The sequence below is a fragment of the Ictalurus furcatus genome, chromosome 8 (assembly GCF_023375685.1).
Source record: "Ictalurus furcatus strain D&B chromosome 8, Billie_1.0, whole genome shotgun sequence".
Lineage (NCBI taxonomy): Eukaryota > Metazoa > Chordata > Actinopteri > Siluriformes > Ictaluridae > Ictalurus > Ictalurus furcatus.
The window spans coordinates 2,220,302-2,337,801 of NC_071262.1; the positions used below are offsets into that span (position 1 = coordinate 2,220,302).

General features: G+C 40.2%; 11 protein-coding genes across 20 annotated transcripts in view; 5 read left to right on the plus strand and 6 right to left on the minus strand.

Moving 5' to 3' along the window:
• sil1 (SIL1 nucleotide exchange factor) overlaps positions 1–5,196 on the minus strand; it is a 6,922-nt gene extending 1,726 nt beyond the window's left edge. Inside the window, exons 1-5 of one of the 2 annotated variants that reach the window (XM_053631574.1) lie at positions 4,261–5,196; positions 2,281–2,407; positions 1,786–1,885; positions 745–856; positions 161–349 (exon numbers count right to left, since the gene is read on the minus strand). In XM_053631574.1, the coding sequence (XP_053487549.1) occupies positions 161–349; positions 745–856; positions 1,786–1,885; positions 2,281–2,407; positions 4,261–4,341 (609 nt within the window). In that variant the 5' untranslated portion in view covers positions 4,342–5,196. The remainder of the gene's footprint in view (positions 1–160; positions 350–744; positions 857–1,785; positions 1,886–2,280; positions 2,408–4,260) is intronic. The other variant, XM_053631572.1, reaches the window with a different exon arrangement.
• Positions 5,197–13,403: 8,207 nt separating this feature from the next.
• On the plus strand, positions 13,404–24,423 carry hdac3 (histone deacetylase 3). Of its 2 annotated transcripts, XM_053631304.1 has the most exons (15): positions 13,408–13,593; positions 14,012–14,094; positions 14,216–14,358; positions 14,485–14,566; positions 14,699–14,755; positions 16,070–16,125; positions 16,263–16,396; positions 16,938–17,018; positions 17,221–17,294; positions 17,428–17,492; positions 18,314–18,403; positions 20,659–20,717; positions 22,814–22,893; positions 23,008–23,165; positions 24,270–24,423. In XM_053631304.1, the coding sequence occupies exons 1-15, from the start codon at positions 13,539–13,541 to the stop codon at positions 24,337–24,339; spliced, it is 1,287 nt and encodes a 428-aa protein (XP_053487279.1). In that variant the 5' UTR covers positions 13,408–13,538; the 3' UTR covers positions 24,340–24,423. The 2 variants fall into 2 exon arrangements, with proteins under 2 accessions (XP_053487280.1, XP_053487279.1); XM_053631305.1 differs by lacking the exons at positions 22,814–22,893; positions 23,008–23,165; positions 24,270–24,423 and adding an exon at positions 20,955–22,195 and having other exon boundaries at positions 13,404–13,593.
• Positions 24,424–29,891: 5,468 nt separating this feature from the next.
• On the minus strand, positions 29,892–37,458 carry fam199x (family with sequence similarity 199, X-linked). 2 transcript variants are annotated; one of them, XM_053630388.1, is made up of 7 exons: positions 37,319–37,458; positions 36,246–36,427; positions 34,821–35,040; positions 34,128–34,280; positions 33,250–33,411; positions 31,526–31,768; positions 29,892–31,199 (listed from the first exon to the last, which is right to left on the minus strand). In XM_053630388.1, exons 2-7 carry the CDS (start codon positions 36,419–36,421, stop codon positions 31,026–31,028), a joined length of 1,128 nt encoding a protein of 375 aa, XP_053486363.1. In that variant the 5' UTR covers positions 36,422–36,427; positions 37,319–37,458; the 3' UTR covers positions 29,892–31,025. The 2 variants fall into 2 exon arrangements, with proteins under 2 accessions (XP_053486363.1, XP_053486364.1); XM_053630389.1 differs by having other exon boundaries at positions 36,246–36,449; positions 37,319–37,393.
• A 42-nt stretch (positions 37,459–37,500) lies between these two features.
• On the plus strand, positions 37,501–47,424 carry LOC128611112 (hypoxanthine-guanine phosphoribosyltransferase-like). Of its 2 annotated transcripts, XM_053630392.1 has the most exons (4): positions 37,501–37,687; positions 37,850–37,903; positions 38,056–38,249; positions 46,303–47,424. In XM_053630392.1, exon 4 carries the CDS (start codon positions 46,425–46,427, stop codon positions 47,079–47,081), a length of 657 nt encoding a protein of 218 aa, XP_053486367.1. In that variant the 5' UTR covers positions 37,501–37,687; positions 37,850–37,903; positions 38,056–38,249; positions 46,303–46,424; the 3' UTR covers positions 47,082–47,424. The 2 variants fall into 2 exon arrangements, with proteins under 2 accessions (XP_053486367.1, XP_053486368.1); XM_053630393.1 differs by having other exon boundaries at positions 37,682–37,903.
• Positions 38,651–52,084, minus strand: LOC128611109 (tudor domain-containing 6-like). Of its 3 annotated transcripts, XM_053630385.1 has the most exons (8): positions 51,998–52,084; positions 44,338–44,476; positions 41,528–41,590; positions 41,307–41,437; positions 41,046–41,212; positions 40,813–40,967; positions 39,751–39,833; positions 38,651–39,677 (listed from the first exon to the last, which is right to left on the minus strand). In XM_053630385.1, exons 3-8 carry the CDS (start codon positions 41,530–41,532, stop codon positions 39,595–39,597), a joined length of 624 nt encoding a protein of 207 aa, XP_053486360.1. In that variant the 5' UTR covers positions 41,533–41,590; positions 44,338–44,476; positions 51,998–52,084; the 3' UTR covers positions 38,651–39,594. The 3 variants fall into 3 exon arrangements, with proteins under 3 accessions (XP_053486360.1, XP_053486361.1, XP_053486359.1); XM_053630386.1 differs by lacking the exons at positions 41,528–41,590; positions 51,998–52,084 and having other exon boundaries at positions 44,338–44,800; XM_053630384.1 differs by lacking the exons at positions 44,338–44,476; positions 51,998–52,084 and having other exon boundaries at positions 41,528–42,165.
• A 3,817-nt stretch (positions 52,085–55,901) lies between these two features.
• Positions 55,902–57,756, minus strand: gjb1b (gap junction protein beta 1b). 2 transcript variants are annotated; one of them, XM_053630391.1, is made up of 2 exons: positions 57,467–57,756; positions 55,902–56,812 (listed from the first exon to the last, which is right to left on the minus strand). In XM_053630391.1, exon 2 carries the CDS (start codon positions 56,796–56,798, stop codon positions 55,971–55,973), a length of 828 nt encoding a protein of 275 aa, XP_053486366.1. In that variant the 5' UTR covers positions 56,799–56,812; positions 57,467–57,756; the 3' UTR covers positions 55,902–55,970. The 2 variants fall into 2 exon arrangements, with proteins under 2 accessions (XP_053486366.1, XP_053486365.1); XM_053630390.1 differs by having other exon boundaries at positions 57,016–57,756.
• Positions 57,757–59,135: 1,379 nt separating this feature from the next.
• LOC128611868 (RING finger protein 148) lies at positions 59,136–66,701 on the minus strand. Its single transcript, XM_053631699.1, has 7 exons — positions 66,198–66,701; positions 63,196–63,440; positions 62,739–62,810; positions 62,559–62,641; positions 61,613–61,700; positions 60,984–61,143; positions 59,136–60,397 (listed from the first exon to the last, which is right to left on the minus strand). Exons 1-7 carry the CDS (start codon positions 66,616–66,618, stop codon positions 60,282–60,284), a joined length of 1,185 nt encoding a protein of 394 aa, XP_053487674.1. The 5' UTR covers positions 66,619–66,701; the 3' UTR covers positions 59,136–60,281.
• A 3,084-nt stretch (positions 66,702–69,785) lies between these two features.
• Positions 69,786–74,998, minus strand: commd5 (COMM domain containing 5). Its single transcript, XM_053630624.1, has 7 exons — positions 74,670–74,998; positions 74,390–74,550; positions 73,689–73,717; positions 72,081–72,131; positions 71,745–71,840; positions 70,955–71,030; positions 69,786–70,772 (listed from the first exon to the last, which is right to left on the minus strand). The coding sequence occupies exons 1-7, from the start codon at positions 74,782–74,784 to the stop codon at positions 70,659–70,661; spliced, it is 642 nt and encodes a 213-aa protein (XP_053486599.1). The 5' UTR covers positions 74,785–74,998; the 3' UTR covers positions 69,786–70,658.
• Positions 74,999–77,457: 2,459 nt separating this feature from the next.
• On the plus strand, positions 77,458–96,854 carry efnb1 (ephrin-B1). Its single transcript, XM_053630623.1, has 5 exons — positions 77,458–77,616; positions 87,622–87,899; positions 94,651–94,743; positions 95,452–95,568; positions 96,264–96,854. The coding sequence occupies exons 1-5, from the start codon at positions 77,504–77,506 to the stop codon at positions 96,644–96,646; spliced, it is 984 nt and encodes a 327-aa protein (XP_053486598.1). The 5' UTR covers positions 77,458–77,503; the 3' UTR covers positions 96,647–96,854.
• Positions 96,855–104,724: 7,870 nt separating this feature from the next.
• Positions 104,725–108,248, plus strand: LOC128611489 (zinc finger C4H2 domain-containing protein). 2 transcript variants are annotated; one of them, XM_053631038.1, is made up of 5 exons: positions 104,725–104,893; positions 105,316–105,487; positions 106,407–106,579; positions 106,701–106,863; positions 107,523–108,248. In XM_053631038.1, the coding sequence occupies exons 1-5, from the start codon at positions 104,841–104,843 to the stop codon at positions 107,634–107,636; spliced, it is 675 nt and encodes a 224-aa protein (XP_053487013.1). In that variant the 5' UTR covers positions 104,725–104,840; the 3' UTR covers positions 107,637–108,248. The 2 variants fall into 2 exon arrangements, with proteins under 2 accessions (XP_053487013.1, XP_053487011.1); XM_053631036.1 differs by lacking the exon at positions 104,725–104,893 and having other exon boundaries at positions 104,934–105,487.
• A 44-nt stretch (positions 108,249–108,292) lies between these two features.
• LOC128611488 (ankyrin repeat and SOCS box protein 12-like) lies at positions 108,293–113,538 on the plus strand. 2 transcript variants are annotated; one of them, XM_053631034.1, is made up of 5 exons: positions 108,293–108,418; positions 108,505–109,811; positions 110,810–111,670; positions 111,748–111,933; positions 112,282–113,538. In XM_053631034.1, exons 3-4 carry the CDS (start codon positions 110,860–110,862, stop codon positions 111,894–111,896), a joined length of 960 nt encoding a protein of 319 aa, XP_053487009.1. In that variant the 5' UTR covers positions 108,293–108,418; positions 108,505–109,811; positions 110,810–110,859; the 3' UTR covers positions 111,897–111,933; positions 112,282–113,538. The 2 variants fall into 2 exon arrangements, with proteins under 2 accessions (XP_053487009.1, XP_053487010.1); XM_053631035.1 differs by having other exon boundaries at positions 111,763–113,538.
• The last annotated feature ends 3,962 nt before the right edge of the window (positions 113,539–117,500 follow it).

Genomic DNA, 117,500 nt, shown 5'->3' on the forward strand with positions numbered 1-117,500 from the left:
TACAAAACAAATAAAACTGTGATGCAATTGATTTGACAAAAAAAAAAAAATGCTATTATGACTAATACAGATCTGTACTAGTAGATTTATTCTTTATTTCCAAACGTTTATAATTTTGCCATCAGCACAAATGTGAAAATAAATGCAATTAAATGATCACCTGATGAACAAGGTACTCCAAGTCAAGTAGAGCAGCGACCCTTTGGTCCACGGTAGAGTTCGTGCTGTTGAATTTGGATAACAGTTTACTCATAATCTGGACGTCCGTTTCCACCAGTACGTTCGACATAGACAAGTCTCTTCTGAGTTCATCCATTGAGCGAAACCGAGCTTGTGAAGACTCTTTGCCCTATGACCAAATAGCATTAAATAACTCACAACAAAAGCATCTATTAAGCCAGGGGTTCCCAAACTTTTCCAGGGCAAGGCTCTGGAAAATGGCATTAACATTTGGCCGAGGCCCCCCTTTTGCAAGATGTCTTTAAAACACGTTAAAAATAAAGAGTTCTGAATATATCCACTTTTTTTTTAATTAATAATAACATCTTACATCTTTACATCACATTAGGAATTGATTGTGTGTGTGTGTGTGTGTGTGTGTGTGTGTGGTTGTCTGAGAGTGAGAAAGAGAAAATCATGTATTTATTTATTTTTCACACCAAAATTGTTGAGGCACCCTGGGCGCCCCCTGGCGGCCCCCACTTTGAAAACCACTGTATTAAGCTATTATTATTATTAGCATACCTGCTCAGAGTCCTTTTTTGCAGTGTCATCCACTCTTTTAAACTCCTTCAGAGCCTGTTTTAGCTCCTGAGATGTGTATAGAGGGGTCTGCATGTTAAGAATTCCTCGCGTGCTTCAGGAAAAAAAGAAACTGCAACTAATTTGTATGAAAAAAAGAGTCATTATAGTCCACGTTAGGACTCTTTAAGATTCTTTCTAGAGCAATCATAAACATTGCTACTTCAAATAAAATAAATAATAATAATAATAATAATAATAATAATAAGTTGCCATTAATTGTTTGTCATACAGTAGGGATCTTCTGCCTTGGAAAGAATATTGACAGATTTCAGCCTCATCCTCTGCAGTCAGATTTTTGAAAATTTTATGCACAAGCCATAAAGACTGATGCATGTATTTATAAAACAGTTACTACTACAAGGTGCCAACACTGCTAAGAAAATAACAGACAATGAGGAAAAACCTGAACTTTACCACAAAAACTCCAGTGCATACCTGTGGACTCAATGCTAACAGCATTACGTGATAAAACATACATTCTGTACTCAACCAGCTGAGTGTACAACCTTACTTTATATAGGTGTCACAAAATTAACAATTAACATATTATTAACTGGCTGGTCTGCAGTGTTCGGTCCATGTCAGAAGTTGCACATGCTGATAAACTCTCTACATCTGTAATGAAACCCTATATACAGTCATGTGAAAAAATAAGTGGAAATCGTTGGGTTTTTTGACATGTATTTGGACTCCAAATTAGGTTCAGCACTGGGGCTGTCCAAAGCAGATACTGCTTCTCTAAGCTGGCCAATGGCAAGGCATCAGACACAGTGTAAACCAGCTAGCTTGACGGCTAACGAAAATGACTCTTGCGTTACGGTGGACAAGAATACTAGGCCCAATATTCTTCAGACGATGGGGGATATGGAAGCTGAGGAATGAAATGCAGAGGGAGGGAAAAACTGTTTGGTGGAGAGAAAGTGTTGTTAGTGTGCTATCTCGCCATCCAGTCACTAGTAAAGCAATCTTATTCTCCAATACCTCTTTCTACCTGGCAGGGATTGTTCATCTCCAAGCTTGGCCTCTCTTTGCCCTGTCTGAAGATTCAACCTGACATGAGAGCCTGCTGGAACTGCTTGACCTGCAACAACGTGAATATAAAAATATTATATATATATATATATATATTACATATATGGATGGATATCCATCCATCCATCTTCTATACCGCTTATCCTTTTCAGGGTCACGGGGAAACCTGGAGCCTATCCCAGGGAGCATCGGGCACAAGGCGGGGTACACCCTGGACAGGGTGCCAGTCCATCACAGGGCACAATCACATACACACTCACACACCCATTCATACACTACGGACACTTTAGACACGCCAATCAGACTACCATGCATGTCTTTGGACTGGGGGAGGAAACCGGAGTACCCAGAGGAAACCCCGCAGCACGGGGAGAACATGCAAACTCCGCTCACACAGGGCCACGGTGGGACTCGAACCCCCGACCCTGGAGAAAGAACACTGACCTGGTTTGAGAGTCTGCCACTTGGAGCTCGGTTCAAACACATCCAGATCTTTAGGATCAGGCTCATGAGCATTCTCTGCCTTATTAAAACCATTCAGGTCCTCTTTAATGGTGAGAGCTACAGGAAACTGCAAAAAATGCATAGGATCCACATGTTATGTGTGCACATTATATACAATATGTAAGGAATAACATGACAGTGCAGGAATATGAAAACAATTCTGGATGATGTGCATTTTAACACTTAATAGTTTAGATTTAATGCTGGGGAACTTCCAAGTTAGTTCCTGTTAAGACTTATGTTATAGCCACAATAAACAGTTGGTCCCTCGCAGCTTTTTTCCCCCTCTCTCGCTGTTTCTCTCTCACTTGCACGACTGATTGGCTCAATCAGATTTCTCTTTCTTTCAGATTTCTCACTCAAAAAAACACAACCTGTCTTTTGACGAAAAACCGGATAACGTTAACTCTTCTCTATTGAACACTTTCCTGCGCTGGAAGATGTTGCAAAGCACCATGACTGGTTTGCCACAAACGATGGACTAAATTTGCCTTTCCCAGGTATTACTTTATCAATGTCAAATTTAAAAAAAACAAACTGAATCATTGTGAGACTCTGAGAGTGCTCTCTGCCACTAGGCTAATGGATAAATGTGCTGCTATTATAGCATAGATGAAAGCTGCAGCTTTTCATAGCTTCATTTGCTGTCTCATCCTTAATTTATAAGTTTTGTAAATTTATAGCAGACCACTTGATAAAAACGTCTGAATCCGTGCATATACCCTCATAGACCCCTCCAAAAGTACTGAAATAGCAAGGCCAGTTAATTTGTTTTTGCTATACACTGAAGACATTTGGGCTTAACATGAAAAGATGAATGACATGATGTATCGGAATTTCTGCTTCCATTTCCTGATATTTACATCTAGACGCGTGAACTTTGTTTGAACCCACACAATTTTTCACGTGAAGAAAAATATTGGAACATGTTACTGACAGGTGTTTCTTGTTGCCCAGGGTTGAGAGACCATCTCAAAAGAATTTGAAATTCATATACAACTCGGTTATAAAGGTTATTCCGGGCTGTATATAATAATGATAATGAGTCTTTATTGGTCACGTATACATTACAGCACGGTGAAATTCTTTTCTTCGCATACCCCAGCTTGTTAGGAAGTTGGGGTCAGAGCAGAGAGGGTTAAGGGTCTTGCTCAAGGGCCCAACAGTGGCAGCTTGGCAGTGCTGGGGCTTGAACCCCCGACCTTCCGCTCAGTAACCCAGAGCCTTAACCGCTAAGACGCCTTTCAATCTTACACGGAGAAAGCGCAGGAGGAAAGGTGGGAAACAGGCTGGGGTCTCTTGCAAGCTGACAGAGTTGACAAGTGCTCACAAAAACTCTTTTTATATAGTGATATAATATTATTTTTTTGAACATGGGGAATTATTCTAATGTTGTTGGGAGTATAAAAGAAAGAGAAGAGAGAAATGAAACAGAGAAGGGAGACTCAGGTGGTAAGAAAAGGCTTCGAGACAAATCGTTGAATTGGATTATAGGGTATCAACATGAGACGACCCCACATGGGGTTGTTTGGGGAACTCTGCTATAAACGTTGTTTTTACAAAATATTCGAAAGATTTCAGATGAAATTTGCTCGGCTTTGGTCTCAGTAAGAGCTTCAGGTTCAGGCTGGAAAGTGCATGCACATACATGAGACTACAACAGACTGTAATTTCTAGCTGTTCATCAGCGCAGCCCAAAACCACCAATAACCTCCTCAACTAAACCAATGACCAACATCAAATAACTCATATAAACACAGTTTATTGTATGGAAAACCATACAGGCATTAGAGGACCTCAGAGACATTTTGGTTTCACTTCTGAACCCCTGTTATAACGTCCACCCCAAGGCACCATATACAGTACAGTATTATTCCCCTGTATTCCCTACAACTCACACATCTGTGACGTAGTACTCACCTTTTCAGTGTGGGCAGAGATAAGAAGCACACTTAAATACACGATGAATCCAACTATGAATATACTGAAACGATCTTTCATTGTGACTTGATATTTATTACAGTAAAGTTTAAATTATAATTGTTTTGCTGATGATTGTAGGACTAGCAAAAAGATCCCTAACAAATCAAAACGCATCACGTGACAAACGTTAAGCCAATCGTATTACCGGACGTGTCCTCCCCCCCAAATAAGCCATCAAGAAAAGTATTTATCAGCGTCGATTCGCCTTTTTCACGTTTTCACACTTCCGGGTTTCTTGTTTCCGGCGCTCGCTATCCCGCGGTTAATTTACTTCCGGTGATAACAATGGCAGAGTCTAAGCGTAAGTGTTGTTGTAGCGTGCCTCAGTGCAGCAATACTAAACAAAAACAACCGTATTTAAGTTTTCCAAGAAGTGGGTTATCGCTGTTATAACTCTCTCTCTCTCTCTCTCGCTCTCTCTCTCGCTGTTGTTTTAATGGCAGGTCGCAACCAACTTATTCAGGTGCATACCGCCACCTAGTGTACCGGGGTGCGCAGCTTCAAGGCTTCAAGGGTTTCAAAAATTAATTATATCCTGTGCTCTAACCCTGTGTCTTTAAAAGTGAAGGAGAGCCTTACTACATTCCCACATTTTCTCATCTGTTCCCAAAATCCCCTTCAAACTCCACTCTTGTTCCAACTCCAATTTTATATATTACACCTCATTATGATATGCTGCACATTTTCTGGAACATTCTAGGCATCACACTGATCTGAAATGTAATATCCCATTAAAAACAGGGTTGATTTTAGGCCAGTATGTCCAAGTCTTAATCTTGAAATGATCACTTCTTGTCTTCTGCATTTCCCTTTAAAATCCTCGACAGTAATCGATTTCTGAATAGGATAAATAGTGTCTTCCCTTTTGTTATCTGTGTCCCACTTTTTCCTGCCACGTTTCTCTCGCTGCTGTTTTTATGAATGATTTGGCCTCAGATTTACCAAAGGGGACTCACGGCAGGAGAGCTACAGAGGCACTTTAGGACCATGAGAGTAAAGTTCTGCAAAAAAGAAAAGAAACTGAAATTACAGATTGAGGATTTGGAATACTGAAAGATGGTACGTGAAGCTATGGTAATGAATTAACTCAGTGTTTTAGTATGAAGGATAATGCATTAACGTGTTTTTTTTTTTAAACAATGTGAAAATCAATAAAACACTAAGACTCTTAAATATGTATACTGTGCTTTTTAAAAAAATGATTAATAATGAATTGAAATATTGTGCTGTGATTGCATCTTTGACTGCTCTGCCAGCTGGATGGTCCAATGTGACGGGGTCGATCCATTTTTTCACACCGAGGACGACCAAGGGACTCGTACACAGCTATTACATAAGGTGCAAACATTCACTGATGTTCGAGAAGGTAACACGATACCTTAAGAGCCGGAGGGGGGTGTAAACTTTTGAACAAGATGATCGGTGTAAATTGTTATTATTTTATTTAAAGATCTTTTTTTTTTCTCATTTAGTCCTGCCCCTCGGACGTTAACTAAGATAGTTACGTGTCTCCCAGAAGACAAAATACTAACGATTTACACCGGTCATCCTGTTCAAAAGTTTACACCCCCCGCCCCCCCCCCGGCTCATGAGCTTATATTTAGTGTTTAACATTTAAGTTTTTACACTTGAATAGTGAAGACACATCACCGACGTTAAACTCGCCCGTCATAATCCGTCACAAAACTTCCCCTCCCTCGCACAAGTAGTTGTGGGTAAGATTTGCTGAGAAAGTGTCCATGGATACATACTTCGAATATCTACTGGAAATAGTAGACCATCTGGGTATCTTTGGGATACGATTTGGGACATACTATTTCTCATCTCGAATACTATTTAGGAACAGATAGTTAGGTGAATTGGCATGCAGCAACAAACTTTGTCACCGGCTTCCTAATCACGCCACAATGTATATAAAGACACCACTTTTACCTCAAGTAATGCTCAATGTACACTCACCTGAACTCGCCAAGCCTTAATCGTGCTTCGATATTCTGGTACTTACTGAGTATCGTGTTGGATTTGTTTGCCATTGTTATTAATAAAACTACTAACTGCATCTGCATCCATCTTTGGCTCCCTCTTCTGACACCTTGTCTTCCTGTGCATCCTAGGTTCTCTTTTCTTATTTTTTTCACCCACACGGATGATTCTGATTTGTTCTATTTGTTCTATTTGTTTAATTTATCAATAGCAACTACAATGAAAAAGATTGATAAATTACCACACTCATGGCAGGGCATCTCCACTACTTAGTCATTACAAAGAAATCCCACTGAACAGCATTTCTACTTTGCAGACAAGGGACTTTCCCTGTCTTTCTTAGAAAAAACTCATGCTACTCACCAGAAATATGGAAGATCATCAGTCCATTACTAGCATGTGGTTAAACAGTAAGAACACACAAAATGGTCAAAGCTAAGTAAGAATTCTTCAGAATTATGCATACATGACCATTTTCACAGGGTATGGCATTAGTGTAAAGCATTTACTGATTCTGGACTGTGTTAGAAACACATTATGAATAAACCAGTTACTAAAGCAAACGTATAGCAGCCTGGGAAATCCCTTCATATGCAGAGATCTTAACATTTCTTATTTTATGACATTCTGAACTGAACTGAAATATGTTTCTCTATGCAAATGGAGAAAATACTATTTAAACGTTCTGACATCCACGAACATGCTGATTGGATAAAAGCCACTGCTATGGATAGATTTCACTGAACATATAATAAGTAAATATATATAAAACAATAAAAACTGCAGGCTAAATATCATTTGTAAACTAAATATAAGATTATTAAACCTATTCTAACATTGTTAATACATTCAGGCATGAAATTGTCTTGTTCTATTGGCAGATAATAATAATAATAATTTAAAGAAAAGAAGAAGAAGAAGAAGAAGAAGCAAACTGATCTGCTAATAGAAAAGAAAGAAAGAAAGAAACTTAGAAATAGGTTTAATAATCTTATATTTGGTTTCTTGTCATCGTACAATAGGAAATACGGCATGAATATAAAATATATTCATTTTTTGCAGTGTTGCTTTGAGAACCATGAAGCAGTGTTTTGCTAAATAACGCCCTTATTTATGACGTTTTTAAATCTTTACTTTAAGAATAAATGTCTAAAATATATAATTAATACATCAAATAATGTTCATAATAATAATAATAATAATAATAATAATAATAATAATACTTGGATGAATAATTTCCATTCATTCATCTTCTCTATCCCCTTTATCCTGGTCAGAGTGGCAGTGCATCTGGAGCCCTGATTTAACACCTGATGTGAGGTGGAAATACATCCTGGATGGGAACCTTTGACCCTGGAGATGTGAGGCACTACCATGCAATCCTAAATACTTTAATCTAAAATTCAACTGACCTATCAACTGAAAGAAGCTTCTCAGCTATTCATAAATTTCAATTCTGGTTGGCTTAATCAGACTCAGCGCAAAATCCTCCCTATATGTAATCATTCAACCAACAAAACACTGATTCATTGTAAACATGTAATACGTGAAATGTCAAATAGATCCCCATTGGAGATGTGGAAATACTAGCATCATGATGCATCTGAAATTGCGGCTGGGTGATTCAAAGCGTAGAAGATAATAATAAGATAAGTGGTTAACAGGAGTGTGAATATTATTGTAAAAGCTTTCCTTGCCACTTTGGTAAAACTGCCTTTTTGTGGGTATATTATGAGAAATAACTATAGTGCTATAATCAGTAAAAGGAATTTCCCTCTCCCATGGAATTTCTATTTGGGAGATTTAAAAGCTGCATCACTCAGCTGATAAAACACAGGCTGAATAGAAGTCAAAGCCATTGAAGAAACAATGAATGCTGTTTCAAGTTTCATCTTCTTGCTGTCACTGATTGCAAATTGTCAATTTCGTCCAGTGACAGAGTTTGACATAGACTTCCAAGTCATTGAACAAATACAAAAATCATACCGGGTAAGTCGTACATTCGCTCTGTTGAATATATATATATATGAAAATAATGAGAAACTTTACTATTTTAAGAAGCTTAATATTTTATGCATTTGTCCTTAACAGCACTGTCCGATTAACTGCCAGGAAGCGAATGTAAGTACTCTCAGGATATCTAAATCAGTTTGATTGAATTGTTTTAATAAAATGAGCATGTTCGAATATTTATGATTTGAAATGATGAGTCAATGCATCGTGAATGCGTTTCAAACGACTTATCTGATAATAGATTGTATCACGCTCATGCATTGCAGTGACTTCCTTCCGATCCTATTCACTATAGTGTTGTGCATGATGTGCATCTAATTTCCATTGGACAAGTAGAATTCTAACTTGTAGGGTGCAAGGCCTTGGGCCAGTTTTATTTGAACTTCTACACTGACACTGTTCTCTAATAATCTGCGGATTAACATGCCATGATAATCGCGGTCAATATCGAAAGTCTGCGTGTTGAAACAACCTGGAGTAATCTAGAGTTTATGGATCTTTTCTATGATTGTAGGACTCCAAATGCCAGTGTCTGGACTTTCCTCACGCAATGGTAAGTGCTCTTCTTTTCGTCATGATGAATGACTATAGTTAGAATGTGCATTGGTTATCTCTATTTCTTTTCTAATGATATATCTTGTCATTATTGTGACTATATACATATTACATTACGAAATAAAATGACATTTTCCCATATGTAAAATTTGTTTTTTTTTATTTTATTTTTACAGAACTGCACTGGACAGGTCATTGAACACGGACTACGCAAACTAAACTTGGTTTGCAATGTTTCTGACATAGGGACACACAAAATATGTCGAATCCTTGAAAGACTACGGGTAATGATAGATTTAGTTTGAAGAAATGCTTTTATGTTGATTAATAATTGCCGTTGTCATAAACTGAAATAATCATGTTTTAGAACCCTTTAATTTTGTATGATTAATTATAATATAATTACAGCCTTCTTTTTTTTTTTTTTTTTTTTTTTTTTTACTTTTTACTCCACTTTTCATGGAGCATAAAATTGTTCAGTTGTTAATTCAAATATTTACTTCACATAAATTCGAATGATTGATGATGAAACAACCTTCCAATAATGTTTCATTTACAGAATTAAAACGCTAATTAGTGAAAGAGTATAAACAGTATATCTTTATATCTTTTATTTTGTTTTTTTTTGTGCTATGCAAAGCACTTTGACTCGCCTCAGACAAGGGGTGACGACGTGCTATATAAATAAGCTTGCCTTTCCTAACATATACACATGCACATACTGAAACTGTGCATCTGTTCGTCTCTCTTGACTAATTTTCATTTATTTTTTACCTCTAGAAACTAGAAACCACTGACCAAGCACCATGTGGGAGCCTGTCACCGAACCACATTTTGAATTACATCAGAAGAGTGTACCAAAGATCTAACAGTATTCCAACTGCAATGAGGAAAACTCAAGGGTAATCAGAAATCCGGAAAAATAGAATTATTTACTACTTAAACTTTATTTCTTTCTTTATTTAATTATGTAGGCGTAGATAAGCATTTGGGTTAACAGCCAATGTTTCACAGTGGTACAACTACTTATGGAGGTCGTTTCCTAGTTCTAGACTATGTTTGTGATTTCCAGTCAGTCCATATGTACAGTATTATGTGTTCAATCAGGAGGCAAACCGTTTTATATACATATACATTTTGCTCTGTGTTCAGGAGGCTGTAAATTTCAGTATTTGTTCTTGTTTGAAATTAGAGCAGACATTATGATATAATATTATATGCACACACATTTCTGTTACAAATCTAATCATTATAATATTTTTGATATCTTATTACCTTATTGATTGTGTTGATTGCATGATTATTGCTGTATTTTGTATTACGTATTAAATTTTTTTCTTAAAACTTTATCCAACCAATCATGTTTCTGTTATGTGGTTAAAAACAATTAGTCATAATCAGTCACTGGTCTGTAATTGTTTCTTCACATTTATGACAGCGAGTTTATGCTTGAGTCTGTTTTTCTTTACTGAAACAGTCGAGAATGGTGTAGAAAACGAACCTTTACATTATACGATTTCAGTCATGTTAAAATTCGGGGAACTAAAACGGCCATTCACAATGCTGATTCTGCTGATAAATTGGGTATTTTGTCATCATGAAACATTTAAACCTGACATTGTGGTGCAGTTTGTTCATCTTTTTTTTTTTTCTACAATAAAATGATTCTAGTGATTAGCATGGTCGTTGCTAGCCATCGTCTTGATGCTGACACGCTTGGTTTGCTTGTAAAGTATGCGATAGAGGGGCAGGGCAGGGAGTTCTTTAATGATTAGGGAAAAGCAGGAATGATTATAAAAGTCTGTAGCAAAATTTCAAAATACAAGCAGGCATCAGGTTAAAAAAATTTCTAGACATGAACAAGCACAAAGAATCAAGGCTCAGAAATGCATTACGCAATCAAGAATGAAACAAAAGCGCTTAAATACGGAAACTAATCAAGGCAGGAATCGAAAAAAAGGTGAGAGTAATGATGATACATTAGAGAGACAACCAAAGACAAGACAGGGTTAAAGACGAGACATGGACCAAAACAAAATGAAACAGAGCTGCAGCATGTGCTGAGAATCTGCCCCAAAGGCACGAACTGCCACACGTGTCAACAACCCTGGGGAAAATGTCCGCAATTGTGACAAGCATTGCCCACAAGGAATGACGTCCTCGCCGGAGTCAGAAGGCAGTGCAGCGATACCCTCGCTCGAGCCACTAGGTAGACTGGCAATGTCCTCGGTGGACTCATGAGGTGGACTGTGGGCACATTCTCTCCGGCGGAGTGATGATGTCCTTGCAAGAGTCAGGAGGTAGATGGGACTGGCCATAAAATGCCTTGTTCTTGGGCATATGCCTTGTGGGCCTCGGGATTGAGACGCTGCCTCTGACATGGGATTCCACTATAAGCACAGCTTCAGCTCTGAGTGCTTCTAAGCCATGCTACAGGATTGTGCTTGGGTAGCAGATGACTAGAGTCTCTGGAGGCTGTGGATGGACAGCAGCACTTAATCATCGGGCGGCTGTGGTTCAGGTGGTAGAGCGGGTTGTCCACTAATCGTAGGGTTGGCGGTTCGATAACTGGCCCGCATGACTCCACGTGCCGAAGTGTCCTTGGGCAAGACACTGAACCCTAAGTTGCTTGAGTTGCATGGCAGCTCTGCTACCATTGGTGTGTGTGTGAATGGGTGAATGAGACACGGTGTAAAGCACTTTGGATAAAAGTGCTATATAAGTGCGCCATTTACCATTTAATCAGTCATGTTGGCAGTGACTACTGTGGATCGGCCAGATGGCATCCTTGCATGGCCACAACTTGACTTATCGGCTAGATGCCCACATATGTTCTGTCTGCCTTATATAAACTCTAAACAGACTTTGAGGCTCCTAAAAGTCATCTGAGTGCTAGTGATTTAACCAGGGGTGGATCTCCAGTGGACATCCATTCAAGATGGACAAAGGTTGCCAATGAGATGTTTATGGTCAAAAAGCTTTATTTAGCAATGTCAGCATCAGACAGAGATTCTGATGACCAATTAGCATGGTGTATAAATGTCAATTCTGCAAAATTGAAAGGAGTTGCCGGAAGCGTCGTGGTGGTGATGTTGAAGTCATGCGACTGTGTTGTAGACCGTTTATAGCCTAACATTAGCTTTTTACTTCTGGCGAGTGTATCTAGTGTATCTTCAAAATCTTATGAATCTTATCTTAATGAACGAAACATGTAAGAATCATAAACTTTTGTTGGTCACAGAGTTTATTTTCTGCAATAATCCAAAAGCTAATGGAAAAAAATCTTATTGACTTTTTGTCGAAGGAACCAGGGTGATGCTAACTTCTGGGGTCACCTACAAAAAATACCTCATCCCTGCAGGATTGATGACTTCCAGCTTAGTATCGGACATTTGAGAAGGGGACACACCCCCCGCTCTCTTAATGCTGAGATAAAGTCCATCTCTACAGTGGGGAATTAATACATTTATGATGGAGAAGATACCAACATGCATGTAACACCAGTTCCATTCACAAAGCGCAAAAAATTTTCTCAGGATAAAATTACATCGTGAGAAAACAGTTTTTGGTTATGTCGAGATCCCGAGAAAACAACTTTTGTTATGTCGTGATCGCGAGAAAATTAAGTCGTGATCACGAAAAAACAACAGAATTTTTTTTTAATAATGCATGACCTCTTAGGCCTTCCATAAGTTTTGGTTTTGGCGAAATTTCTTTTTCCTGAGGAGAAGAAAAAGGCACATTTCAGAAAGAATAATAACTTTAAGGCGTGCTTTGTTAGCTCGAAGATGCCATCTATCGCTAAGAAGACATTAGACAAAATACATCCAGCCGTTAACTAAATAACTGATGACTGGATCCTTCCAACTCCTAGAACTATATTTACGGTATTTCCCCCATCCGTCCTTAACTTAATTAAAAAGTCACCAATACATTATTTTCTAATACTGTACATACACGTTTTAACTAATAAGTGTGAACAATCCATCAAATTATCATTTGATGTGTACAATTGTTAATTTAAAAGTTAAGTTAAACAGCAAACTAAGTGGCTGAAAATAATTTCATTAATTCCCGTCCGCCATGTTTATTTTTCTTTCGCGTTCTATCGCCGTCTCGCGTTGGATTATGGGAAACAGTACCTCAGAGTGCATTGTGGGTATAAACGAGTGAACGAATGTAGGGAATGAAGTTGTTCGGACTATTCGAACTCAGAAGTCGGACACCATTACAAAATGTCCGACACCCTATACTACATAGGAGATACGGAACGATAATTATTATTATTATTATTATTATTATTATTATTATTATTATTATTATTTTAAATTATTATTAATGAAATAACAGTAGGGGAATACAAAGTCATACAAAAACAATGAATCTATAAAACCGTAAAATCAAAATTCTGCATCTCATATATATATATATATATATATATATATATATATATATATATATATATATATATATATATATATAAAATCAATCATATATCTAATACAGGGAACGGTTTCAGTATCTCTTTTTCAACGGCGCTGCTTCCGTCCTCTACTGATGACGTAAATCTCTCCTCGTGACGAGTTAAAGCTGCGCCGTCCAACCGGAACAAAATTGACCGAATTTGTTTTGAAATTTTGCATGCATCCAGGTTAAGTGCTAAAATGACGAACCGGACGGCGTATTTTTATGATCCAGATGTTGGAAACTTTCACTATGGTAAGGTTCTTTCTTTTGTGAGCAAAAGCAACACTAGCAAAAGCGTTATAATTAGTTAGTTACACTGCGACCTGAAACGGAATTATTGCCAGACTCAGTAATAGCTCAAGAAGACGCTGTTAAAAGACGGCATGGAACATTGTGTGTTTTTTATTTTTAATTTTTTTTTAAAGTACGTATTACCTGAATATTTTAAATACATAAATCCATGATAAGTTAGTTGCTGTTCTATAAAATGTTCTGCACTTTGAGTTCATATGCATTACTTCATTTCAATCCAATAGACTGTGGTAGACAGCTACAATAACAATGGCTTTGTCAGTGATCAGATATGTAAGGACCTGACTGTATAGGTTGTGTAAATTATAAAATTCATTAATATGTTATTACACGAGTACGATTTCCTCCCTTTAACTAGGTGCTGGACACCCAATGAAGCCCCATCGGTTGTCCCTAACTCACAGTCTTGTCTTGCATTATGGCCTGTACAAGAAAATGATGGTATAGCAAATGTATTTGTACCTTTTTATTATTATTATTATTATTATAACGATATTCTCACTGCAAAATATACCGTGTACATTTATTAAGAAGTACAAATATTATAAAATTCTTTTGACAGGTTTTCAAACCGTACAAGGCATCACAGCATGATATGTGTCGTTTTCATTCAGAAGACTACATAGATTTTTTGCAGAAGGTCAGCCCGAACAACATGCAGGGCTTCACAAAGAGCCTTAACACCTTTAATGTAGGAGATGATTGGTAGGTCTGATTCAGTTAGTCTTGTATTGTATTATGTTTGTAGCATGCGGTGAAAGTCTGCCTCAAAAGAAGTTCGTTTTGGTGTTCCGTGTCTGCGTGGATAACGTTTTGTTGTCTGGGTTGTAGTCCTGTCTTTCCAGGACTGTTTGAGTTTTGCTCCAGATACACTGGTGCGTCGTTACAAGGAGCAACTCAGTTGAACCATAAGGTTCGATTCATTTTTATTGTATATCTCACATTGATATTTAATTTTTTTTCTTTTCAAGTTATACAATGTTGTGTTTTTTTCTTCAGTTAGTCAGTCTGAAAATGAATAACATTTTAACGAAATGATTTCTAGATTTGTGACATTGCTATCAACTGGGCTGGAGGACTACACCATGCAAAAAAGTTTGAGGTAAGGTTTTAAGGATGTAGCCAAGTATGGCCCTCTATGCGTATTCGGACATTGACGTTAAATTAAGCTTTGCTGTACGAACAAGCACTGTAGCTGAAAATAAGGTAATGGTGCTTCTTTATTTTGGATTTTTTTTTATAGGATACGTTTGCATTCACATGCTGCAAACAAAAAGCAGCATTACCTCCAACCGTACCCCCAACTGTACCGCTAATCATACCTCCAACTGTACCGCTAATCGTACCTCCAACTGTACCTCCAACTGTACCGCTAATTGTACCTCCAACTGTACCGCTAATCATACTTCCAACTGTACCGCTAATCGTACCTCCAACTGTACCCCCAACTGTACCGCTAATCATACCTCCAACTGTACCGCTAATCGTACCTCCAACTGTACCTCCAACTGTACCGCTAATTGTACCTCCAACTGTACCGCTAATCATACCTCCAATCATACCGCTAATCATACCTCCAACCGTACCTCCAATCATACCGCTAATTGTACCTCCAACCGTACCTCCAATCATACCGCTAATCATACTTCCAACCGTACCTCCAATCATACCGCTAATTGTACCTCCAACTGTACCGCTAATCATACCTCCAATCATACCGCTAATCATACCTCCAACCGTACCTCCAATCATACCGCTAATTGTACCTCCAACCGTACCGCTAATCGTACCTCCCACCGTACCCTAATCATACCCCCAACCGTACCTCCAACTGGACCGCTAATCGTAACTCGAACTGTACCCCCAATCGTGCCGCCAACCGTACAGCTAATCGTACCTCCAACCGTACCTCCAATCATACCGCCAACCGTACCGCTAATTGTACCTGCAACCGTACCTCCAATCATACCTCCAACCGTCTTGAGAGTATTCTTGTCTTATAAACACCAAGTACTTTTTCTTGTAGCAACCAACTGGATTAGCTTAGAAACCAATCAAGTAGCTTCGACAAAGAAAAGCAGTTATTAGGAGTGTTACTTTTTGGTTAAGTTTTGATGTGTATGTTTGTTTTATTTCAATAATTAGTTTATACGAGTTTATTTCCGTAATAAAGTTCAGCAATATTTTACTTTGAGTGCTATGTTTTCATTCAGTATTGATGTTAAAAACTATCGGTTGATAGCCCGTTACTGTATACTATATCTACAACAACTGTTGTAGACGGTTCATTATTACGTGCAATGTACAGGACTGCAGGTTATTTTCCCCGCTGTTTGCTTATAAATCAACCCGTTTCTGCAGATTGCAGTTCAAGATCGGTTCAAGTTACTTAACTAATCGTTTTCTGTCGTTTCAGGCTTCCGGATTTTGCTACGTGAACGACATTGTCATTAGTATACTTGAACTGCTTAAGTAAGTGCAGAGTTTTGTCGCTAAGTACGTTACTTCGTAATAGGAGTTACAGAAACGGCGCCGTGTATTCTTATCTCATGCACAATTTAAAATTCTTTACGTCTGCTAATCCTCCACCTGTGCTCAAATACCAACAGGTACCATCCACGCGTGCTCTACATCGACATTGACATTCATCACGGTGACGGGGTGCAGGAAGCATTTTATCTTACAGATCGAGTCATGACCGTGTCCTTCCATAAATATGGAAACTATTTTTTTCCAGGAACAGGTGAGTGTGAAATGTAAACGAAATCGAATACGCAGACTTTTGCCGCTTCGCGTGTCCCTGCAGTGTCCATGTACATCTTTTCAGTCCATCTAGGAGCTCGCAGAGGTGTTTCTGGATTGCCAAATTTGAATGAACACGATTTGAATTGGCGAAATTGCAATTGCACAAAATTGTTTCGCAGTGATGATTGTTGGCAAATGAGACGTTTTCGCTGTATTCATGTATTGACGCGCATGAATCGGAAAGGGCTTTGGCTGAATGCGCGTCGTGATGACGTCACGTGACGCGTCCTGGCGGTAATTTTGAAAACTTCCAAGCTCCACCCCTGAAAATTGCAGCGTTTGCTTGATTTGGCTTAATTTCAGCGATTTTTGTTACGTTTAATTGCATTCGTAAGTATCCTGGATATTGTGGTGCCCCAATCAAGGCGTGATATGAAAATTGCGTGAATATGACAACGGCAAAAAGTATAAATGGTGCTTAATATCCTCTGCAGTAATGACTAAAATGTTGTTATTAATTCTTGTGAAATGCCATCCAGGTGACATGTATGAAGTTGGGGCTGAGAGTGGCCGCTACTACTGCCTGAATGTGCCTCTGCGTGATGGGATCGATGACCAAAGTGAGTGACACACATTTAAACTTGAAAACATTAAGCGTAACTGCACTTTCCAATAAAAATTTGGTGCACCGCCCCTACAGACTAAAGGACGTCCAGTTTTCTAATTGCCAGTTTTGTATATTAAGACGTAGTGTTTCTTTAGTATTTTACTAATCACATTAATGTGATCTTAATTTTAAGAGTCGTCTTCTAACGTTTTTAGGTTACAGACAATTGTTTCAGCCAGTGATCAAGCAAGTGGTGGACTTCTACCAGCCGACCTGTATTGTGCTTCAGGTAAATAATAATAATAATTAAAAAATATATATATATAGATATGTATATTTTCCATGCTTTAAAGATGTTTGATTATTGTTTAAAGTAATATTCTTCTTTGCAAATTCTCATATACTCAGTACATTGTTTGTAGTGTGGAGCAGACTCGCTGGGCTGTGACAGACTCGGGTGCTTTAATCTCAGTATACGAGGTCATGGGTAAGAAGATAATACAGTACATTGATAAAGTCTGATAAAAGCATAGAAAATCCTGCCAAATAACAATAAATTCCTACGCACGAGCAAATAAAAATCAATAAATACATGCGATAGTGCAACGGACACGAGCCTAATCAGTGCAGTTTGTAATTAGATCACAAAATGCACCTGGGCCAGCACACGCTGTACGGATGACAGAAAAGAAAGCTTTAAAATGTTAAAAATATCCTCACGGAAAGACTTTAATTAACCAGCAGAACTCGCCGGATCAGTCGGCGATTATTTCCTCGCCTACGAACAGTGATCAGTCAAGCGAGGGGATATGGACGATTGGTTAGCGACTGATCTAAACGGATAACCCTTTACAAAAAAGTACATTGATGTTTCTCCATACAGTGGTTGCAAACGTACAGGTAGGAAGGGCGTCTTCGATAGAGTCAGAACGGGCTCTTTAAATGCCATCCCCCTCCCCGAAACCACGCCCCCACTTCACTTTTAAGGGATCAGATCTAAAGTTATATGCAGATGGGAAACATTTTCAAATGTGTGTTTGTGTATTATAAAATAAAATAAAAACGAGAAGGATTTTCCCAGGCCGCCACACACACACACACGCATGCAATCACGGCGATTCATGTCCCGCTCAAGGAAGCTGAATGATATGACCCAAAAACAACTCTTTCTGCTGGCTGTAGCAATAAATAGCACATTAATAATAATAATAATAATAATAATAATAAAGTCTGTTGTACTTTATCCACATTTAATTATCTTGTATACGCTTGTTTTTCTGTAGTGAAAGTGTTTTATTTTTCCATCAGGGAATGTGTGGAGTTTGTGAAAAGTTTCAAGATCCCTCTACTTGTGCTGGGAGGAGGAGGATACACTGTGCGCAACGTGGCTAGATGTTGGTGGGTTAAATACACTTTGTGTAAGAAACGTGTCTGTTCATACGCCACTGTTTAAACACACACTCCGCATCTTGCTGATGGGTAACGTTTAATCAGCACCATGTGACATAAGTAGCCTCGGTGACTGACTGTATGGTATAATTAATTACACTTCAATTAAACTGATTTTGAAAATCTGAAGGAAAACGGTTTAACGCACATTTACAACTAATAAGCAATACGGATTGTGAGAAATAGACATTAGGTACTGGGATTAAAACAAACTACAATAGTATGTCAGTACACCTGTTTAGCTATCCTATTTTATCCTATTTATGTCAGGAGGTTGGGGTCAGAGCGCAGGGTCGGCCATGATACAGCGCCCCCTGGAGCAGAGAGGGTTAAGAGCCTTGCTCAAGGGCCCAACAGTGGCAGCTTGGCAGTGCTGGGGCTTGAATCCCCGACCTTCCGATCAGTAACCCAGAGCCTTAACCGTCAAGCCACCACTGCCCCCAGTGGTGTAGTGTAAGCCCTGAGTTGTTCTTGAATGTCTGGGGCAGTGGTGGCTCAGTGGTTAAAGGCTCTGGGTTTTACTGATCAGAATGTCAGGAGTTTAAGCCCTAGCACTGCCAAGATAGCACTGTTGGGCCCTTGGGCAAGGCCCTTAACCCTTACCCTCAATTGTTCAGTTGTATAAATGAGATAAATGTGGATAAGGGCATCTGCCAAATGGCGTAAATGTAATGTAAATGTAAATGTGTTACTTGCCTCTTGTAGCTGTGACATTAATCTGCAGTAGTTATGAACGTAACTATGGCTCTATGGACACCGGATAACCACCACAGGCAATAGGTCACCTGGACACGTTCTTGTGTGTGCACATGCATGTTGAGACCTTCAAAAGGGTCACAAAGTGAGCGTATGATGTATTTGAAATAATTACTACTAATAGTAATAGTTCATTTTATTACTACAATAGCCTCCAAATATCCAAGTTCACCATAAACACTCTCTGGCTGTGAACCCTCGAGATCTGCTCCTTTACGTAAGAAAAAAAACTATTAACAAAAGGCTTGACTGAACAAATGTTTTCAGCCTAGACTTAAACACTGAGATCTGAACATTCTGAGTCCCCAACACTAATTGGACAGCTGTTCCATAACTCTGGGACTCATGTGTCTAGAGCAGGCTCCGTGGGTCTGTGTAGTCACGGAGGGTGCTGTTTGGACCCCGGCCCACGGGATAAATGGGAGACCTGCTGGGTACATGACCCCATTTCAGGCTTGCATGAGCTTGATTGATCAATTCAGATTGATCTAAATCTGCCAGGCAGCACAGGAGGCGTCCGAACTGGAGTCTGCTCATATATGCCAAGGTAGAAGACTCGACTGGTTTTCATCCTTGCCTTCCATGGAATTTAGACACTTGACTGCATGAGTCGTGAGGATCCTGAAGTATGGCTTGTTAGTCACGCAGAGCCGAAGCTGTATATACTTCGGCGGCGGGGGGATTCCTCGGTGGCAAGAAATGGTAGTTAATGGAGAAAACTTGTCTCCGACCCCAGTGTGTTGTTAGCAAGCATGCTTCGTTCCTACCAAAAGTCAGGATTCTGTAGCACTGAGGGAGACCTCACTTGGCTGAGATATGGGGAAACGGACAGAAAAGCAACTTCTACCTCACGTATACAAGTGGAGTCCATCAAACTTTCTCAGAGTGCAGTATGGAAGGGAGAACCACTCACCCATGTTAGTGGTATTCATTTATAGGCCTGCAGGTCATAGACAGAGGTGAGAAAAACTTCATCGGTAGAACAGTTCGTCACTAGATTATCGATTATATAAATTGAGATAGCTAACATGGCCAGGATGCCAATCTGGTCCCCGGCTCGAGCTCGTACCCACAGAGCTCCGAAAAGGCTCAAAGCAATTAGATGCTCACTGCGACCGTGAATTAGTGACCGTAGATAATAGGGGGTCTGTTGGCATCTTTGAAGGAACTGTGCTCCTCTCAAATTCTCAACCTGCTATGCAGATGGCTCCAAGGTGCACATGATGTCTGACGTGCATATGAGGTGAAAAGAAATGATCTAATTTGATATTTTAAATTATATACAATCATTTGTGACTTTGTTGAACGTCTTGCGCACAAGAAGGTATCCAGATGATTTTCACTGCCCCGGGCAATTTAGAGGGATAAAATAGAACCCACATAATACATGTTCTTGTTTCAGTATGGGTCATTTTTAATAATTCAGTATCTCTGTCGTTTGGCTTAAGGACATATGAAACTTCTTTGCTAGTCGAAGAGTCCATTAGTGATGAGCTGCCTTATAGTGGTAAGTGTATTTTTAGCTGCATTTTACCTTTAAACCTTTTTGTTTTGTGTCATCGTTTTGTGTACTCCCAAGGCTGCGTATTCGATAACCGCATTATCCCTTCCAAAGGGCTTTAGAGATCATCTCTGAAGCCCATCTGAATGCATTACAAGAAATATGGTCACTGTGCAGATCGCATGTTAAATAATTTAGAACGTGGCATATTTGGTGGCAGACCACCCATTTTTTTTTTTTTAGGAGAGGTCTTCAGGAGGTGAAATGCATGATCAGTCGGGTTAAGGTCTGAAGATTGACTTGACCAGTCTAAAACCTTTCACTTTCCCCGCCATGTTGAAGTCCTTTGTTGTGTTGGCGGTGTATTTTGGGTCATCATCTTGCTGCTTGATGAAGTTCGTCCCAGTTACAGTCATTGGGGGGGGGGGGGCATATTTGGACAAGCGAACATTTGATCTTCTTTGAAACGGTGCCTATTAATAACGTTGATACCCTCGATCAAATTGAAATTTTGTAGGAATTTTCACAATTCAAATGAACAAAACAAAACCGATCAGTCACATGGAAAAAGTAAGTACACCCCTACATTTAACACACCTTCAAATCCATAAAATTAGATTCAGGTGTTCAGGATCGGGTTCCAGTGATTAGAACCTGCGTAGGGAGTGCAGGTGGAACCGGTCTTATTTATACCGCTCTCCTATCTAGTGTCTGGTGTTCTCTTTACTATTGAGGTGTACAAGAGCACAGTGACGACTCACTTAGGAAGTCACAAAAGATCCAAAGATAACATCAAAGGAACTACAGGCCTCTCTTGTATCAATAAAGGTCAATAAAAGGTTCATGACTCCACTCTCAGAAAGACACCGGGCAAAAATGGCCTCCGTGGAAGAGTGGTGAGGTGAAAACGACCGCTGACCCAGGAGAACATTAAGGCTCGTCTGAATTTTGCCAAAACACACCTTGGTGATCCTCAAACCTTTTGGGAGAATGTTCTGTGGACTGATGAGTCGAAAGTGAAACTGTTTGGAAGACAGGGGTCCCGTTACATCTGGCGTAAACCAAACACAGAAAAAAAAATCATGCCTATGGTCCAGCATGGTGGTGGAAGTGTGATGGTGTGGGGATGCGTTTCTGCTTCAGGGCCTGGGGAACTTGCACTAATCGAGGGAAACATGAATTCTGTTCTCTACCAGAAAGTCCTAAAGGAGAATGTCCGGTCTTCAGTCCGTAAATTGAAAATAGAGCGCGACTGGATTATGCAGCAAGTCAGTGATCCAAAGCACAGGAGTAAATCCTAGTCCTAGAAGTAAGTGAAAGACTGATCTCCAGTTATCGGAAGCGTTTGGTTGCGGTTATTGCTGCTAAAGATGGCGCAAACAGATTTTAAGTTTAACGGGGCAATTCGTTTTTCACTTTGGTGACAGGTGTTGGGTAACTTTTTTTTTTTTTGCTTCAATAAAATAAAGAAAAACTGTATTGTGTGTTTACTCAGGTTGCCTTTGTTTTATGTTGTATTTTTTTTGAAGATATAAAACTGTTTAGTATGAGATCTACACCAAAACAGAAGAAATCAGCAAATACTTTTGTCACACCCCTGTAGGTCCCATATCCCACTCCCTACTCAGGCAAATGAATGACCCTTACCCACCAGAAGGGGGCACTATACTAAATCAATTTACCTTTTGGTTTATATCTTCCAAACTGTAGGGAATAGAGTAAAGCTTGTTCTAACAGCCGAATTCCTGAGTGCTCCTGCATCTTTTTTCCCATATTGTTTAATTACTTTTGGCTGATATAATTTCTGCCACCTTTAATTTTCTTAAAAACATATATAACTTCCAATCCCTAGGCTGTTCATCCGATCAGCATCAAATATGAAATCTAGCCAGTAGAGTTTGCTGACAAAATGATACTAAAACTGTTGATTCGCCAAAACATCTGGACTCTACAACTCGATTCTAATTTGAATCCGTTACAAATCCTTTTTCACAGCACTGTACATTTTTATTTTTTAAGTGTCTTTAGAAACTGAAATTTGATCCTGTATCCTATAAGCGTTTTCTAACGTTGTACCTTCCAACGCTTGTTTGTTAATACAGAATACTTTGAGTATTTCGCTCCTGATTTTACACTTCATCCAGATGTTAGCACTAGGATCGAGAACCAGAACTCCAGACAGGTATGGCATAATTTTAGAATTCTAGTCATTAGTACTGGAATAAAATCTTATCATGTAGTTTGATGGAAATCACAGTGGTGTTTTGTTATGGTTTGTTTTTTTTATTTTTAACAGTACTTGGAACAAATTCGTCAGACTGTCTTTGAGAACTTAAAAATGCTGAACCATGCACCTAGTGTTCAGATCCATGACGTTCCCTCGGATCTGCTGAGTTATGAGCGCACAGATGATGCTGATCCTGATGAGAGAGGTTCAGAAGAGAACTATTCCAGGTTAGTTCTTACTCCTCTAACAATTTCTATATAATCCATGTATATTCACTGTATATTAGCTGACTAATAACTGGCTTTTCTCCCAATTTGGTCCTTTGGTCAATTCTTACCCATTAGCTAGCTCTCCCAGGATGGTAAGGCTGTACAGTTAATCGACTTTAAACTGAAATCGCAGTACCGCAAATGGCTGTGGATTCATTTTAAACGATAGGCTGCGTGTAAGCAGCGTGGTGGTGTTCGAGTCAGTTTAGAGACCACGATGTTGCTTGCTGCAAACAAAATCTGGCTTAATAGCTAGAGCAATATTCATAATATCGATGGATTGATTCATCAAATAAATCATTAATAAAACACCTGTATTTCAGCCTGGAAACAATTAGCTTTATGCATTTAGCTAGAAAACCTGACGTTAAAGCGCACCTATTATGGTTTTGAAACGCGCCTAATTTTGTTTTAAAGGTCTCGTGCGATAGATTTACACGCATCCGAGGTCAAAAAACGCTTTCATTTGCTCATAATTGCAGCATCGCCTTTTTTCCCCTCAGTGTCACAAACGACTCGTTAAATGATCCGTTCTAAAGGATCCGCTCGAAACGCCTCCTTTCAGAGAGCACACTCTGCTCCGATTGGTCTACCATTGTCATTTCAAAAAGGAAACGCCCACTACCGTAACGAGTTTCAGCTCCGTCCGTCAGCGAGCAGCCGATGAAGACCAGAGGCTTGTTACAAACCTACGTAGGTTAGTACAGGAAGTAAAGTCTGGAATCACTAACGAGTCGATTCAGCGCTTCAGAATCGATTCCTTCTTGTAGGAGTCGATAACTCCGTTTGTCGTGCGCTTTGATTTTTGAAACGTTGCAGACTTTTTACATTCACAAACGGCTACGTATATAACACACTACATGAAAGGGAATATTTGAAAAACCATAACAGGTGCACTTTAAATGAAGCGATTTCATTATTTGTAACGTGTTAATGTTGATTTTATATATATATATATATATATATATTCTTTTCACCATCTGATGTTAATTGTATGAACTGTATCAATAAGTATATGAACAGCGATTACTCCTCAGACTTCTCTTTTGGTTTGATCAACAGGCCTGAGGCATCAAATGAATTTTACGATGGCGACCATGACAATGACAAGGAGAGTGACGTGGAAATCTGAACTCCGTCCTGAAGAAAAGTGATCTCTTCTTTTTCGGTTGTTTATAAAAAAAAAAAAGGACTGTTTTTGTAAATGCTTTAAAAAGTGAAGAACTAGTCGTAGACGCCTTTTTTTTGTTTTTTGTTTTTGTTTTGTTAAACAAGCCAGTTTAGCATTTTTTTGACTTGCCACTTATCCTGTGTACCAATGTTTATCTTGACTAATTTCTTTCGTATGTTAAATTTGCTGGGTCTAAAACCTGTATGTAACGTTCTGAAACCACGGCATGAAATATTCATACCTTGTCCAAATCAAACAGGCCTGGCTTCACAAAGCGGCATGTGACACACCTACACAGAGACGTTTTAATACCGAAATGTGACGTATGCAATTATTACATTCATTGTATTATACAAAGAATACATGCTGGCATATTTAAAAATGTGGTTATTCCAAAAATGTTTACAAAATGGAAGGTTTTCTGTCTGCTACTCTTCACAGTCGGGATTGAGAGTTTAGCTTCACTCCAGGAAAATGGCTGGTTCAGTGGTACAGTTGCAGATTTACAGCTCTGAGGTTGTGAAGTCAGTTATATATATATATATATATATATATATATATATATATATATATATATATATATATATATATATATATATATATATATATATATTTTAAAGCAAAATTTCCCCTTCAGGATCAATAAAGTCCCAAATCAGGAACCCACTGGTGTACTAACAAACAGATATCGAACTGTTATATCTGTGAAAGCTGTGAAGAAATCCCCCGAAACAACAGTGCAACAGTGACATCACCAAAAAACTTCCATGGAGTAGTGGTGAAAGTATCACAATCGACAGTTTGAGGAGAAATACAGAAGAATTTTCACAAGATGCAGACCACTCATGAGCAGTAAGAATCAGAAAGCCAGATCGGAATTCGGAGAAATACAGAGATGAGCTACAGATGTTTCGAAATCTCTACCAAAGCGACGGAAAAGCCAAAGCGTGGAGAAAAAGGATCTGCTCGTGATCCAAAACATACAGGCTCATCGGTCGAGCGCGGTGGAGGTAGTGTCATGCCTTCGGCTTGCACGGCTGTTCCTGGAACGTCGTGTATTAACGATGCAAGTCATGATGTTAGCAGCAGAATGAATCCAGAAGTCTATAGAAAGATTCTGTCTTGCTAGTTTACAGAGAAATGCATCCAATTTAATTGGGAGGAAGTTCGTCTTGCACCAAGACGACAACCCAAAACACGCTGCCAACACAATGAAAGCACTTCATCAGGGGGGAAAGTGGAAGGTTTTAGCCTGGACAAGTCAATCACCAGACCTTTACCCAATTAAACATGCAATGCGTGGTACATTTTTGGAAATAGTCTGGCACTGATGGATGGATGGATGGATGGATTTATCCTGGAGGGGAAATTTGGGAAGAGTGTAATTAACTCCACATGCTCACCTAAGCTCAAACACAAACCCATGACCTCAGAGCTGCAAGGCCACACCTCTACTACATTACCAGAAATGTTCTGTTAACACACTCCCTGATTAAAGTAAAAAAAAAATGCCAGTGCTCATCCATGATGCATTTATTTACTGTAATTTGTACAACTGAGCAGTTGGCAGCCGGGCAGTGCTGGGATTTAAACCGTCAACCTTCCAATCAGTAGTCCAATCTAACTAGCAGATCTTGCCCCCAACCACCCCCCCCCCAAACTGAACTTATTTGTAATTCAGATAGGTAGCAGGGTGTCCACAGACTAAAGTCTAACCCAAGTGGCAACGCTGTCAAGTGTGGTTGAATAAACCTCATTAAAGTGAATCAGTAAAGAACAGAAAATCTCCGGCAGAGCCATTTTTTCCAGGAACTGTTTATGAACCACTCATAGGGCAGCTACATGTATATAGCACACCTATCGCTTCCAACATGGATAAATCATTGTCAACAATTATTTGCAACGTTATTCCTTTGATTATGCGACTAAAACTAAAAAACACAACGTTAATGATGACATTAGCCGCTGAAAAAGCTTATGAAAGGTCTTTAGCCCTTCGTTTTTGAAACGTGTGAAGCGTATGGTTTTAAATGAAGGGAGATCCCTGGTCTCCTCAGATATTTGCTTTATGCCTAGCGCCCTTCGCACAGAATATACGAATGAACTCTTTAATAAATGGTCTTATAATTGAAGACGAGGAACTTGCATTGTATGCGGATGATGTGACCTTGTTTTTAACACGTGTAGAAACGTCATTACCCTCGGTGTTAGAAGAGATACGAGTTATATGGAGATTCGTCAGGCTGTTAATGAAATTTTAGTAAGACGGACGCTAGGGAAATTGGGGGGAAAACTACAAAAGGATTTTAAAAAGAAATATGATATTCAATGGAACCAATCTCCCTGCCGTTCTCACCTGGTTTCCTGCTAATGCTAAGCAGGGTTGAGCTTGGCCAGTACCTGGATGGGAGACCTCCTGGGGAAAACTAAGGTTGCTTCTGGAAGTGGTATTAGTGAGGCCAGCAGGGGGCGCTCACTGTGGTCAGTGTGGGGTGTAATGCCCCAGTATAGTGACTGAGACCACTATACTGTAAAAACAGTCTTTCGGACGAGACGTTAAACCGAGCTCCTGACTCTCTGTGCTTGTTAAAAATCCCAGGATATTTATCGTAAAAGAGTAGGGCTTTAATCCCAGTATCCTGGCGAAATTACCCCATTGACCCTTCTCCATCACGGTCCCCTAATAATCCCCATCTCTGAACCGGGCGCAATTCGGAACCACGTAATCTCCATACTGGCAAAAAATACGCTTGGAAAATTAATATGTGATATTTTTACAACACCAGAAATTCCTTCTAAGTGCAATCATTTACCTTCAGGATGCTGGAGAAGCCGCGGTGAATTTAAAGCTCATTACACTCATTTTAGACTTGTAAAATTATAATAATTAAAAAATCTGGACAGAAGTTATTCAGGTAATGGAAGAAATAAAATAAAAACAAAAAACAAAAAACAAACCCCAAATATAATAAAGATACAAAATATAGTTCTGGGTATTGGACCTACAGTGTTCTACTCAATAAAGAGGAGTTATACTTATTTAGAATATTGAGAATTACAGCTTTTAAAGCAATAACAAAATTTAGGAAAAGGCGAGAATCCTCAGAGATTCTGTATGGAGGAACGGTCTCAGATCCCTCGCCATGTATTCTCCAACCTCATCAGGCGTTACAGGAGAAGACTCAGAGCTGTCATCTCCGCAAAGAGATGTAGCACAAAGTACTGACTAAAAGCGTGCCAAAAATTCTGGCACATGTACATTTAACAAGGTTTTTTCCTTTCATGATAAACCTGTTTTGTTTGCGATTGTCTGATATCCATGAGAGCAGAGTGTTTTTGTGAATTTTTTCGGACAAAAAATTGAACAATAAAGACACATTTTCACAGCCTTCTTTGTTCATATTTACCAAGGGTGCCAATAGTAGCGGAGGGCGCTGTACATTGGACCTGCCTGCTACATTCTGATGGACCGGAAAATCACTCACTGCTGCTGAATAGCCTAGAGAAGACCATGGGTTTACTGTTAATGGTGCCACACAGACACGCTCAAGATGGCTGGGGATGTTCTTCCTTGGATAGCCTTAAAACAAGAAGAAAAAACAAACAAAAAAAAAAAAACCCCAAACATTTCACACTCAAGTCTCCAACATCGTACAGTTGACACGAGAAACGTGAATTAAAACTCGAACGATGCTCATACTAAAGTTCCTGTTAAAACACTTCACAATCCAGCTGTCGTCCAGATGAGGATGGAGTCTGGTTCCTCGCGAGGTTTCTTTTCCTCGTCACGGCTGCTTCTCGCTTGCTTATCGGGGATAAATTTGAATAAAATAAAAAAAAAATTTAAAAAAATGTATACTCGGATTTCTGTAAAGCTGCTTTGTACCGATGTCCATTGTTATAACCTCTTTACAAATAAAATCGAATAGAATACTCAGACAGTATAGAATGAAAATGTTCAAAATCACACCCTGCAGCCACATCCTGTTGAGTCGGAGCGCCACTATTGTAGAGATCTCATTTCGGAAGTCCTTTTGACGCAAAGCTGTATAAAATAGTACAGCTCTAGATTGTATACACTATATGGCCAATAGTATGTGGACAGCCGGTTATCGCACCCATGTGTGGGCCTTTCTCATCTAGAACGTCTTTGTAGGCTGTAGCATGAAGACTTCCCTTCATTGGAACCAAGGCTACGGCTTTTTTCCGACATGACAATGTTCTGTGCACAAAGCACGGCCCATAAAGAGCGGTGAGGAAGAAGTGGCGTGCACAGAGCCCTGACCTCGACCCCACTGAAGACCACTGGGATGAAGTAGAACTCTGACTGCTCGCCAGGTGTTCTCGCCAGGTGTTCTCCCTCAACGTCGGTCCCTGACCTCAGTAATGCTCTTGTGGCTGACTGCACGAATCCCCACAGCCTTGTTCCAAATGACGTGACGCAACTCCATATTAATTCCCATTTAGAAGAGGATGTTCGACCAGCACATTTGGGTATGATGGTCGCGTGTCCACGTAGTTTTAACCATACAGCGTATGTATTTCCGGCTAACTTTGACATTCTGGATTCACAGCAATCTCTTGTTTTCACTGATATGCTGTATTTCAAAAAGGCCTACTAATCTTGAAATTCCCTCATATTATGTCAGATAAACAAGTGCATTTCTAATACGTACAACCTCTAAGGTAAATTGAGAAAGGCACCACAAATACACTAGCGCCCCAAATGAAATTCTTGTCAGAATGCTAGTTATGTATGTACCCTAACTGGTTCCGTGAACATCTGCCAGAAGGAGCGTTTAAACACCTGGATACCTTCCCGTGCACGTGCGAACACGTGCCGTGACCTTAGCAGAAAGTCACATGGTGACCGCGACACATGACGATGCAGTTTTAATATAAAAATAACATCGCCATTGGCAATCTTTCACCAAGTTCCTGTCTGTTCATCGATGGTTTCATGCGACAGGGAATCCCGACATTTATCCAGCGCTGATCTGAAATTGATTTTTCTCTCTAATGACCGTCTTCTTCCTGGCAATCACTTCGGTAAGAAGACCTGCATGCTTTAGATACACGCCTGCCATGCATATGCTGGTGGCCAGATGATGCAGGAGTAACCCTGTGGCCAGACGTAGTGTTTGGATGACCCTGCAGCATTCAATGAAGGGGAACAGAGGAAGTGATGCTTGCTATGCCCGGCGTGTGCTTCACGGTACTACGTGACCCGGACAGCAGCGTTTTGATCAGTTTAGCAGTTGTTCATCCGTTATGGTGGAAAGACATGTGAAGCCCCCCTGTATAAGCAAAGCCTGACCCACTGGGTAGTGAATGCCAACGCCTTGGCCTACAGGTGGGCCGGATGGCCGGCATGCCGCTCTACGAGAAGTGTCTCTTCATTCATGAGCACCTGGGAATCACCACGGACCCTTATCCATACTCAGGCCATGACATCTTTGCTGTAGGTTAACCAGGTGTTTAAGCACTACGAGGGGTGAAATAAAACGACATGGGAAATTGCAACATGCGTACTTTACTGAACAGAACGATTCGTTAAATGGATCATAGGAACCTAAAGAGTTTCTCACACACATAAAATCTTCCTCAAATAAAATGTGTGAAACTTATTACTGGGCTTCACTTAAAGAAACTTAAATAACCCGCTGCTGAAAGTATAGTCAGACGATATCTCCTCATTAAACCAAAACTGCTCCGATTCTAACCTTTACTTTAAGAAATGAAGACACAAAAGCTTGCTTCAGGATTTCGCAGAGGTTTTTTTTTTTTTGTGATTGTTGCAGCCAAAAACGTTCGGATTTTGCTGCGGAGTTTTTTTTTGTTTTTTTTTTTAAAGATTTGCCGAGTTTTTTGTGCTTGAATTGGCGAAATCGCAATCGCGCCAAATTGCCTGTTGGTAAACGAGACCTTTTAGCCGTACTCACGTTCGAAACGGCGCTTCGGCGGAATGCACGTTGTGGCGATGTCACGTGACGTCTTGGCCCAAAATCTGCGGTGATGTTGAAAAATTTCAAGCTCCTGGGCAAATTACGGAGTTTCCAAAAGTCTGCAAAATCCTGAAGGGGCCGCTGATTCGGTCTAACCAACAGGTTAAACTCGAGTCTCGATTTAGAAGTGCATACTACGAGGATTACGCTATCTGCAAAGCGGTTGGTTTTGTTTCGACACAAAAATACATACAACAAAGAAAAACATTGGAAAAAAAAAAAAATCACAAAATTTTCGATCCACAATGACTGACCGATAGATATTTTGCTTCCTCGTGTTCAGTGCGCTTTACCTCCCGAACATGTCCAACACTTTGAAACGCTAAGAACGAAAGACACCGGACACGGACGCTTCTAGATCCAAACATTGTAGGAGAAATTCGGTGAATAAACTTTTGCTCTAGTTACGCGAGTAGCCGTGAACTACATTAACGTTAAATAAACCACTATGGCGGGTTGACCGCCGTACGACTCGACGTCTTCTCGTTATTTATTAGTGATTTCTTTATTTATCAGTTTTTTGTTTTTCCTTTGTTACTCGTTTGACTTCGAAGAGGTTTCACGTACTAAGAGCGACAGACGGAAAGGTGACGGTACGGATGACGAGAATTAGTCGAAGTCGCACGGAATAATTTGCTCTCGTCACATTAAGATGTCTACGTCGTCACCGTGGTCGTCCTCTTCGGTGACTTTGAGCGACAGGATCTCTTCGTTAAGGAACAGACCGCTCAGTCTTTCCTTGCGAGCCTGTCTCTGTTCTTTCAGATGTCTTTTACGCAGAGCCTTCTGCTGGAGTTTTCTCTGCTTAGAGCGCTTCTATAAAAAAAAAAAACAAAGAAAGAAAAGAAAAGTAAAAAGGATTGCAAAGCAAAACAAAGTACGCAAGGTAACATTCCCCCGATTAATTCTTTCTCCAATGTCCTTTAAAGAATTCAAACCAGTTTTGTACATAACCTATGTTTTTTCAGGTCGTATATACACTTTGTACATCTGGCCCTCGGTATTTAATTGCTGTTAAAATAATAGTTTGCACCCTATTAGAAATCCTTATAACTTTATAAAACCAGATCCTTTAATACTGTTCTGTGCAAACGCTGCTTAAACGTTCCAGTAAGGAAAAACACACACGGTCTCGTGTCTACCTTGGAATCTCGGATGCGCTCGGCCACAGCGGCCAGGTTGCCGTCGCTGTGAGCACAGCTGATGCTCGTGGACGAATTGGAACTTATGGATCCGGCGCTGCTGCTGGTGCTGCTGACCATGCTGACGTTGCTGCTACTCTGCACGCTTACAGCACTGGCGCTGCTGGGAACGCTCCTCTTCCAGCTGTCTCGCAGTCCTGCCGGTCTCTGCCGTGGACTATGATCTTTGATGTAGTTCCTTACCTGGATAAATCACGAGATTCGAGTTAAACGCCTCTTTATGAGATTCATCTTTCGTGTATCTACACTTACTCGCCATCAAAAGGCGAGATGAGCGCTAGGAATGAATCATCAGCTAAACACAGTGCAGACAATCGAGCCAACATTCTGTTCTACATAATCTGATCATTACGATGTGAACTTGACAAAGCATCATACTATTGTTCTACCTCTTATTATTATGTCGACTTGATATTATTAATTATTATTATTTATTAGGAGGTCCGAGTGTTTACGCTGTGGCCTATAGCTCATGCATTTCAACGTACACCTGTGCATCGACTGGTGAAGTTTCCGCTGGTCCTCCACCTGACATCCAACATCAATATCATAATTGAGCGGGGAAATGTGATCGTTTTCTTCAGGAAGTCGTCTTTGTTAGAACGGCACCAGACGACATTCCCAGCATCGTCTCCTTCATCACTGATCACATCCTCCACACTCCATGATCGCTTCTCTTTAGTCCACGCTGACCTCGTTTCCTTCTGTTTAGGTGCTAGCGCTGCTTTTCGTTTGGCTTTTCTGTACGTAAATCCCGTTTCGTTCGGCCGAGTTCTTCCGGTCCTGTCACAAACGTCGACTCGTGTTCCCGCCCGTTTTGTTTTTCATCTGTTTCGTTGTCTATTTTCTACGTCCAATTCGTATCGCTTTGAGTTCTCTATCCTGACACTTTGACGTCTTCCTCGGTCGACCCGTACGCTTTCCTTTTATAACCTTCCCATTTTGTTTATACTTGCTCCTGATTTCACACACAGCTGACAGGGAACATCCGACATTTTCCACCACACTCTGGATTGGATTTCCATCTCGAAGGAGTTTTATAACCCTTTCCATTGTTTCACTTGACTGCGCTCTTGTTGGGGCCATGTTTCCTTTCAAAAAGTCCAAAGCGAAGGTCTGTAAGCACTCAATTTTAACTGCAGACTAATTTGCGTTTTTAGATTTGTGCTGGTATTTGTTTTACAAATGCAAATTATTAAGCGATTCAATCATTTTTATAAAAAAAAAAAAAAAAAAAAAAAAAAAAAAAAAAGCCGTATGAACATCCTCTAATAATTTTAGCCACGGGTTGCGTTAATATATTTCAACGCAAGAACCTCGGACATGAATAAAAACACCAAACATAAACGTTTGTTGAATGAAGCGGTCTAAACTAGATGTGTGTTGAAGAAGAAGATCTCCAGGCTCACACAGCATTCTGATCACTTCTCGGGTCACGCATTTCGGTCGCATAAAAAAAAAAACTATTCTGACCACCCTAAGAACAAAAAAAAAAAAAACACGTACGAGTATATAAACTACCGTACAACTCTGCTCATAGTCTTTAGAGCAATGTTTTCAGTTTCATCTGAATCACAGCTGTATGCATCAGCGCTGGTCTTAGAGAATTAAGAAAAGCACTACATATGGCACTTTAAAAATTTCCCGGCAAATTTTTTACTGACCTGTTTTAGTTTATCGTCCGTCAGGCAGTTCAGCTCAATGATGAACTCGCTGTCGGTTGGAGATATCTGAGCGCTCGGGTCGATTATTTTAATTATGTCGAGCTGCTCCCGCAGCCCCATTTCCGTGCTCACTTTCCGGCTCAGGTACTCGATATACTCCACCTAAAAGAAAAACAGGCGATGTTATCAGATCCCTTGGGATAAGCAAGTTGCGAAGCATCGATCAGGTAAACCTCAACGAAGAATAAACGTTTTCCCCCCCCCGTTAGGGAGTAATTCTTATGGATGTGATAGCAGATAGCAAAAAGACAGAGCTAATGTTATAATACAGAAACCTCTAACCTAGCTAACTTACATACTTAGACACACAAGTACCGAATTAAAACTTACGTTACCAAGCAAAGCTAGTTAACTGACGTGATGCGAGTATTACACCTGGTCATTTATACATTGAGGAGAATAATCCAACACTACATATCTGAGTGGTAAAAGTATGTGAACCGCAAGGATTAGCAGTTAATTTGAAGGTGAAATTAGACTCGGGTGTTTTCAATCGACGGGATGACGATCAGGTGCGAGTGAGTGAGTGAGCGAGCGCCGTGTTATTATTTAAACAACAGGGATCTATCAGAGTCTGATCTTCACGAGACAGGTTTGTGGTTGTGCGTCATGGCAGGAACAATGGAGATTCATGATGGAAAAGGTTACAAAATCATCTCTACAGTCAGACAGCTGGTGTACAGATGGAGGAAAGTCGAGACGACGGTTACCTTCATGATTAGTGGTCTACTAACAATAGATCACTCCGAGAGCAAGACGTGTAATAGTGATTTTAATTGCTCAAGAGGCTTTAAGACACATTATGCTGTCAGACGTACCTGTTCATCGTTGGTCATGGCACTCCAGGGCAATTCATCCAGATTCCTATGAGGTTTGGTCCTTCGTTTTGAAACGAGGCAAGGTGAGCTCGGTATACTGGGTATGATGTCAGAAAGTACATCGCTACCGCTGGCGAAATCACTTCCTGGCAACTGAAAGAACGCAAGATTTAGTCCATACAGGTTAAAAATCACACGTACATCCGTGTCAAATAAACCTCTCTGCGTTTTCAAACCCTCTCATGGGTCCCCGGTTCCTACAGTATACTCCAGTTGAGGAACAACACATCAGTCGGACACAGTTCAGATATAACCTGCGAGCGAACAACCGTAAAGACGAAGCTGAACTTGTGCCTAGGGAGAAGTCGGCATTAGCAAGCTTTATCGAGCTGCTCGATATTTTGAGAGACTGGATTTTTGATTTGTAAGCTGTAATTGAGATTAAAACAAACAAAACAAAAAAAAAGGCTTGAAATATTTCACTAATGAATCTAAATGAATCTTTTTCGTGTAAGATCACCCAGCTCTAACCTGGACCTTACAATTCGGCTTGGTTATAACCCTAATAATATAACAAAGGTGTCTTCTCTTCAGAGCCTGAAAGGACGGCTCTACGTCCGTCAGACGTGCTAAAAAGACGTAAAAGCAAACGTTAGATCTTGATTTTATTTCCTCCGCTTTGGCGAGCCTTACCTGCCACTCGAACTCGCTGTCGGACCAGTCCCAGTACGTGCTGATGGAAGACGACACGTCGCTGCACACGCTGCCTTCTGGGAAGAAGTCGAAAGAAGTGAGCTCCTGATCGTCCAGGAGAGAGAAGCAGTCGTCTTGGTCCCCGACAGACACAGAAGAAAAGAGTTCCTCGCTGCACTCTGAACTCGCCACGCTGGTGCCGCAGGACGTCAGGTTCCATCTAAACCGAAAAGGCAAAGGGAAGGCATTTACAAAAATAATTCATATCTGGCACATAGAACTATAGAGCTACACAAAAACACCTAGAGTGAATATAAAACACACACAAACTGACTTTTGATACTGTTTGAACTCTGTACTAGGGCTGTCACAATTAAGGTTTTTGGGTATTATAGACATATTTCCATTCATCCAGACATTTCCAGGCAAAATAAATCCACATTAGAATGTGTGGGGCAGTGGTTAAAGGCTCTGTATTATAATAATAATAATAATAATAATAATAATAATAATAATAATAATAATAATAAGAAGAAGAAGAAGAAGAAGAAGAAGAAGAAGAAGAAGAAGAAGAGAAAGAATAAGAAGAACCTTCAACAACAACATGCAAAGTAGGGGTGTAACAATACATTGTGATATGCAACTGTATGACTTCTAATGCGTGTCAGTTGTTGCGATCTGGAGCTATCGGGCACAGAACGCTCTCTCTCTATATATATTTTATAATTTGGGCAGATTAGAATGATTTCTACGATTTGAATCACAAATTCCATCATAGTTAAAAAGAGTTCTTCCGTAGCTTTCGAACGACACCACCAGCCCCACGCTGCTGTGATCTACAGTGTCTGAGACCGAGGCTGCAGACTTCGGGTATTTTAGCTGACGTTAAAGCGCACCTATTATGGTTTTGAAACGGGTCTAATTTTGTCTTAAAGGTCGCGTACAATAGATTTACGTGCATCCGGGTTCAAAAACACTTTAACATGCTCATAATTTAAAGTGCAGCATTAGGTATTTTTCCTCCCTCGGTGTCACAAACGACTCGTTAAATGATCCGTTGTAAAGGATCTGTTCGAAACTCCTCCTTTCAGAGAGCATCCTCTGCTCCGATTGGTCAGATATCCCAGTTTGTCGTGTCCAAATTGTTCTTCATTCAAATTTGGTTCGGAATATTCTGGAGAATCGAATTGACTCATGAATCACAAGGTCAGTGTTGTGAATCGAATCATGATCGGAGTGTATCGTCAGAGTCCTAACGTAAAAGGTTTTCAGTCACGGGACTCGTTCTGGATTTATATTACGCGTTACGTCTGAGCGATCGGACATCCACCGCCAAGGTAGAGATTCTTCGTATGAATATCTTCAACGCATGTCGAGTCATCTTGACTGCAAAACAAGGTGTTTAAATGGAATTACTGAGATCACCTGTTGCTGTGGAAGCGGTGCAGAGGGTCTGTCCGATGACAAGAGGACAGCCGACAGCCGAAGTCACTAACATCCAGCGTGCCGTCTTCGCTGAGGTTTCCCTGCTGCAAGAGCATTGGAAAAGGCTCCTCGGGAGCAAGGAAGTCCTCGTGAACGTGATCAGACATTTGAAACATGAATACCTGAACAGAAAAGATATAAAGGCTGTTTCTCCATCAATACTTGGTTAAACACAGTACAAAAACCATACAAGAGCTCCATAATACATAATACCTTTCCCAAAACTCTACTACACCGCTACCTCAGACATGCGATGCTCACAAGAGTTAATGCTTCTGGAAGGGTTTTATATATATATATATTATAAATATAGCTAAAATGTTATTTAAACATTTAAGAAACGTTCCCACCGGCAATTATGCCACGGACCACTAGGGGGCGGCGGACTCCCGGCTGAGAAACACTGATCTCGTGTTTGGCAGAATTGAGAGACTGTCAGCCAATCAGATGCGAGTATTTCCACGTATTTTCCTGTGTAAACTCTGTATGATTGGTCTGACCTCCGTTCACTGAAGATATAAAATTACATCCCGTCTTCTTTTACTGACGCTTAATTGCGTAGTGGAGAAATATTCAGGGTTAAAGATTATAAATAAATAAATAAATAAATAAATAAATCTATCTATCTTCGGGTGTACAGCCTCTAACGCCCAGGCCAGACTACACCCCTGCTATCCAGCAGTTCTACAGCAAGAGCTCAGTGACATAAGTCTGGACTTTTCACTCATCAGGCCAGAAAATAAACGCTGCTGTTTAACTGTGCCGAATTTACATGATGCCGCAATATACTCGGAATCTGTCGGGATAACTCGTCATGAACCATCGACCGTTGCTGGGCCTCAAGCACAAAACCCTAGTTAGCTTTAGCTATTGTGGTACAATCCGCAACGGCCAGTCGTGATTCACCACTATTACCATGTATCCTAGCGTAATTCCTGTTTAAATTAATAGCGTCGACTCGAATCGATAATAATGGTGTAAATAATAAACAATACAGTCCTACTGGAACATACCTGTGTTTATTTCCTTATTGTACAAATACCATTTCCTCAGCAACAGACCCGACTTTACAGCTTATCCCTGACCTCCGTCATTTGACCACACCCCGCAAAACCGACCACTCCAACGCGTCACCCACAAAACCCCGCCCACTGAAGACGTTAGGTGTGTTCGCCCTCGCTTTACTTCTACGCAGATTAGTCGTCGCGTACGTATACGGCAATCCGTTTCAGCATTTAAAGCGCACCTATTATTTTAAAACCTGCCTAATTTTGTTTTAAAGGTCTCGTACGATAGAATTACATGCATCCGAGGTCAAAAAAGACTTTAATTTGCTCATAATTGAAATTGCAGCATTACCCCACGGACGACTTCTTAAAATGGTGAGTTCTAAAGGATTCATTCGAAATTCCTCCTTTGACAGAGCATACTCTGGTCTGATTGGTCTACTGTGTACAGCGCGTGTCGGAAAAGAAACACCCACTACCTTATCTAAATTTCAGCGCAGTAATAATGTCGTGGGTTTTACCTTATCGATTTCATAGTGATACTTCGGAAGATCAACCCGAACCACGAAGAGAGCAGGACGCTTCTCGGTGGTAAGTTTGTATGTAGTTTGACAATAACGTGAGTTAGCTGGTTAGCAGAGGCCTACAGCTGTGTACTGGCTGTACATGTATACAACACAAAACTATGCATTTGGAACACTTGGTAGAAAATTTATACATAAATAATTAAATCATACTTACAGGTTGTGATCCTGAGGCGCAAGACGGTCAAAATAAAGTGGATACGGCCCCGTCTTTAACGAATAATCGTTTTTGCGAATCCCGTGACTACAACTGCAGTGTTTGAGGGCGGCCAAAGAACACGTCGTTTGCGAGCAGCCAGTAAAGATCAGAGGCGGGGTTGTGTGTTACAAACTAACATCAGTTTGTACAGGAAGTAAGTCCGGAAGTACTGAAGACTCTTTTCAGACTTCTTACATTCACAAACAGCTCTAGAACACACTACATGAAAGGTAATATCTGAGGGGCACTTTAAAAGCCTGCTTTCAGTGACAATTCCTGCTGCCAGTTGGTGGCGCTATGACCGTGATTCGCGATAGTCACATCCATGTGCTCGGTCCTCATGACCAAACATACAGCTCAAGTTTGAATTTGTGAGACACTTCATATTTCCCGTTTTATTACGCATTAACTTATCGCCTTGGCATAATGTTGACCAAGTTTGGTGACAATCACATGAATCGCCTAGGGAGGAGTATTTAAAAAGTTCTCCGCATGTGCTTCTCACAAAATCCAAAATGGCAAAATTAGCCAAATTAGAATTTGAAGAATTTGAGCAATGCCATAGCCACAAATACCCATGAGCACTCTGACTCGTAAAAAGGATGTCGCGACACATGCCACTGAGGAAACATACTCTATAAGGCCAAATATATGTGGACACCTAATCATCAGACCCATATGTGGGCCATATTCCCCAAACTGTTGACACAACATTTGCAAAAACACAATTAACTAAAATGTCTTTGTATTCTGTAGCTTAATGATTTCCCTTTACTGGAACCTTAGCATTTAGGATCATTTTAAAATACCAAAGTATTTGAGTTCTATAGATTACATATGCAGGATTAATAAAATTAGCAAGATGACTTTGGGCTGATCTTCAGTTTAAGGTTATTCTAACAGCAGCATGATACCCGGCTGGCTCGGTTACAGTAAGGTCTTGATTTGTTCAACTGAGTAAAGAAAACAAAATGGATTTAACATTTGCAAGGAAAAAAAAAAAAGTGTCATTTTAATGTGCGTGTTTTAAGCCATTGTTTTAATTTGCAGAAAATTACGAACACAAATCAGAATCATACACAAAACACTAACACAAACACACAGCACTACGACCAATCTGCCGCGAACATCGTTCTGGTTAAATAACCATTTCTACACATACAATTTGCAATGTCCAAACGCACTCGTTTCTGTCAGTTAAAACATTCTCTGTGATCACAAACGAGTCGAACCAGGCCGTCAAAAGCCTTTGGCATTACCACATGCCCGACGTAATAGAAGTATTACAACTCAACAGTATTAATTGATGGGAACACTGACAAAAAAAAAAAAAAATCTAATGTATTAAGAGAATAAACATCTTTAAAAGTAAAAGACAAGGAACAACCTTCAGGCTCTTCGTCGAGTTAAACGTCAATTTCTCTTACAAACCTGTAACAAGTTATTCACTGATGAAAAGCAAGAATGTCTTAACTGTCGTCCTTATATCACAAGATGTGTCACTTTCTGTTCTGAGCGTAACAGGAAATCAGATACTTCTCCCATTCCGCTGAGCGTTTTCTTGATTGCTCGTGGGCGTAACCTAGAAGACAATCACACACTCCGTTTATTAACAAATGAATTCTTCCTTTTAACGACTAATAAGTTCTACTCACTTCTTTTCAGATGCATGCTGCTCTTTCGCTCATGCCTGGCATGACCATTTTGAGCCAGTCTCAAAGACAGACAAGAACTTCTCCTGTTTAAATAAAACATTAAAAGAAACAGAATTATAATATAAAAATCCAGAACGAAGGTAGGCGGTATTATAGGCACATTACTTTTGTAGGTTATTTAACACCAAATGGTTAGTATTTGACCGAACACAGACAGTTTTTCACCTTAAGGCTGCTTTCATAATGACTTTGTACCAGTCAGGAAAAAAAAAAAAAAAAACACAAGGAAGAAGAAAAAAAAAATGCACCAGTACAATTGACAGATTACACCAATGCTTGCTGATGCACAAAAATGTGCTCCATCAGTCTTTAAAAAAAAGTTCCTCAGCGTTAAACTTGTGATGGTACACTGACATGCTGTATGTTCTTCAGCCAAGAGGAAACAGGAGGGTTGGCAGGGTTTCAGTCATTTGCATTGGTTTTAAGAAAGATGGAGTGCGTTTGTCACGTCACACCCAGACCTGTATAATCCAGCAGTAAAAGTGTTGCTCACAGCAAGGCATCAGCAACGCTGGACAAATTAGTAGCATGGGCATCTGTGACAAGAAGATTGTGTGTCAGTGCTATAGGTTTTTTTGTTGTTCTTGTTGTTTCCTGGTGGACAAGTAGGTTCAACATCCAGAAAATAAACCCTCCTTACTGACTTTAGCAAAGTCAGCGGGGTGAATAATTTTGAAACTGGAGAACTCATTATAAGTTGCGTTTTCAGTCGAATTTGGTGAAACCGCTTGAAGCGTCCGTTGTGTCAGAATATTTCAATTGCTTTTGTTTGTTCATTGAAAACAGCTGAAAGTCTGCAAATTTTGACAATAAACCTGATTTGCACTGGGGTTTGAATAAGTTTGATTGCAACGGGGGGGGGGGGGGGGGGGGGAATAATAAATAAATAAAAAAGTAGCATTAACTGTTGTCAGAGGGTTCTTATTGCAATAAGAGCCATACAAGGAAACGGAAAACTACAGCTTTACACATCTTATATTCAACTGATCAAACTTACTCTACCTCATAGCACCAATTTTCCCCTTCTCCATAAAGAGCTCCACGAGAACTCTGCTTCCCTCTGGATAGAACCTAGCATACAGTGTCCTCTTATTCACGGTGTCTTTAAACCAACTGACTGCTTCAGTGGACCAGCTCTCACCATTCACTGGTTTCACCTAGTAAATGAAACATCATAAGTAATATAATTTAAAAAAACCCCAAAAGATCACTATATGAAATAAGATAACACCTACATCCGCTAGACAGACTTGTAGCGCTTGTGCTGGTATTTTAGCAACTTCTCCACAAAGCTCCTTGATATTCCAAAGTGAAAGGCAAGTAGAATCTCCATAGTCAATTCTCCTGATCTCCACTCCAATGTTTTTCATGCCTTCATGTCTGCTGGACAAGGGACTACTTCCTAATATAAAACGAAGCCAAATTCACATCATCATCATCATCATCATCAGAACGCCCCGTTTATTTTAGGGATTTTTCTTCGTTTCATGTCTCACCCTTCTTCATTCCACATATCTTGGTCACCTGGGCACGGCACCACAACTCTTGCTCAGTGCTCCATCCCATTACGTAAGCGCCGATATCTGGGATGCAGTTTATTTCAGCATAGGACCTATTGTTTTTCTTTCTGTTTTAAAATGGAAAACAAAAAGAACGTTAGCAGATATTAGGAAGGAAGAAAGACAAAAAGGATGAAACCCACACTACTACTACTTACGCCATAATATCAGACAGTTCCTGTAGGTTGTTTTCCTTATGCTGGATACAGAAGTTCCCTGGGCTGACAACATGGGTGACAACAACAGGCATCTCTTCAAATTTCTTAATCTTAAATTCAGGTATTCTTACTGCTGCCTCTTGTCCATCCATTGACCTGTTGGTCACCGCTTCCATGCCACACTGGTGCTTCATTTGTTCTGAAGTCATTGATTCATTGCATGAAATACAGAAGCTCGGAGTAAATGGATTCAGGATACGGGAGTCATCGTGGTCAGCAAAAGACAAACGTTCATCGGCTACTGAAACTTGCAAGGAATTTTCCACCTCTGTGGAAATATCCCCAATATCCCACAACTCAGAGTTTGTAAAAATCATACATCTGTAGGTCACAGACCCTGCGCTGATGTTTTTTACTTTGAAGACGGGTACAGAATAGTCCGTCTCAGAAACCATCGGCTTCTCGTGTATACTTGGTAATTGTATGAACTCCGGATCCCTATTTGTTACAGTTCTGCTTTTCAATTGTTGCGTTAACACAAACGCCCCTTCCTCAAAGCCTGCGAAACTCAACTGTTCCATTTTTCTACTTATTCTTAGAAAATGTATGAGTTGAGAAGAGGTCTGTTTCTGGTGTTGAATTTTAAGGCAGTCTCCAAGCTGCTGCTCAGATATGTAGTTGGTCACATTCTGAGTCAGGGACCCTTCTGAATTCCTTCGAGCTTCTGCTGCAATTGTGTCGTGAGGCATACAATACTGGTCATTTTCCACTTCACACACTTCTGATTCCTGCTTCGACGACATCTCTGAAGAGGTTTTGCCAGGCGACTGCTTTTCAGATTCGAGTAACAAAGTTAGTTGCTGGAGTGGCAGCGTTGCCACAATAATTTGCATAGCTTTTCTAATTGAGCTTGCCAGAATAACATTTTGTAACAAGGATCTTCAAACTTCAAAACATGTGGAACAAGTACTCCAGTCTGACTTCTCAAGTAACTGAACTGGAACATGTATTGACGTGATCGGCTGGTTGTTTGTGTTAATCTTGCATCAGAACTCCTAAAGTTTCTGCTATGTCTCTGAAGGGACTGTTTGGGTTGTTTTTTTTTCAGCCTAATGATGGCCTCCTTCACTTGCATTGACACCTCTTTGGGGATGCTGCATATGGAGAGTTCCCATGAACAGCTACCAAATACAAATTCAACACTTGAAATCAACTCCTTACCTTAATTTGTCACGAAATAATGAGGAGACAGGCCAAATGTGACCACAAATCTGCTCAGTCAATTGTAAAACTGTACTTCTGAGCCTGTGAAAATGGAGGGGCAATATTTTTTTGTTAAACCCATTGAATTAAAGCTGAAAGTCGACAATTCAATCACATCTTGATTGCTTTTCAAATCCAATGTGGTGGTGTAGAGGTAACATTATGAAAATTGTCGCTGTCCAAATACTTACGGACCTGAAAAGTATGAAATAGTGTTCCACGTGGTACAATGGTATGGACAAAGTATATTTGTTCTATATACACACAATTTAAGTGTGTGAATTTATCCCTATTGAGCGAGCCGGTGGCGAGGAAAAACTCCCTAAGATGATATGAGGAAGAAACCTTGAGAGGAACCAGACTCAGTAGTCAAAGTAAGAGCATTTCCACATGGACAATGTGATGAGAAGTTACAGGATTGGGACTAAACAACTATGAGGCTAATCAGATAAAAACGAGCATAAAGATTGGACTGTGGATCAATGGAAAACGGTCATGTGGTCTGATGAGTCCAGACTGACCCTATTCCAAAGTGATGGGTGCATCAGGGTAAGAAGGGAAGCACATGCAGCCTACTGCACAAGCCTCTGGAGGCAGTGTTATGATCTGGGGTTGCTTCAATTGGTCAGGTCTAGGCTCAGCAGTAAAATGTCTATGCGGCAGTAAAATGAAGTCAGCCGAGTACCTGAATGTACTGAATGACCAGGTTATCCAACAATGGATTTTTTCTTCTCTGACGGCACAGGCATATTCCAGGATGACAATGCCAAGATTCATTGGGTTTCAAATTGTGAAAGACTCGCTCAGGGAGCATGAGGAATCATTTATCACACATGAATTGGCCACCAATGAGTTCTGACCTTAACCCCATTGAAAGTCTTTGGGATGTGCTGGAGAAGAGTTTATGGAGAGGTTTGACTCTCCGGTCCTCAATACAAGATCTCAGCCAAAAATGAATGCAACTCTGGATGGAAACAATGCTACGATGAATGCATGCTGTAATCAAAGCTAAAGGTGTGGCGGCTGTGGCTCAGGGTGTAGAGCGAGTTGTCCACTAATCCTAGAGTTGGCGGTTTGATTCCCGGCCCACGTGACTCCACATACCGAAGTGTCCTTGGGCAAGTCACTGAACCCCAAGTTGCTCCCGATGGCAAGTTAGCGCCTTGCATGGCAGCTCTGCTACCGTTGGGGTGTTTGTGTGTGTGTGTGTGTGTGTGTGAATAGGTGAATGAGACACAGTGTAAAGCGCTTTGGATAAAAGCGCTATACAAGTGCAGACCATTAAAGGTGGTGCAACAAATGTGTGTGTACATGACAGACAATGTATATACATGTCCAAGTTGAACATATACCGATAGATATAATTTTTTATCTTGATAAGCTTAAAATGAAAGCAAGAGAGCCCACATGAACATCTCTGTGTGAGACAAGAGCATGAGATTTCTTTTTTCTCCTTCAGCCAAAAACTTAATAGGGCCATTTTGACAATTTTCAGCCAAAGCACCTTTACATGCATAGGTAGAAGTAAGACTGGTTGGTTTCACTACCTGATTTGAGATCCTCAAACACTGCGACTAGCTGATCGATTACATGCTGTTTGGCATCTATGGTCTTCAGCAGGTTCACGCCAACTCGTGTGCGACTTGCGCAAGATGAATTTAGAAACTCTTCAGTCTCTTCAGTTGTCTGTGAAATGATTTGAACGATCAGTTTATAATGGTAGTAAATGACAACATTCAGTATAACTCACAATATATGTTAAATAAAATAAAACAAATCTAACTAAATCACCCTTATCGGATAAAAAATTGTATCTCAAGTGACCTAAAAGTAGTTGAAAACCCTGGATCCAGAGTACCCCACCATGTAAGATTACATTTCAGTGTTTTTCCTGCTCCATCACACGTATCTGTCGGCGTCTGTCCTGCAGTATGAACCAGACTTTATAATAGTCTGGCGTGTCGTTTCCTGTGCTTTTGACCGGTGTTCGGACGATCTGTCCTACCTGCTCAGGATGTGTTACCGGTAGTTCAAGCTGTCATGTTAATCTAATGGAATGTGCTTTCTCTGAATGAACTACCACCTTAATAAAGGATGTAGAAAGAGGGGTAGCTCATCTTATCAGCTTCAAATATCTGTGGTGGTGTTTAATTGTACCACGTATCACAATCACAAAAGTATTATATTGGTAAAGACTCATTTTTACTATAAAATACTATGTATGTTAGCATTTTAATTTAAGAAAATAATTAAATTCAAGCTAGATTGATTTGACTTGCAATTCACATCCAAATTCGTAGTTGCAAAGGCAAGGTAGCTCAAAAATATGGGCGGGTCTTCAGATATGCCATAATTAAGCGCGAAAACAGGTTTTGCGCATGCGCGGTAGGTGTGGGTCGCACATATTGAGGTAGGACAGATTTGCGCATGCGCAGTACGTGTGGGTACTACATTCTGAGAGGAAAATAAATTTTATTGCATTAGCCAAATATTGATGAGTCGGGGATTTTTATTTCACATTCTTTAACGCTATTGAATCAAAATGGAAAATCTACTAAACAAAATACATTTCGTTTGATATGTAAATTTTACATAGCCCAAACGATAACTACAACTTGTACTATTCACGTAAAAGAAAAAAAAATTAGCAAAATAGTCGCCGTAGCTTTATAGATAATTACTCAGTGTTTTACACTAGGTACTAGCTATAACGAGAAGCTCAAGTTTTACTCGCCATTTAGTCAAACAAATACATGTGTATTGTAAGGATCCGGCTAGAGCCTCACGGGTTGCTCAGGAAAGTTAATATAACTCAGCCGGACACGAAGGGAAAGTGCTGTTCTCCGTTTATTGTGTGACGGACACCATAGGTTTACAGGTCGGTCATTAGAAGAGGATTTAACCGAGTAAAACATCCCAAAATTGGTACCTTACATGAGACCGTGTGTCAGCACACGATGTCAAGTTCACGGAGAGAGCGAGCAGGGCGGCGACCCTGCCCCTTGACCCCACATGACATCATAGCCGATCATTACATATCCCCCCGACTTAAAACAAGGGCTGTCCTCAGGCCGTAACATAAAGGAAACTTAACAGCACCTATGTGCCTGTGTGACAGCTGACATAAGTAGGGCTACAGAAAGCAGTACTATTAATCACACCTTTGCCTGTTCTATGTAACTGTAGTCCAACATTCAGAACTTCACATTGTTGAAATACTAACGTAACATCAAAACCTCAAGGTACACAGGCATGAACAGTATTACAAAAACAAAACAGTACGTCACATTACCCTATTAAGAAACAATCACTCTTGTAAGACAATAGAATAGTCAAACCAATATAAGGCCTTCACAGACTTAGCATTTAAAGAAAAATATATAAAGCAAAAAAAGACCAGAGAATAAGAAAAAAAGAAAACATATCACATCAATATTCAAATAGAGGAGCAATATAAGGATTTGTCCACCTGTTAACCTCCCAGTTACAGGTAACCCTTTTTGTGTGCCTAGGGCGTGAAGGAGCTCCAGACTGCGTTCAGCAGAGCTGTCGGAAGCTTCCCAGGCTGAAAGAGAAACCGGGTTGCACTGGACCGAGTACACGCGGTGAATTTCACACTGTTAACAGTTTGGCCATGGCGTCCAGCAGCTCCTGTGTGGTGATCGGCGATGATGAGCAGGGTTATGATCTCGACCTCTTCTGCATACCAAAGCACTATGCTTCTGACCTGGAACGTGTCTATATACCTCATGGAATTATCATGGACAGGACTGAGCGACTGGCCAAGGAAATCATGAAGGATATGGGGGGACACCACATTGTTGCCCTCTGTGTGCTCAAAGGGGGCTACAAGTTCTTTGCAGACCTGCTGGACTACATCAAAGCACTGAACCGCAACAGTGATCGCTCCATCCCAATGACTGTGGAGTTTATTCGCCTCAAAAGCTACCAAAATGACCAGTCCACAGGTGAGATTAAGGTGACTGGTGGAGATGATCTGTCCATACTCACAGGGAAGAATGTCTTGATTGTGGAGGATATAATAGATACTGGGAAGACAATGCAGACATTGTTAGAGCTCCTCAAGCAGTACAATCCAAAAATGCTAAAGGTGGCCAGTTTACTTGTGAAGAGGACACCGAGGAGTGTTGGCTACAGACCTGAATTTGTAGGATTCGAGGTTCCTGACAAATTTGTGGTGGGATATGCGCTCGATTACAATGAGTACTTTAGAGATTTAAATCATATCTGCAGCATCAGTGAAACAGGAAAAGAGAAGTACAAAGCATGAGGTGGTCTGCACCTCACCCTTTTAGCTGTGCATAATTTTTATTGATCATTTTATAGTATATTTGGTTTGTAATTTTAAGGTGTGCTGCTTGCTGCAGATACAGCTCCTTTTCTCCAGGAGTGAAAAGTACAGAGAGCCATGCTTCCTCTCAAGGCACAGTGGTTCTCACATACTAGTGACCCCAAGCCTTTCTATGCTGAATCACTGATGTATTTTGGTTTGAATTTATTCAGCTATAATATAATATTTAAAAAATGTATATATGATATAAGCAGGTAAATTTCTCCAATTTATCGTATCATTTTGAACCTTTCTTTTATGTTAAATAAATTTTTTAAAAACTTTATTCTGCATGATTAGAAAGCTTGCAGCCAAACATTACAACTTTATGTTGATTGATTGCTTATGTACTTGCTCATTGAACAAAAATATATTTCTAGTCAAACATTTACACTGTACAAGCCATACTGTACATAATCAAATGTAACTTTTTTTTTTTTTTTAAAAACATTAATTTTTTTAAATGCACAATGACTTCTGGTTGTTTTGATTTTAAGATGAGCAAGACAGCTATGACATTGATCCAAAAAGATTTTTGACCACACCTCTTGACCACAGGATGTTTACCCTTGTCATCAGCCACCTCAAGCTACATCAGCCCTCAATGTACAGATGAAAATGTTCCAGAGCCCAAATTACCCCCAGGCACTCCTTCTCTGAAGTGGAATATGGGCGTTCCGACTTGTGCGGGGTACAGCTCGCAAAAGCGACAGCCCTCTCCAAGCCACCCTCACCAGTCTGGGTCAATGCGGCACCAAGGCCCACATCGCAGGCATCCGTGTGTACTGCAAAAGGCTTCTCAAAGTCAGGCAAAATTAGTACCGGGGCACTGATTAGCTGTTGTTTTAAATAATCAAAAGACACCTGGCAGTCAGTGGACCACACAAATGAGGCATCCTCCCTCATGAGGGCAGTCATCGGCTCGGCAATACGGGCGTACCCTGAGATGAACCTACGGTAGTAACTCGTCATTCCCAGGAATTGTCGCACATTTTTAACTGTCTTCGGTGTGGGAAACTGTTTAATCGCAGCCACCTTACCCTCGTCAGGGCCAAGGCCTTTTGGTGTCACCAGGTAACCCAAGTAGCGTAACTTTGGTGTACAAAAATGGCACTTAGCCAGCTTCAAGGAAAGGCCTGCATCTGACAAACGCCCTAACACACTGGTGAGGTCTTCCAGATGCTGGTCGAAGGTCGGTGAGGCGACCACAATGTCGTCCAGATACACCATACAGCAGTTGTGGGTGAGCCCTGCCAATACAGTATTCATCAATCTTTGAAATGTTGCAGGTGCATTTGATAACCCGAAAGGCATAACTTTAAACTGATAGAGCCCTTTGTGGGACACGACAGCTGTCTTTGGTTTTGTGTCTGGGGCCACTGATACTTGCCAGTAACCCCATGCAAGGTCCAGCATGGAAATAAATCTACCACGTGCCAAAAAATCCAGAGTGTCATCCACTCTTGGAAGGGGGTAGGAGTCCTTCAATCTATATTTGTTCACTTTCCTAAAGTCTACACAAAATCTTGGATCTGTGCCTGGCTTTTCGACTATCACAATTGGAGAGGCCCAGGGCCCTGAAGCAGGCTCAATAATGCCATCCTCCGACATTCTGGAAATCTGCTCCTCGATAATCTTTCTTTTTGCAGGTGCAGCATGGTAGGGAGAAAGACACACTGGCTTTGCAGTCCCAGTGTCTACTGTGTGCTTAATCAATGAAGTACGTCCCAGCTTCGCCCCAAAAAGATGAACAAAGTCTCCCAATAGGTGTGCCAGTTTTTTCTTGTCCGCTGAAGGCAGGGCTGCTTGTTCCACCACTGGACCAAGATCGGTCTGGACATCCTTAAAGTTGAGGCTAGCTACGTGGCCCTCGAAATAATCAAACTCCAGCAAGCTTAGGTCTGGCACTGAGGTGGCATTATCTCCCAATTTAACGCTTCCTGTGGCTGGGTGGATGTGGACGTCAGCCTGAATCATAAAATCTGTCCCTAAGAGAATGGGACAAGACAGGTCTGGAATCATGGCAAAGCGGTGAGTAAACGGTTGATCCAGTAGTTGAACAGGTAGCCATACAACACCAGATGGGGTGCATTGTTTTGAGTCCGCCAACTCAAGCGGGGAAAAATTCCAAGGAAGAACGGCATCTCCTTCTATCCCGCATTTAAGAAGGGTGAATGGATGGACTGCTGAAATGGATGCGCCTGTATCCAGGGTTGCCTTCAGTGAAACCTGATTGACGACCACCACTGCCATCAGTGGAGTATTCGTTGACCTCATTTTGCTGTTTCGCACCAAATTAACTGTGTGTGAACTCTCTGTCTGTTGTGCACTGGTCCCTGACTCCGTTCTCTGCTTACCCTCACGAGCCCTTTGAAACCTACGATGCCAAGCACCAGTCCCACCTCTAGTGACCTCAGAAGTATCTGGAGTCTCCTGGCCCATCTTAGAAACTACAGCAACCCCTCCAGCAGGTTCAGCACTACCACTCTGCCTATTCTTCCTACAGTTCCCACAATTGCGTGTGGTAACCCCCGGAGTCAAACATTTGTAGCAGTACAGGTCCTGGCGAGGAGGTGTCGGGGCAATGGGGGCTCTACTAGAAGAAACAGGCCCGAATACAGCATGTAGTTCATGGGCGGTCAGAAGTAGATCTGTTAAAGTAGTAGGTGCGGTAGCATGAAGGGCTAGTCTATTCTGATCAGAGACATGCCGGCAGATTACTTCAATCTGTTCTCGCTCAGAGGGCGGTTGCTTTAGTCGCTTGAACTCAGTCACTAGGTGAGCTACAAAAGTGGGGAGTGGCTCATTTGAAGTCCGAACTCTGTCCAAAATCCCTCTCCAGACTTTCTCTACATTTGTCTGTAGGCAGGAAGGCCTGTCGAAAGAGATCTGAGAAATGCTCCCATGAGAGTAGGTGTGGCTGCATGGCAGAATACCACTTCTGGGGCTCCTTTCCAAATAACCTTGTCAACTCAAGGAAGAACTGAGTGTCAGATAAACCAAGCGTTGTCTTGTACAAAGAAACAGACTGAAGCCATTCTTCTGGGTCAAGAGATTTACCCCCATCAAACCCGGGTGGCATAAGTCCAGGAAGATGGGCTGAATGAACTGCAGGTGTCAGTGGATGTAATAGCCCAGTGTGGCTAGTGAGAGTGTGTGTAACCGGGGTTGAGCTAAATACAGGGTAGGCATTAGAGGCTTGTCCCTGTGACTGTTGAGAAGTCTGATGATCTTGGTTGGTGTGGCTAGCGAGTGTGCACGTTGCAGGGGTTGAGGTAAGTATAGGGTGAGGCCCTTGTGTCCTGTCTACGTGAATGCTGAGAAGTCAGATCTTCTAACTGCTACAGCAAGCTCCGTTGTAAGTCAACAGACATTCTAAATGCCGATGTCAGTATGTCTACCTGTCGTTGCAACTAATCTACCCGAGCGGCAAGATGCTGAACTATGAAAGACCCACCATCCAAAATTTCAGCCGAAACCAAACTACCCTCATCATTACCACCCCCATATGTGAATATATCAAAACGCTCAGCCAGTGCAAAAGTTGAGTAAGAAATGTGGTTATACTATTGCAGAACACCTTATCAATAATTAAATGAGAAGTGGGAAAAAATGCTTAACATTAGTTAACATTAACATCAGTAAGAGAATGTATCTCAGCAGACAGCAGTGATGATCCTAAGACACATCCATCCATCCATCCATCCATCCTCAACCGCTTACTCCTTTTCAGGGTCACGGGGAACCTGGAGCCTATCCCAGGAAGCACCGGGCACAAGGTGGCGTACACCCTGGACAGGGTGACAGTCCATCACAGGGCACAATCACATACAGACTCACGCACCCATTCATACACTACGGACACTTTAGACACGCCAATCAGCCTACTATGCATGTCTTTGGACTAGGGGAGGAAACTGGAGCACCCGGAGGAAACCCCTGCAGCACGGGGAGAACATGCAAACTCCGCACACACATGGCCCTGGCGGGAATCGACCCTGGAGTACCCTGGAGGTGTGAGGCGAACGTGCTAACCACTAAGCCACTGTGCGCCCTCCTAAGACACATATATATTGAAAAAAAAAAATATATGCATGTATACATACACGTATCCCAAAATACCCAGTCACTGCATGTACTCCCAATAGCAACAGATAACCTTAAATCCAATAGTAACAGTTTAAATGAATGGGTGTTTACTCTCCCCCCTCCTTCACCCAACACCTACGTATTAAACGCACGGTGCATTTTTCTCTGCTCACGAAGTGCTACTTTGCTCGTTTGTCCATAGAATCCAGACACAAAAGTCCTGCCTTGTCCTCTCCTCCACTATGCAGGTCAGTAGCAGCCGGAGCTCACCGAGGTGTGTCGAATCAGTCAATCAGAAACGTACCTTTCCCGGCTAGATCCTCACGGGTTGCTCAGTAAAGTTAATATAACTCAACCGGACACGAAGGGAAAGTTCTGTTCTCCGTTTATTGCATGAAGGATACCATAGGTTTACGCAGGGTTACAGGTCGGTCATTAGAAGAGGATTTAACCGAGTAAAACATCCCAAAATTGGTACCTTACATGAGACCGCGTGTCAGCACACGATGTCAAGTTCACGGAGAGAGGGAGAGAGAGAGAGAGCAGGGCGGCGACCACGCCCCTTGACCCCACATGACATCATCGTAGCCGATCATTACAGTATACCAAAACCTAATGACTTTTAACGGCTAGTCTAGCTAAATATCGTGCTAAATAATTAAGATTCGAGTTAGACAACAAGCTAAGGGTTAGAATAAAATGATGGGTATGCTAGTTGACAAGTTCTACTTCGGACAAGTTTTAAGTTGTAAAATAGTTTATCTTACCTTTTCCGTGAAATTGTACAGCGCTTCATTTAGCGTGTTTCTGTTATTTTCAAAAAAGGAGTCATTTGTAAATCAGTTAAGTTCTCATATCTTCAGGACACTGACAGCCGGCAGGCATCTTGCACTCTCCGACCGTATCCAAGGCTAGCTAGCCTTCTAATGAGCTCTCGTGCGCGCTCTAGTGATGTGTCGGTCATTAACGATTCGTTCACTTGGAACGAATCTTTAATATGACTCGGGAACAACGAGTTGTCTCAGACAGCGATTCATTCATTTCGTTCATTGACCGCGCATGCGCAGCAACATCCCCATAGGTTCTTTACAGGAAATGATTAGTTCACCTCTCGAGTCGAGTTGTTCGTTCATCACGTGACATAGGCTGAACGCAGTGGAGCGGTCACGTGATGAATTAACTAATCATTTCGGTTTCCGGTACTGCAGGGTGCATTGCCTATGGGGCGGTCACATGATGAACGAACGACTCTCCGACATCTTAAAAAAAAAGTCTGCCTGGTTTTGACGGATGATGTCATATCCTGTTCCCGCCCATATTCTTTGCAACTGATTGCATTAATACGATTTCTATTTTTACATTACTTTATTAAAACCATTATTGTTCAATAGTTACATTTACAAATAAACAATTTTAAAGACATTTATAATGCATAATAACAACATCATGATTTCTTAACATTTGCATTATGGAAACTGCATCCTATGCAAGTGAAAACTTTACTTAAAGCAATCAATTATGCATTGATAAAGGTTAGTAATTGTATTATAACTGACAATAAGTGTTTATAAGGCAGCACGACGTAACTGTCAACAACAATATAAAATAATGCACTAATTGGGCCGAGAAATAAATCTGCTTTACCAATAAGTCATTACAACTATAATATAATAACATTATAAAAATGCAGGCTGTATTTTTATAAATACATTAATGGAACCATAAGTGATTAATTAATACTTATAAATTGGTGTATGATGCATTATGAGCATGGGCATTGAAAAAGCAAGTGTATCACTTATAAGTAATTATAACAATAGTGTAAATGTAGCTACAACTGTTATTATAATGAAGTATAGGTCTTTATGTGTCGTTATAAATGTGTTTATAGAGCAGTAATACATGCTTATAAATAATTATAAATGGGGCTATAATTCATTATAAGCATGGGCCTCATAGAAAATGTTACCAAAAAGACTTGTGACTTGACTTGGACTCGTGAACAACTGACTCGAGATTCGACTCGGACACGTCATTTTGGTTTGACGTTCCCGATTACGTTCTCTCTTTTCTACCCCCACATGACTGCATCAAACACCAACTTTTTCTATTCATTCCTCATTCATTCATTCATTCCCTATCAGTATGTGCAGCAGCAGCAAATATCACAACAATCCATTTCTAAACACAAAGCCAGCATTATTATACACACGCGTGACGCATCTGAAGGCACGTGTTCATCACACATTAGAAAAGCGCTGTCATAGAAATGAACAACAAACAACAATATAGCCGAGTCTTACCTTGTGATAATCTTCGTGTCATTTATTTAAAAGAGCAGTCAGTTAATCCAAAGGGAAGCTGCTGGACGACTACCTTTACCCATCATTACTTGAGAACTACAGCAAACCGCGGCAACTCAAATAGCTCAAAATGCACAGTATGTTGGCATTTTGCACTAAAAGTAATATCTTTTCTATTCTAATGTAATATCTTGAATTTTCTATGAACGTTCTGTTTTCTTGTAATTATAGGGAGAACTTTTGGATCAAATGTAATAGTTATTTGATAACTGATTTAATTTGAATGAATGATTTAAGTAAAACCTTGTGTGCTTCATTAGACAATTTAGCATGAATGAACAAGACATTCTGTAGAAGTAATCAGTTTTAATATTTCAAAATTGATTTAGCCTCGTACACTGTTAATTACAATTACTATCTGAGAACTATTGCTAAAAATTGAACAATGGCTTGAGACTTCACTTGGACCTGAACCTCAAGGACTTGTGAACATGTCTGATATTTGTGTGTGTGTGTGTGTGTGTGTGTGTGTGTGTGTACAAAAACATTTTAGATTCCCAAACATTAGTTTTCTAGCACAAAAATAAATCTTACAGAAAAATGTTTGCATGTCAGTAAAGAAAGCAGCATATTACGTAAGACACCACTTTTCAGACAAAAAAAACATAATGATGGCTGCTGGGCTTTGCTGCAAAAATAACAAGCGAGTGCGACAGTCAAAGTCTCCAGAAGAGCCATGGCTGGTTCTGCAAGATGCTCAATAAAACTTACACCTCATTTCCTTATAAAACTGCACGAATTGTCCCGGATCTTGACTTTGTTTCATTTACCACTATTTACTGCTCTTTATGATATTTTTTTAAAATGTAGAAACCTTTAATTTCATTATTTTGAAGGCATCTTTACTCTACAGTATTTCTTTGAATGTGCCTAAAACTTTTGCACAGTCCAGTATTTATTCACACACACACATATCACAACTAAGTATGATGCCACCATGATACGCATTTGACGTTTGGGTAGATATAAATCCAGCTTTTTAACATTCCTTTATAGAAATTTGGGAAATGACGCAGATGAACCAATGGACTGGTTTAAAATAATAACAGTAATAATGGAATTAATGGAAATATGTTAGATGCACCAATATATTGGCACATGTGCTGGGAGCGACCGAGGTACTTGTTTAAGCATGGTTTAAGTTTGAACAATAACAGAGCACAGAATATGACTCACCTTCTCAATGAATACATTCCAGTGGTAGAAGAGAGGCTGTTCGCATGCATCCATGTTGTTCACTCACACAGAGTCAAAAAACAAACAAAACTAGGCCCATGTCAAGTCAGTGTCCTTGAATGAGAACAATATCCCCACTGCTTCTAGTCAGTCTGGTCTTATTTCGTCCTTATCCAAGTCACAGACTGTTATCTGTTCACTGGCTATTCAAACTTGTTGAAAAACGCTGCAAAAAAAGGTTATTATTTAGTTTGTCTTCATCAGATTAAATTTGGTATATGGCCAACTGGTGGGCAGCCAATGAAACGTCCCTAACGTGACCCAAGCATAAGGGACTCTCCTCTCACAGGACAGATGACTTGAAAGACATTTAGACCCTGAATGCAACAATGAAAATAACAACAATAGCAGTACTATTCCTTGCCCACCTCGGTGTTGGGCATGTTTCTCATTGTGTAAAATGAGCATGCCATAGGATGTATTACATTCTGAAAAGAATGTGACGATAAACCTAATAGACAAAGAATTAATATATTTTATTTATTTATTTATTTTTGACTGCAGTAAAGGCAGTAAGCGAGGTCCTATTAAAATATATGTTCTGTTGAGCCAGGATGTTAATCTACAAAATAGAAAATGTCTGAACATCAAGTTACATTATGCAAACACTGAACAAACACAATAACCTTGCTGTTTATCCGATATCACTTTACATTAAATTTATACATATATAAAACAATTATTATATTTAAAATTTCATCTGGGCTGGATTGCTTTTTATTTATTTATTTTTCAACCCTATTTCAAGCTTTTATACATAATATTAAATAAGTACGGGTGCTTTTAACATATTAACTGTAACATATTACAGTCTCCCAAAAGAATTAACTAAAAAAAATCTCCTAGGGAAGACAACAAATTGAATCAATATTAGGGCTTTACTTCTTCTGCTGTGCTGTTCTTCTAAACCCCCACATTCTTAGACCAAGGATTAGGAGAATATATCCAGATGTTGCCATTCACCATTGTGATTTTTTTAATTGCTTCTCATTAAAAAAAATGCAAAAAAAATCCACATTTTGTTTATTTTTTTTAATAATTTAACATTAACACAATAAATGAATAAAGTTGTCACTGGTCATAATTACTGAAACTCCAAGTTAGTTAGCAATGATTAGTGAAACCTCCCAGATGGCAGCAGCTAAAAGGCAGAACATCTCTCCCCCTTGTCAGTAGGGCTCTTTCTGGCCAAATTCAATCTGGGCTTAAATGAATGCTCTGATATGAGCTGATTGATTTCATTTTGCTTGTAAGGGGACAGCATTTGAGTGAGCCAAGGTCCTTGGGGATCCCCTTCTGGTTTCTGAAAGTAGCGGGCACATGCTCTACCTATCAAATACAGCACCTCTGCAATGTTTAGCAAAACACAAACGCCAGATACCACCAGCATGAAAACAGTAAAGATGGTCTTCTCTGTTGGACGAGAAACAAAGCAGTCCACCGTGTTAGGGCAGGGATAAGAATCACACTTAACAAGACGCACCATTTTGAAATCAGGGTAGATGACATAAAATATGTACAAGAAAACCACCTCGAAAATGATGCGGAAAATGATGCTCGTCATATATGTCCACCAAAGTGCACCGGTGATCTTGAATTTCTGATTCTTTAATTGTTCAAACTCCTTAGTGCCAGCTCGTCCCGATAGTTTGAGGATCTTTTTGTCAATGTGCCGGCGATGAGCAACGTGCATAGCTACGAGCAGTGCTGGCGTCGAGACAAGAATCAGTTGCAGGGCCCAGAGACGGATATGAGAGATTGGGAAGAACTGGTCATAACATACACTGTTGCAACCAGGCTGCTGGGTGTTGCAGGTGAAGCCGGACTTCTCATCACCCCACACACTTTCGGCAGCCACTACTAAAACCAGAATGCGAAAGATGAAGATGACAGAGAGCCAGATGCGGCCAATGCCTGTTGAATGCCTATTTACACCGCTGATTACGGCGTAAAAAGACGCCCAATTCATTTTTGATTCCAGGTCTGTGAAAGAAAGAAATAAATATTAAAATGTCTGAATTAGATATGTCTAGAATTAGATATGAATTAGATATGTATTAGATATTTTACTAATCTGACCTAAATGTAAACCATATGATCATCAGCAGCCAGACATACTCATATAAAAAAAAAAAACAGTAATGTAAGCCCTTTTACATTAATAATAAACTCAAAGTACAATTTACCAGCTCAGCCCGTGGTGTAAGCAGCATAAGCCTTGCCAGGTCCAAATATATCGACCATCAGGTGCAGTCTTGACATTTGGACACTTTGGGCATTTGGACACTTTGTGCAATTTGTGTGTGCCCTGGAGTTGAATAAAAGAGCATGGGCGATGCTCTATTGCCACATGCTGTCACCTGATGCAAAAAGAAAAGCCAATCGCAATATTTTGGGCAAGGCCATGTGACAGCCTCTCCAGTTCTATAAAAAGCAGATTAGCTCTATTTAAAGCACCTAACCAGATCTACTGTATACAATACGATTCTGCTCATGTAGATAGATTAAACAGGGCGTGGAGTTTCATAGGACTATAGACATAAAATACAGTATATGAAACGTATGTGGATATTACAGTCTCATACTAAAACAATTTGTTCTAAACAGCAAATTAAAAACAAATATTTAGTCAGTTACCTTCAGCAGTGGTGGTACACAAATATGTCCAGAAAAGGGTTGAAACAATGCACTAAATGGCTCAGTGAAGAAGACCATGCCATTTGGAAATGCAAATATTTTCCTCAACACTAGCCGCTGCCCTGCACCATAGAAGTCATATGCTCCTTTATAAGCCATTTACATACAATGGTGGCCCTTATTGAGGGTAACAAGACTGGAATTCAGTTCAAATGCCTCAAGTTCCTCCTACCCGAGGCGAAAGAATGAATCTGTGTGGACACAAAGGCCTCAGCAACATTATTTATTGTGCCTGGCAGCCTAAGAAAAGAACTGTCTTTGAGTTGAAAGACTTATGAATGAATGTTTTAAAGGATAACACTACCTTATGTTTCATGAGTTTTGATATTAACTGGTTTATATTTTATATATATATATATATATATATATATATATATATATATATATATATATATATATATATATATACACACACACATATATATATACTTGCTAACATTACTTTTTTGCAGTGTAACAGTAATACTCCACTGCAAGATTGTCCGCTGTATATCTCCAGCTCTTTTAGTTAACGCCGGGTTATACAATGCTCTCCACTGTGGTCAGTCTCACTCAACCCATGAACAGTGCACCAGGGCGTGTCAACTCCTGCATTTCTTATTAAAACCCTTCAGACAAGCCTTATAAATATTTATTTGCCAGAAATAATGTGCAAATTCGCGTTCATCACATTTTTACATTCGGAAAAGTGACCAGTGATGGAAATCCATCCAGGTTTGGAGATCTTCCTCATCAGGCCTCTTACATTCCTCCACGGTACTCCACAAGCATTTCTTTCTCCTCGTGTAAAAGAACAGAATCGCGGGTTCGGAGTACTTCTGCTACGATTTTAAAATCTTCTTCTTTTTTTCTTTCTTCAAGGCAGTCCTACTGGGAAGTTTTGGCACGCCAGCCGAACAGTGCCCAACTACAAAGGGATCATTTTTACTCCAGTTCATTTTTGCTTAAGCTACAGTTTCAAATTCTTTAGAAACACCGAGCAATGTGTCGACGTCTCTCTCCGTCTGTAAATCATTATCACACTGAAAGACCGAAGACATTTTAATTCAGTTCTCAGTTTGTTTAGAAAAGGATCTGTTGCCAAGGCGTAGAGCATACTTGACAGAGAGCACCCTTGCCTTACTCCTCTACACACTTTAAATGAAGCACTTACGCTGTCGTTAAACTTCAGCACACTCTCAGTATTACAAAATATATGAAACTCTTATTTTATCAATAAAATCAGACCTAAAAACCAAAAGCTTTGAGAGTTTCCCCCACAGACAACATGTTCCACTCTGTTAAAGGCCTTCTCTTGATCTGTGGAGATCAATAACGTGCCCTCCATTAATATTGGCACCCTTGGGACATATGAGCAAAGAAGGCTGTGAAAAATTGTCTTTATTGTTTAACCTTTTGATCTTTTGTTAAAAATAATTCACAAAAATACTCTGCTCTCGTGGATATCAAACACCTGCAAACAAAACACAGGTTTACCCCCCCCCCCAAATTTTTTGTTGTTAAATATATGTGTGCCACAAATATTGGCACCCTTATGAATTCATATGAGAAAAATATGTTTGAAGTATATTCTCACTGATATTTATTTATTTATTTTAGTATACCTCAGTTGACTAGGAGCAGGAAATTGTTCAACCATGACTTCCTGTTTCACAGGGGTATAATGCACCAGCTAGCGATGGTTTTCCATAGAAGTGGAATGCAACTGAGTGAACTCTAGTATAGTATAAGGAAGCAAACACTGAGATGTTGTGGGTTCTTTTACAGTTTAATAAAATTCATTTAAAGAATATTTGCTTGGTGTAAGTTCTACTTGCGGTGTTTGTTGTGGTGTTTGTTCAAATTTGATTAAATACTACTAAAAACATCAAATTTTGCCCCACCACTTTATCTCAAAGTGTACCCTATCTTTAGCGCCACCCCTGATAGCGATCCTCTCCTACAGTGTGACAAGAAATAATCATAAAAGACCTCTGAATTTCACAGTACACGACCCATCACGTACTAGCTTGCACCTCATTATCCACCTCAAAGAGTCCGAGGTTAAAAAGAGCTTCCAGGGAATGTAAAGAAAGCAGCAGTGCAGATACTCTACAGTAGCAGGTTCCTTAATATCAACAACGCTGACACAGTGAAAACACGGGTGATGAAATGAATGGAGCAGCTCAACTCCTGTGCACATTAACAAAACGTACCATAGATGTTTTACCATATCTGTCTTATCACATCTACATTACTCTTACTAATCGAAATACATTGGTCTTTTAAAAATAAGTGTCTGGTATCATTAAAAAAAGTATTTATTCATTCTTATAACATCACCAGCCAATGAACATATCAGCAGTAATCAAGGATCATTAAGGATCATACATAATATGTTTGGGAAAACAATGAAAATGATTTGATCACTTACAAATCGCTTAAAGATTCTTAGATCTACTGATGTTCTACTGATGCACAGCAGACCACTAAGCACATAGTCTTGAAAAAAAAATCACCGACGTCTACTGTGCTAAATTTTCTAAATTAAGACCTTTACAGCACCGTCCCTTATCTAAAGATCTTCAGGACTTTGTGTGTGTTTTTTTTTATTTTTTATTTATAATTCATATACATGCAAACCATGGTGATATGGCTGATTATTATTACTACTTGTTTAAAGAGATCTACTTTCTGTACATGGTACACGACGAACCTTTAGAGTCATCTTAGAGAATAGAAAATACACTTCAATTTAAGAAATTGCAGGCAAGTTCTACACTTGATGTGACTGACAGTCAGGGTCCTGATGGTCAGAGATCTGCCGTTCCTCTTCAAATGCTGGGTTCATATAAATGTGATCCATTCTGCTGCTGTTTTGCTCTTCCGCAGCTGATGTAATAGGGGAAAAAGCATTCTGTGTCATATACCCTAGTACGTTGTCAATATTTCAGCATTATTACTCTCTTAACGGAAACGCTCCCAAGATCAGCCAAGACATTAACATTAAGTATTTTTCTGGGATATTTATACTTTACTTGGCTGTTCTTGAAATCGAATTAGTTTTCTTACATAATGACATTTATTTAGAACTTTAAATATTCTTTACAAATCTCGAAGGTCTCTTCTTCTGTCCCCCAGCCAATTATGGTATGATATTAGTCAAATATTAATCAAATCCATGTGCATCTGAAGTTGAATTTTGTTTTTTTACTTTTCTTGAGTAAATTTATGGCTGGACACTTCCTGGTTTAACTGAGTACGATTCTGACACATTATCCATACTTTCACGTAAGTATAATTTCTCATTTCTTTTTCCACCCCTGGTCTTACCAGATGAGTCATTTGGCATGTTTTTGCAAGCAGGTAAATGTATCTTATGTAGTTAATTTATGCAACATATTATTTTAAGCAATGTAGGTAAAAGGGCTATGTGAAATTACATGTGGTGAGTTAAAACATATTTGAAGCCACTTACATTCAGTAGTCTGGGTGTTTAAGCTTAGCCTGGCTTCTCCTTGCTGCTGTGGAGATGTGAGCACTCCTCTTGAGTTGACCATTAAACCTGATACAGTGCTCGGATAAAATCTGACATCTTGTGGTGGTACGGAGGATTCCTGACCAGGTTTCAGAGCATCCTTTAAAAAAATAAATAAATAAAAAATAAAAAAGATAGGAACACGTCATTACTTATTCAATTGGTGATTGTGCTGAGCTATCTTAATGCTGCAAAAATGATAAGGTAAGTGATGTATGACCTCTGTGCAACGTCAAGCAATAGTACTGAACATTGTGATGGGTCTATTTTAAAAACACTTGGACTTACAAAGAGAGCAAGAATTGGCTATATTATAACAATTTCCACAAAGAAAGAAACTGGAGTAAAAAAGCAAAAGGAAGGTTTTGTGATTTGTCAATCTTGCAATTACATTAAACCCTTAAAATGACAGCTGTCATGCTAATGTTTGTTTTTACTCGCTGTAAAGTAGCTACTATGAATTATTTATTAATGACGGTAAACCTAGTTTATAGTAACGACAAATATGAGCCTGGACCTGTCAATGGGAGTTAAAAGGGCTAAACGAACAGTGTATAAATGGAACTTACCTCTCCTATCAGAATATCATATTTACACATTGGACAGGTGTGGTGTTCCAGTAACCATGGCTCAATGCATGTTTTGTGGAAAAAATGGCTTGCAAGAGAAGAAAAGGCCATAGTTAAATGACCGCAAAGCAGATCTCATGAAGCTGACATAATCACATAATAATTTTCTAGAACACCTATGACCTTACTGTTCACCTCTGTGTCCTTAAATGGGTTGCATCCTAAATGAGCACACACCCCGGCCTGAAATAGGCTTCCTCCTAAATAAGCGCTCATCCCTGGCATTCCAGCAGGATAACGATCCTAATCATATCGTCAACGATATATCACAGCACAGCTGAATGCTTGCATCTGTTTAGTCAGAAGGTGTGCATTATTTTTGAATAACAGCACGATAGGGTAATATTAATGTGTCCGTTAATAATTAAGAAATGGAGGGTTACGGAATGGCCTAGTCAAAGCCCGGATTCCTGGGGGGTATTTGAAGCAGGCAGTGCATACGTTAAAACCTTCAAACGTCTTGCAACTGAAAGAGTGGTCAAAAATCCTGGCGGGCAATTATGTAAAACGCCTACAGGAAGTTATTTCTGCTAAAGGGGGCAATACTAGCTTCTGAGGCCAAGGGTGCACTTACTTTTTCCACAGAAGGATCTCACATCGATTGATACTTCTGTTAAATAAATAATTGAAAAGCTAATTTTCAAGTATATCGACTTCATTAATAGGCGCCGTTTCAAAGATGATCGAACGTTTGCTTGTACGAATATGTCCAAAAAAAAAAAAAAAAGCCAGCCAAATTTCCATGGGGTGTACTTATTTTTTCACACGCCTGTATATGAATATACAAAACTGTACCGAGGAAGGCTAACTTTCAACAGTGGTGGGAATTCAGCTTGAAAAATGATTCCTTATTTGCACAGTACTGCTTAATTTAACCGTAAACTACCTGCAAGGCAGAGTTGTCACGACGTCACACCTCATGAAGGAATCTAAGCAAACAACACAGCTGCTCTCTTCTGCTTCAACTTCCTGCGAAGACATTCAGTTCATTATTATTACTACGTCACACTGGTTATAAAACAATAGCGTAGCAACTCAATAATGGACCAGTGCAGTAAGAAAATACCGGATCAGTTCGCCGGAGTGTCCGAACTTCTAATTTGGCGACGACTTTCTCGGCCACTTTTTTAAGCTTTCTCTGTGAAATTATTGAGAGAAGATGAACCTGTAAATTTTTATGTATTCATTTACATACTTAATCAAAAAATGTTAAAAATTTACATATTATGTTTTAAGAGAAAAACAAGTTTTTGCTTTTGAAAAAGCTTAAATCAACTCTACTCTTAAAAAGCTACAAGGAAGTAAGCTGAGTAGACTTTGCTCATAAACATTGACGTAGTGATTCGTCCAGTGATATCACTTTGACTGAACAATTCATGAATAAAGAAACTATCACGATCTGATTTCCTGGAGGAACAAAGTAAAAAAAAAACAAAAAACAAATGTACGTTGTTATTGCATGGTATAATCCTCCAGCCTTAAATAATAAATAATAAATAATAAATAATACTAAAAAGCCTAACCTGCTGGATCCGAAGCTGACGGTTTTGGTAGAACCGGCTAATCACTACAAAGATGAAGTAGGCCAGTATGATGGCTGTTATTCCAAAGAAGACGAAAGACATGATGTAAATCCAAAAAGGGTTCCAGGGCCCATGTCGGCTTGCCACTTTTATTCTCATATACACTTCAATCCCTCTCTCAATCAGGTCTGTGATGCGTCTGCCCAGGAGATTTCCAATCATGATCACTACTATGTTCCCAGTTCCTGTGGAATAAAAATGATTCAGAAGGGAATAAAAAAAAAAGAAATGCACAAAATGTTGGTGTCATTGTTTACCATGTTTTACATTCATATTTCCTCTAAACCTTTAATGACGCATGATAAGATGCTTGATGGAGAATCCGACAATGCATTTTTGGTTTATTTTTAAAGATCGAAGAATCCTTGACGATTTTACGTGATAACTTGCGATCTTATATCTTCTTTTTTTTTTTTTTGTGACATATAACTATAAATACGTCTATAATATATAATAACATTACGTGCACACAGCTTTACCCATATTAAAGTTTCTGTTATCGACATCTGTTAAAGTAGCTGTTTCTGTTAAGATTTCCAGCTCCGGTAACTTCCCTGAGGTGGTCTGATTGGTCCTGCGAGGACGTGCGCTAATAGAGAACGTTCCCATTGGCTACAGCATGTAGGTATTATGGCCGACATTCCTCCAGGCCGATGTGCAGGACTGATCAAAAGTTACTGGAAACGTTTAGTTGCAGTTATTGCTGCACAAGAGGGTCACACCAGATACTAAAAAGCAAGGTTCACATACTTTTGCCACTCACAGACGTGGAATATCGGATCATTTTCCTTAATAAATAAATGACCGAGTATGATATTTTTTGTCTCGTTTGTTTAATTGGGTTCTCTTTATCTACTTTTCGGACTGATAACGTTTTAGGTCATATTTATGCAGCAGTATAGAACATTTGAAAGGGTTCACAAACTTTCAAACAGCACTGTAAACAATAAAACTAATGCCTTTGTATAAATTTATTGCTGAACCAAAATGTATATTGCTACATAGTTTTTTTATTAAAATTAAATAGCATCCCCAGACAAGTTGTTCTAATCATCTCGTTTTCATTGAGAAGTACTTTTGGGGGCATGGTGGCTTAGCGGTTAGCACATTTGCCTCGCACCATAGGGGTTGGGGGTTTCAATCCTGCCTCCGCCCTGTGTGTGCGGAGTTTGCATGTTCTATCCCTTGCTTCAGGGGTTTCCTCCGGGTACTGCAGTTTCCTCCCCCAGTCCAAAGACATGCGCTGTAGGCTGATTGGCATTTTCAAATCGTCCATAGCGTGTGAATGTGTGTGAGATAGTGTCCTAGAATAGGTTGGCACCCTGTCCAGGGTGTCGCCTGCCTTGTGCCCTGCGTTCCCTGGGATACATTTCAGGCTCCTCTGTGACCCAGTATATGATATGTGGTATGGAGGATGGATGGATGGATGGAGAAATGCTTGGAGAAGACACTAAGAGTGTGCAAAGCTTCATCAGGAATACTATGAATATGATACCACATGTTTTGATATATTTCTTGATATTATACCGCGTAGTTATGTGTCTATAGTACAGTGCTGTGAAAAATTTCTTCTGTTTTTGTGTATCTCATACTAAATCATTTTAATGAAGCAAAAAAAAAAAAAAAGTTATCCAATACCTATCACCAGTGTGAAAAACTAATTGCCCCCTTAAACATAAAATCTGGTTGTGCCACCATTAGCAGCAATAACTGCAACCAAACGCTTCCGATAACTGGAGATCAGTCTTTCACTTACTTCCAGGACTAATTGATCTAAGAGATTGCTTCAATAAATTAAGAAATTACTGGCTAGTATTTTGTCTTGTGTCTCTGGTTTTGGGTCTGGCTGCTGTTGAACTGGGATATTGGGGGAGACATCCTTGTTTATGTTGCGGCCTACTTAGACAGGTAGTATTAACTGATATTCTAAGCTCAATTTTTTTTTTTATACATGGATTATTCAACCAAAATTCAAACTGAAATGTTTTTCACAAATACACATTTTTCTTTCAATCATTACCAAATACAGGCTATAAACAGAGTTATTCTGACTGACCAACTTTATGCTATGATGACTCATGTCTATCGTGATGTTCCAGGATGACTCTGCACAAATCCACAAGGCACAAGGGTTCACAGGAGGGTTTAATAAGCACGAAACTAATCAAAATCGTATGCTAAGGCCAACAGATCTCAACCCAGATGAACACTGATGAGAGATTTTTGAAGTGATGTTTTAGAGAGTCCCTTCCATCACCATGAAATATTTGGGATTATCTTTTGGAAGACCAGTGCTCCAACATTCCAGCACGGTTTCAGTTTTAGATAGCCATGGCGTACTGAAGAGGTTTCATCGCAAAACATTACTAAGACAGTTCATGTTGGTTTCACCAAAAAAAAAAAAAATGTACCATCTGCTATTTAATGATGTCTTGCCCCACATCATTAGTTTTGAATAATAATCTACAGTATTCTTATATAAGGAGATTCCCGCTCTTATACAAAAATAAGTCATTACAATACAAGTCATAATTATTGTATACACTACTGAAGGATTATAATACTATAACACTCATCCTTTTTCATTAATGTGATAGAGTGGAGCCTTCCCATGAAGGAATGTGGCTCTCTATTTACACTAAAACACTGACGATAAAGCACAGTGCTAAGCAAAGGACTGTGAATGGAGCTGGAGCTGTGAAATATTTGAAACAAGTGTGCAATGCAACAATCAACACGTGAGTCAAATCTACAGAAGAGTATAATAGAGAAAATACATAATGCCCAGACGACAGGTGTCTACGTAACGGTGTTAAATAGACATTTGTATATGCTGTTATACAAACAGTTATTGAAACCTGATGTGGACAAAAGATATTTCTAACCCCAGTTCATCAAAGCACTGGATTACAAACAAACAAACAAACAAACAAAAGCCATACCTGCACGAGACATTGTGTTTGTCTCATTTCCAGTCCCATCAAGATTGTAAATAACTACGGCCGATGCTCCTTCTCGCTGTGCGGCTTGAATTTTCTCAGCATGGGTACAGTTGCCTCTTTTGATGAGAGCTATCCATGGCTCTTGCTTAATGGCGAATGTGGTATTTGGTTGGCAGGCCAGTGAATCTGAATTTGGGAGCGCCACAAATCCAAAGGCCTGTTTCAAAGGTGATTCTAACACATACGTTCCACATTCACACACACTGATTATCGTTTGGTTCGTCCCTGGCCACAAGTAGCGCAGCTCCACATATGCGGTCCAAAATATCATCGATGAAACTGGATTGACCTGAGACTGGATAATCCACAATGTCAGCCATGTCCAAGTCAAGCCACGTATTACTCTGTAGTCCCTTCTCATTTTCCAGAACCAGGTAAATAATCCTGGTGCGCTTTGTAATGTCGCGCAGTGTTGCTCCGTACCTGTGGCTAATTGTAATCAGATATTGCTCCAGGTAATCTAAGATTGCGCTACGCCAGTCGAAGCTGGTCTTATCATTCTGGACCTTGAACACTGGCTAAGATAGCATTTATTTGAATAAGATAGCATTGACCGTGCCCTACCCATTCCTTGCTGGTGGAGAAATGCTCTAGAGAATGTTTTATAGTACTATAGCACAAGAATGTTTATAGCACTTTGGTAAAACATTTACACTGTGGGATTAATTAGATAAAATTGGTGATCGAATCACAATTGGTCTTCCTCTGAACTCTTGAGTCCAAGACGGGTGATGGAAAGTTGTTTATTTATTTATTTATTTATTTATTTATTTATTTCTTAACCAGCTGGCGCTTAAATTAAGAGAATATTATGGGTCCAAGTAGGCAACTAAAATGCTAGTAAGGATACTGTAAGACAAATTGTAATACAAATTCATAACAGTGGAATTTTATCCTATGAAAGTTTCGAGTAAAACATATTATCTGACACTTTTGTCAAATGAAAAACCAAAAAATGGCATCTCGAAAACAAACATTAATATCAAAAGGCCTACGTTTTTCTCTGATACAACTAAAACGAATACATCTATTTATTAAGAATTTGTCATCTGCTGTGTGGCTCATGCTAACTTAGATTCTGTAACATTCGACTTGAGTAAATGTATAAAATCATAAAAGGTTGTGTATGTCACCACGGTTCCTTCTGATATGGTGGACTTTTCTCGTTTGCTCATGGAGTACTAGTAATAATGGCACTCTGAGAGACCCAGATGACCTGGTGGTCCTCCAATGAGTCACAGAACCATAGTTACATATTTAACATCCCTTTCTACTTCCGTAAGTTCCATAATGGTTTCATGTATCAAATATTAACATATAAAAAATTGTCACAAGGTTTTCACAATAACACATCCTGATGCATTCCCCTTACAATAAAGTTAGAACTTTCACCGTGGATAGTGATGACCAGTCAAAGCATCGATATTGCTACCTCTTAGATGTCTAAAGTGTGATGTTTGTGTTGAGAATAGTGGCACTCAAGCTCTTATACTCTCTAAACTGTCCAGCAAGTGACTGGCTCACATGCCAGAACACTTTCCGCAGACAAGCGTATTATCTCCAGTGTGTCCTATTGTAACTTCTGTACGATTTTGCCCGTTCATATTATCTTTGCTATTGTTTGGGGTAAGCACTGGAAATGCAAGGTACATAACAGCAATATAGGTGCTATGTATTTGATGAATCCGTGTCCTAAAATGATCATTCTCATTAATTAGCCAGTCTCATAAAATATCCACTTTTTAGGTTTAGAATTCAAAATTAAAATGACCAACTTTTAAATAAGTCAAAATGATTCAAACATACGTAATAACCACGAGACAACAAGATGTTCAATAATATTGCATCTATTGAGATACTCAAAGAGCTTTACATTGTATGGGAGGGGGCAAACTCTTCAAATCACCACCAGTGTGTAGCATCCATCTGGATGATGTGACGGCAGCCATTTTGCGCCAGAATGGCCGCCACACACCAGATATTGGTGGAGAGGAGAAGAGAGTGATGTAGCCAATTCAAGGATGGAGATTATTAGCAGGCCAAGATAGAGAAGGGCCAATGAGGGAATTTCGCCAGGACACTGGGGTTATACCCCTACTCTTTTACAATAAGTGTCCTGGGATTTTTAATGACCACAGAGAGTCAGGTCCTCAGTGTCCCGGTCACTATACACGGGCATTACGCCCCGCGCAGACCACAGGTTGAGTGCCCCCTGCTGGCCTCACTAATACCACTTCCAGCAACCTTAGTTTTCCCCAGGAGGTCTCCCATCCAGGTACCAGCCAAGCTCAACCCTGCTTAGCTTCAGTGGGCCACCAGGCAAGACCTGCAAGGAGATATGGCTCTGACTCAATGGCAAAATGACAAAATAAGTTCCAGTAATGTTAATGTGTCTGCTAAATGAATAAACGTAATGGTAATAATTCTACGGAATTTGGATCTTATTTGTCCTCATAAATGGAGATCAGTGACTGAGTGACCCTGTTAATAAGTGCAGAATGAGTTAAGTAGTAAGCACATGCAAAGAAAGAGATCAAAGATATTGGTTGCCATGCGTGCAGTACTCTTTTGTTTAAAAGAATGCTGATTTTAACGAACGGTTTGTGGCTTCAAATTACTCAATACAGTAAAACTTACAATAAACAACAGTCAACACTTTATTTTCCTGCCCAGATGTACAGTCTTACTTGGGGTCCGTGTCAAGAACAACCCAGCAAACGTGCCCCTTTGGGGCCCGTGTGGGGCCACTTCGGGCAGAAAATTGAGCCCACAGTGGGCAGCCCACTATGGGCCCTGCTATAGGTGTGAAACGTGGGGCACAACTTAGAGGTGCCCCACGTTTCACGCCCGTAACAAGGCCCCCCAGTTGTCTGCACGTAGTGGCCACACACTGTGCCCACTGTTGCCCATTATGGGCCCGCTGCATGCCCACAGTATGCCTCCACTAGGCTTGGTGTGGGCTGTCCTACTGGGGGCCCACACATGCCACTATAGGCCGGTGTGGATGGACAGCCCCCATGCACAAGGCATACTGTGGGCTCACTGTGGGACCACTGGACATACTATGGGCAAACAGGATGTCCTGTAGGCGTGCTCTGTGGGTCCTTAACAAATAACTAAATTACTTCAGTCCTACTTTGTACCTGCAGTATACCACATTACTATTAATGCATATGCAGAATAATTGCACTCATTGAAAGTAGCAGTAAAAAAGTAAGACCATGCCCCCTTGTGTATTCACAGAAGCACTTAGTCTGTGTACTTCTCCCAGGTCATGTACTTTCGTCCAACTCCCCAGACCTGCCATCCTCAAGCTGTCCACCACATCCCCTCTGACTCTGGCTGAGCTAGAGTCTATAAACAGCAGCCTCACATAGTTCCCTTTGTTGTTGTCCATGTGGGTGAGGGTGGTGTGAAGGACAGAAATTTCAACATTTCTGCATAAATATATCCTAAAACATCATCAGATTTTCACACAAGTCCTAAAAAGTAGACAAAGGGAAACTGATTAAACAAATGAGACAAAAATATTATACGTGGTCATTTATTTATTGAGGAAAATGATCCAATATTACATATCAAAAAAAATGACAAAAGTATGTGAACCTTTTGCTTTCAGTATCTGGTGTGACCGCCTTGTGCAGTAATAACTGTAATTAAACGTTTGGGGTAACTGTTGATCATGTGCACATCGGCTTGGAGGAATTTTAGCACATTCATCAGTACAGAACAGCTTCGACTCTGGGATGTTGGTGTGTTTCCTCACGTGAACTGCTCGCTTCAGGTCCTTCCACAACATTTCTATTGGATTAAGGTCAGGATTTTGACTCGGCCATTACAAAACATAAACTTTACTCTTCTTTAACCGTTCTCTGGTAGAACGACTCGTGTGTTTAGGGTCGTTATCTTGCTGCATGACCGACCTTCTCTTCAGATTCAGTTCACGGACGGATGTCCTGACACTTTCCTTCAGAATCCGCTGGTATCATTCAATTTCATCAATCGATCGAATTATTATTCATAAAGCATTATTAAAAGCAACCACTGTTGACCAATGTGCTGTACAATAAAACATCAGACAGGCACAACGTTACACATAAAACAAAAAACAGAGCATATACACTAATTTAATGCCGTAGCTTCGAGCAGTTTAATGGCTGTGTGCGCTTGACGGTTTAATCACGACATCCTTGCTAGCATTTTGCACGTGGGCAAGAACGGCTCGGCAAGCTCAGCTCAACAACTCCTCATCTCTACACTCTGCTCAAACACATTGCTTTCGAAAGCTTCGATTTTCATGCTAATACTCTCATCGATGCCATGACAACACACAGTAACTGAATCACACGAAAGGTCGTATAAAACAATAACCGTCATTGTTACGCTCAGTTAACAGGTCATTTAATTTACATGATAATCCTGGATCTTGAGAACACTTAGTTTCTCCAAGTCGTTCATTTCTTTTAGAATGAGAGCCACGTTATACCGCAGATCCTGGAACTTAGACATGGAAACCTAAAAAAATTAAATAAATAAATAAATAAAAGTTAGGTAAAACCCATCACTCTACAGGGGGAAAAAAAAAGGCTTGGTTTTCTTTGAAATAGTAAAATAAAGCTTGTTGAGAAATAGTGTGACAATAGGCAAATCCTCATTACAATTAGATCACATGTAATAATCACGGTAAATGTAATTACCTCAAATTGGTGAAGATTCCCATCGGAAAGTTTCAACTGCATTAGAACAGTCGGCTGAAGAGCTCGAGACAAGGAACTGGAATACACGAGGATGGTGTAAGCGATAGTTTGTTAAAATAATGATAAATTTACAGCATTTTTTTTTGTGGTGAATACATTAAACTAGCACATCAAGTAAGCCTATTAATGCTCCTGCTAAATTATTAGGGGTCCAAGCACCTAAGGTGCTGGAACCCTATTGTAATTGGTAGGAACTACAGTTGTGAGAGAGGGAATGGAAAATTTTGTACTACAGTGGTGCTTGAAAGTTTGTGAACCCTTTGAAATTTTCTACAATCTCTGAATAAATATGACCCAAAACATTGTCAGATTTTCACACAAGTTCTAAAAGTATTCCAAGAGACCCTAATTAAACGAAGGAGACAAAAATATCCCACTTGGTCATGTGAGGATCGGCACCCTATCCTGGAAGCTGGAATGGTGCTTGGACCCTAATAATCACCACTGGCAGCTATATTTACGAATGCTATTAATAGCGACAACAATAATGCAATAAAAAAATCTGCTGTGGCTGGTATAAGCTCCTGTTTAGTGATGCATTCGCACAAGTCAAATCCAGGAGTTAGCCATTTAATACCGCGTGAACGTGACTAAAGCCTTAAAGAATATTTTTACGCGCTCATTTCTTAGGCTTCTCTCAAAAAGTTACGCTTTTATACTGGAATGAGATAAGCACTCTTTTAGGTTTGTCTCCATCCCTTCGGGCGTGTTACGAACACGACTACTGTACCTTGTTGAAATCGCAACATCCACTCTCCATCTGAATTGTTCTAATTTTGGTAATCTTGGGCCATGCTGCGTAACGGACGCACTGAGTGCTGGTCGCCTAAAAGAAAAATCAGACCAGCACATACCCGAATACTTTATTTATTTTATGTTAAAAAAAAAAAAAAACTGCAAAAAAACCCCCCAAAAAACTATATTTGGTAGCAAAATAAATAAATAAATAAATAAATAAATAAATAAATGAACGAACTGACAGCTTAATGTGTTTATAAAGAATTCAAATGTTTAAAGCACAAGTTACATAAAAATCAGATGTTTATTATTTAGCTTTGCTTCGTACCCATTTCCGAAGACGATGCGGGAAAAGTCTGCAATGAACTCCTCAGAAATCCTGTGCTTGAGAAAAAGTAATGCTCAGTCTCAACATTCCAGCCACCTAACTTAACTTTGGGTTAAGTGAACTGTAAGGTCCAAATGTCCGAAATTGAGTACACAACACAAGCTCCTAAATTAAGACAATTATAATGAATCATTTAATTATGACAAAAAGAAATTTTGATCCTCAAAATCCACCTCAAAATCTTCTTATTACTCCTCTCCACGCCACACCTCTGACCATTTCTTTCTCCAGTTTTCTATTTCTCTCCCCTCTCCGACTTTAATCTCCTTTCCGTCGCAATCTTCACCCCCTTTTCCACCCACACACTTCCGTTGTCACATCCTCACTTCCCTCTGATAGCCACCTCTCCTCACTGGACTTAAACACCACAACAGACATACTATGTTCAACTCCAGCATCTTCTCTTGACAGCATCTGTCCCCAAACCTCTAGGCCAGCTTGCACATCACCCCCTAGCCCTTGGCTCTTGGAAGCTCTTTGTAACATCTGGCCCAACTAAGGGCAAATGAAAGGAACTGGCATAAATCAGACGACTGATCTAACCAATTACCAAACACTTCTTTCCTCTTTCTCCCCATAGTATCTTTACAGCTAAAACAGCATCCCGCCAGGAGAAGATTGGCAGCTCTCCCAACACCTGTACTCTCTTCCTATCTCTCAGGCAGATCCTTCAAGGTATCGTGGAGGGGTATCTGAAACTCAGCAACTCACAACTGGGGTTCCCCAGAGGTCAGTTCTGGGTCCACTGCTCTTTTTTTATTTATACTATCTCTGGGGCCTGCGATTGAGTCTCATGGCTTCTCATATCACTGCTGTTCTGAGGACACCCAGCTCTATTTGTCCTTCCAGCCTGAAGATCCATCCATCTCAGCATGCATCTCTGCTTGCCTGTCTGACATCTCGAACTGGATGAGGGAACACCACCTTAAGCTCAACTTGGCAAAAACGGGGCTTACGTCATCCCAGACTGCCCCTCAATCAACCACAACCTCACTGTACAGCTTGGCTCGACCACACTCAAACTAACCAGGACAAACAGAAACTTTTGGGGTGACTTTCAATGACCACTTGACCTTTACAGACCACATTTCAGCAACTTCACGGTCCTGTAGGTTCAGAAAATCAGACCATATCTCACCGAAGAGGCTACACAGCTACTAGTCCAAGCTCTTGTTATCTCAAAACTGGACTACTGCAATGCACTACTCCCAGGCTTCCCAGCCAGCTCCATCAAACCCCTTCAGATGATTCAGAACGCAGCAGCACGCCTTGTTTTCAACCAGCCCAAAAGAATCCACGTCACACCCCTCTTCATTTCCCTCCACTGGCTTCCTGTACCCCCCTGCATCAAATTCAAGGCCTCATCTACAAGACCTTGTCTGGAAGAGCACCCCCCTACCTCAACACTCTCCTTGAAGTTTATGTTCCCTCATGCAACCTCCGATCAATCAACAACCGACGTGTCTACTATGCCAAGGGGTAACCCATATTGATGCAGTTAGCTGTTGGTTATTCCTTTGTCACCTGTTTGTACCCAGAACCTCTTACCTGAGCTCACGAAGATCTTCTTCAAAACTCTGAAGAAAAGGAATGCAGTAGTTAATTCAATGTGCTTTATTATATAAGCATCCTTGACTTAGCAATATATGCAGCTATTCTTTGTTCTTGGGTCTCTTGTATTAATCAACCTTTAGCGATCTTGAGTCAAACACATGCCCCGTACTCCATCTGGTCATGTCCATATATCGTACGACGAAGCAATAACATAATTATCGTGACATGCCTATATGTGGTATACAATTTAAAGCAGATGTTCTGCTTGCATAACGAAGACAAACTCCATGTTGATGCGTGAAATTCTGGAGGGAACGTCGGACGGCGTGGCACGGGGCGTGGCGTAATGACGTGTGCCGTTAATCGATCTACGTTCTATAACGTGTAAAACGGGAACGTGAAAGGAATATTCTAAAAGGGATCCATGAAAACACCTTAATCAGAATATTGTCTAATTCAGAATAAGGTCAGTAATTAGATTACCGCCATGCATGTAAACGTAGTCAGTAACGCACGTCGATAATGCGACTAAAATAGGAATACTCCACATGTCTATTCGGTTTGTGTTTACTTCGAGTATGACTTTAGTCGGATTAAGGTCATCAGAAAGCGCTGTTTACATGCTAGTTTCTTAATCAGAGTATCGTCTTAATATCGGATTACTGTTGTCCATGTAAACGTACTGACAAACGTACCTCTTGTCTCACTGAAGACGATGGTAGACGTAAAGCTTCTTTCAGTAGCTCGTACATTCCTGAAACAATGTCGCTAAGCTTTTCTTCTGAAAGGGAATTATCCTCTGCAATGTCTGCCATGGACACACTGCATTCCTTCTCTTCCAATGCATTTACAACAACTGCAAAATATCACTGCAAATATTAAACCACTCCCACGTTGATTTCGCAACACCTACCATCACTAATTTTTTATTCTAATATGCTATTTATCCTAATAACGCTTTGTTAGCTAACTCACCTTTAAGGATTTGTCTGAAGAGTTGTTTATCCAGATCTTTCAAGTGTTTGGCCATGCTGACGACTTCTCTAGGAACTCTTCCTCCCCAGAACCCAACACTGTGATCAGCCATCATGTCGTAATTCGTCCAGAGTATGTATTTACAAATATAAAACACTGCCTAGCATATTCAGTTCAGTCTATTATTATGCTACATTCAGGACCAAGTGAGAACTGTGTGTGTGTTTGACTTCCCAGTAGGAAATATCTTGTTTGAACGGATCTCCAAATAGTAACTCCTACTCGGAAAGTCGGAGTTTTTCCTAAAAAGTTGCGGCTCCGTGACGTCACTTCAACATGGCCGCGCTCATTGTGAAAATACAAAACAAAACAAAACAAGAGCAAGAATTAATAGCGTGATTTTTAAGCAGTCTTTTTGAGTTTCTGTTTATATTTGAAATCGTCAAATAGTGGGTGGTTCTTTGATATTTGGGATGTTACATCGCTTTCTGTAGGATATTTTATATCAAACTGCTCTTTTGACGTAATTTTCGGCGCTGTTGACAGGAAAATACAGACAACTTACAGTGAGCGCTCGTTCTTGTGTACGACTTCACACGGCTGCGTTGTTGTGAACGCGTTAATGTGGGAAGTCGGAAAATTCCGAGTTCCCAGTTGTCATGAACACTTCCGCCTAATTTTGTCATGTGACCTGACCTTACGGAATGCTTCTTCTTCTTTTGGCTTTAATGGCGGTTGGCAAACCAACTTAAGGTGCATTACCGCCACCTACTGGACTGGAGTGTGGGCAGCAGACGCTACAGAATTATGATAAACGGTCGAAATGTTCGAGGACAGTTTGCTTGTGGTTATTTTGTCGCTAGCTTACGGAAGCCCTAAGCGGCCATGCATTCTAAATTTTATTTTTGTTGTTACGTAATTTTATTGCGAGAAAATCTCGCGCTTTGTGAATGGAATTGGTGTTACATGCACGTTGGCATCTTTTCCATCATAAACGTAATAATTCCCCGCTGTAGAGATGGACTTTATCTCCGAATTAAGAGAGAGAGGGGTGTGTGTCCCATTCTCAAGTGTCGGACATTAATCTGGAAGTCATCAATCCTGCAGGGATGAGGTATTTTTGTAGGCGACCCTAGAAGTTAGCATCGTCCTCGTTCCCTCGACAAAAAGCCAATAGGATTTTTCCATTAGCTTCTGGATTATTGCAGAAAATAAACTCTGTGACCAACAAAAGTGTATGATTCTTACACGTTTCGTTCATTAAGATAAGATTCATAAGATTTTGAAGCCTAGATACACTCGCCAGAAGTAAAAAAAAAAAAAAAAAAGCTAGCGTGAGGCTATAAACGAACTACAACACGGTCGCATGGCTTTAACGTCACCACCACTACGCTTCCGACAACTCTTTCAAACTTTATTTAAAAAACAACAAAACAATACAATTGGAAAATACTATAAATCGATCAATCTAAAAGTTGGAAAGTTTGAGTTGCTAACGCAAACGCGCGAGTATAAACACAACGAGGCTGTAATAGAGGAGATTTCCTATTCGGCGTGATGACGTTTAATGTCCGCGACAACCTCTGTAGTACCATTTAACCACTTGTTAGCAACCGTCTTTTTCAAGACACGTAAAAGCTTTTTATTTCATTTTATAATTAAAAAAAAAAAATACAATCAAAAATCCTGAGTGGATTGTTAATGATGTATTTTATGGCGTAGTATAAAACGTGAACATATCTTGAGCTTGTGTTAATCAGACCTTATTTCAGGCGTTTAACGAAAAACCAAAACAAAACCCATTGACTTCGGGACGATGGATGTCGATTACACAGGAAAATTAAGTCTAGATCACGAGAAAACGTCAGAAAATAAATGAATAAATAAATAAATACATAAATAACGCATGGCCGCTTAGGGCTTCCGTACTAGCTTTATATTTAGATTGAATGTTTAGACACCTTTGCCTAACGACAAATCTTGCGACATTTTGAGCAGACTGTATTCAACCTTCCCCAACATACGCTGACTTACAAACAACACCAACTAAACAACCAGTTAAAAGAGAAAACCTTTCACAGCCACCAGCGTTACATATTTACCCAGAAATAACGGAACATGAGGGGGAAAACCCCCCACAAAGTTGGATCTGTGCTCTGATTGGCTATGATGCGTGAATGGGTTGTCCCAGTCTGCACGAGCGGCCTCCTGCACGACCTCACACGTTCAGAAAGCGGCACGCGCGCAACCGCTCCAGTGTCCACTGCGTCCTGCACGGCGAATCGCAGTTTCCACCTCTGAGAATAGACTCCCGTGTTTGCAGTGTGTCATGAACGATGGAAAGCAGAACTTTTGAATGAAAGAATCGCGCTGTAAACCAGACCAAGACCCGCGGGGAGACATAAAATGCACGCGGACAGATGCACAAAACCGCGGCTCGTGCGTGATGCATCACAGCGACAGGCAGAAGTCCAGTTTCTGTCCCGAGCGACAGCGACACCGCGGATATTCCGCCTTGGCTGCACGGGCTCTGTCCAAAGCAGGCTTTTAAAACGCTAACGATCTGAAGCACCTTTTTTTTTTTTTTAATGCAACGACAAAAATTTCTCAGCGTGAACCCACGGTTTTAATGGACTCTCCAAACTATTACCATTTGGTCACGAGGTCTACCCAATCTAAACTCTTTATGCGGTCAAGACAAAGACTTGTTCTGTAAAACTGCTTAGAGGGATACGAGCCCATCATGCTCCATAATGATAACCAGCGCAAATAATAATAATAATAATAATAATAATAATAATCCCATTTGAGTGTCATCTCGGGTAGCAGTGGCAATGGCTGGTGCTTGCGGTTCATTTAACATCTGGATTTGTATAATCGCATGCAGGTTCACATTACCCTTAGCTAAATCCTTGGACACCATCATTTGGAGCTCGCAAAATCCCAAGTAAGTATTTGCTTTTCCATTTTTCCTGTCCTCTTGTTAATACAGGTTCTGACATGAGCTAGTTCTTAGCTTGGAAATCCCAAAACTAGATATATGCACTAAGTATCATTGCAACGATTGAAGCACACCTCCACCTTTTAGTTAGAAACGTTTTCTTTAAAAAAAAAAAAAATGAAATCCAAACATATACTGTTGAATTATCACTAACAGAGTCCAATAATGATAATGTAATGGTTTTAATGGTTTGTAATGGTATTTGTAGTTTTTGTTTTCTTCCCCAGCAAGGAGTTGCCTGTAGAGTCAGAAATTGTCAATACGTGAAGATACACTTCCCTTACTACAACAGAAGAGTCGTTTTAGCTTCTTACCTGTTAGTGTAGTTAAAGTGAATTTCAATGTGATTTATTGAAATAATCCGTCCATACGTTTATTCTATACCGCTCATCCTACTGGTACAGGCGCCGGGTTGTCAGTAGGATACGTGGTGTAGAAAATGGATGGATGGATGATTGAAATAAATCCCATTGAAATTCACTCTAATGGGACACAAGGCGGGGGACACCCTGGACGGGGTGAAAATGCATTGCAGGGTCACACTCACACACACACTTTCACACACCGTGGACACTTTGGACATGCTTATCAGACTACCGTGCATGTCTTCGGACTGGGGGAGGAAACCGGAGTACCCGGAGGAAACCCTTGCAGCACGGGGAGAACATGCAAACTCCGCACACACACACACACACACACAGCGGGAATCGAACCCCCAACCCTGGAGGTGTGAGGCGAACCACTAATCCACCGTTAATTCCTTGGATATTCACGTTTAGCTGAAGATAATTCATTTAGATAGTAACACAAACTAATAACGATCCGTTCTCTTTAGCAATTTCCATTCGTTCAGACGTACTGATAAGTATAAATATTCTACTCCAAGCCACCAGCTGATTAAAAATGGATGTGTTCAGCTGTGGGCTCACTAAGACTCTGGAAATAAATCAAGCGCTACCGAAAGGTAAAGTGTGAAATATTGTGTGTGTATAGTGACCGGAAAGAATAAATTATTCAGCAGAAGTTAGTTTTGGTGGCCAGCGTACTTGTATAGCTGGTCGACAAATGCAGATAGCCTAGGAATAAAGGATCTTTGGAGACCACTGCTGGTTTTGCCAATAATTTTCTTTAAAAAAAAAAACAATAATGATGTAATTCAGCTGATTAAGTTCATTCTTTTCCGTGCTGGGAACGATAACGGGACGTTAATTACGGAGATTAATTATCAGTGCGAAGATTGTGAGTATGATCGTCCCGTTTGAGTTCATGTACACCTGTGGCTTTGGATTTTTATTTGATATTTGTACCCTAAAGTTGAGGTAACTGTCTTTTTGTCAAAAATAAATAAATAAATAAATTTGTGCTGCTGAGTGTGTGAAAGTTGGAATACGTTCACACGTTAAATCTGAGATTTCATCCGTCTTAACAACAAAAGCGCGGGAATGAAAAATACCAAACCAGTTCGGAGACTCAGTGACTTCTTTTTAGAGCGCTCTTCACATCTGTGACATATTTGATGGCAGCTCTGTATCCCAATATTTATCCAGGCCAGTCTGCAAACAAGCCCAGCAAACAGATGTAAAGCATCTTTGTATTTGCACAGAAACTGCCACGTCTGCTCCAGCGACTTTGTTTCCTCTGCTCGAAGGTCTCCAGTACGCTCCTTTTACTTTTTCCCAGTTTAGCTTCAGAGTCATGCGCAGCGGTAAATTGTGAGTTCCTGAGTGGTCTGTAGGTTTATAGTCCGTTGGTGAGCGCTAGTCTGACATCAGCCGAGGCATTTCTGTGATCGTTCTCAGTTCTAATCATGAAAGCGTCCCAGGAAGACTCCCATGATCCCCTTCCTCCCTAACCTACAGTAGGCTTTGATCCTATTGATGTACAGTACTGTGCAAAATTCTTAAGTAAAAACTTTTAATCCTAACACTAATTGATGTCTCACTCCTCATGTATCACTCATTTAACCCTAACCCTAATTTATGTCTCACTCCTCATGTATCGCTCTTTTAACCCTAACCCTAATTTATCTCACTCCTCATGTATCGCTCTTTTAACCCTAACCCTAATTTATCTCACTCCTCATGTATCGCTCTTTTAACCCTAACCCTAATTTATCTCACTCCTCATGTATCGCTCTTTTAACCCTAACACTAATTGATGTCTCACTCCTCATGTATCGCTCATTTAACCCTAACCCTAATTTATGTCTCACTCCTCATATATCGCTCTTTTAACCCTAATCCTAATTGATGTCTCACTCCTCATGTATCGCTCTTTTAACCCTAACACTAATTTATGTCTCACTCCTCATGTATCGCTCTTTTAACCCTAACCCTAATTTGTCTCACTCCTCATGTATCGCTCTTTTAACCCTAACCCTAATTGATGTCTCACTCCTCATGTATCATTATTTTAACCCTAATCCTAATTTATGTCTCACTCCTCATGTATCGCTCTTTTAACCCTAACCATAATTTATCTCACTCCTCATGTATCACTCTTTTAACCCTAACCCTAATTTGTCTCACTCCTCATGTATCACTATTTTAACCCTAATCCTAATTGACGTCTCACTCCTCATATATCACTCTTTTAACCCTAACCCTAATTTATGTCTCACGCCTCATGTATCACTCTTTTAACCCTAACCCTAACCCTAATTTATGTCTCACGCCTCATGTATCACTCTTTTAACCCTAACCCTAATTTATGTCTCACTCCTTATGTATCACTCTTTTAACCCTAATCCTAATTGATGCCTCACTCCTCATATATCACTCTTTTAACCCTAACCCTAATTTATGTCTCACTCCTCATGTATCGCTCTTTTAACCCTAACCCTAATTTCTCACTCCTCATATCATTATTTTAACCCTAATCCTAATTGATGTCTCACTCCTCATGTATCACTCATTTAACCCTAATGCTAATTTATGTCTCACTCCTCATGTATCACTCTTTTAACCCTCATGTCACCATCATACCTCATGTCTCTCTTAGGCACATCTAAGGAAATTCTGTAAGGTGAAAATGAATTTATTATTATAAGTATTTAGATATTAAACTAATTATTATAATGAGCACTAAACAGTTAAACAACCACTAAAATCAAATAATAATTTGCTTTTTGTTTAAAATCCCAGACAATCTTGATTTATTATTATTATTATTATTATTTATCAAGTCTATAAAATTGTAACATTGAAATTTTTGGAAATCTGTTCTTTTTCTTTTCTGTTGACAACTGATGAAGTAGGCATAAAAAAGTCCTGCAAAAAGTAGTAAGAGACAGTTTATATATTTAAGAAAAAATCTCGGGTGTTTAAAACGTTTGCAGTGTACTGTGGATCTCCATTACAAAGAGCGGGAACTAGGAGCTTTCTCAGATTTCCTTAGGCCAGGAAAAATGCCCAGCTGAAACTCGTCATTGTATGAGAAACAGATGAGCTGCTGTATGAGAAGCAACTGGTCCACGTAGGGTTTAAAGAGATATCTTGCACAGTTGTGTCTTAATAATGGTCATCATTAGAGCTTTTCCAAGGCGATATAATCTCCATGCATTTTTCTCAGCAAGAGGAATTGGTTTGTGTTCATATAAAGTTTTAAAGTAAAATATAAAAATAAAGATACCCGTCCCCCCCACCCCCACCCCCCACGGTGAATTTCATTCACAGCAACTGCCTTCAATGCTGACAGTGAAAATTGGAGGCCTGGTGAAGAATGGGAACTGGTGACAGTGCTAAACTGAGTCTCGATGTTGGATAGCACAGCCCGTCAACTCACTCCTTCAAACTCAAGCAACGAATTATTTCCGAGTGTTAGGTGCGAGGGGTGGAAGGGACAGCAAAAGAAGAAAGGGAGTATGGGGAAAGAGGAAAGAGGAAAGTGAGGGGGGGGGAGTTTGTTTGAGATTTGAAAAGATCCGAGAAGGACCAGTGTCATGAGATCATTGTGCTATGGCATGGCTCCGAGTCGAAGGGGCCATGGAACAGATGGATGTGACAGGCATTTCAAAAACCATTAGAACCCATTTCTGGGGGCAGAGCTAATTGAATAGATGATATGATGCTGGCTCTCTGGCTGATAATGTGTCACTGCACCAAATGGACGCTTGCAATACTCAATATTTATTATAAAACATATCTCAGTAGTCCCATGGGTATGGAAGTATTTTGCAGACAATTGTCTTCCACACATCCATACCAAATTACAGTTTTTAAATGATAATGTTATTCATTGAAGCAAAAATGTTCTCCAATACCAACTGGGCCTGTGTGAAAATATATTTGTCCCTGTAGTTACTAATTCCCCAAATATATGAAACTGCGTTCATAATGGGGTTCAGCTGGACTAGACGCAACCAGGCCTGATTACTGCAAACCCTGTTCGATCACATCAACACTTACATAGAACTTTTTCAACAGCATGAAGTTGGTCAAAAGGTCTTAATCAGTATCACACTATGGCAAAGTTGAAAAAAAATCCAGAAATGATGATGAAGGTGGTGATCAGTATTGGAAGGGTTACAAAGCTATTTCAAAGGCTCCAAAGGACCACAGTGAGAGCCGTTAACTCCAAATGGAAAAACTCGGCACAGTAATGAAGCTTCCCAGAAGTGGCCGGCCTTCCAAAATTCCTCCAAGATCAACTACTCATCCAGGACGTCACAAAAGAGCCAAAGACATAAGAAAGGTCACTGTTCATGACGCCACTATCGGAAAGACACCGGGCAAAAATGGCCTCCATGGAAGAGTGGTGAGGTGAAAACCACTGCTGACCCAGAAGAACATTAAGGCTCGTCTGAATTTTGCCAAAACACACCTTGATGGTCCTCAAACCTTTTGGGAGAATGTTCTGTGGACTGATGAGTCGAAAATGGAACTGTTTGGAAGACAGGGGTCCCGTTACATCTGGCGTAAAACAAACAGCGAATTCCCTTACCTACGGTCGAGCATGGTGGTGGTAGTGTGATGGTGTGGGGACGCTTTGCTGATTCAGGTTCTGGGCAACTTACAGTAATTGAAGTAAACATGAATTCTGTTTTCTACCAGAAAATCCTAAAGGAGAATGTCCGATCTACAGTCCGTAAGTTGAAACTCAAGCGTGACTGGATTATGCAGCAAGACAACGATCCAAAACATAGAAATAAATCCATCTCTGAATGCTTAAAAGTTTTGGAGTGGCCTAGTCAAAGTCCTGACTTAAACCCATTGAGATGATGTGGCACGACCTAAAACGGGCAGTTTAACCCTCGAAAACCCTCCAGTGTGGTTGAACTAAAGCAGTCCTGCAAAGAAGAGCGGGCCAAAGTTCCACCACAGTGCTGTGAAAGACTGAGCTCCAGTTATCGGAAGCGTTTGGTTGCACTTATTACTGACAGAGGTGGCACAACCAGATTTTAAGTTTAAGGGGGCAGTTAGTTTTTGGATCAGGTGTTGGATCACTTTTTTTTTACTTCAATAAAAAAACAAACAAACCTGTATTGTGTGTCAACTCGGGTTGCCTTTGCTTTATGTTGTATTTCATTTGAAGATCTAAAACTATTTAGTTTAGATGGGGCAAATACTTTCTCACAGCACTGCATATAATATACAAACTGCTAACATGATAACACGACCTGAAGCATTGTCCCTATTGTGCAAAAGGGTAATTACTTTTCCCAAAAATTTCGAACTGCTTTGTAGCTCATTTTCCTAGGGCCATGACCTTGGCCATGACTGTAGCCACAGGGAGCTGAAGACATATAGAAATGTATTTTCGTTGTCATGTCTGAGTCATATTCTGGGGCTCACAACAAATAAGACACCTGTCACAGAAGACGGATGCAATCGGATCGCTGCCTCCGTTCTTGTCCAATCACACAAACGTAATATTGTTCAGGAGTTCTGTTTTCCCCATAAGACCATCATGCTAGTGCAAGAATGTTTTCCTGTTGGTTTGACCTCACTGATATTACCAATCATTTGTAGTGTTACAGTGGTTAAAATCTTGGCCTTCTGATCAGAAGGTTGTGAGTTTAAATCCCAGCACTGCCATAAGACGAACGGATGTTGGTGTCTGTCAAATTCCACTAATGTAAATATAATTCAAATGGCGTAGAATGTAACAGATGGCCTTGTCTATAACATCCCTGTGATTTACCTTCAGAAACTGAGTTTGTTGGCTTTACAGGTAATATTCTCAATTAATTCAATATTTGGAAGACCGTCCCTCCAAGAGCTGTGGGTCTGCCCATGTAGTCTGGCGAAGAGCTGGAAATGGTTGACGGAGGGACCCGCTAAAACATGCTCATCCCCAGGTGTTAGATTGCAAGCTGTAGGGAAATACGAGCTCTCTTAGAAAAGCTAGAAGACTCATTAACCTCCTATCCGCCTGATCTCTACACTAATTCATTTTGTGTGCTGAGCTTTTGTATTAATATCCTCTCAATTCTTTTCTTTTGGGTGGTATCCATGGCAATGATGGCACATCATTATTTTCTAGTCAGGCAAATGATATCCCAGAGGAGAATGCTGCCTGTTTCTTGGCTGTCCAGAATTGTTGAGGGGATGATTAGAATTGCAAATTTGCCCGTTTTTCCAGCTTTTTTTTGTGCTTTTATTGTGTGTGTGTGCAACGTTTTTGACATTCAAGTGAATGAAAGTCGGCAATTAGAGAGACGAGGCTCTGGGGTTGGCTTCTCTAGCTTCTGAAATTGTAGGGCTGTATATCATAAATGCCCCCATATATTATATGGCTCTTTTTGTTTTGGTGTGCCCGTGCCCGCTGTATGCAAAGGTGTGCTGCTCGGTGCATGAGAAAGCCGGATCACCGACTAAATTCAATGCACCCTCAATCATCATCATTTGAGCTCTGTACTAGACTGTAGAATAATGCGGCTGGATAACATTAAACCCGCTTCATCATCACGGAAGACGAGACGTCTTGGACGTCTGAAGCGTTATTTCTCCTTTATGTATGGTTTGACATTTTACGGGAACGCCTTTTCCCTTTTAAATCTTAATTTGAATGCATGAAGACTTTTCTGAAGTGTCCAGGCTGAATATAAGCGATAAACTACATTGCATATAAAAATAAGGAAAATGCCATTATTTGCTTGTTTACTTTTGCTGCAGTGAACTTTTTGGGGATAAGCTAGAAACAGGGAGATTGATATCTTATATATAAATATCATATAAAATCATAGAACATAATGTAATATAAACAGTTACCAGAAACGCTTAGTTTCACCTTTTTTTTTTGCACAAGGGTGTTGTATCAGATGCTGAAATCAAAGGTTCACATACTTTTGCCACTCACAGATATGTAACACTGGATCATTTTCCTTAATAAATAAATGACCAAGTATAATTGTTTTTATCTCATTTGTTTAATTGGGTTCTCTTTGTGCACTTTGAGGACTTTTGCGAAAATGCGATGATGTTTTAGGTCATATTTATGCAGAAATATAGAAATTTATATATGGATATAGATGTTCAGTAACTCCTCAAATAAATTCCTATCACTGAAATAGATGATGTATGCGTTTCGCCGTATTTCTTAAACATTTATGTTTTCTTTCCCTTGTCGTCATTTATCTGAGGTTCAGAAACTAAGGATCCAACACTGACTTATAGGTGTGTATGTGTATATATATATATATCTCAAAATCACAATTGACAAATCAACCAGTTTTACACATTAATACAAAAAAAAATCTTAAAACATATTGCAAGTTTAACCTCCTTTTATTAAGAATCATGAGATTTTTTTTTTTTTTTAAAAAACAAAAGAAAAGTCAATTTGATATTAACAAGGTAACCCATTATTATTATTTTAGCAAATAATAGACCTGAAATGCACTAACAGAAGGTGTTTTATTTTTATTATTACTTTTTTTTTTAACCTCCCTGTTCAGATTACATCAGATATCCGCATGCCATGAAGATGTCATAGCAGACAGACAGGCTGAAGAATCCCCCTACACATGATTCTCAGCACTGTGTGGCATGTGAGTGAAAACTGTCCCACTGTACAGTCAGTAGCAAGGAATAGAGCAAAATTCTGTGTTGCGTTTCTTCAGTACTCAGTGATGATTGCACAATACTGTATGTAACGAGACACCTCGAGTCTGATTAATATTCCGCATACGTGTACTACGTGTAGCAAGAAGAGAAACCGATGCTAACTTGAAGGAGAATACAGGTCAGGTTTGGTTAAGATTTAGAAGCTTGCAACCAGACAGACGCCTGACATGGAAACCTCTTTCTCTTTACCCCGTTGTTTCTCCTGCCCAAGTGGCCACAGCCAAGCCGACTGCCCTCTGTCAAGGTAGAAAACATGGCCCCAGATGGCTCTCCATGGTGTGTAAAGATCCCCTCTGCAGGCATGGTGCTCATGGCAGCCAAGCTGGGCCGGCACAATCCAAAAACCACTCCGATTCAAAAAGCGATCGGGTGCCAGGGAGCTCTTTCATATGGAAACAGTAGACAAGAGCACACTTCTTATGGTTAACTCTAGGTACTTTTTTTTTTAAAGGCTAAATATACAGTAGTGCTTGAAGTTTGTGAACGCTTTAATTTTTTTTTTTAATATATATATCTGCGTAAATATGACCGAAAACATCGTCAGATTTTCACTCAAGTCTTTAAAGTGGACAACGAAAACCCAATGAAACGAACAAGAGAATAACATTATACTTGGTTATTTATTTATTTATTAAGGAAAAAGATCCAATATGACACATCTTTGAGTGTAAAAGTATGTCAACCCCTAGCAGTTCATTTGAAGGTGAAATTAGAGTCATCAACGCTCAGGGACGACGCTCGGGTGTGAGAACAGGCGATCGATGTTCACAAAGAAGTCTGATCTTCACAACACGTGACGTGTGTCGTGTGTCGTGGCCCGAACAAAGGCGATTTCCGAGGACCTTGGAAAAACAGTTGTCGATGCTGGAATCAGGCTGGAAAGGGTTACGAAACCATCTCTAAAGAATCTGGACTCCACCGATCTACAGTCAGACACATTGTGTACGAATGAAGGAAATTCAAGACCATCGTTCCCCTCTGGAGGAGCGGTTGACCAACAGAGATCACTCCAGGAGAATAAAATGAACGAGAGGCAACAAACGAGGACCGTGTTGAACGGAATAACATTCCTGATATGATATAATACAACATACTTCAGTAACACTACAAGGGGGAAAATTTAATCCCACTACTGTGAGTTTCTCTGTTAAGACTGAATAGATGGAAGTCGAACAAGTGCAGAAGCTTTCATACAGGTGGACCGCACGATGCAGTTAACATCCTACCATGCTACATGGCATGTATAACAATACAGAGCAGGTGCAGTTGACCTCAATTTTGGATGAACTTGGCAAGAAGAAAAAGTCTAGGTGACTTTGAAAGAGGGTGCATTTATTGTGGTACAGATGGCCGCAGTGGCACGCATGCAGATCTGTAGGAAAGTTGTAAAATTATGGGCATAAAAATGTCAGCAAGAACATTCTGTCCACAACCACGTCGAGAGGATTATTATTGTCAGGTTACAAACATTTTGAATTCAGATATGCAAGAACATAGGCTGACATTTGCTGAATGATCCTTCACCATATTCCGGACGAGTGGGCGAGTACGTCAACGTATTGCTATACCAAGAGAATGGTACATTCCTGAATGCTTTACCCATAAACTAAGGGGGTCTAATAGCGCTATTATTCCTTAGAGAACGTTTTCACGTCATGGTTTTGGTCTCCTTAGAAGGAAGCGTCACTGCAAATCAATCTAAAATTACGACTGATCACTGTTCTCGTGTTTAAACGTTTCTGTCCTAATGCGAGTGGTCCAGGAGGACTCCGGACCCATCCACAGGCTGCAAGGGCCTTTACAATGTACCCATGTGTATAGAATATCCGTTCATATGTTGGGGAAATTCATAACCTGCTCATAATCATCTCTCTTTGTAATCCAGGTTCCAGAGTGGCAAAGGCCTGGTGATCTATCCTGATATTGGAGACAAGGTGGATATTATCTGTCCTAAGGCAGAATCAGGTCAGCTGTATGAGTATTACAAGCTCTATCTTGTGAAGAAAGAACAAGCAGGATCCTGCAGGACTGTGCTAGACCCGTATGTGTTGGTCACCTGTAATAAACCTCAAATGGACATCAAGTTCACCATCAAGTTCCAGGAATTCAGCCCCAACTACATGGGTCTGGAGTTCATTAGGAACAAAGATTACTTCATCACATGTAAGCCAAGCATTTGTTCATTACATCTGTATGATTTTAATGTATAATCTCTGGAACGCTCGTTTCATGTCCAGATTTCCATTAATGTACTGTTAACGTTTCTTCAGAGGGAAGGGAATAATACAGTACTGTCCCATTTCCCTAATTTCCCTAATTTTTTCTTCTCTCTTTCATTTGAGTAGCTTCCAACGATGAAGCATGCTCTGATACCAAAGTTACAGATTCAGAGAAACTGGGATTTATTTATTTTTTTTTACACAGAGATTAACATACTGTATGTAAATGATCTTTTTGCATAATTGTCCTTGTACGCAATCGCAGCCTTAAGTAGCTTGGAGGAGGGGGCACAACAAGAATTAGCCTATTTAATATTTTAAAAAAAAAAGTATTGAATTCTGAGGATAAAATATGTTTTAAAGATCTAAGATCTTAATGTCTCTTTCTTTCTCTGTCTCTTTCTCCCTTCTTTGCCACTGATTTCGAATAAGTATGAAACTAAGTAACATCTACCAATCTTGCTCATATTTCTTCTGCTATTTATTTATTATTTATTTTTTTAACAAAAATGCTCATTGTTTGGGAAAGGGTTGCAGTGAAATCCTCCAAAAGTGCTTTGCATGCCTGAAAATCTCCTTTGAAGCCACTGTGTACAGCTCCCGAAGCTTGTGCTTCAGTCAGTGTGTGTTATGTGTTCATGTACTCGCCGTTTTAATGTGATGAAAGATTAACACTCATTGCACGACAGGCTTTTAATGCATCATTTTGAGTCCTACCCAAGTGCACAGCTTCACTGGGAGTGAATGCAGCGTGGGCAGGTGCGCTTTGTGCTATGTTTACTCAATAGCACGCTCTTGGCTTGTCCTGCCTGGACACACGGCTTCTCTTTATGGTGATTGGTAGACCTTTTCGAAAGGTATGGAATCTGTAATCAACGTCCAATCGGTAAATCGAGAATGAACCAGACTGACATCTCGGACGTAAACACGTCCGTGCCAGATTGGTTCGCGCTACCGGGGAGGATATATTGACGCAGATAAACTGTGGTGAAGCGTATCAGCTTGCACAGCACATCAAACCTTGAGGTGGATGAGCTACAACAGTAGAAGACCACATTGGGTTCCTTTCGTGTCGGGCAAAGATCAAGAGCTGAGGCTATCATGGGCACAGGATCGCCCAAACTGGAAAAAGACCACGGATGCAGCGGTTGTTGATGAAATGAAATGTCGATGGTGGGTAGAGAGACTCCGAGTAGAGAGATCTTTTCCAAGATGTTCTCACAATTCTCCGTAGGGTCCGTTGCGGTCGGAGCCAGAAACGCTGATTCAAATCCTGTAGGTCTTGAACATCTATGTCCGTATCTCATGTTGAGTAATCTAGACTGGGTTAATGTGTTTCAGACTCTGCACTCTCAAGGTTTGAATCATCAGGACTGCAATACACTGGTCTGGTTACCACAGTCTTGAAAAGAAGAAACTCACTGGCTCTATCTTTTTAAATGTGTTTTTAACGTTCCAAGATGGCGGCAGCGGCATGCTACATGTAGCGTACACCAATTGGGGAAACTTTTTAAACGGATGGACACGGATGATTCCGATGAACATTGGAGAACAAAGCTCAGGAGGAATAAATATCCTGAGGAATACTGCAGCTGAGCCTATTTTAGATGACCAGGTTTTAGTCTCTCTGAACCACATTCCTGATCACGTTAACCTTTAATCAAATTACGGCCCCACTTTATAAATGTACTACGAAGCGAAACAGTTCTCATTCGAAAGACGTAGGTAATCGTCGCATTTCTGTACATCGAATGGCATCGTAATTAGATGTTTCAAACGGGTAATGTTTAGTTTTAAACGATGCACTCTGTGCTTCCTTTAATGAGGAAAGCAAGGTCACGACACTGGGATTTGTCTGAACGTGTCACGTACTCATTCGGTAATACTGCGCCAAATGGGTTCTCAGTTTCCTACCAGATTAGTTGTACTGGAAGAGGTTTTTTTTTAAAAATATATATATATATATATTTTTTTCCCCTGTCCACCTTGTTTTTTTTCTCTCTGGTTCTCTGTACAGCATCAAAAACTGCATTGGATAATACTCTGTAGATTCAATCAACAGAAAAAAGGGGCGTGGTTTTTGGCAGAACAGTAAAATGGTCAAGTTTGTAGAAAGGTGCGACGAAATGAACCGCTGCTATGGGCTTCTCGTCTTGACTTTCCTTAAAGGTGCGGTTTGTAAAGGTAGTGGTGGTTTAGCGGTTAAGGCTCTGGGTGACTGATCAGAAGGTCGGGGGTTCAAACCCCAGCACTGCCAAGCTGCCTCTGTTGGGCCCTTGAGCAAGGCCCTTAACTCTCTCTGCTCCAGGGGGCGCGGTATCCTGGACGACCCTGCGCTCCGACCCCAACTTCCTAATATGCGAAGAAAATAATTTCACTGTGCTGTAATGTATACGTGATTAATAAAGACTCATCATCGTCTAATAATTCTATAAATTCATGTAAGATAAAAGGAAAATCTGCGATTCATACTGTTGTCATACAGGGTCTGGCTAGTTTATCATTTTGAAAAGCAACCTGAAGCTTCAGGAAGAATTCAGATTCGGTAATAAGAACCCCATGTCAGTTTGATACCAGCTTTTCCCACCTGGACACACACTTTTATGAGCCGTTTTTCAAGTCTGATAGTGTACTAGTCTCATGCTGGTCGGAATTTCTGACCCTTTCTGACCTGGCTGCAATTCAATCTTGAGATAGTGTTTGCGCATCGAATTTAGTTTACATTTCTTTCAGACAGATTGCATTTTGGCAGTTTGGGGGTCAGTGCTGAATTACCATTCAAATATTCTTCGTACCATTGGCTATCGTGGTACAGAAAGTAGCCATAGATATAAGCATACATTTTTATGAAATGATGCATAATTCATGTCAGTATACGTTGGCTTGGCTGTGACTGGGTTTTATCTAGGGACCGGGAGAAGTGAGGGTATCGTGTGCTACCTGTGTATCGTGATTGAGGACCCGACAACGGCCACTTTATGCTTACAGAGCTACGGTGGGTTGGTGTGGACTTTGCCACGCTCAGTGCTGGCGTACTATAGACAAGTGAGATATGAGTAATAAGCTTACTTCCCCTCCCTCTGCTCTTTTTCTCGCTCTTGCTCTTTCTCACTCGTTCTCCACGGAGGACAGATGGTCTCCTCGAGTCCTCTGGAACTTGTAGGCACTTCTTCCTAACGAGGAGTGGATTTAACGAAATGTGACTGCGAAACAAGCCAGTGCTCGAAATAGATCGGCAGTGTGCATGTAGAGACAGCGTAATTCTGCGCCGATGTCGAGAGTGTAGCGATTTATCCTCTTCCTAAGACGGATGGACTAATTATGCTACCGTGATTGGTTTTTGCGCTTAGGTAGGGATCGTTCCCTAACGCAGCTTGAAGGATAACGTTGACATTTTGTGGAAAGCCGTGCACACAGAACGTACGACCGAGAGACTTTACTGAAGATTGGAACACGAATTCAAGAACTGTCTCCCGGACTTTGATTGCGTTACTCACCTGGCTAATCTCCAATCTCGACTGGATCGCGTACCGTAACCGACAGGAAGTGCGACGGAAGCGGAGAAGAGGCGAGCGCAGTGGGGTGCATGCTAGGCTAAAGGCTCGGGCAACCCGGCCGCCCCTACCTAGCGTACTGCTCGCAAATGTCAGGGCTCTATTAAATAAAACGGATGAGATCCGAACCAGCATCTCAATTCAAAGGGAGTACGTGGACTGTTTCGATGTTTATGTACACGGTCCGTGGCTACATGAGGACGTTCCAGACACAGCTATTTCATCCTCATCCTCGAAATGCATGAGTAAGCTCTTTAAACCCTACGACTGGTCTAGTCACCAAAATATATAATGGACTTATAAAATCAGCACATAATAAGACACTTGGGGTGATTTTGGGGGGTGGGATGACTAGAATTGGACCTTTTATTGGGAAACCTTTGGACCAACATATATTAAAATCCAGATCGGCTCATCCGTTTCAAATTCATTCATAGGTTTGATCTTGTAGGTGATTCGGAATGAAATATGATGAGAACTCTCGGTTAAGAACAAATCTTCATGTCGTCTGGGAAGTCCCGACTATGATCTCACTTGGTGTTCTATCTTAGCATGGCCCTCGGATTCCCTATTCCAAAACCCGCTGCTCTATTTCTTTTTAATGATGACTATTCCTTGGATCTCAGATTATCGTTGCAGGATTAACGAAGCATAGAAAACAATAATACATTCGCAGCTTGCCCCAGGTTCTCCATCGGCGCAAGAGTGGCTCGATAACAACACATACACAGCCATTACAGCGGGGGTTCTCATTACATCAATCACGATCATCCTGCTCCTTCATGCTTTCAGTGACTCCCGTAACCAGAGAGAGAGAGATTGCTTGAGAGCGCTTGCGAGACAGCGTGCACACACACACACACACACATGCCAAGAAGCATGAAATGGAACGTTTCCTGTCGGAGCTCAGTTAAAATTCAGAGTCTTCCTCCATGCCCTCACACACCAATAAACAATATACAAGATCACTTTTATTTCCTATCCCATAGCTCTAATGATTGATCAAGGATATCTCCAATGCTTTGCCATCATATGCTTCTAAGGAGGGACGTGCAGAAGGGGCGGGGCTCTGGGGCTTAACATTAATTAAGGTAAAAAGCATCTGAATTCAAATCATCAAGAAGGTATTAGCAGCATTTTATACGCTTATCGCCGGTAGTTTTCAAATCGATCGAGAAGGAACGTGTCGGTAAGTACCAGCTACTCAAGTTCGTTACGTTTCCAGACATGCGAGTAACCTTGTTATAATATATGTATGTTATATAGTCAGTAAAGGCACGATGCCGAACACAACGGACAGCTTCTTTATCGAAATGAGTGAAAGGGTGAGCTAATATGAGACGTATAGTTGCAAAAAAAGGCATCATATGTTTACAGCGAGTGATAGTCGGTGTTACACGGTGTTCTGTTCGGCTGTACACGGATTACCCTCGCCCCCCCCGTAGCACTGCCTCCACAGTCGTTTCGCTTTAAAAAAAAATAGAAACCATTTGGAGAACGTTCAACGGACGCTATAAACCGAAAGCTCCTGCTCCTTTCAGCACGAGCTGCAGAGTCGCAGCACAGAATAATAATGAACCCGCTTTTCAACATCACGCACAGCCTATAGTTATACTTTATACATATAGTCACGTGCAGCTTGTTAACTAATATGACGAATGTATTCCTGTAGTCTAAGTGATGTGAAAAAATCGTGATCGAAGATCATGAAAGACTAAAAAGCGATTTTACGGGAAAAATGTAAATTTAATTGAATAGTGAATAGTTTTACTGACTTCTACAGGAAGTGACATACAGGGAGTGGGCGTGTCACTCCATTTGTGGATGGTAATAGTGTAGTTTGTTTGGTTTTATTTCGCGATGTTTACATTTTCTTTGAACGATTCTTCGGATTCATATCTCTCCGATTAAAAGTCGCCTTTTTTCGTTGTTGTAATTATTTCTCTAAATGTAAAAAAAAAATAAAATAAAATACCGTTCGGTGATATTAGTAGTGTCATTCTCATATTCATTACCTGTTTGCAATGTCGAATCGCGTGATAAGAACGTGGAGTTAAATCAAAGTTAGTAAAGTAGTCAGATTAGCTCTTTGGTGATGTAGCCCTTTATTTATTTATTTATTTATTTATTTATTTTTTACATTTGCGCCCCTGAGGAACTCTCTGCACGTCCCTGCTTCTGAGGCTATATGGTTACCATGACAACCAATAGCCAGCAAAGGGGGGGGGGGGGGGTAACCTGGCCTGGGCGTTCGGGGCTTCAGCCCTGAAGATTTTTTCTTTAGCTCCGAATACTTATCCACTCGTGAGGCTGTGTATAGATTGAGTTCGTTCTTCTTTTATGTTATGCCTTATAATCAGAGGATTTACAGCGGACATCTGTCAGATCTTGTGTGGATATACGTGAGCTGGTTTCCTCTCAAAATAACAACAACAAAAAAAAAAACAGTAATGTACAATAGTTGTTGTTTTTTTTTTTTTTTAATTCAGAATTTGACATGCAGAACATAATAGCATTTTTTAACCCCACTGTGTCTGCTGTACGCAGAACTATCCTTACCTTGATTGAGTCTGTCTTTTGCATCATGCTTACCATGATGATGATCACCATGCGCTCATGTTTGATTTGGTTTTCTTTTTGTTCTAGTCCTATCTCTGCCTCTGTCCTGTCATTTGTTTGTTGCCTAATTGTGTTCACCTGTTTTGTGTTAGTCCTTGATAATATACTGTCTGTGTATATCTGTATGCCTTATTGCACCGTATAAAGCACTGTAAGAGCATGAACGACCAATTACTGTAAAAACCGATCTTAAATGATAGTAAAATCTTTTGGAAATATTGGTGTAGAGGTATAGTGCGTTTTTATGCTCTTGTTGTGAAGTGCTCCTAACATTTTGCACTGATTATTCATTTTTCATTTTGTCGCACTGGGGTAGACTCCTTGCTATATTTACTCACGAGTATTATTTATTTACTAATGCGAGAGATTGAGTTTGCTGCCAGAATTTGAGCCAGTAATATCACACCCCGCATAGTACATAGTGCAGTAATTTAACATCTGTGGTGATGCCAAGAAAACATTCATAGAGCTGTGGGTCGTTATGTATATAGTGTTCCTTCTGTCATGTGTTCCTATCTCTAGCCACGTCCAATGGGTCTCTGGATGGTCTGGAGAACCGAGAAGGAGGTGTGTGCAAAACGAGGTCCATGAAAGTCATCATGAAGGTCGGCCAAAGTAAGTGAACACCAGAATTATAGCGCTTTTCAAACGCACGGTACGGCTCGACACGACTCGACTCGACTCTGCTCGCTTTTTGGGGGGTTTTCCACTATGGATAGTATCCAGGACCTGTATAAAAAGTGGCTTTACATTATTGAGGGTTTGGTGTAGGTTGGGAAACCTACAAAACAGAAATGTGCACAAGACGGAACGGCCGGAGGGGAGCCAGCTGGGGCCCTTGAAATGAGTGGTAATGAAAGCTTTTCACTTGACTAGCTATGAGTGATCTTTTATTTAGGAGGAAGAATCTAGAGAAGTCCATAGAAAATCCTGCAGATACGTGATCGTGTGCTTGGTAATGAAGGTACCTGGTCATTTAAAGTGTAGTAATCTGACATCCGTCCTATTATGTGTATGTACAAGCTTTAAAACAGTGAAGATGTATGGTATTCATATATAATATTGTACAGCCATGTTGTGTTAACCATGACATGTTTACAAGTGGTTCTTATAGAAGTTATTGTTTAATTACCAAGAAAAAAAAAATAAATAAAAAGCTGACAGAAGGTAGGAAATATATAAGAAGAGCGAACGCCCTAACAAATGCAGCTGATGGGAAGATGAAATTTTAATATCTGGCCATGTTCTCCATGTAATATGAAAGTGTGTGGGATGCATATTTCATTAGGCTTTTTGTTGTTCCTCCCTTTATCTCTCTCACAGACCCCAACATGGCAGTGCTAGACACAGAGCAGGCGGAATCCTCTGTGCCTGAACCTGATGCCAGTTTAAACCCTGCCAAATCAGACCAGGAAGGACCCCTGGAAGCTGGAAACACTGGTATGCCCTTCTTCTTATTATTATTCTCTTCCTCTTCTTCTTCTTCTTCTTCTTCTTCTTCCTCTTATTATTATTATTATCCCCTCTGGAACCAGAACAAATAGAAACAGAGATAGAGCCCTGTGCATCCATTAAGGTTAGTAAACAGGGTGGGGTTTAAGTGAAGACCGTGGCATCTGGCATCTACACTTTGGAGCCATTGGACCAAATGTCTTCTTGTCTCCTCGGGTTTCAGCACAAGGGCAGTGGTAGCTCGGTGTTCAAATAACAGCACCGCTGTGCTGCCAGTGCTGGGCGCTTGAGCAAGGCTCTTAACCGTTAACTAACTGCTCAGGTGTATATGTAAATGTAAGTCGCTCTGAATAAGAGCGTCTGCCAAATTGCAGTTTAGGTAATGTAAAATAAAAAATAAATTTAAAAAAAACCCGGGCTGTTGAATGACGTCTCTGGATGTGCGACTCGCACCTGTCAGAATAAGACCCTGTCCGTCTTCCAAATTTCAGAAAGATCCATTCAAATCAGACCTTTTAGAATAATCGTGCTTTCCACGAGCTATTAAGCTAGTGTAATACTAGAATACGAGCGTACTACTCAGTGCTGATACTGTTAGATCAAACCCACCCACACACACACACACAGTCTTTTGACATTTAAATTACAGTGTCTTTATGGTCTTCCATTTTTTTTTTTTATAGATACCATCAACCAGGAGAACAAGAACGACAGCACAGAAGGCATCTTGGGCTCCACGTTTGCTGTGTTCTTAGCTATTGGTGCTGGTTGTGTCCTCATCCTCACTCTCGTTGTCCTCCTCACTGTTCTGCTCATCAAAGTGTGCAAGCAAAAAAAACAAAAGCCCACACAGCCACGGCCGACTGCTCTCTCGCTCCGCACACTGGCCAGTCCTAAGATCGTAGGGAGCAGTGGCTCTGAACCCAGTGACATCATCGTTCCTTTACGGACAGAGAACAACTACTGCCCGTATTACGAAAAAGTTAGCGGGGATTACGGGCATCCTGTCTATATAGTGCAGGAGATGCCACCCCAGAGCCCAGCTAACATTTACTACAAGGTGTGATCCTGGGAAAACTAAGCTCACAGCTGTTTGTTTTTTGTTTTGTTTGTTTGTTTGTTTTTACCTTAACAGCGGACATTGGAAGATTTTTGTAAAATAAGGAGGTGAAGGGAAGCGAACATACGAGGAACAGTTGAACATTCAGTACAGCCTGTATGAAAAGGATATGATAAAATGTTTCTTATTGTAGTTTGAAGTTGAACATTTTACCTGTTTCGTACAAGGTATCCTGGCTACAGTGCTATCTCAAGTTCCATGACCTGCCATTCCTATTTGCTTAGAATGAAAATAATAATAATAATAATAATAATAAAGTGGTTTCCTGTGCAATACTCAAGAAACAAACCATCTAGGAACTATACACTGAACCAAGGACATGTTTGAAATATTTGTTGTTAAATTTCGCTATTTCTGGTCGACCGTCTGGTCGTACTCGGAGCCTTTGTAAACGCTCAGGTAACACGGCAGTATGAGGACATATAAAGGAGAACGTATGTCTGCCTTAATATTTAAATGTTGATTTTCAGTTTTGTTGTTACTAAACGATCACTCAACTGGTCTTTCGCATATAGTTGGTAATAATCTTCTTCATCATGTGTTTATGTACACATTTCCAAGTACAACCAGCCTTCTGTCCCTTGTATTTTTGATCCCTGTATTTCTTGTTGCTCGTGTCAAGGCAAGCCGCGGAGTATTGTGGATTCTGAGCGGTTCAGTGGAACGGGATTAACGATGGGACACTTATGTGACAGTATTGATTATGTTAATGAACACACACACACACTGAAATGTGAATTTGGAAGTTAGTTAAAGTAATAATAATAATAATAATAATAATAATAATAATAATAATAATAAAAGGATTTTAGGTGACTGACTACGTTTACACGGACAGTGGTAATCTAATTACTGACCTTATTCTGAATAAGACAGTATTCTGATTAAGGTGTTTACATGAGTCACTTCTAGAATATTCCTTTCATGTTCCTGTTTTACACGTTATAGAACATAGATCGATTAACAGCGCACGTCATTACGTCACCGCGCCACGCCGTCCGACGTCCCTCCAGAATTTCACGTATCGACATACAGTTCGTCTTCGTTATGGGACCGTATACAGTTTTGGGTGTTTTTATAAACAAATGTACGAACGCTTCCAGTGCGGTTAATTACTTGTCGTGCCGTACGTGCAAATAGACGACTGCTTGAAGCTGTGGGCTGCGTCTCAAACCGCATACTTACCGTCTATATAGTAGCCGAGATACATGTATTTCTCCTACTACAGGCCTATAGCGGGTAAGTACGCGATTTGGGACGCAGCCGTGTTCTCTTTTTTGCCGTCAGACGGTTGAGCGCTGCCGTGTGCGTATGCGGTGAAAACTCTCACGCGACGTTAATAGTGTGATTAAGGTCTGTAATACACGTCGATAATGCGAGTAAAACAGGAATACTCCACACGTCTTAATTCCATTCGTGTTTACTTCGGGTGTGACTTTAATCGGATTAAGGTCGTCAATAATCGCCGTTTACATGCCGGTTTCTTAATCCGAGTATCGACTTAATCGGGCTCATATGGGATTATTGTTGTCCATGTAAACGTCCTGACGGATTGGAAAAGGTTTTAATCAGAATAAAGTAAAGTCCATGAAATATCGTAGGGTGCAGTGTAGCTGGAAGGAAACTCGTGTGCCAAAAGCAACAGTGAATGAACAGCCAAAAATGAAATCTCACAGCTGGAAGAAATGGGGTTTAGAAACCAAGAATCAATTTAAGTCTGGCACAGAACTTGGAAGAGAATATTCAAACCGCTTCTTTTTTTTAATTAAAAATGTAGGATGATGAGAGTCGTCCATGCTAGAAGAAAGTTCATGTAAAAATTTATGAATCAATCAGTTGTTTAATTAGCAGTGTGAATAAATGAATGGAATTAATCGATTATAAATTAACACTGACATCAACTTAATTTTAACAGTAAGACCTTGACTGCCTCTCGCCTTGTGTTTATCTCCATAGATAATGATAGCAGTGATAGTCCTTTTATATTAGAAAAAAAAATAAGAAAGAAATACCGCATCAGCATCTCTAGGAGAATGGGAGGATTTCCTTTCTCTTTTACGCTTTTATTCGTAGGTATTGTCTGTGTTATTTACTCACTGTACATCTGAGACCGTGAGTTTACATACACCTGGATGATCCATGACTGTGTTTATGTTCTGTGAGAGTTGTCCACGAGTCCCTTGTTTGTCCTGAGCAGTTAAACTTCCCACTGTTCTTCAGAAAAATCCTCCAGGTCTTGCACGTTCTTTACTTCTCCAGCATCTTCTGCATATTAACAGCGACTGTACGACGTCGAGATCCGTCTTCTCACACCGAGGACGACCGAGGGACTCGTACACGACTATTACAAAACGGTACAAACATTCACTGATGCTCCAGAAGGCAACACGATACATTAAGATCCAGGGGATGGGGGGGGGGTGTAAACTTTTGAACAGGACGATTAGTGTAAATTGTTATTATTTTGTTTAAATAGCTTTTTTTTTTTAATCATTCATTTAGTCCTGCCCTTCGGACGCTAATTAAGATATTTACATGTTTTCTCAGAAGATAAAATAATAACAATTTACACCAGGCATCCTGTTCAACAGTTTACACCCCCCTGGCTCTTAATGTGTCGTGTTGCCTTCTTGAGCATCGATGAATGTTTGTAACTTTATGTAATAGTTGTGTACGAGTCCCTCGGTTGTCCTCGGTGTCAAAAGATGGCTCTCGGAATCTTGGAAAGTGATGAAATACGCAGAAAATGCTAGAAAACCAGATAATGTGCAGGACCCGGAGGATTTTTCTTACAGAGAGGACAGACTTGCTCAAGACAAACAAGGGACTCATGAACAACTAGCACAACTTTTGAACTGGTTCATGTACTCTATTTGAGTCAATGTAAATACAGTATGTGGATAAACATGAAGATGAAAAAAAAAAAAAAAAAACTCGTTTTTTTACCCGAGTGCCGTTTAAGAAACAATACAGAATTTTTGTAATGATGATGATGGTTATTTTGTAAATCGCTTTTGTAGTGGGACAGAGCTCAAATTTCAGTACTCTATGAGAGACTCTTGCACAGCATCCAGGCATACCCAAAGTGCCAGCCATGTTCGATGTATCCCGATACATTCTGTAATGCTGGCAAGATATTTCTACGTATTTTTCTATTCATCACCTAAGATAGACGTTGTTGAACCCAGATACCAAATGATTGGTGCCTAAGTTAGATCTAAACCATTCGAAGTATAGACATGGAAAATAACCAGAAAAATCTCAATATTGTCACAGCTATGAGCTCGACCAAAACCACCGTTTATTTCGAACAAGCACTTAGATTTTTATTAAATAATAGCCATTTGAGTGGCTTCTGGGAAAAAGAAAGTGCATGATAATGACACCGATATTGCTGAGACAACCTTGACTTCACTTTTATTCCCTGCTATGTGAGCATACTGTCCAAGAGGTCTCACTAATTGCTTGATAGTGGTCAAGCCAGATGCAAAGTCTGGCAACAATAAAACCGAGCTGGGAAAAAAAAAAAAAGACACGCTAGGTTTTCACATACATGGATTATTATTATCATTCTTACATTAAGGTACCAAGTTCTGGCGAGTTTTTCTTTCCTGATGCTCCTTTTTGATTGATTGATTTTATTTATCAGGAATTCACAGTTCAGAGTTATATGTTGGTCTATACTGGTAAATTGTGTTGCAGTCGTGACACCCAATTAGAGTTGTGCTCAGTATTGTGCCATGTGTTAGTCCTCGCTTCCCTTCCATGGATGTAATTGATGTATGAGTTGTTTAGAAACATGTTGTCATGTTTGCGTAGCTTCATGATGTCAGTGACTTCCGTGGATCTTTTTTTTTTACTAGACACACTGTTGGATAATTTGTATGTATGACAGCAGCGTCATGGAATTATATCGGGTGCACATGCTTACAAAGCCTAATTTCATCTCTTTATGATATCTCAATGTTGATTTTGCCATGTACACCACTCCTTTTTTTTTTTTTTCCCTTTGGTGTTCTACAGAAACAATAATTTCAACTCGATAGTGCTTGTTTGACAGAATAAAACATTTTGTAGGTGTCATTTTCAGCGACCTTGCATGTTGTCTTTTCTGCCGTCACATTTGGAACCTTTAGGAACCAACTGTCCTGCCATATATGATGACTTTCAATCACAAAATGCTGTCTAGGTAAGCAATCTGTGTAGGGCTGAGGGACAGATAGATTGATATATAAATATTAATACTGATAGCAACATATTATGTTATATATTATATATTATAGTTCACCCTTATGCATATGATGTTTTGTGTTCACAGCAGTATCCTCATATGAAGAGTTATCACACATGGCTAGATTACAGCTTATTTACTGTTATGCCTTGGACCCAAGCCTGCACAGATGGACTTGTACTGAAACATTAGTCTAAACAGGATCATGCATGCCTGATGAAAATCATGTAAGATTTTATTTCTTCACAACTGACTCAGCTTGCTGCATGCTGGATCTTGTGAATACTCGGATTTGTTTAGTTAGTTGCTTCCTTTCTTTTATTTGAACTGATTTGCACTTACACACACACACACACACACACACACAGGGGTATGTGACGAATTCCTTGTATGCATTCGTAAGGTTTGTCTGTGCCAAAGCAGAGTGATTTTTTAAACCTTTATGGCGTGTCAGATGCTTCAGCAAGAAAGATCTCCCTTTATTGTCGAAATTCAATAACAGTGATAAAGTGAAAGGGAACAGATGGCCTGTGGCAAAAGCTTTCCATCAAATTTGAGCTCTGAAAATAATGCAGTGCAGTGTGCATTCCCCCAGGTAGGCTCAGGTGTTCTTATTTTTCTTTTGGCTCGCATGGAACCTGCATTTTCGTGGAGCCAGTGTGCATATATTAAAATATTTCTCTGCCTTCCTCCAGGGCTTTACATTCATTCACTCAAAAATCAATACAACAAACTACTGATGCGCTGCAACGAGGAGCACGCACAGACACGTTCTATATGACAGAAGCTCCCGGTGCAGCGCTGACCGTTATGAATAGCAAAATGACGTTTTAAAATTGGAATAATGTCATTTCATCAATGTGGCTTTGCCAATTTATATTACATTTTCATATCACGTTATGAATGGCTGTTGGATGAGTTAAAACCTTTCGCCATTTCTTTTAGCGCAAATCAAGTCTTGGGCTAATATCGTCGATGTGTGGGCTGACAGGAGATAAAGGAAAACGGAAATGTTCTTAGATGTCCGTGATCGACGTGGCGCTGTTGCTCATCAATCACAATCAGAATGGTGCCTTTAAAACTGAGGTAGAGGTGGGAAAGGTGTTTGCTACTCCACAGGTGCGAGAACAACAAGGCATTTTAACAGAATGCAAATTTTAATACGATAATATATATATATATATATTTTTAGATCTCATAAACCATGGATGGAATTCTGTTTTAATTCATGGTAAGACATTTTATATTGCTAAATTTTGGCAGGCCAAAATGGTGGTGCAGTGGGTAAATTTGCCAGCTCATAGTTCCAGGTTTGATCCTGACCTTGGGTTCGTCTCTGTGTGGAGTTTCACACAGAACCAATGGAAGTTCTACACTCCAACTTAACTGCCCAAATGAGAAGGTTCTTTCTTGGGAGGCATTTGCCATAGGTTGGACAAAATAGAATGCACAAAAGCACATATCAAGAGTCTGGCTAATGGTTCAGTGAAGAGGCGAATGGTATAATGACCAGCTCTCTTTACAACATTGGTGAGCAGAAAATCATATAAGAAGGCACGACACATCAAGCCTTGAGGTGAATTCAATTCAATTCAATTCAATTTTATTTGTATAGCGCTTTTTACAATAGACATTGTCTCAAAGCAGCTTTACAGAAATATCAACATGGTATACAGATATTAAAGGTGTGAATTTATCCCAACTGAGCAAGCCACTGAGTGGCGACGGTGGCAAGGAAAAACTCCCTAAGATGTTTTAAGAGGAAGAAACCTTGAGAGGAACCCGACTCAGAAGGGAACCCATCCTCATCTGGGTAACAATAGATAGTGTGAAAAAGTTCATTATGGATTTATATGAAGTCTGTATGGCCTTAGGAGCAGCCGTAGTCGTGAATGGGCTAAAGCAGAAGAAGAACACATCAGGACGTTCCTGTCCAAGTATGCTGAGATAGTTTTACTTCAAGCTCATTGTAAACACCATTATGGTGGCTTTAAATTATTATTATTATTATTATTATTATTTTTTATCAGGGTAGAAGACAGATATTTCAGCTTCTGCCCAAATATAAATATGACCAATGTTATAAATGTCACTTTCAAATTTCCAACAGCAACTGGAAATAAATTGCATTTCCATAAACTTTAGTTTCTTATATATGTTTTTATTTAAAATCAGCCCAGTTTAAGGATGAAGGGGGGGGGAACCCTCCTAAACTCATGCCACTACAGCAAAAGTTAAATATAGTGGTGTTATGCCAAATATAAATGTGCAAATATGCAATGTGACCAGATGGTATGAATTTTATTAAGCATGCTTTGCTTTCAATTCAGCATAGGTTGCTTTCATGGTCAACAACACGCCTTGACAAATTCATCTTTTAAAAGTTTCGTTTTTCTAAAATTACAGCATGGGGAAAAGAAAGCGGTGACATCATGATTCCCCTACACATCTGGCTCACATTGTTAGTTATATATCCATACAGTCCTGTGGCTCAGTCTAAACACAAAGCCAATAACGTAAAGCCACAGATGACCTTTCTTATGCATTAAAGACACTTTTCAGCAGGTAATTGTCTCAAAATGCCTCAGTCTGCATTGAATTATGGGTAAGCTGACCTGCCAGAGGTCACTGGTGTAGTAACAAGCTGAATAGCATGTAGCAACTTTCCCATTACTAGATTCAAGGCTGGAGGAGTCTTGTGGAAACACTCCACTACAGCTATTTTAACATTGTGTATATGAGTGCAAGCACATATACAAATAATTTATTGGAGCTTCCTGTGAAATCACTTCATCTACCTTTTAGGACTGAGTTCATGTCTGTATTGTTTCATAGAACGTTTTCCTTAGAAGAAAGTAAAAATACAATGGGTTCCAAAAGTCTGAGACCATTAAAATGCTTCTATTTTGCAGTCTTTTCTAATTTAATACAAGAGTTTTCATTACTTTATATGTATAATAAATAAATAAATTACTGTCTCCTATTTACTGCCTCACACTTACTGCCTCATATTTACTGCCTCACACTTTCTGCCTCATATTTACTGTCTCACACTTACTGTCTCATATTTACTGCCTCACACTTTCTGCCTCATATTTAGTGTCTGATACGTACTGCCTCACACTTACTTCCTCATATTTACTGCCTCATTTTTACTGTCTCACACTTATTGCCTCATATTTACTGCCTCACATTTAGTGTCTCACACTTACTTCCTCATATTTACTGCCTCACACTTACTGCCTCGTATTTACTGTCTCACACTTACTGCCTCGTATTTACTGCCTCATACTTACTTCCTCATATTTACTGCCTCACACTTACTGCCTCGTATTTACTGTCTCACAATTACGGCCTCGTATTTAGTGTCTCACACTTACTGCCTCGTATTTACTGCCTCACAGACACAAAATTCACAACTGTTGATATACATCCTGTTTTTTATGTATCAGTTAACTGTGAAATTAAATCCAGGATTAAAGTGATGGTTTAAATCTAAGCATACTTATTCGTAAACAACGTTTAAAATTTGGTGCAACAGAACGATTAGATAAACCTTGACTTAATCTAGATTTAAGATCAATCCTTACTGGTACAACCTACCCTATATCTACGTGCTTTCAAAGTGTAATTAAACTTCCTTTCAACACCGCCTAGATCCAATACGTAGTGGATATAATCCAACACGTCATCGCGCTACAGGCCGCAATCGGGACGTCTTGTCTCTTGGAAACCGCTGGACATATGTCTCGCGCGACATTTATCTGCGCATGCGCAGTCGTGTACACTGTACAGTTCGCTTGCTGCTCGTACCTGCCTTGTGTTTATTTACACGCGGATTTGGGGGATAATTACTTCATATCAGCGCTTAATTATCGACGCTGAAACATACCAAAAAAAACCGAAACCATGACAGATGAGCAAGAAATAATGTGCAAATTAGAAAATATTTTGGAAATAAGGTAAAAAAATAAATAAATAAATAAATAAATAATGCCCTCGTCTTCATTCAATGTTAGCCGGTGGGCTAGCGAGCTAGCGCCGTACTGTTTGGCTTGTGTATCTGCTGTGCTTATTTGGATTCTGGGCTGGGTTTACTAACGTTACGCGTACAATTTAAACCGTTTTTATCTTCTTTTTGTTAGTTCATAACGCGTTTTACCGCACTGAATTCATGTAGCTCGTTTTGTTTATGTGTGTTTTTTTGTAGATACTGGGATATTGAGTGCAAGACTGTGTATAATTGTTTGCCGAACAAAGGAGCAAGCCTAGATAAATGGCTAACATTAGCAGCTGATTTTTTATTTTTTTTTTAAATGTCTAGAAATGCTGCGAATAAGTCTATAATCGAGTTTATAATTGATCTTCTCGACGTGTACTTTAGGAATAAAACTCTCCAGCTGCAGAAGATCAAATCCAGGCTGAAGAGCGAGTTCGAAGCCCTTGAAGCCGAAGAGAAACATCTGAGAGAATACAAGCAGGAGATGGACCTGCTCCTCCAGGAGAAGATGGCCCATGTCGAGGAACTGCGCCTGATCCATGCTGATATCAATGTGGTGTGTATCCGAACCAGAGGGCTCCGTTTATAGCGCTTCTCAACCGGAAAGTATGGTATGGTTACTAAATGTAAATCCAGATTTATTTGTACCTAGGTTGAGGACTTGTGTCTGTTTCCCATCACAGTACTCATGAAAGTAGTACGCGATGAACATGAGTGCAACAGTAATCAAGTACTCTCGTGTAGACACCTCATTCAGATGATTCAGAACGCAGCAGCACGCCTCGCCTCGCCTCGTCTTCATCCAGCCCAAAAGAACCCCTCGTCATCTCGATCCACTGGCTTCCTGTAGACGCCCATATCAAATTCAAGATCTCGATGCTCACGTACAAGATCTTGTCTGGAACAGCACCGTCCTACCTCGACACTCTCCTTAAGGCTTACGTTCCCTCACACAACCTGCGATAGGTTAACTTCGTAGTGCCTACTCAGCGTGGCTCAAGGTCCCGTTCCAGAACCTTCACACTAACTGTCCTTCAATGGTGGAATGAACTTCCAACCTCAATCCGGACCGTAGAATCTGTCACTATCTTCAAAAAAACAGCTAAAGACCCACCTCTTCCGTGAACACCTAACTAACCTCTAAAATGCCAACCGCACATTATTTATAATAATAATAATAATAAAAAAAACTTACTCTGGCTTTTTTTTTTTTGTAAATTCTTTGGTACATACTGGGATATTGAGTGCAAGACGGTGTATAAATGTCTGACCTTCAGAGGTCAGAAATGAAGATTTACACGCTTTAGTTGAATATAGCGTTAGGTAATAATTAGATAATACTAATAAGGTTCCAGAGTACCTGTCTTTGTAAAAGTTACAGTTTTATAAGACATGTATACTGGCTCATATGATTTGGATTGCTACCCAGATGGCTGGGGGAGCTAAAGTCACTTCTGTGTCCTTGATTTCTGCAGATGGAAAGCACCATCAAGCAGTCAGAAAACGATCTGAACAAACTTCTGGAGACCACACGACGGCTGCACGACGAATACAAGCCCCTGAAGGAGCACGTTGATGCTCTGAGGATGACTCTTGGCCTGAACCGGCTGCCCAACCTTAACGAGGAAGAGGAGAGGCTTTCGCTGGAGTGAGTCATGTTTTCCAAACTCAATCAAGCGCCGTTCTATGGCAGGTTAAAATCTATTCTGCCGCAATGTGTTCTATAAAGAAACTAAATTGTAGAATCCTGCTCTTGTTTTCCGATGTAGCTACTTTGAGAAACAGAAGGCCGAATGGCAGAAAGAGCCACACGAGCCCATCATTCCCGAATCCCTAGCAGCAGCAGCTGCTGCTGCTCAACAGCTTCAGGTCTCCAGAAAACAAGACCCGCGGCAGCCAGCCACTTTCAGACAGCAGCCTCCACCCATGAAGGTCAGAAATAAATCACAAAACCTGGTTTGGGTATAGTAATAATTGTTGGTGTAGTTACTATTCTGTAATAATATTTAAGATAAGACCAGATAAGACACACCTTCAATGTAGCACAGTTAAAGTAAGTACAAAATCAAATAGAAGGTAAGTACAAAATATATTACAAAGTATCATGCACTTATTGGATCAGGAAGCAATTGCACTTAGAAGTCGTGCACTATGAGATATAACGAGTACTGGTATTTCATTTTAACTAATGAATCGAATGTTACACTTAGAAAATCATATAATAAAACTGTGACACAATATGTATTTACAGTATTACAGACCATGTCGGTCGACGGATGTATATTAGCCAGCTAGGATTATAACACTACACATTCGCATTGCGAAGGCAAATGGCCGTTGTTACAAAACAGGTTTTTAAAAGGTTCAGTCGTGTACTTTGGACTGAACGTTTCAGTGACCCGTGAAGAGGATGAGTGACATGCGTATGGATAGTGCATAGTGGAGAACGTCTAGCATACGTACCCTGTCGTGAAAGAACGACGCACCTTATTTAATACAGAAGACCCATAATGCACTGTGGCCTTTGAACGGACACACTGAAGAGAGAATTTTAGGAATTGTTTTTCATTAACATAATCTTTTGCACACAGGCATGCCTATCTTGTCATCAGCAAATTCACCGCAACGCACCCATCTGTCCACTGTGTAAAGCAAAGAGTCGTTCCAGGAACCCCAAGAAACCCAAGAGGAAGCCTGATGAGTAAATAAAACGGGAACTTATTTTTCCACGTCCCCCTTTAGAGCTTTGTTTAACGTAAAGCGTGTCATAGTCCCTTCTGTGTCGTGTACTCGATCGGAACATACGAAACTTTATACGATCGTATTGGAATCATCCATGCAATAATGAATATCGTCAGCATTACTTTAACACCCATGCGTAAACAGTTTCTACTGACATCCATTTACACATTTTGACATTTTTGTGTATTACCAAGTAATAGGTGTGTAGTTTGTTATTAAACACAGATGGTATTTGTCTTTTTATGGTAGCAGAAACTGCAAATTATGATAAAGCAGTGTTTGTATTAGACATTAATAATGCTGAAATTGTAGCCTTGCATGTTCGGTGTCTTTAAAAATTGTAATAATTTAAAAAAAAAAAAAAGGAAAAAAAAAATCGCGACTAGTTTGTTCATTTGATGAACCAAACCTGATGAAAACATCCCGTAACCGTTAATGAAAAGTGTTAAATGTTGAATGTTTTTATATTTCCGTTTTTAAAAAAAATAAAAAAAATATTTGTCAGATGGTGTACAGTGCATTTTAAATGATAAACTATGTTGTTCAATAAAACACAAGTCATGCAATGATTTAAACGTTTTGTATGTTTGTTTTTTTTGTCTGAAAAGGGGTCGACACCGGTATTCAGATCTTGGACCACTTGTCCGTGCACAGCAATCGAAGCGCCTTTATATTATTTGGATTTATCACCTGTGGACTCTTCAGTTCAGACCACATGTAGACCACACTGGAGACCGAGTTGGATGTATGTACGCATTAGGGGTGTAACCAAATATGAATACATATCTGAACGGTAGTAAAAATTATTATTATTATTATTATTTTTTTTAGACAGCTTTCCAAAAAGCTTCAGAGTAGATGAAACAAGAAAAGTCGCACAGCGTGGAAGCTTGGCCGGGACGGGTGTCAGGTTTCAGCAAAATTCCTGTCCCAAATGCTTACAACTTACAAAAACGCACTAAAAGATATGAAACGAGTCCCAATATGTTCAGGCATAGAGAAAGGTAGGTGTGTTTTCATTGAGCGTGTTTTTTTTTTTTTTTTGGGTCATTCTTGATTGATCATTCTCTATTGTTATTTAAAAAAAAAAAATCTGAAATCAAGCAAAAATCTAATCTAAAACCCGGTGAAATATTATTAGACGGCTATATAATGCAGCCGAAATATCAGTTTCTCGATTTGTTATTTTATTGAAGCAAAAAAAGTTGTCCAAGACCTGTCACCCATGTGAAAAAATAATCACCCCCTTAAACTTAAAATCTGGTTGTGCCACGTTTAGCGGCGATAACCGCAACCGAACGCTTCCGATACCCGGAGATCAGTCTTCCACAGCACTGTGGAGGGAGCTGGGAGAAACCTCCTGCGGTGAAGCACGGTCGCATATCAGCAGCTGATTGTCTGCTATTGCTTTAAACAGTGGAACAGCTGATGACCCTTGGAGACACTTTGGTGTCCGGCAGAGGGGAATGCCTATACATTTTCTCTCACATATCTTTTTTTTTTACAATTATTATTATTATTATTATTATTTTTAAAATGATTGCGAAATATCACCCTGGACTTGCATTTACTATATTATAAATAACAATTTATCCAAGCATGCCTAGACCTGTCTTAACAGTCACACAAGTGTACATCTCATTCACAAATTGTAGTCAGTGTGTATACAATCCAAACTACGTAATGTCACTAGTGATGTATGTTCATTTGCTCCTTATATCTGACTCGTAGAGTCATGAGTCATGAATATTGAGAATGATATTTGATGTGCTTCAGATTGTTTTAATGTAAATACATTTTAAATGAATTAGAACGAATACCCGGTGAGAACAGGTGAGAAGAGAGTTCCTGAGCGGACACCGGGGTCTAAAAACCAGCCACCTCACTGCCTGTCGAAATCTCTGTTCTAATTATAAACTCCTGCAGCAACCGTCCTAGAATGGAAGTTTAACCAGATCCATCTGTGCCCTAAAATTAGACCCTCTTGGTGGCCAGGCCTCATGGAATCTCTGTGTCAGACTGTCACCTTTGTCTGCTTCAGAGATGTTCAATTAGCTTGCCTTGTGACTCCACAGCACAAGCGATCGTTTGGAAACGATTTAGAAACTAAGTTTGGGCTACAGTTGGCTCTCTTGGAGGTAAGTAAGTTCTTTTTAAAACTGGATCGAATGAGTATAATATGAACGAATGAATCTAAATCCTAATGAATCATTTAAAAAAAAAATTAAAAAATGATATTTTTAAATTCCAGTGATTATGTTCAGTTAATTTTGACCTGAGAGGAAAAATATAAACTAAAAGTGAATAGAATAAAAATGACTGGTGTTTTTAAATGTGTCTTGTTGTTGTTGTTGTTGTTGTCTTTGTCTAATTGAATTAATTATGTACATCTACTCTCAGTGGGTCGCAAGTTTATATTCATGCACTCACGTAATACGTACAGGGACTTAGATGATGCTCTACATAATCTAAATAATAAATGGATTTCAAATGTGCTGATATTTCATGCGGGAAAAATTGTTAATATTGTGAATATTTCCATTTGTGCCCAAAAGTTTGCGTACCCCCTTGCAGCATCTGCTAAATCTTAGTACTGTTAACAAAATAAGACGGATCATAAAAATCCCATGTTGTTTTTTATGATTTAGTTCTGTCCTGAATAATCTATTTCACGTAGCAGATGTTTACACGTCGTCCACAAGACAAGATAATAGCTGAATTTACAAAAAAATGATCCTGTTCAAAAGTTTACACACCCTTGATTCTTAATACCGTGTGTCGTTAGCCGGATGATCCACGACATGATGTGTTTATGTTCTGTGAGAGTTCTTCACGAGTCCCTTGTTTGTCCTGAGCAGTTAAACTGCCCACTGTTCTTCAGAAAAATCCTCCAGGTCTTTACTTTTCCGGCATCTTCTGCATATTTGACCGCTTTCCAACAGCGGCTATATGACGTTGAGATCCATCTTTTCATACTGAGGACGACCGAGGGACTCGTACACGACTATTACAAAAGGTTTATTAACAAAAACTATTCAGAATCCACTGCTGAGTGAATTGAAACGAGGAAATGAACTGAAAATGAAGGTTGAAATATTGGCTAACTTTTTTTCTATTTTTTTTTTTCCCTCCAAAGTTTTGTGCTGGTAAAAAATGATATTGAAGCCTTGACAAGTTTTCCAAAACATGATGTTGGACACGTCCACCAAAATGAGCTTGATGGACATCACCAAGATTTTCTCTCTCCTCCGACCCAAAGAGGATGAAGATGAAGATGGCTGTCAGCAGTTAAATAAGGCCATTGCTGAAGATGACGACCAACTTCTGGCTGATCTGCTCTCTCAAGAGCGCTACAGGAGATGTATCAATAGCAGAAGTGGCTGGGGAATACCGAGTACACCATTAAAAACTGCGGCCGCTCATGGTCACCTCCGCTGCCTGGAGCGCCTTTTAGCCCACGGTGCTGAGGTGGACAGCCTGGATGTGAAAGCCCAGACTCCGCTTTTCACAGCGGTCAGTGGCAAACACCTTGGCTGCGTCTCTGCTCTGCTCAAAGCTGGTGCTGATCCAAATGGAAGCCAATATAACAACTGTTCTCCACTGCTAACTGCAGCCAGAGAGGGAGACGTGGACATTTTGAAGGAGCTGCTGTATTACGGTGCTGAGACAGACGTCCAAGCCAAAGTTCCAGACTGGGCTTCCAATGCCACGACGTGCCGAGGGCCTCTCTACATCGCGGCCGTTTACGGACACCTGGACTGCTTCAAGCTGCTGCTGCTACACGGTGCCGATCCGGACTACAACTGCAAGGACAAGAAAATACTGGCGAGGATCAAACGGTCAAACACAGTGCTGGACACATGTCTCAAATATGGCTGCCAATCGGAATACATTCAGCTCCTTATAGACTTCGGAGCCAACATCTACATCCCAATGGTGATTACGGACAAAGCGAGAGAGCAGGATCAGGTTATTAAGCTGCTGCTTAGAGAAAGAGGTGAGCTCAGTTACACAAGATACGTTACACTATGTGCGCTTATGCTTTTATTGAATATATTACACATTTTTTTACAGTCTTTCTATTTGCAGTTTGCCCCAAAACACTGATGTCTCAGATTCGGCTCGCGATACGGAAGTACCTTTCTGCTGCACGCAAACTGGACTTGATTGATGAGCTGGATATCCCACAAATGCTGAAAAATTATTTGAAACATACTACATGACTCTCCTCAGTGTGAGCTTAACTACTATAAACGTTAGGTACGTAATACACTGTACCTTTATATTTATGTTTTATACCGTCCAGACGGAATCAGAATTAAGATTGTAGAGTATATATATTATACGCAGTATAAAAAGAAACTCGAAAAGAAATGAGACAGTTTGCGCCTACACTCAGCTCCATAAGTATTTGGACAGTAACGATTTTTTTTCCCCCTCCATATTTTTGCCTCTGTACACTAGCAGAATGTATTTGAAATTAAGCAATTAAGATGTGAACGAAGTGTAAACTTCCGGCTTTAATTCGAGGGCTTTGACAAAAAAGATCGCATTTTACGAACCGTTTAGGAATTACAGACTCTTATTCGAGTCCTTCCATTTCCGCAGGCTCAAAAGTAATTGGACGATCGGACGATTGGCAGGTATGGCCCGTTCCCTCGTCACTTCACGACAAATGAAGGAGATAAAAGGTTTGGAGTTGTTTCCAAGCATTGAATTTGCATTCGGTAGTAGATCACAGGAACTCTAAATATGCAGTCCAAAGAGGTGTCGATGCAAGCGAAGGAAGCCGTCGTTAAGCTGACCCCAGAAACCAACCCCCTACACACACACACACAAAAACAGACCTATCAGAGAGACAGCAGAACCTTTAGAGTTATTTTTTTCTGCCCAGATTCAGTCAAATGCTGCAAAACCTGGCCTGGCAAAGTATAAAGGGAAGAAACTGAGCATTTTGGTGATGTCCATGAGGACACTCAAGAAGTGTAGGAACTGATGTGTTGGATATAGTGGGCAAGCTTTCAAGTAAAAACAAAATAGTTGCATAAAACTAGATCTGATGAAAGAATAATGGAAGAAGGACAGATATTAGATTATTAGAGAACATTTCTATTACAGTCAGAATTGGGTATGCAAATACTTCCCACTAAGCCTTTTTTTTGACTGGTTTATGTCACTGATCTTCTCAGTCAGGTATCTCCGAACATGTTCCTGCATGAGTTTAGCGTTTTTCTTGACAGTTAGGTATGTGTGTGTGATCCTCAGTGATCATCAGGTGTGTGATAGAGTTCTTTTTTTTTTTTTTTTCCATTTTATTGATCTGTTTTGAATTAGTTGAGATATTGAATTGGACTTGCTTTGACTTTTTTTTTTTTATCTTTACTTGATTTTTTGCACCCTTTTGTAAGTGTTTGAATCGTTTTTAATCATATTATACGACCTGGAGGGAGCCTAAACATTCATTTGTTAATAAAGTCACGTCCAGAATAATAGGATTGCATTAAGTGTATTATTGAAATCTATTTTAACTAAAGAGTTCATTTATACAGTGCTGTGAAAAAGTATTTGCCCCATCCTAATTTCTTTGGTTTCTGTGTATCCCTCATACTAAACTGCTTCAGAAATGAAAACAAATCTAAGATAAAACAAAGGCAACCCGAGTAAAGATAAAATACAGTTTTTTAAATGATAATGGTATTTACTGAAGCAAAAAAGTTCTCCAATACCAACTGGGCCGGTGTGAAAATGTATTTGCCCCCGTAGTTACGAATTCCCCAAATCTATGAAACTGCATTCATATTGACGTTCAGCTGGACTAGACGCAACCAGACCTGATTACTGCAAACCCTGTTCAATCACATCAACACTTACGTAGAACTTTTTCAACGGCATGAAGTTGGTCAGAAGGTCTTACCCTGTAACACATTGTGCCAAAGTTGAAAGAAATTCCAGAAATGATGAGGAAGAAGGTGATTGAAATACATCAGTCTGGGAAGGGTTACAAAGCTATTTTAAATGAATGATTTTCATTCAAACGTATTGAACTATATTTTTAAATACCCAGTTATACAAGTAATATGAAGAATACAAATATTTAAAAAAAAAAAACACTTGCATATGCAACTCTGTTGATCATATATGTGTACATTATTCTTCTATTACATCATATTGAATTATATTAGTTCATACTGGCATTTATTGCCACACTTTAATACCTGGGTAAGGAATTTACCACAGGTTTTTGGCTGCTTTATTTTTCACTAACCACCAGATGGCGCTGTTTCGACACTCCTGAAGCTTTGAATCTTTTCCCGGAACACTCAGGGGAAAGCCTCAATGCTTTATGAGGCTTCATTTCCTCATCACTAACTTGACATCTTGGTTTAGATTAAGCCAGTACACGAAAGCTTGTCATCTTTTGAAGGTTTTTAAATCTGCCTGGATGTCCAGCTAGAGCATGGACCAACATGAATGTTACGATACACATTCAGAGCTGGATGCAAGTGCAGGTAAAATAGAACTTTATTAGGAAGGCAGACAAATCCAAAACATGGGCAAAGACAAATGCTCACTCTAGCCTTTAAGCCTCTGATCTGCAGAACAAAACCAACTGTTAAGGCAGTCAAGGTTTGAAGTGTGGAAGCCACCTCATGACTGCAAGACGGTTTGGAGCTAACAGACTGGGATGTATTTTCAGAAGGAAATGATTTGGAGGAATATAGTACATCAGTCCTGGCCTACATAGACTTCTCCACTGAGTCTATTCTAACAACCAAAACCATCAAAAACGTTCCCCAACCAGAAGCCATGGCTGGACAGTGAGGTACAGTCTCTGCTTAAAGAACATGATACGGCTCATGTGCAAACTAGTCAACCTGGCCTTAGAGGCAGCTCATCCAGAGTGCTCATGGATCATGGACTTTCTCACTAACAGATCACAACACGTCAGAATAGGTAATCACACCTCCTCCACCCTCTTCACGCATGACTGCACACCAATCCATTCTTCCAACTCCATAGTAAAGTTTGCCGATGACACCACCATAGTGGGACTCGTATCTAATATTGAGGAAACAGCCTACAGGGAGGAGGTAAGATGAAAGTCAATGTTGCATTTCATTTGGAAATCAAGGTCCCAGAGTCCGGAGGAAGAGCGGAGAGGAACAGAATCCAAGTTGCTTGAAGTCCAGTGTGAAGTTTCCACAGTCAGTGATGATTTGGGTTGCCATGTCATCTGCTGGTGTTGGTCCACTCAAGTCGATGCAACCGTCTACCAGGAGATTTTAGAGCACTTTATGCTTGTCAGCAGATGGAAAAGAGGGAAAATTGATCAGAGTCATTAAGCAACAATATGGAATGTCCTGAAAATGAAAGAAACCACTGATATATACAAACAACCAGATATCGAACAGGTCAGCCAAGGAAAACAACAGCAGTTGGTGATGGAAACATTGTAAAAGCTATGAACAAAAAACAACAGTGACATCACCAACAAGCTCCACAGGGCAGGGATGAAGGTATCCTAATCCACCATTTGACTTGGTGTCCACCAAGTCCACCAAGACATCGAGAGAAGAAATACGGTATAGAGGCCATACCACAAGATGAAACCCAATGGTATATGTGGACGGTCTGGGTCATGGGTCATACTATAGTGCTTTGCATCAATGACATTGTGTATCCTGTTAATGTGAGCGGGATAGGTTAAATAGTGACCTAAACAGGCTTAGCGGTTAGCACGTTCGCCTCACACCTCCAGGGTCGGGGGTTCGATTCCCACCGTGGCCCTGTGTGTGTGGAGTTTGCATGTTCTCCCCGTGCTGCGGGGGTTTCCTCCGGGTACTCCGGTTTCCTCCCCCAGTCCAAAGACATGCACGGTAGGCTGATTGGCGTGTCCAAAGTGTCCGTAGTGTATGAATGGGTGTGTGAGTGTGTACGTGATTGTGCCCTGTGATGAATTGGCACCCGGTCCAGGGTGTACCCCGCCTTGTGCCCGATGCTCCCTGGGATAGGCTCCAGGTTTCCCCGTGACCCTGAAAAGGAAAAGCGGTATAGAAGATGGATGGATGGATGGATGTTGCTTATTTCCAAGGGAATAAGTGCAACATGTGGGATTTCTTCACTGCCTGAGGACTAGCCTTTGCTGCATTCTTTCCTTGGGCATTGCTAGTTTCGGGCAGCAGGGGGCTTGATGGACACTTTTCCCAAAACTGTGCCAGGCCCTTGACTGTGGAGCTAAAAAAAAAAATCAACTTCCTGCTTTGTCACTGAGGGAAAATTGATATTAGATGGAGGTGCTGGGTGGTGGAATGGGAGCAAAGTTAAAAATAAAAGAAAGGAAAAAAAGATGAATGGACGCATAAAGGTACGGTTCATTTTGATGAACTGATTAATCTCTCTCCAGCACTGAGAAAATAAAATATATACATACTGTGATTTAATCTAACGGTTTCCAAGGTTGTCTCTCTTCATTAGAATTCCTAAAAAATGCCTCACTTCCTTCGTGTCCCTGAAAGAGGATGTATAACCATGTTTATTGTAGCTTGACTTCCTGTTTTCAGATCCTCTCTGATACCATGTGCCTGGGGTCCATTCCTGTCCAAAAATGGCAGAATATTTCCATTCCCATTTTACCTCACATTCACACGGACACAGTTTTGGAATCCCTGATGAAGTCTTGTACACATATGTGTGACAGTCTGGGAAAGCCCTTCACCTGACGAGAACTGAACTCGGTTTCTTTCTTTCTTTTTTTTTCTTTTTTTTTGCATATATCTCAATCACAAGAATAGTTATAGCATATTCAAGTCTGTTTATCCCCAAAACTATAAAAGGAGAAAATTCCTCTGAAAGGCTTCAGCACATTGATCATCTCTAAGCAGCTACTATTTATTGATTTATCGATGTAGATTATTGATTGATTGATTGATTGATTTGAATTGAGTATGTCATTTTAATTTAATTATAGTAATGACCATCAAATCTATGTCTATCTTTATACCAAGCCTTATTTATAGCCTATAGACAGTCAGGCTATTCAGCAGTCCTTTTGTTGTTCCATGTCGTTCCAGTGTTTTTTATTTTTATTTTTTATATAAAATTATAGGGGCACACGGTGGCTTTGTGGTTAGCACGTTCGCCTCGCACCTCCAGGGTCGGGGGTTGGATTCCCACCGTGGCCCTGTGTGTGTGGAGTTTGCATGTTCTCCCCGTGCTGCCGGGGTTTCCTCCGGGTACTCCGGTTTCCTCCCCCAGTCCAAAGACATGCATGGTAGGCTGATTGGCGTGTCCAAAGTGTCCGTAGTGTATGAACGGGTGTGTGAGTGTGTATGTGATTGTACCCTGTGATGGATTGGCACCCTGTCCAGGGTGTACCCCGCCTTGTGCTCCCTGGGATACGCTCCAGGTTCCCCGTGACCCTGAAAAGGATAAAGCGGTATAGAAGAGGGATGGAATATAGATTAATAGAACAGATTAATATAAAATCATTATATTCACATCAGCTATTTTACGTTAACTCTACTGTGATCTCAGTTGGAATTATTTTAAGCAGTTTTAATATTATTCCGAGCTCAAAGGCTATACCTAACCTCTACACGTGTAACCTGATCTACTCCATGGATCAAGAGACTACTTACATTTGATCAAAGGATTATATGTTTATAATCGTTGTACAGTGAGGAGAATTAAATATTTGTCCAGATGTATGTGGACACCTGAACAATCACACCCATATGTGCTTGCTGAAGATATAATTCCAGATTGAATCCCCCATTTCCTGCTCTAATAATCTCCTCTCTTCTGGGAATGCTTTCCAGGAGATTTTG

Coding starts and splice junctions, on each gene's coding strand:
- commd5 (XM_053630624.1), bottom strand. CDS start 74,784: ATGATGGCTGATCACAGTGTTGGGTTCTGGGGAGGAAGAGTTCCTAGA. Junction 74,551..74,669: donor CTTCAGACAAATCCTTAAAG/GTGAGTTAGCTA, acceptor GATATTTTGCAG/TTGTTGTAAATGCATTGGAA. Junction 71,031..71,744: donor GATGTTGCGATTTCAACAAG/GTACAGTAGTCG, acceptor CGTGTATTCCAG/TTCCTTGTCTCGAGCTCTTC.
- gjb1b (XM_053630391.1), bottom strand. CDS start 56,798: ATGAATTGGGCGTCTTTTTACGCCGTAATCAGCGGTGTAAATAGGCAT.
- efnb1 (XM_053630623.1), top strand. CDS start 77,504: ATGGCTGGTGCTTGCGGTTCATTTAACATCTGGATTTGTATAATCGCA. Junction 87,900..94,650: donor CAAAGATTACTTCATCACAT/GTAAGCCAAGCA, acceptor TCCTATCTCTAG/CCACGTCCAATGGGTCTCTG. Junction 94,744..95,451: donor CATCATGAAGGTCGGCCAAA/GTAAGTGAACAC, acceptor TCTCTCTCACAG/ACCCCAACATGGCAGTGCTA.
- LOC128611109 (XM_053630384.1), bottom strand. CDS start 42,108: ATGGAACAGTTGAGTTTCGCAGGCTTTGAGGAAGGGGCGTTTGTGTTA. Junction 41,438..41,527: donor GAACTGTCTGATATTATGGC/GTAAGTAGTAGT, acceptor ATTTTAAAACAG/AAAGAAAAACAATAGGTCCT. Junction 39,678..39,750: donor CAGCATGCATCTGAAAAGAA/GTGAGTAGAACT, acceptor ATTGTCTTCTAG/GTTACGCCCACGAGCAATCA.
- hdac3 (XM_053631304.1), top strand. CDS start 13,539: ATGACGAACCGGACGGCGTATTTTTATGATCCAGATGTTGGAAACTTT. Junction 14,567..14,698: donor CAACTCAGTTGAACCATAAG/GTTCGATTCATT, acceptor AATGATTTCTAG/ATTTGTGACATTGCTATCAA. Junction 17,295..17,427: donor CGACCTGTATTGTGCTTCAG/GTAAATAATAAT, acceptor CATTGTTTGTAG/TGTGGAGCAGACTCGCTGGG.
- fam199x (XM_053630388.1), bottom strand. CDS start 36,421: ATGTTTCAAATGTCTGATCACGTTCACGAGGACTTCCTTGCTCCCGAG. Junction 34,281..34,820: donor ACAGCGAGTTCGAGTGGCAG/GTAAGGCTCGCC, acceptor GCGTTCTTTCAG/TTGCCAGGAAGTGATTTCGC. Junction 31,200..31,525: donor AGCGCATCCGAGATTCCAAG/GTAGACACGAGA, acceptor TTTTTTTTATAG/AAGCGCTCTAAGCAGAGAAA.
- LOC128611112 (XM_053630392.1), top strand. CDS start 46,425: ATGGCGTCCAGCAGCTCCTGTGTGGTGATCGGCGATGATGAGCAGGGT.
- LOC128611868 (XM_053631699.1), bottom strand. CDS start 66,618: ATGAGAAGGGACTACAGAGTAATACGTGGCTTGACTTGGACATGGCTG. Junction 63,441..66,197: donor AAACACAATGTCTCGTGCAG/GTATGGCTTTTG, acceptor TTTATTCCACAG/GAACTGGGAACATAGTAGTG. Junction 60,398..60,983: donor AAACACCCAGACTACTGAAT/GTAAGTGGCTTC, acceptor CTATTACATCAG/CTGCGGAAGAGCAAAACAGC.
- LOC128611489 (XM_053631036.1), top strand. CDS start 105,248: ATGTCTAGAAATGCTGCGAATAAGTCTATAATCGAGTTTATAATTGAT. Junction 106,580..106,700: donor GAGGAGAGGCTTTCGCTGGA/GTGAGTCATGTT, acceptor TTTCCGATGTAG/CTACTTTGAGAAACAGAAGG. Junction 106,864..107,522: donor AGCAGCCTCCACCCATGAAG/GTCAGAAATAAA, acceptor TTTTGCACACAG/GCATGCCTATCTTGTCATCA.
- LOC128611488 (XM_053631034.1), top strand. CDS start 110,860: ATGATGTTGGACACGTCCACCAAAATGAGCTTGATGGACATCACCAAG. Junction 111,671..111,747: donor GCTGCTGCTTAGAGAAAGAG/GTGAGCTCAGTT, acceptor ATTTTTTTACAG/TCTTTCTATTTGCAGTTTGC.